We start from the raw sequence: 135,068 nt of genomic DNA, 5'->3' as shown, positions 1-135,068 counted from the left end.
CTTTTGAGCTCACCGAATTCAGCATCAGCTACCGTCCGAGGGCTGCCATTAAGGCTCAAGCTCTAGCGGATTTCTTGGCCGAATGCTCATACTAAGAAGCGCTAGACAGTGAAAAGAAAGTCTGGACCGTGTTTACGGATGGATCTTCCACCGAAAACGGTTCGGGGGCAGGAGTAGTGATAACTTCTCCCGAAGGCAAATCCTTTGAGTATGCACTAAAGTTTTCTTTTAAGGCCTCAAACAATGAAGCCGAGTATGAGGCAGCAATCGCCGGCCTAGAATTGTGCATCTCCCTGGAAGCCGATCATGTCTGCCTAAAAACAGACTCTCAGCTAGTTGCATATCAGATCAGTGGCAGCTACGAGGCCAAAGAGCCCTCCATGATAGCTTATCTTGCCAAGATCAAATCAGTCATTGCAGAGCTGAAAACTTTTGAGGTTCAGCTGATCCCAAGGGGTCAGAATACTCAAGCCGATGCACTCTCCAAACTTGCCAGTTCATCTCTTACCGAGCTGAACAGATCTGTATATGTAGAAGTGCGTCGAGAGAGAAGTGTCGACGAAGCACCTGAAGTGTGCTGCGCTGACCCAGAGCCTAGTTGGATGGACCCCATCCTAGCTTTCAAGCTTCGGGGAGAAACTCCCGAAGATAAAGCTTTGGCCTCCAAGATGAAGAGAACCAGCTCTAGGTTCATTGTCTTCAGGGGGGAACTTCTGAAAAAGTCCTTCTCAGCCCCATTGCTGAAATGCGTGGGACCAACAGATGCAGATTATATCCTACGGGAGATTCACCTCGGCATCTGTGGGAACCACATTGGGGGAAGAACCTTAGCCCACAAGGCATTGAGGGTTTGATATTACTGGCCCACCATGATCGCAGATGCTAAGGAGCTGGTTCGGAAATGCGAAAAATGTCAAAAATACGCTCCAGTTATCCATCAGCCAACAAGGGATCTTCAGCCGATCCTTAATCCACTCCCGTTTTCCCAATGGGGACTGGATATACTGGGACCATTTCCAGAGGCTGTGTACCAGAAAAAATGGATGATAGTTGGAGTTGACTACTTCAGTAAATGGATCGAGGCCGAAGCAGCCTCGAACATTACAGAGCAAACTGTCAGAAAAGTTATCTAGCAGAATATCATCACTCGATTTGGCATCCCGAGAGTATTTGTCTTCGATCATGGGAGGCAATTTGATAACTTACCGCTGAAGCGGTATACAGATCAGTTCGGCATCAAACTGGCATATTCAGCGGTATGCCACCCGCAAAGTAACGGACAAGCCGAAGCTGCAAATAAACAGATCTTAAATGCCCTCAAGAAGAGGGTGGAAGATCAAAAGTCCAAGTGGCTGGAGGAGCTCCCTGGAACCCTTTGGTCCCTTCGGACAACTGAAAAAGAGGCAACCGGCCACTCACCTTTTGAACTGGTGTATGGTGCCGAAGCCGTCCTTCCAGTGGAAATTGGCTCTGAGAGCCTTCGAGTGCACCACTTCTCGGCTGAGAATGAGCGACTGATGAGGGAATCTCTCGATTTCCTCGACGAAGTAAGAGACTCAGCCCGAGACAGAATGGCCGCCTATAAGCAGAGAATCAGCAAATTTTATAACCGAAGGGTCCATGCAAGGCCTCTCAAAATTGGAGACCTTGTCCTTCGGAATGCTGCTGCAGTTCAGAAAGGCCGAATCCATGGGAAACTCTCAGCTGCATGGGAAGGACCTTATGAAATCTATGATGAGCTTCAGCCAGGGACATACCGACTTCGGCAGTTGGATGGAACTGAGTTGAAAAATCACTGGAACGCTGATGTACTGAAAAAATATCATGTGTAAACCCTTCGGGGCAGAACAATCTTTGTAAGTACATTTTGAACTAATGAAAGGCCTTGGAGCCGCCATTTATATAAATGTTTACAACTTTTTATCCTTTCAAAATTTTCTTTGTTCTATCTACTCTTTAAGGGTTTTTTATTCAGCCTCGTCTGAAACCTTCGCCTTCGAGTAACTGGGTTTCAGATTGCTGACAAAACTCGTCTTTTTAAAGAACACTGGTCTTTCAGCTGAAGTCAAACTTCAGTAAGGCTTGTTCTCCAAAGACATGAGTCCATGGACAATTCTGGGATATTGCCTTAACTGAGCCTTGTATCCCAGAGAGCCATTATCCGAAACATTGCCTTAAGTTAGCCCTGTGTTTCGGGTATCCATTTTTCAAAGATAGACAGAAAATCAAGGATAACAGCAACAGTTGAAAATTGTTTAATCAGCCTCGTCTGAAACCTTCGCCTTCGGGTAACTGGGTTTCAGATTGCTGACAAAACTCGTCTTTTTAAAGAACATTGGTCTTTCAGCTGAACTCCAACTTCAGTAAGGCTTGTTCTCCAAAGACATGAGTCCATGGACAATTCTGGGATATTGCCTTAACTGAGCCTTGTATCCCAGAAAGCCATTATCCGAAACATTGCCTTCAGTTGGCCCTGTGTTTCGGATATCCATTTCAATGATAGACAGAAAATCAAGGATAACAGCAACTGTTGGAAATTGTTTATTCAGCCTCGTCTGAAACCTTCAGTTGGCCCTGTGTTTCGGATATCCAATTTTCAGCTGAAGTCAATCTTCAGTAAGACTTGTATTCCAGAAGCACTGCCTTCAGTTGGCCCTGTGTTTCGGATACCCATTTTAAAGAAGTGAAGAAATTGTTTATTCAGCTGAAGCCATACTTCAATTTCTGGGGGGGTAAGAAGCACTATCAGTGCAAGTTTATGTTCGGCAGAATGAAAGAAACAGTAAAGCATTCAAAAACAAAGCAGCTGAAGAAAAGAGCATCAAATTAATAATTTATGCTCAGAAATTGAGCTACAAGTTCAATTAAACTGTATCGGCAGCCGCCCACAAGCGGAAAATAACAGCTGCCGAAATACGTACATAAGCAAAAAAAATAAACTATTGTACGACAAGGCAAGCTGAAGCAAAAAACAAGGCAAAAAATTCAGAAAGCGGCAAGTCTAAAGTTAAGCGCATGATGAACCGCAAGATTCTGAAGACGACTGCCCGAGTTCCTATGCTTCAGCCCGAGGATCAGACTGATCAGCGTTGTTGAGCCCCATGGTGGCCTCAGTCCCAGCAGCAGAAGAAGTAGGCTTTGCACTCTGCCGAGCCTCCCTTTCCCTCTGTTCAGCCTCCAACTCCATTCTCTCAGCTTCCTCTTCGGCTTCCTCAGCCTTAAGAATTTCAGCTTCAACTGGAGTCGCATACTTCATATGAGGGTCTTCGGGATTCTGGACCCATTCAGCACATTTGGATCAGTCCAGCTTCGGCTCAGCATGAAGGCAGACTCTTCGGCATACTCTGAACCCGTTTCTGAAACCCATCTCATATTCTTCCTGGGTATAGACACGGACTTTGAGTAGAGCCTCAGCATCAGCCAGCTTCTTTTGGGTCTCCTCCAAGTCTTCCTTGGATTTCTTCAGCTCATCGGCGAGCTTGGAGGAGGAACCTTTCATCTCATTCAGCTCCTGCTGAACTTGGGAAGCCTTTGTCTGAGCCTGGGCCACTTCAACTTTTTTGGCCATCAGTTGATCCTCAGCCTCATGGAGTTTAGCTCTCTGAGCTTCAGCAGCAGCAGCAGCCTCTGAGAGTTGGACGTCCCTGGCCTGGAGCAGCTCTTCAGCAGCCATTCGGCTGGCTTCAAGAGCTTCTAGTCGTTGCTGCACTTCAGCTTGTGCAGCAACTCCTTCCTGAATACGGCTCTCAACGGCAGCCTTGAATTTGGAGACGTCCACTCCCATGTGCTCCTGGAGGAATTTTTCCCCTTCCATCAGTGGGGGAAAAACTTCTTTCTCCATAGCGTCGCAGAAGGTTTTGAGGGCTTCAGCAGCTTTTTTCTCGTACTCCTCACCCTTCTGCTGCTTCTCTTCAGCTGCTGCTTGCTTCAGCTTAGCAAGCTTTAATTCCTCTTCAGCTACCTTCTTTTCGTGCTCCGCAGCGTCTACCCTATCTTGTAGGGTATCTATCAGCTCTACAGTGAGAGTCTGATTGTGCACGAACTGAAAACAGGAGCACAAGTTAAAAAAAATAAAAATAAAAATAAAAATAAAGGTAAATAAAAATAGAGCTGAATTTTAGAGGAAATAAAGGCAAGGAAAATCACCTGCATCATCAGCAGTTGGTTAGACCTGGCTGGGTCAGGAACTGATCTGCTGGATTCGCCCATCCCAGCAGTGGCCTTCAGCGACCAGATTCTTGCCCTATCTACTTCGGACATGCCAGCAAAATCGCCGAAGTAGGCTGCAGCACCTTCACGGTTCTGACCCCATATGAGGTCCCAGATGTGATCTGGGATTGGAATTCGGGGGGCCAAGAAACCCATTTCTCCAGATTGCAGAGTCTGGAAAGAAGGAAAGGATGACGATGGAGCTTCTTTAGCTTTGGATGGCTCAGCATCATCCTTCTCAGAAGAGTCAATCACTATGACCTCTTCTTCTTCAGGGGTGAGGACGAAAGCCTCAACCTCTCTTGCAATGTTTGCCGTGAAACCCTCAGCACTGGGCATCACGACATCCTTATTTTTGTGCTCAGCAGCACTTTCCTGAATTGCTTCTTGGACCCCTCCCTTGGATTCGGGAGTTCTCTGATCCACCTCCATCTCAGGAGGTGGCGGAGGGGTCTTTTGAGGTGATTGGGGTGGTGGCCGGGGAACCCTCGGCGATCCATTGCCTTCCTCGGGTTCCCTTATTTCAACGCCGATGGTCATCGGCCTCCGCTGAAAGTCGTGAGGGCTGATGATGGCCATTCTTCGGCGCCTTTTCTGAAGAGGCTGCTCGTCCATGTCTGAGTCTGAAGACTCTTCTTGTATTTGGTCTTCGGGACGAACAGGGGCTTTCCCTTCTCTGTGTCTGTTACTTTCTTCAGACTGTAACAGACAGGGGGGAGGAAGAATGTGAGTAAAAAAAAAAAAAGAAAGACAAAGTTAAGTCTGAAAGCTCACCGAGGTCTTCAGCAAAGCCTCGTCTTCTTCAGCTGCCCTAGCTGCAGCTTCTTCTTCAGCAGCTCTGGAGGACCCTTCTCCTCCTTCGCAAGCTTCGAGAACCCGTGCAACCTCTTCGGCTGTACGGGCAGCTTCAGCTTCTTCGTCCAGCAGCTGAAACCAGGGGTCTCTCTTCTTCCACCAAGGCTTCTGCCTCTGATACAGAGCAACAGCCTCAATTTGAAAGTGGGAAGAGTCTTGATGAACTTCCTATGCCTCGGTTCAGTGATAGACGGGGCCCGATCAGTTACAACTCGTTCTCGGTTGACACCAAGACGAGCGTAGTTAATGCCAACGTTGGTCTCGTCCCGCTCTGAAAAAGAAAAGGGGAAAGGTCAGTTCAGATAGGTTGGCACAACATAAAAAAGCGAAGCGAGAGAAGAAAAAGAGATAATTAAAAAGCCTCGGCCCCAGCCGAAGAAGCTTACCATCCTTAAACTTTCGGCTAAGGCCAACAGCTGCTAGCATGTTCTCTTGGAAAACATAATGCGTATCGGGGAGCCAAGTCTCCGGGATATGCTGCATTCAGCCGCTGCCTCACCGGTTCGGCAGCTTGCCGAAGATATGTTGTTGATCAAGGTTCGGATCCGGCCCGTTATCTGCGGGGGGACCTAGACTTCCCATGTCGGGATCAGGCTCAGCAAGGTACCGGGGAGCGCTGAAGACGCAAGGGTGGCCCGGATCTGTGGGTGCCCTAACCCAAATCCATTGACCTCTCCAGTCCTTGTCTGAAGAGTCGTTCGGCCACATGGTTAGGTACTGGGGCCGGGACTCAATCCGGTACCACCCGGAACCATGGCTTCCGTGCCCACTTTGAATATTTGGCACTAGCCGATGAAGCTTTTTGAAGCAGTGCAGGTTCGGCACATACTTGAAGAACTTGCAGACCCATAAGTATGTCATCACCCTTCGGATGCTGGTGGGAGTTAACTGACATAGGGAGATATTGTAATGGATCAGCAAGTCTCGGACGAATACGTCCAAAGGGAACCTCAGCCCGTACTGAAGCTGTCTTGTGTACACCCCCACATACCCCGGGGGTGGACGATGGATTCTATCGGATGCCGCGGGCATTCGGCACCAATACCCATCAGCTTCAAAAATGTCGTAATGCAACTCAATTTGCTCGGCAAACCGATATTGTTCGGCATTCTCCACCCACCATGAGTAGGGGCGGTTCTTTATCATGGCCGAAGCTACTTCGGCATTCTCCCACTCTGAAAACCCGGGGAGGATATCCCAAAGGACAGCGGGAACTTCATCGTCCCGTCCAGAAGCGCTCGGCCCCTCCGTTCTCTGAGGAGGAGCCGAGGAAATTGGAGTCGCCCTAATCCCTTCAGCAGGGTCAGACTCTGGCCTTTGTCCATTCCAGGTCCCAATCCTGTTCCTAGGATCGGGAATTGGCCTTGCTCTTCTTGGAGCACGGGCTCTACCTCTAACTCCTCTTGCCATTGATTATTTCGAAGAAAAAAGTCGAAAAAAAGGGAAGGAGTTCGAATTCGAAGAAAAATATACTGAAATCAAAGGAATTTACCTTAATCTGAAGCGAAAGTTGCCGATTTACGAGTTCGTAGTGGCAAGTCTCAGTTTCTAAGCTTAATGCTCGGGGAATTTGCGAAGTTTTGATGCGGATTCTTGGTTTCTCTCGAGAATTCTGGGTTTGTGTTGGTGAATAAGTGAGGAGAGATGACGCGCCTCTGTTTATATCTCCAGGAATGGGATACGGGGAGTCCGCGTTTCAATTTCTCTTAAATACCCCACTAAGTAACCGTTAAACACACGATCTTGCGATTAAACTGCCCATTATCCGTCCAACTTCCACCACCATCCGCCTTAACCGTTGTTATCTCATTAATTACGGTTTAAATTCAAAATTTTGGATTAATTAAATCATTTACTTCCCTCCTTTTCTGAATTAAATCAAACCCGACCCGTCATCCTTCCAAATCGGGTCTGGGGGGCAAGTTGTTTGGGTCCAATATAGTCCAATTGGGCCTAGGCATTAAATGATCCAATTAAAAGCCCAAGGTCAAGGTTCAACTCTCCAATTGTGCTAAAGTCAAAGGTCAGCCCTCAAAGCAAGCCAATTGGGCTAAGGCCCAACCTCTCCATGTATGAAGAGGTATAAAAGCCATCAATATTCATACATTCATCAATGGATAGATTCCCATACATTCTCATATGTTCAAGAAAAGCCTCAAGCAACTAATTCTCTTGCATAGTGTTCTCTTTCTACACATTGTACTGACTTTAGCATCGGAGGGGCCTTCCTCGGCAACACCCCCGAGGCTAGTTTACGTGTGTTTACTGTGCAGGAAACCTTCGGCCCAGCATAACTTGGACCGAATCCAGTCTTCTCCGTTTCAGCGGACCTTCGGCAAGGTCCCATTGTTTTCACCCGAAACAATATTTAGTCAAAAAGATGCGGATTGATAACATATTCTACTACTACTTGGTATTTGTTAGCAACACTTTTATTATGAACCTAAAGTCCTAAACCATAAAAATTAAAATATTAAAAGACTGGAATCCTTTTGAACATAATATATACCACTCATTCCATTAACCAAATATTTAGCTAATTAATTAGGCAAACATTGTGATTAAAATCTAAAGAGATATAATAGCCTAATCAAACACCTCATTACCATACATTATTCATACACTTTCATTAAAAATGGAAGATTTTCTAACAAAAAAGACTACTACTCTTACAACCACCACACCACATGTAGTGATCTTTCCCTTACCAATCCAAGGCCCCGTTAATTGTATGCTCAAACTAGCCGACCTCATCCTCTCCTTAAGCCGCGCCACCGTCTCGGTCACCTTCCTCACCACCAACTCCATCCACAACCGCCTTGCTCTCCACTCTAGTGCGGCTGCCCGTCTAGTCCATTCCTACCCTAACTTCCGATTTGAGACGGTTTCGGATGGGGTGGTGGAACATGATGATGAGGATGCCCGAGGGGTATTCAAGCTTGTTGAGTTGACCATCGCGTTAGAGAGTCAGGCACAAGATGAAGGGAGCAAGTTGAGGGCGGTGTTGGCTTACGGCTCGGCCGAACCGGAGTTGAAGACACCGGTTACGTGTATAATAGCGGATGGGTTTTATGGGTGCATGGTGGATGTAGCTAAAGAGTTGAGGGTGCCTCTTGTTTATTTTGAAACTATTAGTCCTTGTGGTCTTTGGACTTATCTTTGTGTTCCTAACATGGTTCGAGCTTGTGACCTGCCTTTCCAAGGTTAGATTTTCTACCTTTTACACCTAACTACTCTTTATTTTATGATTTTCATTTTTTTTCATTTTTTTTTTTTTTTTTTTTTTTGGAAATCTCATAAGCCGGAAGAATAAAGCACTAGTAGTTAGGTTTCAACTATCAGTTTAAACTTTTGATTTGGTTAATCTTTTAACATAGCATTAGAGCCAACATGACATAAATGTCACAATTAGGTTTAAATCTCATTCACCCCCCTACTTTCAAGTGGAATATTTCACACTGGGAACGAGGGCGCATCCATGCTTCAAGCCCAATGAACTCTCATGTGAGAGCGTATAATTCAGTACATAAATTAATCCTGAAACAAGATTGTTAGTTTCGAAATACATTTATCAAGTTGACTTAGCTTTTACGTTGTTAATAAAACAACATTAACCATTAATGAATACTATTAGTATATAAATTGGTTTTTTTTTATATAAATAAATTGAGATCAATTGAATAAACTTGCGCCGTATGCCAGTATGACATAAATTTTCAAATATATACTAATAAAATATAATCAAAGTTAGTAAGGGTAAAAAGATGCCAATTACTATGAAAGAAAGGAATTATGTACATGCATTGCATCTATATGGAATTATCAAATATAGAGTCAAGTAAATACACTTGATGATGATTGCAAATTTGCAATATTGGATACCTCTAGTAAATTTAGTTGGGGCATGGAAAAAGGCCAAAGTATATGTAGATATCTGTCTACACACTACCGACAAAATTTCCTAGTTTTCGATATTTGGTTACTTGTTCAATAATTGATTAATAATCGTTAATTTATATCAACCTGTGATTTATGGAGTATGATCCTATCCCTTTAAAATAATTTATTAATAACTTATTAATTATTTCTTATAATCATTAATAACTAAAACTATTACAGGTTGAGTAATTCTCCTTCTTCTACTAGTACTAGTAACAATTTTTTCATTATACTTGGGAGATATAGAGAGTTAGAGACAAACTAAAACCAAATTAAACATCAACTACTTTTCCTAGAAATGGAAGATCATCATCTAACAAAACTTACTCAACATGTAGTAATCTTCCCTTTACCAATCCAAGGTCCAATCAATTGTATGCTCAAACTAGCCGAGCTCATCCTCTCCTTAAGCCCCGCCACCGTCTCCGTCACCTTCCTCACCACAAACTACATCCATCGCCGCCTAGTCCTGCACTCTAACACGGCTACCCGCCTAGTCCACTACGGACCTCGTTTTCGATTCGAACAGTCCCTGATGGACTTGGACCTGATGAGAATCCTCGCGAGCTTCCTGACTTGACCATTGCTCTAGAGGGTCAGGCTCAAGCTGAGGGTAGCCGGCTCAGGGAGGTGCTGGCTTTCGGCTCGGCCCAAGCTGGACTAAAGAAACCGGTTACGTGTGTTATAGCAGAAGCGTTTTATGGGTGCATGGTGGATGTTGCTAAGGAGTTGAGAGTGCCTCTTGTTTATTTTGAGACCATTAGTCCTTGTTGCCTTTGGACTTTCTTTTGTATTCCTAACTTGCTTCAAGCTGCTCAACTTCCTTTCCAAGGTTAGAAATATTTTATCTATTCTCATCTTGTCTCTTTGATGTATTACCATGCATATTTCAATTCAACTTTTTTTGGGATTGCGAATCGTATCCATCGAGCTTGTTTTTAAGCTCCCACTACAGTCATTATTGCTTGTTTAAATGCCACTTTTAATTGCAGTAAGACTTTGCACTCACATGTTACAACGCAAACATTAGCTGGTGACAAAATCATAGTTAAATTGTATCCATACAAAAAGGGTGATTATTTCGTGATTTCTTTCTTCTTACACCTAGATCTGACAATTCTGACCCAAATCCAATGATCCGTCTAAAATGACTTGACCCATGACCAGAAATTGACCAAAGAACATCGACTCGAAAATGACTCAAACTAAACTCGACAAAATTTATATGATAAAGTAGTTTTCCAATTTACTTGTAAAAGAGGATTATTTATAAGATATAGCAATAACTAGTGTACAACGAATTGAAACATGTGTACACATATTATTATATATATCTTCTTAGGATTATTTATAAGATGTAGCAATAACTAGTTTAACCATTTTTTTAAGTTCATCACCAAACTAACACAGGCATTGCTTAGGTAGCTAGGCAATATAAAGAGTTAGAGACCAAAGCCAAAAATTCAACACCAATTTAATTTCTTAAAAATGGAAAATCATCTAACAAAATTTACTCCAAGTATCCCTACAATATCACCCCATGTAGTGATCTTCCCTTTACCAATCCAAGGTCCAGTCAACTGTATGCTCAAACTAGCCAATCTCATCCTCTCCCTCAGCCCCACCACCGTCTCCGTCACCTTCCTCACCACCGAATTCATCCACCGCCGCCTACTACTTCACTCTAACACGGCTGCCCGCCTAGCACATGACTACGGGGCTCGCTTTTGTTTTGAGACGGTCCATGATGGGTTGGGACCCGATGAGAACCCTCGTAGAGTTTCCCTGTTGACCATCTCCCTAGAGGCTCAAGCCCAAGCTGATGGTAGCCGGCTCAGGGAGGTGTTGGCTTTCGGATCGACCGAAGATGGGCTGAAGAAACCGGTTACATGTGTTATAGCAGATGGGTTGTATGGGTGCATGGTGGATGTTGCTAAAGAGTTGAGAGTGCCCCTTGTTTATTTTGATACTATTAGTCCTTGTTGCCTTTGGACTTACTTTTGTATTCCTAATTTGCTTCAGGTTCTTGACCTTCCTTTCCAAGGTTTGTTCATTCTAACTTTTACTCATTTCTTTCAGATTAATCGCAAAATTTTAACTTTTATGTTTGTTAACGTATATTTTTAATTATTTTTTAATAAAAACGTATATAATAAAGAGATTTGTTTAAAAATGAAACTACATTAAAATCTAACAATGTTAAAACTTAAAAGTCAACATGTTACGAATAATTAGGAATAAATGGTGTAAAATATGTTCGGATGAAATTGGTTAATTTCAACGATTGTAGTTAAATTAAGATAAAATAAGTCGATTAGAACATCTTTATCCTAATTAAGTGAAATGGTTGTTATATATATATATATATATATTATTCTCTTCTCTGACGTGAAACAAATTATGTATACGCATTTATAACATGAGATCTCAAAGTCAACAAGACAAATAAAGTTGATGAACTTATTATTTTCTTTCTTATTAGATGAATTCTTTGTCAAATTAACAACCACTTCACTGTTTTTTTCAATTTCACTTGTATGTAGATGATGAGGAAGGCTTAGATGCAGCAATAACAAGTGTACCAGGAATGGAAACTTACCTAAGGCGCCGGGATCTACCGAGCTTCTGCCATGCTTATGATCCCAACAACCCTGTTGTCCAACTAGTGCTTAAGGAAGTGCAGGAATTTCCAAAAGCTCAAGGGCATATATTGAACACCTTTGATGAGCTTTAAGGCGATTATTTCGCTCACATTCGAGCATTATGTCCTAATCTATACAACATTGGACCCCTTCACTTAAACCTTAAGTCTAGGATCCAACAACAAACAACCAAATCGATTTCAAATAGTATATGGCAAGAAGACAGGAGCTGTTTAGCATGGCTTGATGCTCAACCCCCAAAATCGGTCCTTTTCGTGAGCATTGGAAGTCTTGCATCCATGACAAAGGACCAACTCATGGAGATTTGGCATGGTTTGGTTAATAGCAAGACTAGATTTCTATGGGTTAGAAGCCCTGGCTCAATAATCAATAAGGACGAAGACACGAGCCAGGATTTAGAGATTCCTGAAGATTTAGTAGAGGGTACGAAGAATAGAGGGTGTATTGTAAGTTGGGCACCGCAAGAAGAGGTCTTAGCACATGGTGCAATTGGTGGATTTTTGACACATTGTGGTTGGAACTCGACTTTAGAGAGTATTGTTGAGGGTGTGCCAATGATTTGTTGGCCATTCAACGTCGATCAACAAGTAAATAGTAGGGTTGTAAGCGAGGTTTGGAAGATTGGACTAGACATGAATAAGGATAATTGTACTAGAGTTGTGGTTGAGAAGTTGATCAAAGAACTTATGGAGACTCGTAGGGACGAGTTTTCGAAAAGGGCTGGTGAAACGGCTAAGTTAGCTGCCCAAGCTGTGGCTGAAGATGGATCTTCGTATAACAGTTTGAATCGATTAATCGACGACATTGTGTTCATGAGATTTTCTATATAAACAATGCTCTCCAAGACTGAATTACAGAACACTAATTAAGCAAGTTCATCAATGTAGAAGTTGCTTAACCTTTGCTCATAATTTCATAATTAGCATTTATGTATTCAATCTTTCTTTTAATGTCTGATGTACTTTCACTTTTTTCTACAAGATGATCAAAAACAAGTGTATATTACTTGTACCTTCATAATTAAGGATGGATGTTATATTAAAGGCAATATTTTTGTTGGAATGGGGTGGTTGGGACGAGGTTACCATACAGTGTATGCTGACCTGTAAATTAAAAGTAATTTTTTTTTATATTTAATTCTTATCTTGTTGAAATATGTCCTAACAAATAACACATGTAAGTGTCTCACATTGAGAAAAGAAGAGAGGGTTAAACACTTTAATTTATAAGGCAAAGGGGTTACTCCTCCTATTGTCATGGTTTCGGGATGGAACATTTTTTAGATTTGTGAAGTGGACTCTCTCTCTCTTGATTTGTGAGTGCGGCCCAAACCCGTATTTAACATGGTATCAAAGTCAGGCCCGCGGTATGGGACCTCTAATGACTTGAGATATATTGTCTGGCCTAAGGTTTAGGACCTTTAGTGGCATTAAGTATTTTGGGCCAAATTGAATTGGATTAAGTGATCCTTGAGTTAAAGAGACATTTCATGTAAGGAGTAGTGTTGAATTATATCATACCAAATAACACATGTAACTGTCCCAAATGAGTATTAATCGTTCCACCATTATCCGCAAACGGAAATTCATGCTAAAAAAACTTAACATCACGAGAGACAAAGACGTCACCCGTTTCCAAATCATACAATTTCCAACCCTTTTTACCATGAGGGTAACCCACAAACACACACTTCCTACTCCTAGGTGCAAACTTATCACCCTTAGTTTTTTGATTATGAACAAAACAAAGACAACCAAAAACTCGCATTTCATCAAAAGTAGGCTCTTTGCCAAATAAGACCTCATACGGTGTCTTATTGTCTAGTAAACGAGAGAGAGTACGATTAATCAAATATACCGCCCAAAGAACACATTCACCCTACATATCAATTGGCAAATTGCCTTGAAACATTAGTGCACGACTCACATTTAATATATGTTGGTGTTTACGCTCAACCCAGCCATTTTGTTGTGGAGTAACAACACACGAAATTTGAAATAAAATGCCATGTTCATCAAAGTAGGGAAGCATGTGTTTAAATTCCGTACCATTATCACTCCGGACACACTTACAGACACATCAAATTGAGTTTTAATCATAGCAAAAAATGAGCAAAAAGAAAAATAGACCTCGGTTTTGTCATTCAACAAATATACCCAAACACCCCTTGAAAAATCATCGACAATAGTCAGAAAATAGTGTGCACCATAAGTAGACGAAGTTTTATACGACCCCCATAGATCACAATGTATCATTTCAAAAATGCAACCAGAACGACTATCAGGTATAGGACAGCTATCTCGGGTTTGTTTAGCTTGAGGAAAAATTTCACATGCCTTATGTAAATATTTACTACTAGAACTACCTTTAATAGCAAGGAGTAACTTGACAATTCTTTCCGACGGATGCCCCAAATGTTGATGTCACAACTCAAATGTAGAGACTATCGCACATACTTTTGGGATATGCCGGAAATAGTAAAGTCCATCTATTTGTTCACCTCCTCCAATCAGGCTCCCCAAATTTTGATCCTGTATAGTACATAAAGAATTAGTGAATCGTACATAATAGTGAGAATCATCAATCAATTTAGACACCGATATCTAATTACAATTTAATTTAGGAACAAATTGAATAAGACATGTTCAAGAATAATTCCATCCGCCAAGAAAACACAACCCTCCTTTGTAGCAATTGCTTGAGCACCATCAGGAAGACCAACAGGGCATGGTAGAATAGATTGAATATCTAGTAGAGAGGACTCATCACCCGTTACATGATGAGAAGCACTTGTGTCTATAATCTAAGACAAAGAGAAGTAATCACCGATCATAATGGCTGGCAAACGATCGGTGGTGAGATTATTAGTGTGGGCTGCTGCTAGAGCAGTCAAAAGCTGACCCGACCCGAAATATCAACCCGAACCCGATTATTAACCGGCCTGTTTGGCCTCGAAAAAATGGTGACCCGAACCCGATATGACCCGACTTGAAACCAACCCTAGACTCGAGTTAACCCGAGTATTTGAGACCCGAAACCGAACATGAACCGACCTGGAGATGACCCGACCTGAATATAACCCGTAAATTATTGACCTGAACCGAACCCGACCTAAATCGAGATTGACCCAAACCCATTTTAATCCATCAAAACCCGAGTTTAACCCGACCTGTTACTAACCCGACCCGAATTTTATCCGACCTATTACTAACCCGACCGGAAATTCAACCCGATCTGTTACTAACCCGACCTGAAATTAACACGACTTGTTATTGACTCGACCCAAATTCAACCCGAATTATTCCAGACCCGTTTCGAACTCAACCTAACCTGTTATTGATAGACCTGGCAATCGTGTCATGTCATGTCGTATTCGTTTTCGTGTCAAAAATTAAACGGGTTGGGGAAGGTCAACACTTACCCGACCCATTTAATAAATGTGTCGTGTCGTGTTGACCCAATTAATTAATCGTGTCGAAAATCCTTAACACTAACTCACTTTTTTCGTGTTCGGTTCATGTCGTGTTGAATTGAAAAATATTTGTCTTGTTCAATAGATTTATCAATAATTCCATAAATTGTTGGGTTTTTATATTAGGCGGGTTGAGTCGTGTTAATTTCGTGTTGAGAATCTCAACACTTACCCAACCTGAAAATTAAACGTGTCATGTCGTGTTGACCCGTTTAATTAAACATGTTAAAAACCCTTGATACTAACCCATTTTTTTCGTGTTCGGTTCGTGTCGTGTTATCATGTCGTGTGAATTTTTGTCAGCTCTAGTTATTGACTTGACCCGATTTTAAATCACCTTAAATTCGATTTAGACCACCTTATTAATATTGATCAAAGTATAGTTATATAGTTACGTTGTCACTTATTATGTATATCTTATCTAAACTTATTTGAACTAATTAGCTCGAATTTAAACTTATCTGAAATTATTTCTCTTACAATAAATGATGAAATTGATAATGATTAAACGTGAACGTCATTACATGAACTGTCAACAAACCGACCCAAAAAGTGTACCCGAACCCGATATGACCCGACCTGAAATCAACCCGAAACCCAAATTAACCCAATATTTGAGACCCGAACCCGAACATGACCCGACCTGGAAATGACCCAACCTGATAGTAACTCGCAAATTATTGACTTGAACCTAACCCGAGAATGACTCGAATTGGAAATGACCCGACCTGATTATAACCCGCAAATTATTGACTTGAACCGAACCTGACTTGAACCCGAGAATGACACGACCTAATTATAACCCGCAAATTATTGATTTGAACCAAACCCAACTCGAACCCGAGATGACCCTAACTCGTTTTAACCCGTAAAAACCTGAATTAAACCTGACCTATTACTCACCCAGGCCAACCCAAATGTAACCTGACATGCTATTGACCCGACCCAAACCCGATAAGATGTATGACCCGACTCAAGCATGATCCAACCCAAACCCGACCCGCGTAGGTTACGACATTAACCCGACCCAAACCCGACCCGTTTACCTGAATTGACAGCTCTAGTTGTTGCCGTAGTGTGAGCAAGGACAGCAGGCTTAGCGTGAGCAACGATAATGGAGGAAGGTCTCCCTTGTGTGCCGTATTTTGCGAGCCACCAATCGGGGTAGCCATGGTGCAAAAAACAAGCATCATAATCATGACCCGAGCGATGACAGGGAGTACAATACAAATTCGACTTACATGTCGGTTCGATAGAGAAATTTCATACTTCAAATTAAAGTACTTTGTTGATTGTAGAATAGAGAAAAAGAACCAATCTTGCCTTCATCCATCATTGTTGATCAAGCAGTAGAGTGTTAGAGAAGAGTTTTTTTTTTCTTTTTTTTTTTAGGGTTTAGAATAAAAAAATTAAGGTTTAGAAATTTAGAAGCTCCGATACCATGTCAGGAATTAATTTTCCTTAGTTGTATTACTGTATGAACAAGTATATATATACAATCTAATAAGAGATTACGGCCGATAACATTGGCCCATTAGCTATATAATATTAGGCTTAACATATCTTTTTGATAAATTACCGTAATTATTTCAGTTTTTCTGAGATTGCAAATCGTATCCATTGAGCTTATTTTTGTAGCTCAAACTACGATCAATATCGTGTGTTAGATGCCACTTTTAAAAAAAATAAACAAATAAAAATAAAAAGTTTTATAAATATTACCATGTAACATTTGTTGGCAAAATTAGATCGAGGTAAAACTACATTTGTACAAAAAGGCGATTATTTCATAAATTTTGTCTACTATACAGCTACACCATCCAACCAGTGAAAACCCTATATGGATATGCTAGATGAAGTCAGTACGATGCACGGTTTGTTTGTATTTTTTCAAATAAAATATTTTACTAATATATATTTATCTAATAAACTTTGTGATATTCGATTGCTTATCACTTGAATTTTTTATTATAAAATGAATTATTAACTTTGTTTCTCATATTTAGATAAAATTCGTAATATAAAAAGATAATATTTTATTTCACAAAGTTTCATATGTGGCTGGTCACACTGTGTGGACGGGATTATTTGGCCAGGAGCTAATTGGTTGGTCAAGGGTTACTCGGACGGGTAGGGATTACTCGGTCAGTGTTTGGGTGTGTCCCAACCGGCCACACGATATGGTCAGCCACACAAAGAACGCGCTGATTTTATTTTTATAATTAATATAAAAATTTTGATCTAAAATAAATTGCAATTCTTTTTTTATTGGCTAAAATATAACATTTTTCTATGTGACGCTATAAAATTAATCTTACGTGGCATAATCCTATTGTAACGTTTTAAAATTGTTAATGCTACGTGGCGATTTTTATTATAATCCTACGTGGCGCTCTAAAAACTCGGGGAAAAACTCCCTTTATATGTATACTAGTTTTGTGCCCGGGCGATGCCCAGATTGTTGATAAAATTTTAAGATAACCTTTTTACTTGAATGTTAAATACGGTCAAATAATTCGTTTTGATAATGTAGGATATTTAGACATACGATATCATATGGATTATATTTATATAATTGTGTACTTTTTGTAGTTTTGTTTGTAAATAGATATCTATGTTATATTATTTTTATTGAACTTAAATTATTTTTACTGAATTGAAATTATTTTTACCAAACTAAAATTATTTTAACTGATTAAAACTTATATTTACTGATTTTCTAATATATTTTTTAAATTAAATTAAATAATAATGCATTTTGTATGCGGCTAGCCACACCATCTGAGTGGAGAAAGTAACCCCTATAAAATTGACTGAGTAACCTCTAACACTGACTAAGTAACCCCTATCTATAACACAGATTGAGTAACCAATACAACACTGACCAAGTAACCCCTATAGCACTAACGAAGTAATTCTTGTAGTAGTTGGTGACACGGTTAGGTCAGCTACGTATCAAAGTTTGTGATTATATATATTATAAATGGATCTTATTTTAAAGAACTTTTTAAAATGAATTTGATGATGGAAATACAATTGAGTTAATAGGATATTTATTAAAAGTTATGATTTATTTTGTACATATAAAATATTATAATTCTATCGATAATAAAACTTTATACAACAATTTATCTTAAAATGTCTATCCAAAAATCGTTTACGTAGCATCATATGTGTCACAATAATACCTATTATTCGCCTACGTGGCACGATACTTGGCGAAAAATTGAAATGCCAAGTGTCGTTGTCTCGTGGCCTTTCTGTAAGACCGGCTTTATTTATTAGTGATATTATACTAGTTTTGTGCCCGAGCGATGCCCAGATAGTTGATAAAAATTTTAAGATAACATTTTTACTTGAATGTTAAATACGGTCAAATAATTTGTTCTAATAATGTAGGATATTTAGACATACTTTTTGTAGTTTTGTTTTTAAATAGATATCTATGTTATTATTGACTTGAAATTATTTTTATTAAACTTAAATTATTCTCACTTAACTGAAAGTATTTTTACCAAACTAAAATGATTTTGTCTGATTAAATTTTATTTTTTACTGATCCTTTAATATATTTTTAAATTAGTTAAATAACAATGCACTTTTTATGCGGCTAGCCACACCATCTAGCCGGATAAAGTAACTCCCATAAAAATGACCGAGTAACCCCTGTAATACTAACTAAGTAACCTTTGACACTGACTATGTAACCCCTACTTATAACACTGATTGAGTAACCAATATAGCACTGACCAAGTAACCCCTATAGCACTAACGAAAAACTCTTGTAATAGTTGGTGACACGGTTTGGCTAGATGTGTATAAAAGTTTGTGATTAAAGATACTATTATAAATGGATTTTATTTTAAAGAACTTATAAAATGAATTTGTTGATGGAAATAGAATTGAGTTATAGGATATTTATTAAAAGTTATGATTAATTTTGTATATATGAAATATTAGAATTTTATCAATAATAAAACTATATACAATAATTTTTTCTTAAAAAATTTATTCAAAAATTGCTTACTTAGCATCTATGATATGTGTCACAATAATACCTATTTATCTCCTACGTGGCACAACACTTGGCAAAAAAACTGGAATGTCAAGTGTCGATGTCTCGTGGCCTGAGTGGGAGACCGGCTTTATTTATTAGTGACTAGTTTTGTGCCCGGGCGATGCCCAGATTGTTGATAAAATTTTAAGATAAACTTATTGGCTTGAATGTCATATGATCCTATAATCTCTTTTGATAGTGCAGAATATTTAGACATATAATATCATATCGCTTATATTTATATAATAGTGTACTTTTGTAGTTTTGTTTGTAAATCGATATCTATGTTATTATTAACTTGAAATTTTTTTTTTACTGAACTTAAATTATTTTTACTGAATAAACTATTATATCTTCTCATTAAAACTTATTTTTACTGATTTTCTATTATTGTTTAAAATAAATTAAATATATTACAAATGGATCTTATTTTGAAGAACTTTTTAAAAATAAATTTTATGATGGATATAGAACCGAGTTACAGGATATTTATTAAAAGTGATGATTAATTTTGTATATATGAACTATTAGAAATATATCGATATTAAAACTCTATACAACATTTTTATCTTAAAAAATCTATCCAAAATTCGCTTACTTAGCATCATATATGTCACAATAATACCTATTTATCGCCTACGTGGCACGACACTTGACGAAAAACTGGAATGTCAAGTGTCACTGTCTCGTGGCCTGGCTGCGAGACCGACTTCATTTATTAGTGATATATGATATGATATTAGATTTATAATGTAAACCGACAAGACGACAAAAGACAAAGAAATTTTTTAAAGAAAATCATATCTTAACCCGCACTTGATACCACGATCATAAATGATAAGAAGAGATTATATATTATCGAGGGTTATTAATTTGATTATTACATCATGGGTTTACATAGAAACCTAACTGAAACATGCATACACTTAAGACGAGGTATTATGAACTCATACAAGTACCAACTGACAACTCTAGTTTCGTAAATTAACATACAATAACTCTTATCATCACTCCTCACACAAGTATTATATTGATACCAATATGCAGCAAGTTTCAATTGGCCCATCTAATAGGCCCACTCGTTGGCTGATCTTTTTTCATCTTTTTTATGTAATACTTGTACAATACACATCTCATTTATTCCGGTACGCATTGTTACTACGTGTTAAATGCCACTTTTACAGAAATAAAATGTGCTAGTTATTTAAACGTAAATAAAGTTAGAGATAAATTATATCTGTATAGAAAGGCAATTATTTTGGGATTTCTTGTCTGTTACATTAAGCCTTCCTCAAGTTTCTATCCATAAATCCAAAATAATAACATAAATTCTTCAAAAAGGCGGGTGTACGTTAATTTATTGTAAGACGGGTTAAAAATATTATAAAAATATTTAAAGCTACCCTTTATACAATAAAAGTTATTATTTTTTTAATAATTAATTTTATCTTACAAAAAAACTTATAATGTATTAGATTAATCATATCAGCCTTTATATTATGTTATCATGAATTTATAAGAAATTGCAAATTAAATTAAAATTCAAACCAACGACTATTAAAAATTACCCTTTACGTGGTTAAAATTACCTTCAAACTGACCATTTTATAATAAAATTAACGTACATCCGCCTTATACAAGACTTATATAAATAACAATTGCATGCGTTAAGGTTATAGGTACACCTATTGGTTTAATTTTCTTACTTGTATGCCCATCCAAAGTTCATGTCACCCTCAAGATATATCTAGTAACCTAGTTTATAGATTGAATTGTCAATTTTAGCATATTGGGACTTTCATATGCACTAGGTATTAGAATACACTGTATGTAAATACATTCTGTCACTAGGAACTCTCCTCGTGAGAAAGAATTACAAATATTTCTTATTCTTACCTATTAAAAAACATGGTGAGTTTTATCCCTCAACTGATCATGAATTTCCTTTTTTTTTTTTGAAACCAACTGATCATGAATTTCTAAGTAAATAATACAGTTGGTCCTTGGTTGGATCAGCATGGCTAAGTGGAATTTGGGGTCCTAGAGATGGTCTAAGCCCACTCTTGTATAGACATGACATGAGAAACACTTTGATTTGAAATTAACCTATTTTCAAAATCCATATGTATATTAAAACTCAATGGGAAGACATGATCCCATCATGTGTCATTATTACTAGGCTGATGATATGGCGCCATATCATACCATTATTATTATCATTAAACAAAAATTAACAATTGTTAGCATTAATGTTTGAACCATGAGTCCATGACCTTATGTTCATTACGAGGTATATTTAACTTCTACCACTACTCTAATTACACATCTTATGTTTAAAATATTTTGTTAAAAAGTGTTAATCATATTCATAAACTTCAAGATTTAAAGTTTAATTTTATACATGTATATATAACAACAATCTAAAATAACAAAAATTAATCTACTTTCTTTTATTTGCTCATACACACATATATATATATGTATTGAACTTTTTTAGCTAATGCTTTGTTTTTTTTTCCTATTCCTAACCCAAAATATGTATTGAACTTTTTAAGATAAAGTTTTTTTTTTTTCTATAACGATTGAAAAACGAAGTAAACTAATAATTTTAGGATACCAGTATTGGATAATATAGTTTGATGTTCAATGAATATAATTGGAAAAAATATTTTATATAGTACTAAAATAAATGTAACTAATTTAATTTATATTTATATATCATCACATAATTTTTATTATAAAATCTTATTTTCAATATATATATAATGATTTGTGGCATCGCCTAGGCCAAAAGCTAGTTAATATATTAAATATTATTGCTATCTTAAATTTAAAAGATATCTAACATTAATTAGGGGTGGTACCGAGTAAGGCTTTGATCGGTCCCCCTATATTCCACCCATGTCAAAAGGTATATCAGCCGAACATATATATGTTATTCTAAAAATCCAACATAAGATTAAGAAATGGCCCACTATTTTTAAAAAAAATGAAAAATACATGTATACGCATATAGTAGCGAATGACATAGTACGTAAACTCTATCCATTTAGTAAGCATGGCTTCTTTGAGGACCAAAAACGGATCGTGTCTAGCCTAAGTCTAATCAACTTACAAATATGTACCACCTAAAATGATGTACACTATCAAAGCACGTCAATACAACCCATGCCTAAAAGTACAATGTGAGAATTATAATGTGTATACTCCCTTTATTTCGTAATAATCGCAATACTTTCTTTTTACATCCGTTTTATAATAGTTGCAACACTTTTTATTTTAGTAAGGACCCACTACTATTTTATTATTTCTCTCCCCCACTTATCCTACTTGCACAAATATTTAATCATTTCTCTCTTACAAACCCCACTTATACTACCTTTTTATTATTTCTCTCTCATACTAACAATAAAATATATTCTCACTAACTATATTTTATGTTATAAAATTCACCCTATGATCCTACCTTATAAATTTCCTAAAACTTTGTGCAAGATCTACTGTTGCGATTAATACAATATGAAGGGAGTACTATATATAAATTAAAAAAAAAAGTCTCATACATTGACATGCAAATAAAATCATGAAAACCAATAAAGAAGAAACAAGCAAGTAAAAGTAGAATGTAGAAGCTTAACTTGGATGATTTTGATGACTTTTGGGCGGGCATGAAAGTTGAGACATGCATGCAATAATATAATTGCAATGCAAAGCAAATAACAAAAATCTCAAACTCTGGAGCTTCCTTTTGTAATCATACGTCAACATCACTTGATAACAAGTCATACACATGACAAATACATATACACCCCATTAATTTTGATTTTTTGTCTTGGAAAATTAAAATAACGCAGGCCACACTATTCATGGATTTGCTCTCTTCTTACATTCTCTTTTTATTTTCTCTCTCCTAAATAAAGCTACGAGTAGTAGGTAAGTTATTAGGGTCCTGAGAATGTTAACCAAATTAAATATGACCCGTCAACTTAGGCGACCAGACCCATCTCTTTCATCTTCTCTCCATTTTTCCCTTCCTTTGTCTTTTCTCGATTTCAATTCTTATTTCATCCATACTTTGTACTACATATATAGGTGACCATCTTATGACATACGGAGTAACACTGTAATTTAGGATTATCAATCAAAGTTGATCTAGTGGTTAGAGGTCAGTGCATTCTTTTCAAGCCAGTAAAAGAGGTTTGATTTTCTTCCCTATCAAGTGGAATCCCTTAAACTCCGTACGTAATTTTCTCTCCACTTTGAATGGATTTCTTTAATACGAAGTACAAAATGGGGTCAACTAGACTCATTGACCTAGGTACATCATCACACGTTTACCTACCTCTACTTCCATTGACATTGGCATATATGCTTAGTAGAAACATTATAACAAATGAATATTAATTAATAAACTATTTTTATTGCGACAATTCCAATAAATACAAGACTGTAAGAAGTTTTTTTTTTTTTTTTCTCATGAATAAATTACTAATATTAATCAAAGTGGAGTGAGTGAATAGTGTGTAGAATTTCGAAACTTTCACTTAAAATAAAGATCACGGAGAAAGTAGGATATCTTGAATTCTTTGCAACCTTGGATTTGAAGAATATCTATTCTAGCTACTCCGTAGAAGCTAGTGAAGTACTGTATAGTTGTATGTTTTAAATAGCTAGTGAAGTAATGTATATATTGTATTCTTGTAATAAATTGATCACATCAAAGTTAAAGATAATTTTCATTATACACTCCAGTTTGTCATATTTTAAGCTATTATTTTTAAAAAAATAATAATAAAAAAAAAGCACACACGCACGCATTTGTTCATTTCATCTGTTCTAATTATTTAAAATGTACATAAAAAATAATACCGAATATTCCACGTGCATATATACACATACGTGTATTTTTTATAATACCCTAAAGTTAAGTACTCCTTACTTTGAATGTTGTCCATTTATCTCCCTTAAAACTACACAAACCCATAAATTTATTAGGGAAACAGTCCATTATTATATTTATATACTATACCAATCAATATTGCATTTTAAAATAATACCTCAACATTTAAAAAAAATACAGCCAAAGTATATAAATGTAACATTGTCCAAGTGCATTATAAGGAAATTCTCCATTTCCCTATACCTACATGGCTACATTATAAGATTGTGTCTTTCCGTGATATCTTAACATCAATCAATCAACATTACACTATCATACTTTGAAAACTAAAAAAGATTAATACTAAAAGTAGTTATAAATCAGTCATAATATTTATGATATAAAACATCAGTTACTACAAAAAGGCATCTGAAAATTGTCACTCCAAAATGAAGTCAATCACGTGACTTTCCCACAGTTTAATAATAAGTAAACTGCTAAAAATAGAAACTTAAATACATTTACTCTAAAAACAGTCTCATTTAAAGAAACTGATAATAAGGAAAAGGATTGTTGTTGTTACACACCAACAACTTAGGCATATCATGAATGCTGCTACTACTACTACCACCTTTCTCATGATCATTGTTATTAGTCGTCGTAAGACATGAATTATTCTCATCGTCATCACCATCGTCGTTGTTGTCATTGTCGTCGTCTCTTACAACTGGAAAGAGTTGTAGGGTAGGAGACGACGGCCGCCTTTCGCCAAAGTCATCACCACCATTGTTAATAATGTTAAGATCTTTGGAAGTAATTATGGAGGGAAAATTATGTTTAGAGGAGAGAGAAAACGGAACAGAAGAAGGGAAACAACAAGAACAAGACAATGGTTGGACCATCATAATATTATTATTATCATGAGTAGGAGTAGTAGTAGTTTGCCACGTGGAATTCCTTTCTCCTGCAAATAATAAATTTTTTTCACTTAAAATAATATTGAAATTATTAATATTATTATTGGTAGTATGATTATGTTGGAATTCATGGAATTGGATCCAACCATCAGATGAAATAGGATTTGTCGTGATATCTGATTTTGTTAGGGCTGCTGCTTCTTCTGATATTTGTATTGGTGGATCAGATTCTTCCTGCTCAGCATGCAAATAATAATTATTCAGTAATGATAATATACAACTATACAATTCTATAAATATAAAATGAGCCATATATAATTTAATTTAACAAGTTTAATTTGTACTCCGTAAATTTTTTCATTGCAAATCACATAAAAGTTGATACTCCCTTTGTGTTTTAATAAGTGTTACAGTTTGACCAAATACACATGTCGAGACACGATTTTAACCATTAATTTATCTAATTATATGCTTGTAAAGCTATAGGAAAATTGATATTATCAAAGTATACATTATAATGAATTCAACAATGTATTATACAATAATATTAATTTTAAATATTAGTAAATTAATCAAGTCAAAATAATTATGTAAATAGTGAAAAAAGACAGAGTGTGACACTTATTGTAACATAGGAGTATCGCAAATTAATATTGTAAATAAGACACTTGTCGCAAACAAGCTAAGATAAATGTCGAAAATGATAACACTAAAGCTAAAATTGGAGTACGTCCTCAAAACATATATACCAAACAATTCATTAAATAATAATGTAACAGTACTTATTGTATGTGTGCAAGTGATCATTTTTGTCCATAAAATTATTATACGGATATTGTATGTGTGAGATGAATTATACTCCCTCTATTCCAAAATATATGACACAGTCAAACATTGAACACATGTCAATGCACTAGTTTGACTTTATTTTTATATAATTAAATATTAATGAAAAATATTTTTAAAATTATATTATGAAACTTTATATTAAAACCTATCTAACAACATATTTTATGATAAAATATATTTTTACTATGTTAGTAAAAAATTATGGTCAAACCTAATACATAAATAGTGAAAAAAAGTCTAACGTCTCATGTATTATGGGACGGAGGGAATAACTAAATGTATAAATATGATATAAATGATACACCCGTTGTATGCAAGAGGTAGCTAGCGAGATAAGATACACTCCGTCTGTGTGAAATGTTATAAGATGTGAAAGCACACACCAAAACAAGTCAATAAATACTGTGAACATATTGTACGAGTTATAGTTGTTGACAAAAATTACAAACTTACAAATAAAAAAAAAACACTAAATTTAACCCTAGTATAGCCTTTTCCCCTTCACATGCTTAAAAAGTGAGGGTAATTGAGTCAATTAAGTAGGTGAAAAATCATGAAAAAGGTAGGGTTTTGTTTTAATTTTAATGTGTGGGTGAAAATTGAAATTGAAATTGAAAAAATGAAGGGAGTTGAAAACAGAAAACACAAAAACACAATCAGAAGGAATTGAAAGAAGAAAAGGAAAAGGCATGCAAAGGTCCCCCGACAGAAAGAAGGAAGGCAGCTTTTTGATTCTTTTCATTTCCCAACAAATTTTGCTTTTTCTCCATCATTCCCCAATTTTATTTTTTTTTTACTTTTTATTTTTAATTTTATGTTTTTTCATTATTTCTTAATCATACAATATAAGGTCGTACAAGTTTTTAATTACATGAATCATAATGATTGTCTAATCATCAAATAATGGATTATAATCTATTCTAGGACATGTACCATGCACATTATGACGTAATCATAACGGGTAGATTGTCCTATTATGTTACCATCCCTTCAATTACGAAATTTGAAGAAATTTAAACATTAAACTATATACACGTACAAGATACTTAATTACTGCTTATTGTAGATTGTTTTCTATGGAGTAAAAGTTTAGGAACCTTGTATGTTCTAATTATGATTAGTTTACTCGAGAACCCACTAATTAATAAATTACTGAAATCCGTAAATTTTTAGTGAGTTAATAGTTTGACTATAGCAAAGATTTTGCAAGAGTATATTCTTCTTTTTAGGGGGAAGATTCAAAAAGGGGATTACTCATTGAATAAGGAAATATTTTCAAAAAATATAAAAAGTAGTTAAAGAAAAAAGAAAAAATGAAAATTGGGATTCACACCTTGTTTGTAGATGATTGTGCCCATTTGCAACTCTTTTGCTCACCTTCAAAACCTATCTTACTTCCTTTTTTTTTTTTTTTACAGGAAAAAAATCAACAAAATTATAATTAGGAAATTAAATATAAATAAATAACTTAGAAGTTATAGAACACAAAAATGAACAAGCTTAATTAGCAAGGTACACTATGTTGTACCAGAAGGTGGTTGAAGAGGAAGTTGAAGTTGACGACGTCGTTTTTGGCGTTCCCGGGCCTTATGATTTTGAAACCAGTAGAATACATTCTTGCCCTCTATCTTACCATAACGGCGAAGTTGAGCAGTGATGTGTTGAATTTGCTCGGCCGAAGGCGTTCGAGTGCCACGCCTATACAACTCCTCCAACGCCCTCAGCTGCTCCGGCGTTGGGTTCCACCTTGAACTCACCATGACTTGATGTGTTCCCACTGCCTCCTTACCTTCTTCTGATCACGTGAAACAAATTACATTAAAACTTTTATTCTAACTACTACAAACTTGTAACATTACTAGTCAAAAATTACAATATCAACGTGACTAAATATTATATACAATGTTAAACTTGTAATGTTACTAGTTAAAAATTACAGTATTGACATGACTAAATATTATGTACGAAAAAGTATGAAATGCTTACCAAAGTGGTGTTGGTGGCGAGTGGTGGTGGTGTTGTTTAAGGAGAGAATGTGGTGATTAGAAGGTTTATTATGAAAATTTGTAGGGTTATGATGAAAACCCGTTAAACAAGTGGTGTTAACATTGTGATTAGGAGTTGGAGATGAGAGAAAAGGCCTCGGAACGAGAGGTTGAAGCTTACGACCGCCTTTGAAAGGATCTCCCAAGCTATGATCTTGGTTAGCAACTTCATTAAAACCCATCATAATTCTTCTTCTAGCTTACTCACTTTGTGTAGAGAATATAATGCAATGCAACAATATATTGTTACAAAAAAAAAAAACCTAAGTAGTAGTAGTTGTTGTTTACACTCTTATAAAGAGAATAAATAATAAATAAGGGGTGCAAATATTTATAAAAATAGTAATATTTAGAATGAAAATGGAAAATTGTGCAAGAGTAAGTGAAAGAGATGGATCACATGAATAGTAGAAAGAGAAGGTTAGAATTAAGAGGAAGGGTATGTTTTGGGAGTTTTGAATAAAAGGGTAAAAAATTAAATAAAATGGTTAAAGAATATAGAGATAATAATCCTAGTTGACTGCAATAAAAGGCCAAGAAAAAGACAAAAAATTAAAGGAAAAATTAAGAGTGGCCAAAAAAAAAAATTTAGAAAAAAATGAAGGCGTGGAATTCTGAAGTTATTGGGAGAAGGGAAATAAAAAGGACGTGACGAGGAGGGAAGGGTTATGATAAGCCTCATCATTTCATAAAAATGCAAATATAAATAGTGAGTGATTCATATAATATGATAAAAATAAATACAAGTATATACAAAAAGTGTTACTAGCATACATAAAAAGGCATTAAATTTGATTGTTGGTCTCATGTTTAGTAACTTTCACACTTATTCTAAATCCCAACTGCCCCCTTCTTCTTGTCTATTTCTCTCCTAGCTTTCTCTCTCCTCCAAACATATTTCACAATTTTCTTTTTGTAAGTAATTTTTCAAGGATGTAATAATCTAATGTAACGGAAAAATCTTGTATAATAGATGAGTTTGATAAAAGACATGGGTGACACGTGCTCCACCATTTTATTAGAAGAAAGTCATAATTAAAAAACGAAAATAATATAAAATGAGACATGCATTAAATTGACGGTGCTCTACTACGAGTAGTTTAATAATCTTAGATTCGCTTCTATCTTATATAAAGTGAGCTTACAACATGTTAGTAGCCAAATGTGTGTATCTATCTAAATTGTAATCATTTGAATTTATTTGCTTTACATCAAGTATATGGACTTATGTCCTTTATCCAAACTTTTTAGAACTTACTAGTTGAGTAAGCATACCTTAAATTGGACTTCAATTAGTTGTGCAATGTGCCATTACTTGTTCATGTGGAAAAATAGGATCATTGGGTTTTTATATGACTAGAGACCAAAAATTTTAAAATATAACAATCATATGATATCTACCATTATTTTATCATCTAAACTAATATCTATGATTAGAAGTCTTATCTTGCTATCTGCTCATATAAGCTAAGATTCAATTCTCCACTCAAATATATCTAAGTTATGTAGTCCCATTAATCAAGTGTTATGTGCAAATTCGCCACTCAAATAAGGCCACAAATAACAACAAAATCACTAATAGGCTCAACCAGTGGCGGACCTGGGCTTGTGCCTGGTGGGTCAAGTGACTCACCAGGGCCCAAAAAAAATTCTAAGTTTTCTTTTTTTTTTTTAAAAAAAAAATAAAAAATTCTAACTTCAGCCTGTTCCCCTTTCACCTTCTCCTCGCCGCAGCTGCAACAACATTTCGCGTTCCCCTTTCATTCTCCCTCCTCATTCACTAATGGTCATGGTGGTCGTGAGAGATAACGACTGTGTGGTTTGATTTCTAGGATTTTTTTTGGTGTTCATGGTATGAGCTTCTTTAAACTTTCCCCTCTAAATTTCAAATTTAAGGTTTCTTTGCATAATTACTAGTTCAAATCTTTGATTTTTTTTTCGATTTCTAGGGTTTCGATTTGTAACTGTTGGTGGTGGTGGAGAGCAGCGATGGTGAGGTTCGATTTGTGCGTATAGATATGCAAAGTAGCTAGAATTTTGAATGTGTTTGGCTTCATGTGTGTTTTTCATTTGCTAATTGCCTAATTTAATTTACGATTTGGGGATTTTTGATGTAGGTTTTCTGTATTTGATTTAATTATGTCATTTTTGTTTAAATTTGTGTTTTGTGCCAGTTTTTGCTCGGAAAGTTGAAGGGGTTTTGTTATCTACTAATGGGTAGTCAGGATTAGCTGATTTTTGTGTGAATAAGGATTGTTTTGAAGTTTAATTAGCTTAATTTATGTGGAATTTGTGCTCAAATAAAGTACTTGATATGAGCTATCTGTATAATCATTTTGTTTGCTTAAACTAAACAATTTCGTCTAAAAAAAGTAGAAATTGAAGATTGGTTTTGAGTCTTTTGACTGTGTTTAGTTATAGTTTTGTCTAATTGTCTTCATTATAATTTTTAAGTCCCAAATGATTTATTTTAATATGATTAGCCGATTAGAAACTGAAGATTGGTTTTAATTAGCCGATTTGGGAATTTTTCCTCTAGAAACTGAAGTTGTGACCGGATATTTGAGCTATCTGAGTTGCCTGTGCATAGGTATTCTTTTGAGAGGTGGTTTCATTACATTTTGGTTTCTTTATGATCTCGCAGATGTAATTTGGACTACAAATTTTGAATCCCTGACAAATAGGACTTTGAATTTATGAAATTATTATTAATAAATTTAGACAGTTTACCCGTAATTTGATCTAGATTGTTTGTGTGGGTGATAGCTGTTTTGCCTCTGCTTTGATTATGGCGTATAGATTCCAAGAGCTTATTGATTATTTGTTCTAAATTGATCTGTTACATATTAGCTGTATGCTTTGCCTAATTGTATTTTAAGAGAACAGCTTCTATTTCCACTGTTTTTGGAGTTTATTTGTCCCCGGTTTAAATTTGTGTTTTTTCCGGGTTACAGGCTTGCTGATTGCATTGCTTGTGGGTCTGCTGTTGCAGAGTTGCTTGTTCTGTTGGGGTTAGGAGATCTGTGAAGGTATCTATTTTGTTTCTGGCATGTACTTTTTTTTGTATATACTTCTTACCGGGCTTTATGAGTTCATGATGTCGCTTAGCTATCTGGAATTGTGCTTTTGTTTCCGGGGAATATTGCTTGATTTAGTTGAATATTGCTTGATTTAGTTGAATATGAACCGTCCAACCAATTATGAATAGGGGTAATTCGCTGTTGGGGTTATTTGCATATGATTCATACTTGTGATTTCATTTGTTTTGTTAACTTTGTGTTTGATTAGGTTGTTGAATTTATATGCAGGGAAGACTCAGCTTATCAATCATTTTCTAATCAACAAGAGTTGGTATATTGTTAATCTGCCTGGATATGGGTGAGTCTCTGTAATTTTGGTTTTAATTTGGGCAATTTCTGTAATTCTTGAGTCTATTTCATGCTGGGAATATTGTATACTTGTATTGTGAATCAATTGTTATTCGTGTTTATTCCTGATCATATGCTTGAATCATATTGAAGTGCCAAAAAAGGATTGCTTTTACGCCTTGAGGCATTGCTTCAAAATTATTGATCATCCTGTAAAACATGTTGCGGACTGATATGTATTTAGGCTACATCCGTTGTAGTTAATTTGGTCTCCAATCGTGTTGTTTATTTTCAAGTTTAGGAAGTAAATGTCTCCTTACATGTCATTGTGAAATTTTATTTTACATATTTGATTATCGATTGTGACTCACCAGTCGGAAATTCCTGGGTCCGCCACTGGGCTCAACCAAAAGATGAAAGAAGGATTAACTCTTAGGAACCCTTACGGAATTAAAACTTCACATAAAAAGTTTAGCTTAACATAATCAATCAAGCAAAAAAAATTATACAAAGTACTTTCCTAAGAAATGATATTACGAGTGAAACCATGTCAAAAAAAAAGTCCACAAAAGATCTAGAGTTCAACTCTTTATTTGTGGATAGCGGGGTAAGATCGTTTATAAGGTTCCTTGGAGGACAACGTACTGTACATCACCAAAACTTCAAAACAAAAAACAAATAAACGCATAATTGAATGGCATACAAGCTCTTCAAAATGCCTTATTTACTTGTATAAGGACAGAGCCAAGATCCCAGAATAGTCTTAAGCATAAATAATTAGGTAGTGCCTACTCTAACTGGTTATATATTACAAACAAGGTATTACGTTCATAAAAAAAAAAGCTATATTTTTCACCAAGAACACTTGTATGGTTACCATCATGACTTCGATTTCAGAAGAAACAACGATCTGAATTAATTGATGCACACCCCATAATTGTTCCAGAAATTGATACTCATGTTCGTTTCCATATAGCAATCAAATCCTTGCCTGCAGCTGCAAATCAATCAAACTTAGAACCTGATGTTGGTCTAATTGATATTATGAAAATATGCATGATTCAACACAGCCATGGAAATGAGCAAAACCATCACCCAGCAATCACCCAGCATTACCTGAATGATGCATTGACCTTTTAAAAACATAAAGTAGCAAGAACAACTGGGCACAAATATGGAATGTGACCCGGTGGAACCACAAACAGGGATTTGAAAGGCTAAAACTGGAGGTGGGAGCCATCCTACTGGCTTCAGGTAGGCAACAGATTTGCGCACCCACCTGCACGCCTGTAGGAAAATGAGCCCCAAGTCTAATCCAGGTAAACCCAAATCCACTCCAGCAACCATAGAGGTTTGGGATCCCTGGCAGAGGTACAATTTATTATTAGACTTATACTCGCAGATGCCACAGGAAGCAGCAGTAGGAAACCATCTAGAAAGAAGGATAACAGTGAATAATATGCAATAACATGTTGAAAAAATATGAACAGCTGTGTTAAAAGAACGAAATCTAACAGGGTACAAGTCAACCTTTTTCCCTCCCTCTAATGAAAAAGGTTAGTCCCAAGCATTACACAATTTAATTAGTTTATTTATTTTTTATCAAAGAAAGAGGTAGTCACTGCTATTTATTTGCGAAAAGTGCTGTATCAATTTCATTTTTTTTTTTTTGATGTATAAAACAAGCAGCAAAAATACTAACATTATGCATAGCGGTAAAACACCAACCTGCTCAACAATTGTTCGCCCAGCCAAAACCGGCTGCCGTCTAAAATTTATCATCCCCAAAGCTGCCAAATCGACTAGAATTAGCGTTACCAAACCCTCCACTGCTCTGATTAGAACGTCCTGAACCGAAACTGCCGAAACCCCCAGATTTGTCTTTTCTCCCCATGTCACCGAATCCACCGCCACTGGGTTTACTAAAACCAGACCTACCAAAACTATCAGAGCTGCCTGAACCACCATATCCACCACCACCTGACCTAGAACTTCCATAAGAACCAAAACCACCTGATCCAGATTCCCTGGATCCGCCAGAACGTCCATAACCACCAGAACGTCCAGAATAGGAATCTCCGCCATAACCACCAGAACGAGAACTGCTTCCATATCCTCCTGAACGATTGAAGCCAGAGTTCCCAAATCGATCTCCGGATCCATAACGACCTCCACCACCCATGTTCATATCCAACTCTGCACCATCAGTCGCAACTGTAGAAAGCTGGTAAAGAAAAACAAGTCAGTAATTTAGCCTAGATCCAACAGTATATTGCGGGCAAAAACTAATATTATAATCAATAGCAGACACCATTATAACAGAAAGATCACTCAATCAACAAGCATGCCTACAAGGAATATCATCTTGACTGCATACAATTTGCATCTGTACAAAATTTTAAGAGTTTATCTCATTATGAATGGAAACAGGAAGCAATATCCTTGCAAATTTCTCAGACGTAAACTCCTGAGGCCGTAGCTATGTAAGTGTTCTTAGCCTGTTTTTCAGCCCATGATTAAACACAAAACCACCCAAGATAGGAGCCGATGGAAAAGAGGAAAAAAAAAAAACTTAGATATATCAAGTTATCAACTCATGAGCACATCAGGCCCCTCCAAAAAAAAGTAATTGGAACAGAGGCCAGGGGAAATAAACAGACATGGAACCCCAAGCCAACAACAACCATCCATAATAATGTCAACATTACAGCAACTCCTCTAAAAAGATCCCACACTAGCAAGGATAGGATGGAATTGTACACAGCCTTATACGTGCAATTACTGCAAAATTTACATATATGCAATGACTACAACCGCCACAAAAAATAATTACTACCTCCGTTACATATTATTTGCAACTTTTGAATTTTTTATATCTCGCAAATAACACTCCCTCCATGTTTTAACAAGTGTTACACTTTGACCGGTACATAGTTTTAGGCAATTTGACTAAAATAAAATAAGAGGTAAGTGGGGTAATTGGAGTATAAGAAAATTGTAAAAGAAAGAAAGTGGTGTTAATAGTTTATTGAAAAGTAATGAATGTGAGAGGAAAGAAATAATAATAATAATAATAATAATAATAATAATAATAATAATAATAATAATAATAATAATAATAATAATAATAATAATAATAAATAAAAAAAAAGTAGTAGTGGGTTTGGGTAGGGAACATAAAAGGAAAAAAATAAAATATTAAAATTTAGTTTTTTGCCAAAAAAGAAAGTGTAACATTTATTAAAACACGGCCGCATTTGGTAAGTGTAACACTTATTAAAACACGGAGGTAGTACCCAAAAGTTGCAAATAATATGTAACTGAAGTAGTAATTAAACAGCAGGGAATTCAATAAGCCATTTATTTATATACACTAAGCAAAAAATCATGAATATATACTTGAAGAAGTAGCAAATAATACTAGAAAGAAATTAACCTCTTTAAATTTGCATCCAACATCACGCTCAATACCCTTAACAGCCCTTGATTGATCCATTGTATACATGAGAATAGCAATTCCTTTTTTTCCAGCACGACCTGTACGACCAGACCGATGAACGAAACTCTCGGAATTGTTAGGGAGTTCATAATGTATAATCTGTGAAAAAAAACATATGAGAAATTAAGAAAATGTTCAATGTATATTTCAACCAAATAAATGGAATATAATACATACACTTCCAACATTCAATAAAACTGAGTTAACTGACAGGCAATAACTTCTATTAAGAACTGAACTTGCAAGCAACATAGAAAACATAATCAAGTTAACCATCAATATTTACTTCATAAGAGTGAACAGATTCATATACTTTTGGATTAACATGATTGGTTTCAACAGCAAAATGCAAATTTTCGCACAAAACTTTATATAAAAAAAAGAGGTAGCACACAGTCGCACACAGAGATCACAAAGTTCAGTGGACGACAAGGGGGAATAAGATTACATATAAAGAAATACTCCTCACTCGCTCCGTCAGTGTATTTGTGCTATTTTCCTCTCACAGCACCACTTACTAATTTCCCATAAAATAGAAATTAGACACAGCTAATCACATATGAAAGGTTGACACAACAAAGCTTAACCAGCAATTAATCTACTTAATTCCGCAAACAAATTGAGACAAGTTATTCATCACTCTTCAGCCTTCTCCCTTTTTAACCAAAAAATCAGATTTCTCAATAAAGGCATTGCATAAACAAAAAGCAAAGATTCGTAGTTATCATCAAAACCAAGAGTTTATATTATGAAAAGCATGCTGAGAAATTTTTTTTTGTTTATTTTAACTTTTAGGAAGAACCAGTCTAGGAACAAGCAACAAGCCATACATATTTTAAAAAATCTGTTCTTTCTACAATTCTAAAACAAATAGTGTAGTAGGAATGGGGGAAAAGAGATAGGTTTCTAAGAACTAAAAATGGTTAGATCTGATTACGATTTGGCCAAGTACATATCCACACACATTACAGCCAACATGCAAGTTTCAGATCATTAGACTATGATATTAAAAAAACATATAAAAAAATTTATACGGTATATAAAAACAACAAACGGGATAAACAGAGGAAGCAGACAAGTGAATAAAAAAAAATTATGAACTACAGATCTACATTTTTTTTTTTGGTGGGGTGGGGGGGGGGGGAGCAAAGTGAAAGCACAATCACAAGTTCTCACAAGTTTTGAAGTAAATGCAACCAGGAAAAAAAATCTCCAAATACAGAACTACAATTTTAGGAACTTGCGCGGTAAACAAACTCAAAGCTACAAAAACAGCAGTACCAAAATTTTGAATTGAAGGGATTAAAAATGTAATTACCAGGTCAACATTTGGTATGTCAAGACCACGAGCAGCCACATCAGTGGCAACCAAAATGTTGATGTCCCCATCTCTAAACCGTTTAAGCGTTCTTTCCCTCATATTTTGAGAAATATCCCCGTGCAAAGGTTCAGCTTTGTAATTTTTTCTTCCCAGTGCATTAGATAAATTGTCAGCATCACGTTTTGTTTGAGTGAAAACAATGCATTTCCCTCCATTTGCATGTTCCTGCAAGCAATGCAGAGCTCAGAAAATATATTGACAGGAGAATCTGTGCAAAGAAAGACTATGTGACCATGAACAGAGGAGAAAAGTTTCACAAATTTACCGTCACAAGAGGTCCAATGACACCTGCTTTCGTGCGATGTTCCACTACTACTGAATGCAAAGAAATTCCATCTGCCAGCTTCTGATCCGAATCACCAACCTACAAAAGATAAGCAACAGAAAAAGGCACAAAAGTGATTAAGAAAAGGAGGTTTACTGACATCTAACCAAACAACAGACAACACTGAACCCTGGGTGTTTTCAGTCTTACAAGATCAACGGTCAATGGATTTTTCAAATACTTCCTAGTCAACTTCAGGATCCAATTTGGCATGGTGGCAGAGAACATCAAAGTTTGACGATTTTGTGGCAGCTTCTCTAATATAACCTCAACATCTTCCTCAAATCCAACATTAAGCATTTGATCAGCTTCATCCAGTACAACAAACTGAACGCGAGAAAGATCTAATGCTCCTCTCTTCAACAAATCAATAATCCGTCCAGGTGTACCGGCAACTACATCAACACCACGGCTAAGATCACTCATTTGACGACTAATTGGTGTACCTCCATATACACATAGAGTTTCTAGCCTTGAAGACTCATGGAACTCCTTCTCCACCTGCCGTGCAAGTTCTCTAGTGGGGGCCAAAACCAAGGCCAAAGGTTCTCTCCCAGCCCTGCAAAAGCAAAACATATAATCAGATCTGGCAGCAATGGGAGTGGACTAATCAGTACAGAAACAAAATATACATCAATAAATATATCATGAAAATGGTCCACTGTAGAACTAGATAATAAGAGTTCATATTCCTTAAACTAAACAAGTAAGCATACCCATTTTTTGCATTATAGCGTGTAATCTTATCCAAGATTGGAATCCCAAAAGCAAGGGTCTTCCCTGTCCCTGTTCTGGCACGGCCAATCATGTCACGACCCTGCATTGCAGGTTCAAGAACAGCTTTCTGCACCAATAAAACAAAATTAAAAAATCAGCCTCCCCTTGCTTTAAACCTACTTTGACTTCAAAATAAGAAGTTTATAATTAAATAACACGGTAACAGTTTATAAATAATTAACATGGTAACAATTTATATGGCAACATCCATTAGCACCCTTAGTCCTTAAGAGAAACAAATTTATAAAACAACATACAATTTGGCAATAACTGAATAACATTGATAAATAACAATATAAGAACGAACAAAAATCTATCCTATGAATTCACCACCGAGTAAACATACAAATTAACCGGAAATAAAGTAAACTCAAAGAAAAAGTACATCATTTCACATTTTGTTTATATCCTGATAATTTAGGACAAACAAATTGGTAATAGTTCAGCCCATTTGTCGAATATTCAAGTAATAAAACAGCTATCCAAGCTGAGTAAAAAGTAGGAATTCAAGGAACCCTATGTCCCTAACTACAATTGTTGAATTGGTAGTCCATAAACATCAAGGGTTAAAATTTTAATACCCTGCAAAGATTCTTCTCGTAAAACACCTGGATACATTGAATCCCAGAGCTTTAAAACACACTCCGTCTCGCTAATCGCGTGTATGCCAAATTGGACACTAATTATTGAGAATAAACTAGGGGTACGGTATCCTTTTAAAACTAACTAACCCTGATCAATGACATACACCCAATAAATTCCTTGATCGATTCACAAAACATAAGATTCAATTCCAATACTAGAAATACCAATAAACCAGGCAAACATTAAGATCGTACAGTTCAAAATAACTCACATAAACATAAAATCATAAAGATTGCAACAACAAAAAATTACCTGAATTGGAAAGAGTTTAGTGATTCCTCTCTTAGCCAAACAAGAAATGACCTCAGGATGAATTCCAAGCTTAGAAATCTCTAGACCTTCATCCCCCGAACCACCGGCTCTCACCTTATCATCATCCGAGTAATCGGCGACTGCGAAACCCGCCGCCTGCGACGCAAAAGGCGCTCGAAACTCCAGACGGCCGGATCGCGAGTACATACTCCTACCGCCTTCAAAGCTAGGTTTAGAAACAGGGGTTGAATCGATGACACTGCCCAGAAAACCACCATTATTGACCGTTGAAGCTGGAGATGCCGTCAGTGAGTGGCTCGAGTGGAAGAGGGTAGAGAAGGCGGCAATAGCACGGCGAGATGATGCAGAAGAAGGCGAGAATTGCCTTCTGAGAAGCATAGAAGTCGCCATTTTTGGTCGAAGAGAGAGAAAGTAGAAAACCCTAAATGGAGAAATTAGGGTTTTAGGGGAAATGGGGATGTTGGGAGAAATGAGAAAGAGGGGTTAAAGTTAAACCCTGAGGGTTTAAAGAGCAGCCGCACGTTAGATATTTTTAGTTGATGCCTTTTTTCCTTTAATTTTCTTTTTCTTTTTTTATTTTGGTAAAGAAATATCTAACCACTTTTTTATTTCATAAAGTTTTATACTGTACGTTATGGTCACACCGTGTGACTTATTCAGAGATTACTTATTTGATCAAGGGTTACTTGATCGGTTAGGGGTTACCTGATCGGTTAGGGATTACTCGGTTGATTAGGGGTTACTCGGTCGATTAGAGGTTACTCTGTCAATGGTTACTCGATCGGTCAGGAGTTACTCAATCAACTAGGGGTTACCCGGTCAGTGTTTTGGTATGTGTCAGCTGGCCATACGGTGTGACCAGCCACACAGAAAACGCATTGTTTTTTTTTTTCTTACAACGACATGAAATAAATTTTTTTTTGGACAACAGTTACCTTTTTCTAATAACAAGTGTTAGATTTTGGTAAGTCTTTACACTACAATTTACTCAATTGCTCCTAATTACAATGGCTATTAGCCAAATCACAAGTAAAACAACTAGAATTCCGATAATAACACAATATCTAAGATTTGAACAATAACTAAGGATATTCCACTTGCTTGGAGAGCTGGAGCTGTTGGATTTGGTTGTTAGTTGTTCTTTGTTCTCCCTCTTATACGAAATATGAGTCATCACAAAGTGACCCATTGGGACTTAGATAAAGGTTGGAGGGTACTTGAATGGTCTTCAAACTTGATTGCCAAACTGAACACTGAAAATCCAAATGATTTTGATAAGTAACAACCTCTTAGGATTTGATGTGTACCACTCTTGACTCATTTCTTCTTGTGGCTCCAATTTAAGGATTTCGAACAAACCGTTTTTGGGGAATTATCAAAATCTCATGGAGCAACTTGCTTCCCCTAAGGGTCCTCCTTCAAGCTATGAATTTTTGAGGTGGTAACTTGGGGTATTAACGAGCCGAGTCGAGACCAAAAAATTAGGCTCGGCTCAAGCTTGAGACTTCTTAAGGCTCGGCTCGGCTCACCTCGAGACTCCTAAAAGCTCGGCTCGATATGGCTCAGTTCGGCTCGAGGCTCGACTCGATTCAGCTCAAGGTTTAGGGACTTTAGTATGTAGTCCAATTAACAAGGGCCTAAATGGTACGGTGCTCATAGTCATTATTTCTAAAACAATCAAAGTTTTCTTTTATAACTCTCATATTCTATCCCTTGCTTCTATCTTTCAATGTGGGACTATTTCTTTCCTTTTTTTTTTTTTTTTTTTTTGTTTTAGTTCTTCTATATAAACAACAACAAAAATCATCAACAAAAGCTCCAAAACTTAGCAAGAACACTAGAGCTATGAAGATTAATTTTAGTGAGTTTAATTCCATGATAGAGGATAAGAAATGAGGTTTGATAACTTCAATATCGTATATGAGGTGGTACGAGAGTTTAGTTAGTATCCTATGAAAATACAACGTTCGTGCTTAAGTTCTTTTCTCACTGCTTGCTTCAAAGTGATACAATATTTTGTTATTTCTACAACATGAGTAATGTGTTGGTGTTGTGCATCACATGTGTAATTGTGGTTAATAATATTCTTGAACTTCCTATTTTCTCAGTATTGTAGTGAAAGTTAAACAAAGTTATAAATGATGTGTTTGATTATTTTGAGAATAATAATAATAACAATTGTTGTTTTTTCCAAAGTGTCTTGTTTTGTACTCCCTCCATTGATAATGATCTCCCCTCTTTCCTTTTTAGGTGTCTTAAAATGTTGTTTCTCTTTTATATTTTCCCATTTTTGGACACTATAAAAAGACCAAATTATCCTTATTTTTTGTTTTTTTCACTCAAATACCTAATCTACCCTCAAATTTCCTCTAAATACACTACTAGAATACAGGCGATTTTCGACGGAATTTTTCCATCGGAAACACCTCGTTTTTCGTCGGAAAACCCCTTTCCGACCGAAATTCCGTCGGAAGCGGTTGTCGGAAGAGGTTTTGTAGGAAAAAACGACTTTTCCGATGGAAATTCTGTCGGAACCAGTTTTCCAACGGAAATTTTTTTGTCGGAAGACATTTTCCGGCTCGGAAAAGTCCGTTGGATATTTTTCCGCCTGAAAATTTCGACGGAAATTCCATCGAAAAATCCTATTAAAAAAATAGAAAAATACTGCACCACCACCGCCCACACCACCAGCCCCCACCCAACCAGACCTCACTGCACACCGACCCTAACCGCCAACTCACCCTCCACCACACTCAGACGGTCACACCAGCCCCTATCCCACCTTCACACACCACCACCGACACCACCACACCAAAAATTAACCCCAAAAAAACAAAACTTAGCAAAAAAAAAAAAATAGCAAAAAAACGAAAATTAACCCCAAAAATACGAAAATTAACACAACAAAATTGAAATATACCACAAAAAAAAAGGAAAAATTCATGGGAATAATCCCACCTTTGGGTCATTCGTTTTTAATAATCCCACCTTTGAGTTATTTTTTAATAATCCGACCTTTACCCCCCATTCTTTTTTATTGATCCCATTTTACCTGAAACCGGTTGAAGAGGTAATTTTTTATTTTTTTTTTATTAATGTACACGTGTCACAATTTGATTTGTCCAAAATAAAAAAAAAAAAAAAATACAAAATGAATTAAAAGTCCCCAAAAAATATCAGACTCCTTAATCCCCTCCTCTTCAATTCATTTTTGGCTGCTCTAATTCATTCATCATCATTCAATCATCATCAACCATCATCTTCACCGTTCATCACCTTCAATCAACTACATCATTAACAAGCATCAGCAAAATCTCTGCCTTTGGATTAATTGAAGGAATCGTGGCCGTCCAATTTCATCAATTCGTACAATTTCTCACGCGAAAATGGAGCGGATGCTCATACCATTCGAAGCGAACGCTCTGAACTTCCTGCCTCAAAGTTGAAAACATTGAACAAATAGGAGTGTCCGCTTCGATATAGCCTGAGCGCCCGCTCAAGAGTCCTTGATTCTTTGGCTGAATTGGGGCGTGGGCGTAATTGCCAATTGCGGGGCTGTTTGTGTGCCAAAATGGTGGTGCTTAACTGCGGTTTTGCTGCTGTGAATGGGTGGAGAAATGGGAGGTGATGAGGGTGCGATTGGTGGTGGTGTGGTGCTACAGGGTGACGAGCAGGTGCAGCGGTGGCGAGCTGCCGGGCTGCTGTTGTTGATTCGAGTTTGGGCGGTGAGTGATGGTGGAGGTTGAGGGTAAGTTAGGGTGGTGCGTGAGTAAAGAGGGGGCTGGCCTAGGCTGCTGGCTCCCTGCCTCCATGGTGGCTGGCTGATTTTTTTTTTTGTTATTTTTTTTTCTGTTTTTTTTTTGTATTTTTATTTTTGGCCAATCACAGGCCGCCACGTGTCATGCAACCTGTTATGACCGGTTGGGACCAATAAAAAAGAATGGGGGGGTAAACGTCGGATTATTAAAAAATAACTCAAAGGTGGGATTATTAAAAACGAATGGCCTAAACGTGGGATTATTCCCATGAATTTTTCTAAAAAAAAATCAAAACCAGTAGATCTACATATTTAATCAGAATTTTATAAAAAATTTTAAAAAAACGATAATCAAACAACAAAAATTAAAGGAAATATATAAATATACAATTATCTAATAAAATTTATAAATTAACATTATAATTACATAAAGAATTAACTAGATCTACAATCTAACCTAAATCAAAATTAGATCTACTAAACAAAAACCTTGAGAGTGGGTGGTTCGCAACGGTGGTTGTTGACTTTGTTGTTGTTGTTGCGCCGTTGTTGTTGTGGTTGATGTTGGTGGTGGACGGAGAGAGAAGAGGAGGACGTTGTGGCGTTGTTGTTGTTGACGGTGCTTGATGTTGGTGGTGGATGGAGAGAGAAGAGGAGGACGGAGAGAAAGAAGATAAGAGAAAGAGGAGGGAGAAGTAGAAGAAGACCGAGAAAGAGGAGGGAGGAGGAGTGATGAAGAGATTGAGAAGAAGAGGAAAGAGAAGAGGAGAGGAGAGAGAAAGAGAATGAGAAAAGGGAAAGAAGAGGCGGAAATGAGGGGGGGTTGGCTGATTCAGGGCTTGTTTTTTTTTCTTTTTTTTTTAAATTAGATTCCGACGGAAATTTCATCAAAAATTTTCGACGGATTTCCGATGGAATTTTTGAATTCGTCAGAAATATCCGACGGAAAATCTGTCGGAAATTCCGATTTTTCCGACGGAATTACGTGTCCGTCGGAACCTGTCCGTCGAAATTCGACCTAATACTTGTAGTGATATTTATGCCCAACCCATGTGTATGTACTCTAATATTCATATGCTTACTTTGACTCTACTTATTATCAATATATAAGAAACATATATTGCCATGCATGTTCAATATTTTTGGGTTAGTAATTATGTATATTTTCATTAGATCAAACTTCTATACTTCTTAATAATATTCCCTCCGTTCCACATTATAGTTCTTGTTTTCCTATTTTGGCCTGGAGACCCAAAATATTGTTCCTGTTTCTATTTTTGGATAGTATGTAAACCATTATACCCTCTTTTTTTTTTTTTTTAACTTTATTCATTAAACTTTCTAAATCACCCTTGAATTTTCCACTTGCCTTGTACTTTTTCTTCCACTCTCTCTCTGACTTTTGTCTATAATTGTATTTTTCACTTTTTTTTTTTAATGTACTTCATTCACTTTCTCCTCCCATTTCTTAAATACCGTGAAAAAACACAAACATGAACTATAAATTGGGACAGAAGGAGTATATAATTACAAATATTAATGGTTAAAGTTGTACATTGGCATTAGTGTCAATCAAAGTGTTGCGATTATTATGAAACGGAGGAAGTACTTATTATTTGTGACTGTTATATTGGGACTTGAAATAATTCATTCTAGTAAGGCTGAATTCGAATGCATATATCTCTCAAAATGAAAGTGATCTTGAGGTAATTCAGCTTAAAGATGATAGTTTGTTTCAAGAGCTTTTCAACAATAGGTTATAATGCTCAATTCTAAAGTGCTACTTCGCACATGTGCCAAAAAGGGGCATGTCTGTGCCTAGTCGAGTGGGGCGTTTTTAGTTCAGTTTCAAGAGTTTTCTAAAATAATATTTCTTCTATGACGACTATTTAAGCTATACTTTGGGAGTACTTTGGGACTTTATTATATGGTTTTTCTGTGTTTTTAAAGGACTCTTTAGTTGATCAATTAGATCACACATTTTGAGCCATTAAGAATTAGGACTCCCTTATATTATTCTCTTATTCTTTCTCCATCATAGCGAAGAAGCTCTCGAATCCCCAACCTGTCGATGTAGGTCTATTTGACAGAACCACGTAAATGTTTTGTGTTATTTGTTTATCTTCTTTATAGCTTTTCTCGTTCATGTTTTTCATTGACTTATTATGCAATGATTAAACATAATATAACACCACCCATATTTCCTAACAGTGACCCACTCACAATTCTTGTACTTTGGTATAAAATTTAAAAATCATAAAAAAAAAGGGTAAACTGTCGAAATTTGTTAACTCTTATACCAATTTACTATGTTAACTTCTTTACCAATTTGTTGCGGGTGATAATTTTTATATAATGTGTCAAACTGTCATCACAATGCTAACTTTTATACTAATGTAGTTAATTGACCCATTAAAGTTTATATTAATAGCATAATTTATATCAACTTTTTTATGATAACAATTTTATGTTTGATTACTCGTTATTCATGTCTACGCCGATGGTTGTTATTAGGTCTTTTGAGGACATAGTGAAGAGAATAATGCAGAATTTCTTTGTTGAGTAGATTTATTTTTAGGGTGGAATAATTTTTTTGGGTGGAAAAATTATATGGGATGTATATATAGTGGGGTTTTGGAGGCAATAAGAATTTGAGTAGAATTAGGAATATGGAATTGTAGATGAAAAAATATAACGAACCAAGTTTTTTTTTTTATTAAAAGATAAATTTAAAGTTTGTTACACAAATAAGGTAAAGTGGTTAGTATTATCAAACCGTAACAACTCAACTAAAACGTTAATTTTGTAAAAAAAAAAACATAATTTTATTTATTTATCTTGTTAACTTAGGATAAGGGCTGAAAAATTATCATTATGTTTCACATATTTGTTGATAATTAAATTATTAGACACCAATAAATTAGCCAAAATTACTTTTCAGAAAATCTAGTTTACAACTTTACACTCACTAAGTTACCCTATTCGTTGTCTTCAAAAAACAAAAAAAAAAAGTTATTCTATTTGTTTAACTATCCAAGACTCGTGAGAGTGAAGTGTAGCTCAAGTAGTTATAAGTCCTTATAACTCTTTTTGGATTCTATGTAATATAACTATAAAAAGATCGATTTTCATTTAAAAAAAAAAAAAAAAAAAAGAACCATCCAAAGACTCGTTGAACTATCCAAGATTCCATTCCCTCGACTTTCTCTCTCCTACAGTAACAGTAAACCATGAACTATCTATCCATATGTTCTAATTAGGGTTTACAATTAATATCAATTAACACTATGTAACTATGTAGTTGCTTTTTTTCAGGAAATTACAAGTATTTTGATGAGTTGCTGCTAAAAATGACTACTTTATATGGGTTGCTGCTAAATTCTTCCGGTACCAATTTCTTTTACTTTGCTATTCTCTAAATTTTTTTGTTAATTGAATTGTTGTATTGAAGATATTAATAAAAAAATTCACTGCCCTTTTCAATTGATGTAGTTTTGGGTCATAAAAATGGAAACTCAATGCTTTCGTTTCGATATCGATTGTCTACTGAAGTCAATTCTAGAGACTTGATTGCTTGTAATTTTGTACCAAAATGGGTAAATAATTGTCTTCTTGTTCTATTGATTTTTTTTTATAAGCATATTAGTGTTTTGTATAGAATTTCTGAATTGCCCATCTTATATATTGGTAGAATTTAAGGTCAGAGATCAATTATTCAAACAAGAGGCAGATTCGACCTCGGTTTTCGATGTCTAGGGGAGGAAGTTATGGATTAAAGTTTGATGATGAGAGTGATGAGAACCCATTTTGGGTGCAATTTTCTAAGGAAACAATCAGGTATTAGGATTAGAAGAATTTGTGTGGAACTATATTGAGGTTGGGGGAGTAGTAGCTTGTAATTCAACTGAGTGGTTTGTTGTGCCATATTCTTTTCAGGGGTTTGAAGTCATTGCTTGCTCAACAACCTGGCAGCTGAAGTACATAGAATGGTCGAGTTTTCAGGACACGGTACCGCCTTTGCCTAACTTTTGGATGCATATTTGTTTATGTGTATTGCAATATTATGCTGCTGTTGATTAATGTAAGCCTTTTCCAGGTTGAAATAATTCCTGTCTAAACTTCAAATACTTGTATATGCTTGTGAAAACATGCTACTAGAGTTCTGATTGGACTTGCGTCCCCTCTCCATAAAAATTGCCTTTATCTCGATGTTTTACAATGGAAACTCTCATTGTATATTGTCTTTGATGATAATTAGACTGATGAAAGCAGAATTGCTTATGTGATCCGACTTTAAACAAAAGTCTCTGAATCAGAATACGTTAAACTGTCAGCTCAATATGTTGATTTGGCTACCTAGATGCTTAGTACCATTTAACATAGTCTAGTGTCTTGTATGTATGGAAGTGCATAGATGATGGAGTATCCTGGACATAAAATCTTCTAAATCCTTTGGCTAATCATAGATGAATGTTGTTATGTATACAACAATTTTCTGCCGCAGTGAAATGATTTAAGCCATGCTGGGATAGAACAAAAACCCAAAGTTTATTTGTGTGTGTGTGTGTTTTTTTTTCACCAGTATTGACAAATAAGCGTGAATGGAGGACAAGGAATATTCTCTTTCCAACCTAAGAGCAGATGAAACATGGGAGTAATACGAAGTAATTACTTGTACCCTTTTGGAGTTTTGGTACAAGGTTTATCAGTACATTACTCTGTATTTTATTGATGCTATCAGTGTCATTTTTCATGAAGACATGAGATCTATAGGACACTATCTCATCTTATATTGACTTAGATGTCTATCTTATATTGACTATAAGAATGACCATGTATAAGTTCCCATATCTTTTCAACCCCTTAATGAACACCTTAAAGTGATTGAATATGTTGATTTGGTTACAGAGATGTATAATGTCTATAATCTCTCCCAATCGTGATAACTGATTTTTTTAGCCGTCCTTCATTCAAGTCCCATTTAATGGCACCCTAGATTGTATATCAAAGACCTTTAAGGTTAATGCCTAGTCCTTGTTTGAACTGCTATGAGACTTTTCCATGGAAAGCAGTAATTGATGAATACAGAGGATAATATGTCTAATATCTGGCCGTCACTGCCTTGGATTATCAACTAGTTATACTAAAATAATGCAATGAAGATGAAGGATTCAAGATGAAGGATTCACAAATAACTAGTTGATAATCCAATGAAGATGAAGGATTCTTGACTACCTATGTATGTAACATAATATTGAAATAGCCCTGTAGTTGAATCAAACCCATTCTCGGGGTCTTTATAGACAAGTTGATAAATTTGTTATAATTCCAAATCAACTTATATGACCTTAGGGGATACCCCACACATTCACTTTAATTTTTGGAAAAAAAATCTCAAAATTGACTCGAAAACAGGCTAGAAGATACAGGTTGGTTTGAAGGTAATACAACATTAACACATCATTCAATGATACTTCTGCACTAAGGGTAGTACACAGACTACACACTTCATGTGCCATAAGATATTAAACCAAATTGCATAATAATGGCGAATCAAAATAATAGGCAAACAAGACTTAACTTCTATCATTCTTTTTACCAAAGCCTTTTGTCCTAGTTCACTAGTCCGTACTCTACACTGTATACAATTTAAATATATCATGATGAGCCTCACAAAAATGAAATGATGTGATCAAGCTACAGATTAGTCAACGCTACAGATATGTTTAGTGTTTCTTTGTGATTAAGCTAGAGTTGAGCCCAAAAACAGTTTGCATTATGCAGGTTTTCGCAGAAGTAGAGCCAACACATAAGAAAGAGCTGCATCAATTGAGGACAAAGCAACAACAAGCGCAGCTACAAGTACAAGGGTGAGGGTGGCAGTTCGTAGCTGCAACAAAAAACAGAAAGAGGAAAATATAAGATTTTCTACCCCCTAGTGAAATACACAAGGCAGTGACGGCCAGATATTAGACATATTATCCTCTGTATTCATCAATTACTGTTTCCATGGATCAGTCCCATAGCAGTTCAAACAAGGACTAGGCATTAACCTTAAAGGTCTTTGATATACAATCTAGGGTGCCATTAAATGGGACTTGAATGAAGGACGGCTAAAAAAATCAGTTATCACGATTGGGAGAGATTATAGACATTATACATCTCTGTAACCAAATCAACATATTCAACCACTTCAAGGTGTTCATTAAGGGGTTGAAATGATATGGGCACTTATACATGGTCATTCTTATAAACTTTGGGTTTTTGTTCTATCCTAGCATAGCTTAAATCATTTCACTACGGCAGAAAATTTCTGTATACATAACATTCATCTATGATTAGCCAAAGGATTTAGAAGATTTTATGTCCAGGATACTCCATCATCTATGCACTTCCATATATACAAGACACTAGACTATGTTAAATGGTACTAAGCATCTAGGTAGCCAAATCAACATATTGAGCTGACAGTTTAACGTATTCTGATTCAGAGACTTCTGTTTAAAGTCGGATCACATAAGCAATTCTGCTTTCATCAGTCTAATTATCATCAAAGACAATATACAATGAGAGTTTCCATTGTAAAACATCGAGATAAAGGCAATTTTTATGGAGAGGGGACGCAAGTCCAATCAGAACTCTAGTAGCAAGTTTTCACAAGCACAAACAAGCATATACAAGTATTTGAAGTTTAGACAAGAATTATTTCAACCTGGAAAAGGCTTACATTAATCAACAGCAGCAGAATATTACAATACACATAAACAAATATGCATCCAAAAGTTAGGCAAAGGCGGTACCGTGTCCTGAAAACTCGGCCATTCTATGTACTTCAGCTGCTCAGGTTGTTGAGCAAGGAAAGCAAGCAAAGACTTCAAACCCCTGAAAAGAATATGGCACAACAGACCACTTAGTTGAATTACAAGCTACTACTCCCCCAACCTCAATATAGTTCCACACAAATTCTTCTAATCCTAATACCTGATTGTTTCCTTAGAAAAATGCACCCAAAATGGGTCCTCATCACTCTCATCATCAAACTTTAATCCATAACTTCCTCCCCTAGACATCGAAAACCGAGGTCGAATCTGCCTCTTGTTTGAATAATTGATCTCTGACCTTAAATTCTACCAATATATAAGATGGGCAATTCAGAAATTCTATACAAAACACTAATATGCTTATAAAAAAAAAAAAAAAAAAATCAATAGAACAAGAAGACAATTATTTACCCATTTTGGTACAAAATTACAAGCAATCAAGTCTCTAGAATTGACTTCAGTAGACAATCGATATCGAAACGAAAGCATTGGGTTTCCATTTTTATGACCCAAAACTACATCAATTGAAAAGGGCAGTGAATTTTTTTATTAATATCTTCAATACAACAATTCAATTAACAAAAAAATTTAGAGAATAGCAAAGTAAAAGAAATTGGTACCGGAAGAATTTAGCAGCAACCCATATAAAGTAGTCATTTTTAGCAGCAACTCATCAAAATACTTGTAATTTCCTGAAAAAAAGCAACTACATAGTTACATAGTGTTAATTGATATAATTGTAAACCCTAATTAGAACATATGGATAGATAGTTCATGGTTTACTGTTACTGTAGGAGAGAGAAAGTCGAGGGAATGGAATCTTGGATAGTTCAACGAGTCTTTGGATGGTTCTTTTTTTTTTTTTTTTTTTTAAATGAAAATCGATCTTTTTATAGTTATATTACATAGAATCCAAAAAGAGTTATAAGGACTTATAACTACTTGAGCTACACTTCACTCTCACGAGTCTTGGATAGTTAAACAAATAGAATAACTTTTTTTTTTTGTTTTTTGAAGACAACGAATAGGGTAACTTAGTGAGTGTAAAGTTGTAAACTAGATTTTCTGAAAAGTAATTTTGGCTAATTTATTGGTGTCTAATAATTTTAATTATCAACAAATATATGAAACATAATGATAATTTTTCAGCCCTTATCCTAAGTTAACAAGATAAATAAATAAAATTATGTTTTTTTTTTTTTACAAAATTAACGTTTTATTTGAGTTGTTACGGTTTGATAATACTAACCACTTTACCTTATTTGTGTAACAAACTTTAAATTTATCTTTTAATAAAAAAAAAAAACTTGGTTCTTTATATTTTTTCATCTACAATTCCCTATATCTAATTCTACTCAAATTCTTATTGCCTCCAAAACCCCACTATATATACATCCCATATAATTTTTCCACCCAAAAAAATTATTCCACTCTAAAAATAAATCTACTCAACAAAGAAATTCTGCATTATTCTCTTCACTATGTCCTCAAAAGACCTAATAACAACCATCGGCGTAGACATGAATAACGAGTAATCAAACATAAAATTGTTATCATAAAAAAGTTGATATAAATTATGCTATTAATATAAACTTTCATGGGTCAATTAACCACATTAGTATAAAAGTTAGCATTGTGATGACAGTTTGACACATTATATAAAAATTATCACCCGCAACAAATTGGTAAAGAAGTTAACATAGTAAATTGGTATAAAAGTTAACAAATTTTGACAGTTTACCTTTTTTTTATGATTTTTAAATTTTATACCAAAGTACAAGAATTGTGAGTGGGTTACTGTTAGGAAATATGGGTGGTGTTATATTATGTTTAATCATTGCATAATAAGTCAATGAAAAACATGAACGAGAAAAGCAATAAAGAAGATAAACAAATAACACAAAACATTTACGTGGTTCTGTCAAATTAGACCTACATCGACAGGTTGGGGATTCGAGAGCTTCTTCGCTATGATGGAGAAAGAATAAGAGAATAATATAAGGGAGTCCTAATTCTTAATGGCTCAAAATGTGTGATCTAATTGATCAACTAAAGAGTCCTTTAAGCCAATCATACAAGTATACATTTTAAGTACGTAATGGTAACAAACTAACAAACTAATAGAGGCCTCAGACAAACTAGGCCCATTTAATAAATGTTGGACTTGGCAGAATGTACAAAGTATGACATTAGGCACAATTATTTTATAGTCCATTACTTGGAGTTTAGTTTCCCAAAAAAAAAAAAAAAAAACACACACACACACAAACTAAACTAAACTAAAATAATTAGATGGAAAAATTATAACAATCCCTCTATGAAGAATTAAATCATGAAAATCCAGCTAACATATGAAGACTTATAAAGGAGAAAAGAACAATAGTACAATACAAAATGGCAGTTTAAGACAAATTTAGAAAACCAATCCTACTATTTAAGGTGTTATAATGAATGTGAAAGACAGGAGTGCATCCATTTTGAAATCATTAGCCATTATAACCACTGTCTAATGACAACTCAATTTGTACTACAATTTAAATAAAAACCATTAAAAAGAAAAGAAGGGGCAAATATAGAACAAGGAAAGAATTAATCATAGATTCCATGTGAAATATTTTTGAGTAATATTGGTACATTGTAGGACACACCCAGAATATCATGAACACTCAACATCATGATCATATACACAAAAACTAAATTTGAACAAAAATTACATCCCTGATCCCTCTAAAAAAAAATAAAAAAATCCTCATATCATACTTCCCACAAACAATTCTTGGTTAAAATTGGGATTTGGGACATAAATACACAACATAACACTAACTAAAACTACATGATACATTGAATTATAAATTATAATATATGCTTTTTTTTATACAAGTATCATATAGTATAAACCATAAAAAACCCCATCAAATTCATATACTCAACATCATGATCATATACACAAAAAAAAAAAATCACAAAAAAAAAAAGCACAAAATAACGAAATATACATTGCAGAACAATTAATGAACAAAAGATCGAAACTTAGAATAAGAATAAAAAAAATTGTTTTGAATAACAGAAATTAACAATACAAATTTTAGGCATATTTCGACTATATTCAAGCAAGAACAACAACAATAATCAAATAATCAAATAATCTGAACAACCCATCATCATTACTTTTAAATCGAGCATAATAAACAACAAAACAGCACAAATCTACCATTTTCCCGTAAAAAACAAAAATACAATCAACAACAGATTTTAGGCATATTTCGACTATATTCAAGCAAGAACAACAACAATCAAATACAAAAATAGAAAAACTGTATTAAAAAAAAAACGAAATGGAAACAAAGTAATTACCTTTGACGGCTTGAAGGAGATTTGAAGATGGAGAACTGGAGATCAAAAGAAAAAATCAAGAATGTAGATTATCAGAACTTGAAATAAAAAAAAAAAAAAACCGAAACGAAAACGAAAAAAATCGAAAAAATTAACAAAAAAATTACCTTGAGGTTTGACGGCTTGAAGGAGAGGAAGATTTGAAAAAAAAAAAAAAACGAGAATGGAAAAGTCAGAAATCAGAACTTTAGATCCAAAACAAAAATGAAACGAAAACAAAAACCCTAAATAAAAAAAGTAAAAAACCGAAACGAAAACGAAAAAAATCAAAACGAAAACAACAAAAATTAACTAAAAATTACCTTGAGGTTTGATGGCTTGAAGGAGAGGAAGATTTGAAAAAAAAAAAACGAGAATGGAAAAGTCAGAAATCAGAACTTTAGATCCAAAACAAAAATGAAACGAAAACAAAAATCCTAAATAAAAAAAAGTAAAAAACCGAAACGAAAACGAAAAAAATCAAAACGAAAACAACAAAAATTAACAAAAAATTACCTTGAGGTTTGACGGCTTGAAGGAGAGGAAGATTTGGAAAAAAAAAAAAAAAAAACGAGAATGGAAAAGTCAGAAATCAGAACTTTAGATCCAAAACAAAAATGAAACGAAAACAAAAACCCTAAATAAACAAACCGAAACAAAAACGAAAACAAATCAAAACGAAAACAAATCAAATTAACAAAAAATTACCTTAAGTTTTCACGGCTTGAAGGAGAGGCAGATTTGAAAAAACAAAAAAACGAGAATGGAAAAGCCAGAAATCAGAACTTTAGGGGTCCGTTTGGTAGGGTGTAAAACATTTTCAATGTAAAATGATTTGAAAAACTCATTTTCCAAAAAGTTTTCCGTTGTTTAGTTGAATGGAAAATGATTTTCCATTTTAAGTATTTTCCATTGTTTGGTTGAACAGAAAATTATTTACTAATGTAAAACTTCAATTCTAATTGTATTCTCTTATCATATTGTATTCTCTTGTCATTTCTTTTACTCCTTTTCTTTTCTTTTTATTATTTTCAAATATTTTCTTACTCATTATTATCTACCCCAATATATTATACTATATTTTACTTCAAACATAATAATATAAAATTTATACAAATTTTGATGGGAATAGGAATATCTGAGAAGTACACAAGGAGGATATGTACAGGAAAGCATAATAAACGACCTACTCATACTAGAAAATTCAACTACTCATATATGTGAAATTCTATGTACAGGGGAAGCATAATATGTAAGATTCTATGTTTCGATTGCCTGTTAAATTTATGACTGAAAATAAATTTATATCTAAAATCATATGAAAAAATTATATTAGAAATCATAATTTATATCTGATTTATTTCTGAAATATGAGCTACTCAATAATATCGCCATTAAAATTCAACTACTATAAATTGTGTTTTATAATCAGAAATCAAGCATTAAAATCAAAAACACAATTTATACCACAGAAATCAACTAAATTACAATAAAAATGAACAATACTAGAAGCTAATCAATGATAAACCCTAGATTATGAAATTGATGTTCAACTATCTAACCACTACCTAAGAAGCTAATTCAATGGAGGAGAAAGCTAAAAAGCTTCTTAAATGGAGGATAGAAAGCTCACAAATCAGTTCAATGGAGGAGATAATGCTCACACGCTGCGCCGCTTCAATGGAGAATCCAGAGTACACTTTAATGGGGGAGATGAAGCACAGAAGTCGCTTTAATGGAGTACGCTACCTCAGAGAAGCGAAAGACCCAAAAACCAAGCCCTATTTGAGACCTCACAAGCTGCTTCAATGGAGGAGGGAGAAAAAATCGGGGAAGGATATGAGCTCTAGGAGAGAGAATCGTTTTTTTGGAGGATAATGTTTTCCTTTGATTTTTGGAGGAAAATGTTTTCAACTGTGATTGAGAGTAGAAGAGTATGTAAAACGGCTGAATGGCTGATAGAGTGGTTTTTTTTTTCTAGGTTTAGGTTTTACTTGTTCAGTTGATCTAACCGTCTATATTCAATCTCAACATCTAACCGTTCATTTTTTTTTTTTTTTTTTTTTGTAGATTCAAGAATATTCATCTAGATCTAACGGTCTAGATTTTTTTTGTGTGCTTTTCGAGGTCTTTTTGACCGTTTTTTTAATTATTTATTATTATTATTATTTTGAGGGATTATTATTATTATTATTATTTTTATTATTGTTAGTATAATTATTTGTTAATATTATTATTATTACTAGTTTACTACTACTATTATTATAATATTATTATAATTATTATTATTATTACTATTATTATTATTATTATTATTATTATTACTATTATTATTATTATTAGTTTATTACTTATAAGTTATAAATTGTAAGAAACGCAAATGTTTCAAAATTGAAATTGATTCAATACGACATAGTTAATGACTTAATGAGTTAATGCACATCAATATCTGACATCTCTATATGTATATTATATATATATCTGTGAGTTTGTGACTGTATATCAGTATATATAATAAACTAATAATAACTTAATAAGTAATAATACGAATAACTAATAAAGTAATGAAAATCTAACCATTGTTTTTCATGGGCATTCAATCTAACCGTTGTATATTTGACTATTCGTACATTAGTATTGCATAATGATTTCATCACCACTTTAGTGATTTCGTGATTTCGTCCATTTAACTTATTAAGTTGTTTGAGTTAGTAATCTAAATAAAGTAACAAACTAAATAACAAATCCATTTAATCTCGTTTAAGTTATAATTTATAAGAAATGCAATGTTTGGAAATGGAAATTGATTTAATACGATATTGTTAAATTAATGTATATGTAATTATAGATTAATTATTATGTATATCATATCGTACGAATGTACGGTTGGTATCATTATCATACTATCATTGCCTCATTGAATTATTGGTATGTACTATAATCGATAAACATATTTATTATTTACATATCTGATTATTAAAACTTAAAAGTTTAAAACACTTGTTGATCAATCTAATTGAATACTTGTACATTCTTAATTATCGATTTATCGTATTATATGTATCAACTCATTAAATCATGGTCATGACGCGATCTTTAAAACAATCATGAATTCATGACCCAAACCGCTTATAAACCGAACCGACATGATCCAAACCGTTCATAAACCGAACCAATTGAACTGTGTAAACCCTCCACTAAACCGGCCCATTTCAAACTGAACCGACATGATTCGCACCGTTTATAAACCGAACCGATATTGACCCGGGTAAACCCACCCCTAAACCGACCCATTTCCAACCAAACCGGCTTGATCCAAACCGTTTGTAAACCGAACTGACATTGACCCGGGTAAACCCGCCCCCTAAACCGACCCGTATCAAACCGAACCGACATAATCCGAATCGTTTATAAACCGACCCGCTTATGACCCAAACCGAATTTAAACCGCAAAGAAATAAACCGAAACCAAACCGAGCCGTGACTAACCCAAACCGAACCAAACCGACCCGCCAGCTAAACTAAACCGTTTCAATCCGAACCGCTCCAAACCGAAACCGACTCAAACCGAGGTCAAACCGAACCGCCAGACCGAAGTCCCACCCCTAATTATTTATCATAATGCTAGTGATGTCATAGTTTGCTATGCTATACTACAATGGTATTGTATATTTCAGATGAATTCATTGTTGCAAATTTTAAACGAATACACGCTCTTAAGTGAGTAAATGTACATACAATCGTGACCGAATTATAATTCTAAGATGACGATCAACTTGTATAAATATACAAAGATTTTTCAAAGCATTACAACTTTACAAGTTTGCAAGCTTAGAATAGCTTCTGATAGGTAATTTGTAGCTCCGTGACCTTTGGGCCATTGTTGTGCACACTTGTGATGGAAAATGGTTCTTCATACAGTTGTGATGGGATCCTCAGAAGATAAACTTTAATTCTGTCAAGAGGAAGCAGTCATCCAAAGCGACAGTCTGTCGGGTGAAGCCCGGAGCTTCTGCAGTGAAATCAATAGCACTTTTGTCTTAAATTTCCTTCTTGTTTGTTTTTTGTTTCTCTGCAGCCTGTTCAGCAAGAAGGGAACAAAAGAAATAAGGAACAATTCATTAATATAAAAACTCATGGTAGTCAACATTATGATAGAATTAAAAACCATGCAATAAATCGCAAACATTAAAATAAAATAAAGAAATCTTCAAACAAACACAACATCATCATCAGTAGTCTAGTAATCCGTATAACCAACAGCCACATAACAGCACTAGCATTAGATAGATAGTAGATACCACAAAGAGATGCCAAAACATAAGATAAACAGTTTCCAAAGTACACCATGGGTTGTTTTACTAATAGGAAGTCGTTAGATACATTTTACAGAAACAAGAACCATGAAGCAAAATGGAGTAGCTATTTTTTATTTTTTTTTCTCGTGATCCAAAACCTAAAAAGTCAATAGAGCTTTATGCCAACCAAGTTCAAATCAGACCTTATACAAAGGGAGTTCATCAATTTCACACAGCTAAAAGATATGACATTTCATTATTATTCTGTTCTGCTTCTGCACTATATTGATGCAAAACATAGCTCACAGCATCGACATTCATAACAAAACTCCAAAACTAAAGACCTATGGAAACAACTTCCGGTAACACTCCCTCAGTCCCTCTGCCTTAACACTATGTTTGAATATGAAGATTGAGAGGGGAAGGGAGGTGAGGGACGGAAACATTTTCCTTATTTGGATAAGAAATAAGACAAGAGAAGGGAAAGGAAATGAAGGAATCCGTATTCCGTTACCCTTCTATAAACCAAATCCCTCCAATGTTAGAGAGATTTGGAGGAAAATTCACTACCCCCCCCCCCCTCCTCCTCTTCCTCCCTTTTCTACCCTCTTTTTCATTTATCTCCCTTTCCCTTTGGATTTTCACAGTCAACATGTGCAGGAAACATAGTACCCAGAGGAAATTTTGTTACAACATCATGAGCCAACACCAATCTCCACAGTCAACAACTCAAACTCAAATCTACGGACACTATATTCATTATTGGCAGTGGGTTTTACATGTCCATAGTCAGCAATCAGCAGAGACACCCAGTATTTGTTTCACTCTCCCTTCCTGTCTCTTGCTCACCCTCAACTGATCATGACAGAGGAGCTAACACTTTGAGATCCTCACTCCCTTCTATTTCAGGAGGATGCGATGTTATCCACACAGCAAGTCGGCAATGGATTAGATGTGACATTATCCTCAAATTGCATATCATTTATCTCTCTGGAGGCAGTTAATAGTAGTTTTCTACCATTGTACAGGGTACATATATAACAGATTAACAGATAAAGAGAGCCATAGTAGTTTTCTACCATTGTACAAGTACATATATAACAGATTAACAGATAAAGAGCGCCAACAGCAAATTTTTCATAATACCAAAAGCCCTACTTTAGCTTAATTACTTATAAGTGAATGAATTAGCAGGCTAAGCATTTAGCTATTAATCAACTAAACCTACACAATTCCTTTTCCTCTATTCACAATCCTCATACAAACTACAGATAGAGAATAACACTATAACAATCACATTATTACATAAAATAAATAACTAACCTTTCTGAGTTTATCAAGAACTGAATCCTCAAACGCCTGAAATCCCGCCCCAACAACATTCCCCATGGGTGCTTCGTCTCGCTCCACCGGAGCTTGGGCTCTAACAGAAGGCATTGGTTTAGTTGGTTCAAGAGGCAAAACCAGCAATGGATTTGATAAATCCCCAATCATAACTCCAGTAGCAGCAACCTATCAAAACAACCACAAACAATCAATTATTCAAATTCATCACTTAAAACAAAATTTCAATAAAATCCAACACTTAAATCAATCAAAATAAGCAAATTAAACATAAATTTCAATACTTACAGCATCCTCTTTTGATCCCATAACAACAAGTGCAGAAGAACAAGAACTCTTCTTCTTAGAACCCTTAATCACAATATTTTCAACATCTCCAAATTCCTCAAACAATTCCTTCAATCGACTCGCGCTATACTCGGAATCGCCCTTCTCCCAACTCACCTTCAACACCTTAATCTTATCCAATGCAACCCCACCAACACCACCCACATTCTCTCCCCTCTCCTCCTCAAAAACTGGTTTCTTCGCCAAACTAGCTTTAATTCTAGCAATTTCCTCAGCCAATTTCTTCATAATAGCCTCCTCTTCATCACGAGCCTTCTTCTCCGGATCAACAAACGATGCCCTTTCTCTCTCCTCCAAATCCGACATCATCCGACGTCGTTTCGCATCGAATTGCTTATCCCGAACCTTCTTCTCTCTCCTAACCCTAAGTAAATCATCGAATTCTTTCCTAGCTTTAGGATCTTTGAGAATTTCGTAAGAAACTCGAAGTTTCTGGAACTTAGCTGGAGCATCTGGGTCGTTGAGATTTTTATCTGGGTGTAATTCAATAGCTTTTTTTCGATATGCTGTGGAAATTTCTTTCTCAGTGAGCTTTGATCCTTCTTCTCCTGTAACTAACCCAAGAACTATGTAATGGTCTATTTCCTCAATTGTTATCTGTAAACCCTAAGAATAAAAAATTTAATTGGGGAAAAGGGATTTTATTTCGATAGTTTTATTTGAAGAGAGAGAAAGAATTGTGCTTTACACTCACTGAGTTATCCTATTCGTTGTCTTCAAAAAACAAAAAAAAAAAAAAGTTATTCTATTTGTTTAACTATCCAAGACTCGTGAGAGTGAAGTGTAGCTTAAGTAGTTATAAGTCCTTATAACTCTTTTTGGATTCTATGTAATATAACTATAAAAAGATCGATTTTCATTTAAAAAAAAAAAAACCATCCAAAGACTCGTTCAACTATTCAAGATTCCATTCCCTCAACTTTCTCTCTCCTACAGTAACAGTAAACCATGAACTACCTATCCATATGTTCTAATTAGGGTTTACAATTAATATCAATTAACACTATGTAACTATGTAGTTGCTTTTTTTCAGGAAATTACAAGTATTTTGATGAGTTGCTGCTAAAAATGACTACTTTATATGGGTTGCTGCTAAATTCTTCCGGTACCAATTTCTTTTACTTTGCTATTCTCTAAATTTTTTTGTTAATTGAACTGTTGTATTGAAGATATTAATAAAAAAATTCACTGCCCTTTTCAATTGATGTAGTTTTGGGTCATAAAAATGGAAACCCAATGCTTTCGTTTCGATATCGATTGTCTACTGAAGCCAATTCTAGAGACTTGATTGCTTGTAATTTTGTACCAAAATGGGTAAATAATTGTCTTCTTGTTCTATTGATTTTATTTTTATAAGCATATTAGTGTTTTGTATAGAATTTCTGAATTGCCCATCTTATATATTGGTAGAATTTAAGGTCAGAGATCAATTATTCAAACAAAAGGCAGATTCGACCTCGGTTTTCGATGTCTAAGGGAGGAAGTTATGGATTAAAGTTTGATGATGAGAGTGATGAGAACCCATTTTGGGTGCAATTTTCTAAGGAAACAATCAGGTATTAGGATTAGAAGAATTTGTGTGGAACTATATTGAGGTTGGGGGAGTAGTAGCTTGTAATTCAACTGAGTGGTTTGTTGTGCCATATTCTTTTCAGGGGTTTGAAGTCATTGCTTGCTCAACAACCTGACAGCTGAAGTACATAGAATGGTCGAGTTTTCAGGACACGGTACCGCCTTTGCCTAACTTTTGGATGCATATTTGTTTATGTGTATTGCAATATTATGCTGCTGTTGATTAATGTAAGCCTTTTCCAGGTTGAAATAATTCCTGTCTAAACTTCAAATACTTGTATATGCTTGTGAAAACATGCTACTAGAGTTCTGATTGGACTTGCGTCCCCTCTCCATAAAAATTGCCTTTATCTCGATGTTTTACAATGGAAACTCTCATTGTATATTGTCTTTGATGATAATTAGACTGATGAAAGCAGAATTGCTTATGTGATCCGACTTTAAACAAAAGTCTCTGAATCAGAATACGTTAAACTGTCAGCTCAATATGTTGATTTGGCTACCTAGATGCTTAGTACCATTTAACATAGTCTAGTGTCTTGTATATATGGAAGTGCATAGATGATGGAGTATCCTGGACATAAAATCTTCTAAATCCTTTGGCTAATCATAGATGAATGTTGTTATGTATACAACAATTTTCTGCCGCAGTGAAATGATTTAAGCCATGCTGGGATAGAACAAAAACCCAAAGTTTATTTGTGTGTGTGTGTGTGTGTTTTTTTCACCAGTATTGACAAATAAGCGTGAATGGAGGACAAGGAATATTCTCTTTCCAACCTAAGAGCAGATGAAACATGGGAGTAATACGAAGTAATTACTTGTACCCTTTTGGAGTTTTGGTACAAGGTTTATCAGTACATTACTCTGTATTTTATTGATGCTATCAGTGTCATTTTTCATGAAGACATGAGATCTATAGGACACTATCTCATCTTATATTGACTTAGATGTCTATCTTATATTGACTATAAGAATGACCATGTATAAGTGCCCATATCTTTTCAACCCCTTAATGAACACCTTAAAGTGATTGAATATGTTGATTTGGTTACAGAGATGTATAATGTCTATAATCTCTCCCAATCGTGATAACTGATTTTTTTAGCCGTCCTTCATTCAAGTCCCATTTAATGGCACCCTAGATTGTATATCAAAGACCTTTAAGGTTAATGCCTAGTCCTTGTTTGAACTGCTATGAGACTTTTCCATGGAAAGCAGTAATTGATGAATACAGAGGATAATATGTCTAATATCTGGCCGTCACTGCCTTGGATTATCAACTAGTTATACTAAAATAATGCAATGAAGATGAAGGATTCAAGATGAAGGATTCACAAATAAGTAGTTGATAATCCAATGAAGATGAAGGATTCTTGACTACCTATGTATGTAACATAATATTGAAATAGCCCTGTAGTTGAATCAAACCCATTCTCGGGGTCTTTATAGACAAGTTGATAAATTTGTTATAATTCCAAATCAACTTATATGACCTTAGGGGATACCCCACACATTCACTTTAATTTTTGGAAAAAAAATCTCAAAATTGACTCGAAAACAGGCTAGAAGATACAGGTTGGTTTGAAGGTAATACAACATTAACACATCATTCAATGATACTTCTGCACTAAGGGTAGTACACAGACTACACACTTCATGTGCCATAAGATATTAAACCAAATTGCATAATAATGGCGAATCAAAATAATAGGCAAACAAGACTTAACTTCTATCATTCTTTTTACCAAAGCCTTTTGTCCTAGTTCACTAGTCCGTACTCTACACTGTATACAATTTAAATATATCATGATGATCCTCACAAAAATGAAATGATGTGATCAAGCTACAGACTAGTCAACGCTACAGATATGTTTAGTGTTACTCTGTGATTAAGCTAGAGTCGAGCCCAAAAACATTTTGCATTATGCAGGTTTTCGCAGAAGCAGAACCAACACATAAGAAAGAGCTGCATCAATTGAGGACAAAGCAACAACAAGCGCAGCTACAAGTACAAGGGTGAGGGTGGCAGTTCGCAGCTGCAACAAAAAACAGAAAGAGGAAAATATAAGATTTTCTACCCCCTAGTGAAATACACAAGGCAGTGACGGCCAGATATTAGACATATTATCCTCTGTATTCATCAATTACTGTTTCCATGGAACAGTCCCATAGCAGCTCAAACAAGGACTAGGCATTAACCTTAAAGGTCTTTGATATACAATCTAGGGTGCCATTAAATGGGACTTGAATGAAGGACGACTAAAAAAATCAGTTATCACGATTGGGAGAGATTATAGACACTATACATCTCTGTAACCAAATCAACATATTCAACCACTTCAAGGTGTTCATTAAGGGGCTGAAATGATATGGGCACTTATACATGGTCATTCTTATAGTCAATATAAGATAGACATCTAAGTCAATATAAGATGAGATAATGTCCTATAGATCTCATGTCTTCATGAAAAATGACACTGATAGCGTCAATGAAATACAGAATAATGTACTGATAAACCTTGTACAAAAACTCCAAAAGGGTACAAGTAATTACTTTGTATTACTCCCATGTTTCATTTGCTCTTAGGTTGGAAAGAGAATATTCCTTGTCCTCCATTCACGCTTATTTGTCAATACTGGTGAAAAAAAAAACACACACACACACAAATAAACTTTGGGTTTTAGTTCTATCCCAGCATGGCTTAAATCATTTCACTGCGGCAGAAAATTGCTATATACATAACAACATTCATCTATGATTAGCCAAAGGATTTAGAAGATGTTATGTCCAGGATACTTCATCATCTATGCACTTCCATATATACAAGACACTAGACTATGTTAAATGGTACTAAGCATCTAGGTAGCCAAATCAACATATTAAGATGACAGTTTAACGTATTCTAATTCAGAGACTTCTGTTTAAAGTCGGATCACATAAGCAATTCTGCTTTCATTAGTCTAATTATCATCAAAGACAATATACAATGAGAGTTTCCATTGTAAAACATCGAGATAAAGGCAATTTTTATGGAGAAGGGACGCAAGTCCAATCGGAACTCTAGTAGCAAGTTTTCACAAGCACAAACAAGCATATACAAGTATTTGAAGTTTAGACAAGAATTATTCCAACCTGAAAAAGGCTTACACTAATCAACAGCAGCAAAATATTACAATACACATAAACAAATATGCATCCAAAAGTTAGGCAAAGGCAGTACCGTGTCTTGAAAACTCGGCCATTCTATGTACTTTAGCTGCATAGGTTGTTGAGAAAGGAAAGCAAGCAAAGACTTCAAACCCCTGAAAAGAATATGGCACAACAAACCACTCAGTTGAATTACAAGCTACTACTCCCCCAACCTCAATATAGTTCCACACAAATTCTTCTAATCCTAATACCTGATTGTTTCCTTAGAAAAATGCACCCAAAATGGGTCCTCATCACTCTCATCATCAAACTTTAATCCATAACTTCCTCCCCTAGACATCGAAAACCGAGATCAAATCTGCCTCTTGTTTGAATAATTGATCTCTGACCTTAAATTCTACCAATATATAAGATGGGCAATTCAGAAATTCTATACAAAACACTAATATGCTTATAAAAAAAAAATCAATAGAACAAGACAATTATTTACCCATTTTGGTACAAAATTACAAGCAATCAAGTCTCTAGAATTGGCTTCAGTAGACAATCGATATCGAAACGAAAGCATTGGGTTTCCATTTTTATGACCCAAAACTACATCAATTGAAAAGGGCAGTGAATTTTTTTATTAATATCTTCAATACAACAATTCAATTAACAAAAAAATTTAGAGAATAGCAAAGTAAAAGAAATTGGTACCGGAAGAATTTAGCAGCAACCCATATAAAGTAGTCATTTTTAGCAACAACTCATCAAAATACTTGTAATTTCCTGAAAAAAAGCAACTACATAGTTACATAGTGTTAATTGATATTAATTGTAAACCCTAATTAGAACATATGGATAGATAGTTCATGGTTTACTGTTACTGTAGGAGAGAGAAAGTTGAGGGAATGGAATCTTGGATAGTTGAACGAGTCTTTGGATGGTTCTTTTTTTTTTTTTTTTAAAATGAAAATCGATCTTTTTATAGTTATATTACATAGAATCCAAAAAGAGTTATAAGGACTTATAACTAATTGAGCTACACTTCATTCTCACGAGTCTTGGATAGTTAAACAAATAGAATAACTTTTTTTTTTTTGTTTTTTGAAGACAACGAATAGGGTAACTCAGTGAGTGTAAAGTTGTAAACTAGATTTTCTGAAAAGTAATTTTGGCTAATTTATTGGTGTCTAATAATTTTAATTATCAACAAATATATGAAACATAATGATTATTTTTCAGCCCTTATCCTAAGTTAACAAGATAAATAAATAAAATTATGTTTTTTTTTTTACAAAATTAACGTTTTATTTGAGTTGTTACGGTTTGATAATACTAACCACTTTACCTTATTTGTGTAACAAACTTTAAATTTATCTTTTAATAAAAAAAAAAACTTGGTTCGTTATATTTTTTCATCTACAATTCCATATTCCTAATTCTACTCAAATTCTTATTGCCTCCAAAACCCCACTATATATACATCCCATATAATTTTTCCACCCAAAAAAATTATTCCACTCTAAAAATAAATCTACTCAACAAAGAAATTCTGCATTATTCTCTTCACTATGTCCTCAAAAGACCTAATAACAACCATCGGCGTAGACATGAATAACGAGTAATCAAACATAAAATTGTTATCATAAAAAAGTTGATATAAATTATGCTATTAATATAAACTTTCATGGGTCAATTAACCACATTAGTATAAAAGTTAGCATTGTGATGACAGTTTGACACATTATATAAAAATTATCACCCGCGACAAATTGGTAAAGAAGTTAACATAGTAAATTGGTATAAGAGTTAACAAATTTCGACAGTTTACCTTTTTTTTTATGATTTTTAAATTTTATACCAAAGTACAAGAATTGTGAGTGGGTCACTGTTAGGAAATATGGGTGGTGTTATATTATGTTTAATCATTGCATAATAAGTCAATGAAAAACATGAACGAGAAAAGCAATAAAGAAGATAAACAAATAACACAAAACATTTACGTGGTTCTGTCATATTAGACCTACATCCACAGGTTGGGGATTCGAGAGCTTCTTCGCTATGATGGAGAAAGAATAAGAGAATAATACAAGGGAGTCATAATTCTTAATGGCTCAAAATGTGTGATCTAATTGATCAACTAAAGAGTCCTTTAAGCCAATCATACAAGTATACATTTTAAGTACGTAATGGTAACAAACTAACAAACTAATAGAGGCCTCAGACAAACTAGGCCCATTTAATAAATGTTGGACTTGGGCAGAATGTACAAAGTATGACATTAGGCACAATTATTTTATAGTCCATTACTTGGAGTTTAGTTTCCAAAAAAAAAAACACACACACACACACACAAACTAAACTAAACTAAAATAATTAGATGGAAAAATTATAACAATCCCTCTATGAAGAATTAAATCATGAAAATCCAGCTAACATATGAAGACTTATAAAGGAGAAAAGAACAATAGTACAATACAAAATGGCAGTTTAAGACAAATTTAGAAAACCAATCCTACTATTTAAGGTGTTATAATGAATGTGAAAGACAAGAGTGCATCCATTTTGAAATCATTAGCCATTATAACCACTGTCTAATGACAACTGGGGCAAATATAGAACAAGGAAAGAATTAATCATAGATTCCATGTGAAATATTTTTGAGTAATATTGGTACATTGTAGGACACACCCAGAATATCATGAACACTCAACATCATGATCATATACACAAAAACTAAATTTGAACAAAAATTACATCCCTGATCCCTCTAAAAAAAATAAAAAAATCCTCATATCATACTTCCCACAAACAATTCTTGGTTAAAATTGGGATTTGGGACATAAATACACAACGTAACACTAACTAAAACTACATGATACATTGAATTATAAATTATAATATATGCTTTTTTTTTATACAAGTATCATATAGTATAAACCATAAAAAACCCCATCAAATTCATATACTCAACATCATGATCATATACACAAAAAATAAAATTTCACAAAAAAAAAAAAGCACAAAATAACGAAATATACATTGCAGAACAATTAATGAACAAAAGATCGAAACTTAGAATAAGAATAAAAAAATTGTTTTGAATAACAGAAATTAACAATACAAATTTTAGGCATATTTCGACTATATTCAAGCAAGAACAACAACAATAATCAAATAATCTGAACAACCCATCATCATTACTTTTAAATCGAGCATAATAAACAACAAAACAGCACAAATCTACCATTTTCCCGTAAAAAACAAAAATACAATCAACAACAGATTTTAGGCATATTTCGACTATATTCAAGCAAGAACAACAACAACAACAACCAAATACAAAAACAGAAAAACTGTATTAAAAAAAAACGAAATGGAAACAAAGTAATTACCTTTGACGACTTGAAGGAGATTTGAAGATGGAGAACTGTAGATCAAAAGAAAAAATCAAGAATGTAGATTCTCAGAAATTGAAATAAAAAAAAAACCGAAACAAAAACGAAAAAAATCGAAAAAATTAACAAAAAAATTACCTTGAGGTTTGACGGCTTGAAGGAGAGGAAGATTTGAAAAAAAAAAAAACGAGAATGGAAAAGTCAGAAATCAGAACTTTAGATCCAAAACAAAAATGAAACGAAAACAAAAACCCTAAATAAAAAAAGTAAAAAACCGAAACGAAAACGAAAAAAAATCAAAACGAAAACAACAAAAATTAACAAAAAATTACTTTGAGGTTTGACGGCTTGAAGGAGAGGAAGATTTGAAAAAAAAAACGAGAATGGAAAAGTCAGAAATCAGAACTTTAGATCCAAAACAAAAATGAAACGAAAACAAAAACCCTAAATAAACAAACCGAAACAAAAACAAAAACAAATCAAATTAACAAAAAATTACCTTAAGTTTTAACGGCGTGAAGGAGAGGCAGATTTGAAAAAACAAAAAAACGAGAATGGAAAAGCCAGAAATCAGAACTTTAGATCCAAAACACAAATGAAACGAAAACAAAAACCCTAATTAGGATTTTTAAAAGTTGAGAAGTTGAGATTCTTGAGAATTTAAGAACGAAAGAGTGAGAAACTGAGAAGTTAGAGAGAGAAACTATGAGTCTATGAGAGATTGAGAATAGAAGAGTATGTAAAACGGCTGAATGGTGGTTTTTTTTTTTCTAGGTTTAGGTTTTACTTGTTCAGTTGATCTAACCGTTCATATTCAATCTCAACATCTAACCGTTCATTTTTTTTTTTGTAGATTCCAGAATATTCATCTAGATCTAACGGTCTAGATTTTTTTTTGTGCTTTTCGAAGTCTTTTTGACCGTTTTTTTAATTATTTATTATTATTATTATATTGAGGGATTATTATTATTATTATTATTTTTATTATTGTTAGTATAATTATTTGTTAATATTATTATTATTATTACTAGTTTACTACTACTATTATTATAATATTATTATAATTATTATTATTATTACTATTATTATTGATTATTATTATTATTATTATTATTATTATTACTATTATTATTATTATTAGTTTATTACTTATAAGTTATAAATTGTAAGAAACGCAAATGTTTCAAAATTGAAATTGATTTAATACGACATAGTTAATGTCTTAATGAGTTAATGCACATCAATATCTGACATCTCTATATGTATATTATATATATCTGTGAGTCTGTGACTGTATATCAGTATATATAATAAACTAATAATAACTTAATAAGTAAAAATACTAATAACTAATAAAGTAATGAAAATCTAACCATTGTTTTTCATGGGCATTCAATCTAACCGTTGTATATTTGACTATTCGTACATTAGTATTGCATAATGATTTCATCACCACTTTAGTGATTTCGTGATTTCGTCCATTTAACTTATTAAGTTGTTTGAGTTAGTAATCTAAATAAAGTAACAAACTAAATAACAAATCCATTTAATCTCGTTTAAGTTATAATTTATAAGAAATGCAATGTTTGAAAATGGAAATTGATTCAATACGATATTGTTAAATTAATGTATATGTAATTATAGATTAATTATTATGTATATCACATCGTACGAATGTACGGTTGGTATCATTATCATACTATCATTGCCTCATTGAATTATTGGTATGTACTATAATCGATAAACATATTTATTATTTACATATCTGATTATTAAAACTTAAAAGTTTAAAACACTTGTTATCAATCTAATTGAATACTTGTACATTCTTAATTATCGATTTATCGTATTATAAGTATCAACTCATTAAATCATGGTCATGACACGATCTTTAAAACAATCATGAATTCATGACCCAAACCGCTTATAAATCGAACCGACATGATCCAAACCGTTCATAAACCGAACCAATTGAACTGTGTAAACCCTCCACTAAACCGGCCCATTTCAAACTGAACCGACATGATTCACACCATTTATAAACCGAACCGATATTGACCCGGGTAAACCTGCCCCTAAACCGACCCATTTCAAACCAAACCGGCTTGATCCAAACCGTTTGTAAACCGAACTGACATTGACCCGGGTAAACCCGCCCCCTAAACCGACCCGTATCAAACCGAACCGACATAATCCGAATCGTTTATAAACCGACCCGCTTATGACCCAAACCAAATTTAAACCGCAAAGAAATAAACCGAAACCAAACCGAGCCGTGACTAACCCAAACCGAACCAAACCGACCCGCCAGCTAAACTAAACCGTTTCAATCCGAACCGCTCCAAACCGAAACCGACTCAAACCGAGGTCAAACCGAACCGCCAGACCGAAGTCCCACCCCTAGTAGTATAGCATAGCAAACTATGACATCACTAGCATTATGATAAATAAATTATTTATCATAATGCTAGTGATGTCATAGTTTGCTATGCTATACTACAATGGTATTGTATATTTCAGATGAATTCATTGTTGCAAATTTTAAACGAATTCATAGTTTGCTATGCTATACTACAATGGTATTGTATAATGGGAAAGATAATGCAAGACGTTCAGAAACTCTCTCTGGAGAAGGACAGCATGAGTGCAACAGTGAGAGCTGCTGTTGATAGTTTGGAACAGAACCTTGCGCATTGGGAGTCGGCGTCCAAGAGGGATTACTGATGGTTTTGGCATTTTATTTGTAGAGCACTTTAAATATTATCATTTTAGTTTTTTAAATTGGACATTATGTTTTAAGTTTGTAACATTTTAGATTATTGTTTTAGCTTTTAACTTTGACATATTATCATTGCTGTTTTTAAATTTTGACATAACCTTTCGTGGATCCGCGCAACTTACCCATGCAACATATAAATGTAGTAAGCAATACAATACATGTCTAGTCGGATGAAATGTCTGTATGACGACCCAAGAAACGCAATAGCTACCTCTCTGACCGGTGTAGTGACAGTCTCACGCGAACGCCAAGGGAGAATTGTGGTACAATGATAATAAGCTCGACTATGCAATCCCAGCCCGAAATGCATGACTGTACACTTGTAAATGTTTGCAACGGTAAACAGATCTAGGGGCGCGTCAAAATAATGATTTTGACCGCAAGGTCCACCTCCCCACCGGATACGCCGCAGAGCACCATCCAAGTCATCCTGGTACACATGACGATAAACATTTCGGTTAGAAGCAATTTCGCTGTACATCAACTGACGCACCAAACCGTAGTTGTCTTCGCCCATTTGAAAAACATCATCCACGACCTGAAATCTGCAGTTACCATCTCCGACTACATCATTCCACCTTTCCAAGTAAGACATGATGATGTTAGGTATCCTTTCCTTGTACGGAAACTGATCAATATCGTTTCTTCCTATTCACCATATAATTAAACACAGTTAACAAGGCAGAAGTAACCTAAAAAACAACGTGCAATGTAAAAAACCAACCGTACCAGTTCTCAGGGGCATATTCACAGACGATGAAGAATGACTACGACTAGATGACGATGTCTGACCACGACCACGACCAAGACCACGAATGTACTTAAACGCACTCCTGTTCCGCCGTTGGCGACCTCGAGGACGGTCAACTCCTTCGGGTTCCTCATAATCTAAGGTAGACGTGTTGAACATGTCATGAAGTACATGAGTAGCGTCAAGAATAATAGAAGGATGACTGGAGGACACTCGGTCGTACATCAAACGAAACTGCTCCAACTCCTCCTGTTCACGGTCGACCGTTTGAGTATCTGCATGCTCACCAATAACGAGCGTCCGCCAGAATGAATGAACCTGATCAACATGTAACGACGCCCTTTATTCTGTAATAACGCGGTGAATGGTGCATGTGCAAGGTAATCCATGAGTTACTGAAATAGCACACCCGCACCGAGCATACACTTCATCAGCCAAGTCCCTCATCCTGTTCAGCTCAGTCAGAATCAACCCCAAGCAGTAGTGTGACACACGACCATGGAGAATCTTAAATATGAAATGGCTATACATCGTACCATGTCATCATTTGGAGTCCTCTAGAGAGTTCCTAATGCCGTTCTTCTGAGTTTCAATTGACTTGTTAAGTCTATCGAACAGTGTATCCAAAGCAGCGGTCGAAGAATCAATCCAGTCCTTGGTAGCTCTATGAGCGCTCTCAACTCTACATGTTATAGTGTTCCCGAAATGAAGTACTTGGTTTGTCCAATATTTGACAAACTTTTCCCTGTGAGGGACCCATTGCTGCATCACATAGTCCACCAGTGCCGGACACCACTGGTACGAATCCCTGAAGTTAGCCAATTCTCGCTCGTACACTGCCTCTGTGGTAGCCTGTAGGATCTTCCGCCACTAACCATTCACCAATCACTCTGCCATTTCCAAATTCTTGTTGAAAAGGTTGTAGGCTTTAACTTTCACGCAGTTGTTGATGTGCCATGTGCACAATAAGTGCTTCGACTCTGGAAACAACTCCCTTATGGGGGCAAAGAGACCTCCCTCACAGTCACTGACGATGGCTGCTGGATGAACATTAGGCCCGATGTAGTTTCTCAGCTTCTCCAAGACCCAATAATAACTTTGAGGCGTCTCATCCTTGATGATTGCATGACCAATCAGAAAGTTCTGGTTCGTTGGAGTCATCCCCATGATCTCAACCAGTGGGAACTTGTACTTGTTTGTCTTGTATGTTGAGTCGATCAAAATCACAAATGGCCAAGACTTGATCATATCAGCACAATCAGGATGCACAAGGAAAAGATGAGTCACCTCCGCTGTATCTTCATCAGAATCAAACTAGAACAGGTAACCACGTGATTGTGCCTAGTGTAGCAGCTGCTGTATAGGGTTCCTTCCCTCTGACCGTTCAAACTTGAGTTGCTGTTTGACGTTGTAGATGTGTCTTCGGTTTGGATGGTATTCTGGAAATTTCTCTAACATAGATGCTAATATTTTAGCAGGCTTGACTTGAGCATCACTCATTTCTTTCACAACTAGTTTCGCAGCAGGACTTAAGCCGCTCAGCTGTCGGTGACCCTCTTCATATACTATCATCTCATGGTTGTGATACCCCAATTTAGAGTAACCAATCACTTCCCAACCGTCACGACTCCGTAGTTGTCGAACCTTTACTCTGAACTCACACCCACAACCTTTCTGCTTTGTATCAAACCGAGTGGTTGTACGAAAATCTCTTTCTTCTCTTTTGCGATAACGGTCGCATCTCAAAATGCGATCCATTCTACCATCCCGTTGAGATTTATGAGTTACTACTACCAAGCAAAATCCAGTTGTAATTGCAACCTTTTTTGCCCAATCAATCGCTTGTTGAGCATCTTCGAATGGACCATCATGTCCAAATATCCCATTGTAATCATTTCCGTCTCCACCATAATCCTGCATCAATTATATATTATAATAAATATTAATTCAAGCTTTAATTAATGCATTTAACACAACATTAACACATAATTAATATCTACATTTTTAATTTGTAAATTTCATTTCTACATTTACCGGATAATACATTTAATTTCTATATTTACACAAAATTAACACAAAATTAAAAACATAATTATGTATAATATTATTCATACACATACAAATTTAAAACACAATCATTTATAAAAGTATTCATACACATAAACAATTAAAGCATAATAATATACATTAACACAAATCTACTCACATCATAAATAAAAACATTAAATTATTAAACTTAATTTAAAAAAAAACTGTTTTGAATTTTCAATTTTAAATAAAAAAAAAACCATTTCCAATTTTTTTTAATACAATTTCGATTTTTCAAACTTAATTTTTTAAAAAAAACCATTCTGAATTTTCAAACTTAATTTTTTAAAAAAATCATTTCGAATTTTCAAACTTAATTTAAAAAAAAACCATTCTGAATTTTCAAACTTAATTTCGAATTTTTTTTTAATACATTTTCGATTTTTCAAATTTAAAAAAAAAACAACAACAAAATTAAAAAAGAAAAAATAAATAAAATAAATAAACAGCAGGGGCTGGCGCCTGGTAGGGCTGCCACAACCACTCGACTGGTGCCTGGCTGGGCCGCCACAGCCACTGGACTGGCGCCTTGCCAGGACGCCTGTCTGGTGGTTCTGGCGTCTTGGCTGGACGCCGGTGCGGTGGTTTTGGAGTCTGGCTGGGACGTCCATGCTACGGTACTGGCGTCCAACCTAGGCGCCTGCGCCACTGCACGACCACCTTTTTCAGACGCCGTTACATACAACGTGAATTTTAACGGTGATTTACCTCGTTTTCCGTCAACGACGACGTACCTCCGGCGTCCCCCGCATCTCCGGCTTGCCCTTCGGTCTCCCCCGGCGAGCCAGTACGGCTCCACATTTTTTAGATCGAGATATGTTCAATTTTAGAAAATGGGCATAATTGTCATACCAAGTCTAATTTGTGGGCTTTATATGGTAATTTGCGGGCGATGTTTAACAAATCCCTAAATTTGACCTTTTAGACCAAAATGATTTATGTCCATTTACATATCTCATGCAACATCCTTCATGTGTATTTTTGTTTTAATTAAGCTAACTATAAAAACATACTCTCTCACTTCCATAATGTTGTCATAGAACGTAAAAATCGAATTTACGATTATATTGTCCATATTGTATATCTTTATCATTAAATGATCAAAATTGCTTACACCAATATAAATTAAAGTTACGAATATCTATTTAGGGGTCGTTTGGTTCATGAAATATATGAATGAAGTATAGGTTTTAAATGGTTTAAACTCATACCATGTGTTTGGTTGATAATTAAATAAACAACGCATATTCTGTGTGACCGGCTGACACACACCAAAACATTAAACGGGTAACCCTCAACCAATTGAGTAACCCCTGACCAACCTAGTAACCCCTGATCGACCGAGTAACCCCTGAACAATCGAGTAATCCATGACCAAGTAACCCCCAATCGAGTGAGTAACCCATGTCTGACCGAGAAACCCCTAACCGCGTAACCTCTGACCGACCGAGTAACCCTTGAATAATTAACTTCATCCACACGGTGTGGTTAACCACATATGAAACTTTGTGTTAAATAAATTTTAGGGTTTTTCTACATGGTGACCTCGTTTTTTTTACTTTTCTACGTTGTGACCTGACAAATATGAATTTCTACGCTGTAACCCTAAATTACGAAACGTTACAACATGGTGACCTCGCCGTTAACCTGACGTTAGTGTATTTTGTTAATGGGGCCCACTTTCTATTTATTAATATTTTTTTATCGATTTGCGCGTCACAAAACCTTCCGTTAAAGGTTTTGGGGCTATTTTAGCCCTTAAGGGCCCAAATTGATCTCAAAATTTCACAAAAAATTAACGTAAATGCCTCGTTTTGTTTATTAAAACGTGAACACGTAAATCGAGACATTTTTTAATAAGCAAAACGAGGGATTTATGTTATTTTTTTGTGAAATCTGAGCTCAATTTGGACCCTTAAGGACTAAAATAGCCCCTAAAACCTTTAATGGAAGGTTTTCCAACGCGCATCTCGATAAAAAATATTAATAAATAGAAAATGGGCCCCATTAACAAAATATACTAACGTCAGGTTAACGGCGAGGTCACCATGTAGTAACGTTTCGTAATTTAGGGTTACAGCGTAGAAATTCAATATTTGTCAGGTCACAATGTAGAAAAGTAAAAAAAAACGAGATTACCATGTAGAAAAACCCTAAATTTTATAAATTTTTAACCCATACCTCAATCACCCAAGATATGGGGTTTGGAAATCTAAAAGGATAGATGGATTTGACATTTTGGCCCAAACTAATACTTCAAGTACGTATTAAATAAAAGAAGAAAAAACTCATTCCAAAATTAGTTTACCAAACATAACTTTGGTTTTAAAAAAAAATTAGTTAACATTTGAGGGTATTTAGGAATTGAACTAAATAGAGGTCTTTAATCTCCATGCTTGCATTCGGGTTGCATATACTTTAGAACTCAAATATATTTTCTCATCACTTGATAGTAAATAATTATTCATAATACCTGTATATCATGAGTTGGGCGATTGTTATTTCTTGAATGTATTTTGTATCCCATAAATTCTGCAAAATAGAAGGATAACTACTTTCTACGATAAAATTAGATGCTTCTCTTTCATTAGGGATTATTATTATTCCTTCATCGTAATTTGGCTCCCCTAACTTACCATCTCCAACTAAAAATACATTTATAAATTTATGAATTTTCTTCCAATGGTAAAGCGACGGTAAGTAGCTAGCTACTATGAATGTACCCTAAAACATAATAAAATAATGTCATTTTATTTTTAGGATCAAGTCCTAACCATCCAATAATGAAAAGATAATTTATTATATCCGTTGGTAATAATAATACTATTATCATAAATATAGATATACTCATATACTATAACAAATGCGTTAATATATTTAGTTTATTGAATCTCAATTTATTATTAAAAATATCATATTGTTATCTTGAATTATTAATAATTATATTAAAACAAATTTGTTTACTAAGTGTATCATATATGTCTGATATAAATAATGTTTTGCAGCATGAATATCAGCCTTAAAAGATCAATTTTTTGGTATATATTCTATTACCATAATCTTGTAATATCTTATTGACAAAATATTTTGGCAATCATTTATAGCTAACAAAAAAGTATTGAGATTTCATTAGTTATTTAATTTATCATGATCCATTAATAATATGATATTTTCAAAATAAAGTCTTTTACTTAAGGCTAGGGTGGGGAAAGAAGCGAAATTTTTTTAACGTTAAGGCAATAACAGTTAGTTTGGTTTTAAATGCTTGTTTTTTTGTATAGTATAGACTATTATAATTCTTATGAAATTCCACGTGTTAAAAGGTTTAGACATACACATATTTTAATAAATCTGAATAAATACTTTGTCAAAAAGATAATACAAATAATTTGATGTATGATATTATAAGCAATTATAATAAGAGATTATATCAGTCACTGATTTCATATGTGAAATTATATTAAGAAAATAGGTATATTATGGTAACTTGTAAATAATAAGTAGTATAAAATATTTATATTATTTTATCAGATAAAATTTTGATTTAGTTGATGTATTTAGGGGAGAAAATAAGGAGGGAATTTTTTTTAGCCATAGAGCGACACGTGTCAAAGTACATTTTGAGTGCCCTCTGTTTTAGTGTGATAGATAGATGTAGGCGAGATTTGATTTAAGATTCAAATCATAACTTAGTCAGTTCACAATAACAACGATACTGAACGGACTAAACTTGTGAAGATTAATAATTTTCTAAACTTGTGATTGTTGAGAAGATTCTCATTCTCATGGAATGTTTAGTTAATTTTTTTTTATGATCAATCAAACAACACTATGCAATTTCTAAGAAATGCAATTAGATGTGAAATAAAATTATTTCTTGAAATAATCCAAGCAAGCTCTAAGATGATAGTAATAAATTTGAGGTAAGTTTTAGGTATGATGCCAGATGAGAATGTCAATGGAAAGTTGGTAGCGTAAATGTGTAATCTCCATTTACATGAGCAAGTTTTTTCATATATTTTTTTTATAAAAACCTGGAAACACTGACCAAGTGTTTAAGAAATTGCATACAAAACTACACTCAAGATCATTATCAATTCAGCAACATACAAAACCCAATTAGCCAACTAACTAATACAACTATACAAGTTCTTAAATATCAGAAGCACAACCTAGATGCCTAACTTGATTCAGATTGCACATTGCAAGATTTCATGGTAGAGCAAAAGCAATTTTGGTTGAATTCAATGATAAGAACTTGTCAGGTAGCTGAGCAGAACATTGTTTGAGGGAGGTAAAACTACTTAAGGATGACAGCAGCATTCCTAAGAGCCAGATACTGTTGCACATAATCATTGGGAAGTGACCTGACGAGTTTAAGGACTTCAGCATTGGCATAACGCAATTTGGTCCTTGGATCATAATATAGTGCCTGCATAAAATGGCACAGAAAATTTCTAGCGCATCAGAAAAATCAAACTATGAAGAACCAACTCTAATTTGCATATATATACTCTTATATATATAAATACTACAAATTAATGATGTTTCAAAGCAAGAAGGGATGGGGGGAGTATTGTCAGTAGCTCATTTATCATGTATCACAATTCACATAAATTGGTTTAAAAATCATACAACACCTATTACTAAAAATCATCAATATACATCGGTGAAGAGATCTAGGAGAAAGGTTTAGTTATCTACATAGTATTACACAAAATCTATCTGAGAAGCAGATATCCAACTGTGTTCCACTTCTCTTACCAGGCTTCAAGGTTAGTGAGGCTATTAAAGAGCTATACTTTTCAAAACTTTTGAGCCCCTAAAACAGTAAATGAGAGATGCATTCAGAAGAGTGACATAGAAGTTGTATAGCCTTAGCATGATTTTTTGGTCCCTTGAAAGATCGACAAATAAGAACCCTAAGACTTGTGTAAAATGATGAGAGAGCTTCAGTATATTATACAATACCTATCATTAAAATATGAGAATATTTCCTTATGTATTATTATCAGAACTCGCTTCCTATTATCGACAAATAGGAACCCTGAGTTTTGTGTATAATGATGAAAGAGCTTCAGCTATACTATATAACACCTATCATGAAAATATGAGAATATTTCCTTCTGTATTGTTATCAAAACTCGCTTCCTATTTCTTGCCCTTATGAACATGACTTGAGATTTATCTCTTCACAACTCAGAGGGATATAGTTAGCCTCAAGAAATAAAAGACTTCATCTAAACAATGATACAACACGACAACACCATACCTTTTTGATGAGCACAAACAAAAGGTATTGAAAATCGCAAATACCAACCCTAAAACTTAACTATGGTAAGCAAACAAAAGGTATTAGCTTAAAGATGTCAGTACTGAAGTAGTGATACTTTCATGCAATAATCAATTCTACAAGCTCTTAGGGAATAATCTCTTTATTACATCCTTCCATTTTGCCCAAGACAGCTGAAACACAGATCAAAGTTTTCACTTTGAAATTCAGACCACGACATCCTACTGCTCGTGGTATTTTTATGGAGTCATAGTGTTATTAGCATATGGAGTCATAGTATAGTTTACATGAGAACATGGTAGTGTCTCACCTCATATCCAGTAATATCACAAATTCTCTTGGGTGGATGCATTGAAGGTGGTGCCTCAACGTTCATATCTGTGAAGGCAAATACCCAATAGGGGTAAGAAAATCAGTGTTAATTCCATTAAAACAAATTGAATAGCTTGGAGGTAAAGAGGAAAAAAAAAAAAACCTAAAAAAAAAAAAAAACCACAATTCACAATGAATTCAATACAGAAAGCTAAAACCCATAATTTCTCTATTTTAATCCATCCACAAATCACAATGTAGATGGTAGATAGCACATAGTTTAGTTAATTAAGGCTCTTAGGGGTACGAGTACGATTACACGTACCCTCCTCAAATTAAATTCCGTCTACATCATTTTCCCTATGACTCTAATCTACACACCCAAAAGAAATTCATTCACAATGATCATAAAGGTCCAAACTTTTTGATTACAACCTCCAAACCCGTAAAAAACTCATCCTTTTTTGTTCTTCCCAAGCAAAAATCACAATTCAAAACAACAAAATTAACACATAAACCAATAATTGCATCAAAACCCAATTCAGAAACAACAACAAAAATAAAAAAATTACCATTAACAGAAACGCTTAATAAATTCAAAAAGATTAAAAAGGAAAAATCTTACAATTGGGTTCATCAAGAGGGTAATTTTGGTAATTTTCAGCTTGAAGAATCTGTTTAAGATGCTTCCAATGTCTGCCTCTGGATTGACCTTTTGGGTATTTTTCATACATCTGAACTTTCTTGAAGCTTAAGTGAGTAGGTAAAACTAATTCAGCCTCCAAAACTTCTTTCTCCATTGTTGCTTTCTTGCTTCTTTCTCACTCACCATTATAATCTCTCTCTACCATATAATGCCATTAACTTTAACATTCTAGAGAGTTCTTCGTCCTGGTATTCACCAGTTTATGTTCTTCTTTCTCAATTTCACTGATTTTTGGGTGTATGTTTAAAGTTCATATGAAAAGACAGCTTTGCCCCTTGAGGCTTCCTCTCCAGTCTTCACCGACAAAACAAATTAGAGAGGGGCCTATTGTCACGAAAAGCGCATCAACACAAGCACACTTAACTGAGAAGTATCTTAGCATATGAGCTCCCTAAAAGGAAGATGCACCTTGTTGATATGAGTAGTATATCAAATCCTCTTAAAGCAATCATGAGGGGTATTACACTCCATGTCCAAGCAACAACTGACGTCAATGGCGCATCTTAATGACGGCGCATCTCAGTGACGGACGTCAATACTCGACACCCGACAATTATAGTGACATCTAAAGGCCTCTAGTGACCCACAACGCCGACGTCCGAAACAGGACGTGCATCGTATTGCGACACTAGAAAGCTGCGGAACAAGTCAAGGTTGTTACTAGTGGTTCCTATAAATAAGGAGATCATTTTTACTAGCCTCTAACCAGTCAAGGAGGTTGTTATCATGAATATGAAGCCTATATCAGTCTACATTCATCAAGAGACCAAGTCTTGAAATCAACCAACTACTTCCTAAAAATCAAGGGATTCACCCTTATCTTCCTCAACCGATTTCTACCACTTAAAGCCCTATAAAAGGAGGGCAACGACCAGCCACAAAGGCAGATGATATAGATTATACACACCATATTCCAAGCATAAAATAAACACCCATAAAAACTTCACTACAAAATACATCATCAAAAGGTACATCACGAGGCTCTATTCGACGATCTACTCGACAACATGTCTCATCTGATTGTTCTACAAGTTACAAGGATCGACCCAACGTTTATGCTTCTTCTCAATAGCTATAATGTATACTTAATCTCTTATTCTTATGTATTTCTTTACTATCTATGGCCTTAGATGCCCGAATATTCATTGTATTTGTATCAATAAAGGCTATAAACGCTCGTATCATAGTGAATTGGTAGACAAGTAGCCACCCGCGGTTTTTACCCACTTTCATTGGGGTTTTCCGTGTCACCATATCGTGTCTATCTTCTTTTTATTTCCATCGTTTACATTTCGCAATCTCTTTTAATCTAGTTATCGGCATCGCAACTAAAGGTCGTCTCTTTAATCGATTTTTGGCATAAACAATATCTATAAACAATCCCGTACAAAGCGGGGGCTTTAGCTAGGGATTGGGGTAATTCGACCAATCAGGCTGGCTCAACAGGAGAAGGTGGCCATGAAAGCCAGAAGTGGATGCACAGGAATTGCAAAAATCTGTGTTCATTCAGGATGCTGATGGTAAGGTGGTTGAACAGCTAGTAGTTTTAAGATTCAAAGGTAAATGTGTCCTTTTATACCATTGCAAAGTGATATGTGTACCGTCTTTGTGTTGCTAGTCTTGGGTTTATTTTGTTTGTTATATGAATACTTAATACTTATATAGATTAATTCAAACCAAAATAAAGTATCAACATGATGTTTGGTATGTGAGATTAAGAGGGTGGGAATGAAAATTTATATCCCAACATAACTAATTTCCTTGTTTGTTTTAAGGAAATGAGAAGTAAACTCCCACTTAATTCCCACATTTCTATTACCCGAGCCCTAAGGTGGCTGGTAATTGGAAAGAGAGAAATGAAATGACCAAATTGTAAAGGCAATGATGTAATTCTTAGTGAATATCAACGTATTTCTAAAAACTACCGAACAATGGATTATTACTCCCTTTCATTAATTCCCAACACCAATTTTCCATCCTTAAATCCCCAAATTTCCATTTTCGCATGCCAAACGCCCTCTAAAGGTAAAATAAAATATCGATCATAATAGATAAATTCAATAATTTTTTATGTGGCATGCTTCCAATTTTGTTTTTCTTTTAGGGAACTGAATGTATTATATAGATAAATTGAAGGATTTATTTATTAAGCAAGAAATCAAATATGAATTGGTAACTTTGTTGACACAAACTCACGACTATACTTATTTCAATTCACTAAGTTCAGTTTAGTAAAAATAAATTTTAAATCCATAAAAAAGTAATTGTAGAGAGCAAATATGATAAAGATTTACAACAAATATGTGTAGGGGTGTTTACGGTTTGTAATTTTTTCAAACCGCACCAAACCACATTTCTAAAAAAAACCGCCCCGCAAAATGCAGTTTGGTTCGGTGCGCTTTGCAGTTTAATCATACTTTTTAAAAATTATAATTATACTTTATAAAACAAAACTTTTATTTTATTTTGTAATTATTAATTTATAATTCTAATATGAAACTCTTTTTTTTAACCTTTAATTAACTAATAGTCAAAGGTTAGCTCATATATTTTAGTTCTTTTATATTTTTTTTAATAAAAATATAGTATAAAAACCGCAATCGCATTAAAGTGCGGTTTGGTCTAAATATTTTTTGAAACCGCAAAAATCGCAAACCGCGGTTTGATCATTTTCAAAAACCGCACCGTAATTTTCAAACAGCAAACCGCACTAAACCGCAAAATCTGAAGTCAAGGCGCTGTCAAGCGTGATATGAAACAAGCAAGTTAAGTCCATTAGAGTTCATTTATTCGAGATTTTAAGAACCATGTGAAAGCAATATCATGAACGTACGAGAGGAGCATGAACATGCTCAAAATAGACCTTTTTCGACGTTTTATATTAAAAAATATTATTTAATAGCTTAATAGCTAGAAGATCAAAAAATTAATTACGCTTTGGTGCGGTCTAACTCGCACTCTATACCGCCCTGAATATGTGCACCAAATAAATGTCTGCCACCAAAATTTTGAATCCAAATCTTATTCTATTAAGGTTAGGGTCATTAGGCCCATTTCCTCTAATAGAAAATCAATTGTTCAATGGTAAAATTAAGAAGACAAAAAGGGGAAAAATAAAAAATTTCATCCATTCAAGAGAAAAGAAAGGGAAATTTCACCTGCGGAGTGAGGAGTGCATGAGTTCTTTAAAAATTACTCTATCAATCGATTTAAAGAGTCTTGGATCCCCAGTTAATTACTCTAAACTATCGCGTAATATTCGACATTCATACTTCTTGTAAGTAACTTCTCACTTTATATGTCCTCAGATCTGGGTTTGTTACTTCGATTCTGTTCTAATGATAAAATCATTCATTCTCATAGAATTTATTATTTTCATTCATGGGGTTTAATTATTCATTGTTAGTTTTTTCTTGTAATCATTTAAAGATTTTATCTTTTTATTTGAATTGCAAGATTAAATTGCATGCTTTTTACCCTTAGTATTAATTTATTTATTGCTCTTTGCCCATAACAATGGCAATGCCTAATTTATGGGTTTGTAAATGGCACGAAATTAAAATATGAATTGGGTGTATCATTCTTTTCTTGAAGATTGAAAATTAATCAGCATTCAACATAAAATCAATAAAGTTTCTTACTTTTACTTGTAATATTTATAAATTTTAATTAAATGCTATTTTTCCTCACACATATTAGTACAATACCTAGTATGTGGTTAGATTGAAGTGGTTAATTCACCTTCTACTGTCTGGAATTAAGTAAAATTTTTAGGTTTTTGTTTTTAAATCAGAGTTTATTGTGCTCAGGGTGCTTTTGGTGATTTGGGTTTCTGGGGAATGGTAAGAAGTTGAGGGAAAATAACAATGGAGGCTAATTATCAAAGATCAGTATCACAGCGGCCGAGCCGTAGGGCTGACCCTGAGGCTCTTAATCAGAAAGATAAGCATAGCTGTTTCTAACATTCTAGTGGCCCGGGGCAAAATGATAATACTTTTGTTGAATAAATCATTTGTTTTTATAATTATAAATATTTACGTAATTTGTTAATTAATAAGTAATTTTACGTCATTTGTTAATTAATAGATGGAAGCCCGTGCGATGCACGGTTTTTTCATCTAAGATTTTTAATTATTTGATTTATTGTATTTAATAATTTCAGACAAGATTACAAAAGTTTAATATTTATTTTTTTTACTATAATTTATAATGAATTTATTAAATATAAATAAATTATAAATATGATATTTTTTCATCTAATTCGTTTTTACTGAGCTCATAATATTTAAATATAAATATTATTAAATTGTAAATATGAATTTATTAAATATAAATAAATTATAAATATAAATAAATTGTAAATATGAGAAAGGAAATATTAATACTCATAATATTTTTTATTTAAATAGAATATATTTAAATAATATGTAAAATAATTAGATGAAAGCCTGTGCGATGCATAGATTTTCATACATATATCTCAAGAAAAAATATTTCTTATATACTCTAAGTTTTTTTTTATTAATATATATATATATATAATTATTGGACTTATTTTATAATTTAATTCAGACAAAAAAAATAAAAACAAATAATAATTTAATTAAAATGATATTGTCAATTACAAAAGTATAACTTTTTTAATGTAATTTATATCGCGACTTCATTTATTGTTGTTTTGTATTTTATTCGTTGTTCTTAGTTATATGACAATAATATGATATCTTTCAAAAAAAAATTGTAAATATGATATTTCATTGATTACATATTAGGATAAAATCTTTAATGTGAAAATATAATAATTTTTTATTTTTAAAATAATTTAAATCCTAAATCATTATTTGTTGCTTTTTACACTTGAAATTAAACTCTCAAATCTATATAAAATTATGTATATTTCTTGTGATCTCTAACAAATTATCTGTCTTTTAAAATATTTAGACATAAAATTTTTACAGAAGGTAAAGTTTTTTATTGGGTTAAAAGTTTTAAATTTTTTTTATGAAAAAAACATCTTATAAATCGGGTATTTAGATAAAAACCATCAATTTCATAAGATAATTTTTATTTTTTTTAATAATTTAAATTCTAATATCCTACGGTTTTTTATACATAAAATCTCATAAACATAATTTTTGTAATTAGATTATACTCATAATATTTTTTACAATAAAAATAAAGCTATTAGATGTAATATTTCGATGTAAAAAAAATTTGTATTAAAAAAAAAAATTCGATAGGATCACCAACTTAGTTCACACCGATATTTCTTCCATCTAATAAAAGTGGATAAATAGAATATGTTAGCAAAAATAAAATTTATATAAAATTAATCTTTATAGTCTTATAAAATAAATTAAAATATTTAACAGAAAGTGAATAATTGTTGTGAAATTAATCTAAAAATTATAATTATACAAAATTAAATTTATGCATTGGAATTTTTTCATCTAAATGTCACAAATTTTAATTTAATTATAATTAAGGAATAATTTTTATTTCTTATCATAAACACTATCAAAATTTATCTTATTATAGTCCGTATATAAATCCTATATCTAAAGATGATTATTTTAAAAGATAATTTTTAGTTTTTTAAATAAATTTAATCCAAATAAATCAATATTCGTTGTTTTTACTTACGTGATTAATCAATTTATTACATGGTTATGACACACACAAAATGTGCATAATTACACTTCTACATTGAAATCCTTCTTTGATTCATCTCATTATATGAAAGAGTATTAAATTGACTTACTTGTTTCAATCTATAATTATGAGTGAGAAATCAATAATAATCATGTTTCATAAATGTATCATCTCATAATTAAATTATCATTTATTATCATGCTTGTAAACATGTCATTAAATAGAATTTATCAAACAATCCAAGAATCATAATCTTCTTATAATGATGATACTTTAATTTTCAAAGTATATAAAATACCTATTAAGATACTATGCGAATATTTAAAAAATCCATACATGTATACATACCAAATAAAATTATCAACCATTTAAAAATCATCTCACTCGATTCTCCTATATCGTAAAAATAATTATTGTCAAAATAAAATTGCATAATTAAAATATTTTAAGCCTAAAACTAGAAAAACCTTCTCATGTAAGAAATAAAAACTTGTAGCTGATTTTCCATGAGCTTGCTCTAGGCTTGTAGCTGTTGTATGGAACTGTTTTGATGTTGGATGGAATTGTTGGTTGTGGTGATAAAGTTTTCCAACATTAGTTCAAGGTTGGACTTTTGAGGAGGTGGTTGAATAGGTTGTTGGACTGGAGGTGGCCTTGGTTGGAAACCAAGTGGTGCATTGTAGTTATTGTTTCGAGGTGGCGGTGGAGGTGGATTTTGTTGAGCCTGGGTATTCTTGTAGGAAAAATTTGGGTGATTCTTCCAACCTTCATTGTATGTTGTTTGAATGGGAGTCATATGGCCTTTTGGGGTTAGAGGTGTAGAATGCATTAGCTTCCTCAATTGACATCTCATTTAAACTTTGTGGGCAATTGGGTGCAATATGACCTTCCACATTACACAATTGACAAATCTCAGGTGAGCTAGTGGATATTCCAGCTTGGAACCTATCGAACTTGCTTGTCAATGTCTGCACAGAAATAGTCAAAAGAGTTAAAGCATCAACATCTAATTTACCTCCTTTTTTCACACTGTTTCGGCCACCTGGATGATAGTTATCATTGGCCGCCATTTTCTCAACTAACTCCTTTGCATCAGTTGGATTCTTTGTCAAGAGAGAACCCCTGGACGCAGCATCAATGTAGATAAGGAACTCGTGAGTTAGACCATTGTAGAAGGTTTGGATTAACATCCATTCAGGAATACCATGGTGGGGGCATTGCCTTTGCAATTGCTTGAATCCACGCATCGTATAGGGACTCATCATCTGACTGCCTGAAGGTGGATAATTCGTTTCTCAACCTAGCAGTCTTCTCCTGTCCTAGAAACTTTACTAAGAACGCTTTCGCTAGCTTGTCCCATATGTCGAACGAGCCAGTGCCTTCATCTCTCAACCACTCCTTTGCCCTATCCCGTAATGAGAAAGGGAAAAGGCGAAGTCTAATAGCATCATCTGTAACACCATTCATTTTCATTGTATCACATTTCTCCAGAAAACTATCGATATGACTCACCGGACAATCATGCGGTGAGCCTGCAAATGAATCATTGGAGATGAACTGAATGAATTGTGGCTTTAGCTCGAAGTGCTGAGCCGTCACAGGTGGCCTGACAATGCTAGAAAGGAGTCCGGTAGTTGTATCAGGAATACCGTACTCCAAGAAGGATTTCGTGGCATCTTCCATGTTTCTGTTGGCTTGGTTTCTCCTTCTTCTTCTACCTGCTCGTCTTCTTGAGGTCGCTTCGATTTCAGAATCAAAAGGAATTAAATTGTCTGATCCTGAACCTCGAGTTTGCATGCAACAAGGAACTAAAAGAAGAGTATCAAAAACACAAGAAACAATAGCCGAAGCAACGAATGAGGATTAGTAAAAACGAATCACAAATAATCAAATGAAACCGTTAGTCCCCGGCAACGGGGCCAAAATTTGATAGGCGTGTCGCGTATCTAACAAAAATAACCTAACTATTCCTCCTAACTATGTAGTCGGGCAAGTAAGGGCCGAATCCCAAGAGACTAAGGTTCACCTAAAATTATCTAGACTCAAGTAATCACCAAGCAAGAATCAATCAATGGTGGAATAAACTAAATGCTAATGTATGGAAAACTAGAATAAATCAAACGAATATAATGAATCAATAAGCTAAAACATCCAAGATCAAGTATCACCACAATTACGATCGATGCAATTATATATCTACCCCTAACATACAATTCCAATTAACATGGGGAAAAGTAAACCCTAATCAATACCAAGGACCTCTTCGAGTATCAATGGCTTCCCTAACCCACAATCAAGCCTATTCTCATGGTATCATGCAAATTAGAGACATTAAACACTTTACTTCACTTCCCAATTATCAATTCAACTACTCTCGTGATGAATTTCAAACCCTAAATTAATTTACTCAATTCCGTTAAAACCCAACTCTCGTTGTGATTAAAACTATGGAATAATAACAATACTAATTATCTCTAATCTAGTATTGGCATAATCACAATTAATTTAGCATAAATAATCGCAATTGTCATTAGAGAATTTAAAGAATTAATTCATGCATCAATCATAATTGGGCTACCCTAGATCTTGGAATAAGAAAACTACTCACACATATTGAAAGAAACAATAACAATAATAATCAAGGAAAACATAATTAAGAAACAAAAGATGAAAAGAAAATACCAAATCTTAAAATAAATGGAGAATGTCAAAGTAGAACTTGAATCTTGAATTCCAAAAGCGATGTAAAAATAATAAAGAGAACTAGGTCTAATAATAAAAACTAGATGCTAAAAATACTCAATAATGAAATAATACAAAGGCTAGAGTATTTATACTCCGAAAAAGATAAGAAAACACAACAAAAATATATCGCGCAGTCTTCCTAAGAGGCACGGACGTGCCTCAAATCGAGTGTAAATCCTCATGTCTTCTGGAATCCAGGCACGGTCTTGCCTATATTGGGCACGGACGTGCCTCACATGAAATATGATGGTAGCAGCAGGCACGGACGTGCCTCTATGAGACACGACCGTGCCTCATATCGAATGTCAATTCTTCAGCTACTGAGATTCAGGCACGGACGTGCCTCGGCTGGGCATGGGCGTGCCTCTTTTCAAAAGGGCCCAAATGACTCGTTCTTCGACCAACGAGCTTCGTGAAGGTCCGTGGGCCTTGGTTTAGCCTCATGACTTCATAAAATCTCCAAATTAGCTCCGTTAATCCTGAAATACATCAAAAACAACGAAACTACCCATAAAAGTATCGAATCATCGAAATTAAACCAAATTAAACCAAAATGAACTAAAATACTAGGCTAAACTAATAAAAACAACTAGAAATAAGCTAACAATTATGCACAAAACATGGTTTATCTAACTTATGTTACTTACTGTCCTTTTGTTTGTTGTAAACTCAGTTTAATTAATGTAATTTCAGCTGTTTTTTTTTTAAAAAAAACTCTTAAAAACTTTCAAAAAATTAATACAAGCTTTGACATATGGAAATATCAAAAAATATTTTAAACATATTTACATAAAATCTTTATAAAGTCCATCTATATATAAAAACCCGCCAATTTATTTATGGTCTAACTCATATTATAACTATGGCGGGTCATGGCTTTTAAAGGCCTCCATTCCTATGTCCTAAGTCTCTGAGTTATTTCATTGCAGCGCACTCAAGTTCTCCATTGATGCGCACTCAACGTTCTCCATCGAAGCGTTCTACGTTGAATCTAATTCTTGTATCCCCCATTGAAGCAGCTTCTAAGGTAAGTTGTTTGTTGTTATCATCACATCAATTTCACAATCTAGGGTTTATATTTGATCTAATCTAATTTAATTATCAGTGGTTTAAGTTTAGGGTTCGCAAATTCGTAGATTATGAAACATCATATCCAAAAGAAAAGAAAATTATGAGCGTAATTTGATTATTGAATCAAGTATCCCTAAAATTATGTATTTTTTCGAGATAATTCAATATGAAATCAAATCTTTCTTCCCCGGGCCTAGGGCGGCCGCCCCTCCTGCCCTGTCTCAGGGACGGGCCTGAAGATAAGGGTAATTTCTGCATTGTTTTGTGTTAGCTTTAAGTATTGTTATCTATTATGAATCTTTTTCATTGTGAAAAGTTGGTGATTTGCTTGTTGTTGCAGATCCTGAAGAGGGATTCTTTTCATCCTGGAGGTTATCAGCTGAGTACCCAATGAGGATGTTGTGGAAAAAGGGTTTTATTCGGTTGCTACTTGTTGGAGGCGTGGTTTGGATGATGCTCATTCTCTCTGTACTGTTAGTTCATATATGGTCATGTCAATCTTCCATTGGTTTCTTTTCAGGTATCATCCAGCTTTATTGTTATGGATTGATTAAAGCTAACGGTTCACTTATGTTTCGAATGTCAAATTTTTGAAGTTTCTTTCTTACTAAATTGCTTGCTTGTAGTAGTTCAGGAATTAGCTCTTTGTTATGGTAGCTGTTAAGAATGAGATTTAGTAATTTAGGAGTTTATTTTTTCATTGGAGATTAGAGTTGACTTGGAAGATAGGTAAATATAGAATTTTACTGATCATATGGACCTGCATTGTCATTCATGGCACTCAATTCAGACTTCACAAGAGTGAAGGCAAGGACTTTACTGGCCCAGATGGATTTTGTGCTTGCTTACAGTAAACCTTTGCATTTTTAAGGAATTAATTTCACCTGTAACTTATGAGATATGCCGGGTAAGCATGGAAGGGTGGCATGTTGCAGGATGAGCTGTTGATGCTAGAATAATCTTCATATTGCGGCAACCCCTCATAACACATTCACTGAATACCCTTTTTGATAGTTGGGTCACACCTTCGCTCTCTCTATCAGTCCACTATTTTTAGGAAAGGTATTAGCTTGCATGCAAAGTTCAAAAGAACAGCATAGGACTTACATTTGAAGGGGGAGGTGGGGTTCTGTTTGACTTTAACACATCTTAGCAAACAAATATGTTAAATGGAGCATGTGTTGGCTTCTCCTTGGTATTTTCATAACCATGCTTTCCCTTTCTTCATATTTTGTTGAGTCCTTTATTGTTTAAAGTGCAGCTATGTGTAATAGAGAGGGAAAAGTATTTATCATGCTAGACTCAATGGGATTTGTACCAAGACCGCCGCATCGTAAGTGTCCGGCCATCTTCTTATTGGAGTTCGTTTAATTATTAACTTGGCATTAACTTAATTGACATGCTCTTCTGTTATTAGGCTGTTCTATTCCTGTGGCCGATGACCTTGATGCAATAGTTATACCAAAGGTGAAGACACCTGATACCATTGTGCAAAACCTAACCTATATTGTGGAGGATGAAGAAACAGATAGTATATCAAATTCAACCCCTTTATTTGGAGGGAATATAAGTTGGGCACAGAGACAGGATAGTTTTAAATTGAAGCCAAAAATGAAGGTGAGCTAGATTGATATGCATGAATGCTAGTTTGTTGGGTGAATTGTGTTCACTTCTTGGATAAAATGTTTTTTAATTCAAAATTTTTGCTTTTTTCAACCCTTTAAATGAAAAGGAAAAAGATTGATGCTTAGCTTAATTGGTGCCCTGTTGCTTGCTCAGTTTTTTTGTTGTTTGAACTTTTTTTATTGGTGGAGGGGGAGGAGGAGGGTGTTTGCAAATTGACTCAGAAATCCAAAGACTGATGGGTTTCAGCCCCTAATCTTAATCCATAGATCTTTGTTGGAGTATCCTCTTTTGAAGATATAAAGCCACTCCTCAGATATATAGGCTCCAGTGGACCATGTTAGTACAACTTCTAAGTGGATTTTCTGGCCAAGGAGCTTTCCTCTGTTTCCTGGAATCACTTCCTTTTTCATATCCTCTTAAAAATCCATTACTAAGAAAATGAAGCATAGAGCATGGTGTTTAAACTTTGAAGCTTTTAGTTTTAGACTTCTCTCCCTTTATGGCAGTGCTAAAATAGAAGCATCTAAAGTGAGCTGATAACTGGAATATAGTTGTATAAAGAAAGGGCACTGATAATTTTCTGTCAATTGTATTAATTTACAAGCTTATAACTTTGATTTTGTTTCCAATTATTGATCACACTTTATATTTCAGGTCCATTGTGGGTTTATGCATAATGGTGGTGATGATATGGATCCAAAAGATGTAGAGTATGCCAAGAAGTGTAGGTTTGTAGTTGCATCCGGTATATTTGATGGATATGATACACCACATCAACCTTCTAATATAAGTGCTCGATCACAAAAGCTGTTCTGTTTTCTTATGGTGGTCGATGAGAAGTCCTTTGACTTCATCAAGAGAAATGTCTCTGTAAGAGTGGATAATGATGGGGGCCATTGGGTAGGGATCTGGCGTCTTGTCCTTCTGAAGCATCAACCATACGATGAACCCAGGAGAAATGGGAAGGTTCCTAAAATATTAGTACACATATTGTTTCCAGAGACGCAGTATAGCATCTGGATTGATGGTAAAATGGAGCTTATAGTTGATCCACTACTTATGTTGGAGAGGTATAGCTTTTTTCCAACCATACAGTAACTGGCTCTTTGAAACATAGTCATTTCTAGTAGTTTACTAGGTCTCACTGAGAGGTCTCTGCTAGTACCAAAAGAAAACAAGTAATTGGAGTTCTTGTTCGAGTGTAATTTACAACATAATAATTTTAAGAAAAAATCTAGCTGTATTGGTGATGTGAGGTTTAGCAATAAGTAGTTGATCTGCCGACCTGAGATCACTTTCTGTCATCCACTAAGGCAGTTTGCTAATTTACTATGAAATGTGAAGGTATTACGCCGTTCCTTATAGCTAGAAAATGCTTAATTTGGTTGCATTGCACTGTGCATGTCTATTATTGGACTTTCTGCATGCCTATGTGGTGATTTGGAAAAGGGCGGGGGTTGTAAATTATTATTGGAAATTCTACTGATGCACCTTTTAAGTCTTTTGTTTGTCATTTGCAGATACTTGTGGCGAGGCAAGAATACATATGCTATTGCACAGCACAAGCATCATCGTAATGTATTTGAGGAAGCTGATGCAAACAAGCGTAGGAAGCGATATGCTCGACCACTTATTGATCTTCATATGAAAATTTACTATTATGAAGGAATGGAGCCTTGGAGTCCGTTGAAAAGAAATCCTAGTGGTAAGAATGAAACCATAAAGACTTGTCATGTCTTTCACCTGTATTTGATTCTTCTTGGATACGCTGTATTGGGTGCATACCTTGATATACGGAGTACTTTTCAAAAAGGGTTCATTAATTTAATATGTGCCATGAGCAATATGTTCAAAACACTCATGACTAAAGATAAATACTTAGTTGAATGAATCAACTGAAATATACACTTTACATGAACTTTATTTGGCCTTGTTGAGTCATTTGATGATTTTGAGCGTCACATAGCTCAAATATGTTATTATATGTTTAAATCATTTAGCTATTTTATTATAATGTGTTCTCTTAAAAGCAGTTCATATCATATCTGTTAATGATGCGATTATATAGATACAATATAACTGCAGTCGTTCCCTGTTTTTACACAAAATATATGGGCACTCTATAGTTTAGTTCTCTTTCTTTTGTTTTTTCATGTTGGCTACTTCCTCCCATCCTAATATCCTTATATAATCGAAGCATCGCCTTTTGGCACGATCATTAAGGAAGAAGGGAGAGATGGGAATCTTTGATTTTAGAATGAAAAAAGAAAGAGAGGAGGGTCTATGTGTGGAGAAAAGAAGGTTTCACTTATTGTGAACACAAAAAGTAACTGTGACAATTATATTGGGATAGAGGGAGTATTAATTTCAATTAAAATTGTAGTTTAATTTAACAAAGTTAGTGAATGGAAATCTACTAATCTAGCCTTATACACGGGTTTTGTCTACTGAAGAAAATTTTCTTGCCGACTTGTGCTTACACTCTGCAGATGTGCCTGAAGGAGCAATTATCATCCGGGAGCATACTGCTTTGAACAATCTATTTAGCTGCTTATGGTTCAATGAGGTTCATCTCTTCACACCAAGAGACCAGTTGAGCTTTGGTTATGTTGTTTATAGGCTGAAAGATAAGTTCAAGTTTTACATGTTCCCAAATTGTGAGTATAATGCACTATTTATCTTGCATCCCCACACTCGAGAGCATTCGTCAAAGGTTGAGTGGGCGAAGTCTTTGAGTGAGTTCAAGAAAAATAGTGCCTTGAGAGAAAGTAGAGGAGGATTCGGTTTGTGGACTCCTTACCCTGCTGATCTTAGTAAAGTTGTTTTGCCTACTGTTGTAAGAACATCGAAAGCTGGATGAAATTGAATTGAATACGATCTCTGATTTTGTCCCTTTTTTCTGGTAATTATTATATGATCAATATTTTTCCTGTTTTATGTACTTGTGTTTCCTATTTCTGTTATTAAGAGTAATGTTTCTCAATTACGCTATAAATGGTTTAGTGAAGCTCTCATTTCATTATAATAGAGAAATGATGGTACATAAGCTTTGATAAGAATATGCTTTATTTGTAATTGGCGGGCAACAGGGCAAGTAGGTTAGGCAACCTATAAAGAACTACAGAAGTCTGAAGTAATGAGTAATGGTTATATGCCCAATTTTATGGCTTTGAGTTTGAAATGATGTTAGATTGCTAGCTAAATTTCTCCTTATTCTTGTTTAATTTGTCTTATTCCAAATGAAGTTGAAAGTTTCAGTCTTATTTGGCTTTTGATGTCAATGAATGAAACAGTAATGGCTCATTTAGCTCTTTTGCTTCTTATTCTGATGAAGACTGTTCATATCGTGATCAAGGGTCATTCAGAGGTAAGGCTGTGGGTAATTGGGTACAGTATGTCCGGTTTGCCTGTATCTTACCTTGAACAGAAGCTTTTCCCGAAGTATTGGAGCAATGTTCGTTCCCATGATTCAACTCTTAAAAGTACTTAAAGCTTATTTTACAGTATATGTTTCAATTGCTGCACGCCTGCACTATTATAAATGACAGTATTTATTTATTTACTTATTTTTTTTTTTTTTAACTGATTACATCATGTACAAATTATTCAACAGAATTTAAAAACCTGTACATCAGGACAAACATGAGAGAATTTATTAACAGGTAAGGTATGGTTGTATATAACTTTTTAGCTTATTGTACTATGTAGGCATAATCTTCTCATTGAAGGAGATAACTGGACCAAGGAAGCTGAGCTCTGAAATCATTTAAACTTCTGTTCAGATTCCGAAGTGTTTCTATATGAGGTTCATCCTCCTTAATCGGAATAATCTTTGCAAAACTTCCATCCTCTAAATAATCCACCACCCTGTTGGCAGCCTCAAGTCCGGTCACATAGGATTTTTCCTGCCAAAAGATTAGTAAATAAGAACTATATAATGGCCTATACTCAATTACTCGTAATCATATGAGTCACATGCGTGGTGGATTTTATACCTGTGACCATGAACCATGTCTGTTTATTATCCAATCTCCTGCCATGAACAAATTTGGGAAAGAAGTTGACCCACGCATAGAGTACTTGTAAGATCCTTTTGATCGATTGAGCAGAAAATACCAATCATTAGCCATTGCAAGACTGGTTTGACAGGAAATCTTTGAACATAAAACTTTTCTCTAACACGGTAGAAATAGAGGCACGGTTTACTTCATCCGTTGGAATTAGTAATCACATTATCTCAGCCCCTCTCATGAGTCATAATAATCGATATCATTTGATCTTACAGGACCCTTTACAATTGCTGTGTTGTTTCTATCTTTTTACGCCAAATTATTAAATTCAATCACAAACCAAATAAATTTAGGAAATGTGACAAAAAATTTCCCCACCATTGTCCACTGTACTACTGTATTACCGTATATGTGACTATAACCTACGGGCAGAGTATCTTCTAAGTTCTAGCTTCAGAAACTAACCTGGGAAAAAATGAGTCAAGGAGTTTGGAAATCGTTTAATTTCCTTGTCAATGATTCGGGCATCTGCAAGTTCTTTAATGCATTTTGAAAGGTAAGACATGACTTTGGCAGAGATTTGTTCGTCAGTCAGGGGCAAGAGTGCATTTGCATGATACTGTAACAAGTAGCATTATAAGCGCAGACTATAATATTTGCATATTACTAGATAAATTTTCTGAATATGTATCTGCTCAAGATGTGGTAAAGAAAACTATGTTATATATATACTTACAAAGTCAGCCTGTAAGATTGTCGTTTCATCATTTTCATGCTCCTCATAGATAGCATTCAAGTCAAAGAAAGTCCACCCACTTAATGCATCAAATCCTGAGCAGGCGTTGCATGCTTTCGGAATGGTAATCTAGCAGTATGTGAGAAAAGGAGATCAGTCTCTGTGAACATAAGTTTATATAGCACCAATCAGTATGATAAATAAATAATGAACATCAGAACGATACCATATTGACAATAATGATGCCAGAAATTTATATACTCCAGGACATTCACCACAACCAATGCACAAGATTCCCTGTACAGTCTTACTTCTGCTAAGCAAGATTGCGAGGAATATCATGTACAGTACATTTTAACATATTAGGATTTTTGGTAAATGTCACATTTCCAAGAATGTTATTGGTTTGTGGTTAGTCTTGCCATTATACCCCTACCAACAGGGTAAGTATGGGATGGTCCTATATAAGGGATCTTTTGACAGTAAAAGTTGTGTCATAGACTACACATGACGGATTGGGACAATGTGGCTATTACTTTGGAGAGGGGGTGTCCATTTTATAAGTCCGGAGGTTCCACCTCAAAGCCATATAGCCCAGGCTTGTTTAACAGGGAATGTAATGTATGTTCAATTTCTGTTAAAATTGTGTGGCCCTAGAAACAACAGAGTTGAAGGGTATCCGAACTGCTACTCGGTACACACTTGAAAAAGAAAGAATTAGGTTGATACAGAATGGAATAGTGTGGCCTGTACCTTTTGATCAAGACGTAGTTTAACAGAAAGTGCATCAACACAAGCCAAGTTCAGAACTTTCAGGAACTCCTCCCTCATACATAATGCTGAACTAAAAAAAAATGGGGAAGCCAGTTAAACAATTAATACTGCAAATCTTTACAGTACAGATAGTAAATGAAGCAGAACAATTCGATTTAGTCAAATTTGCAAAATACTTGAGTATAATTTAACTGCTTGAACACAAATGCTTGTAATATACAGCTAAAGTATTAACTGGACATGAACCACCTCCAAAAAGGATTTCCCCATCAGTCCACCACAGATATATCTGGATTGAAATCTAAGTAAGAGCATTCATAATGAAACATTTCAGCATGTGTATCAGAGCGCAGGTTATGGGAGTATATAACAGACCTTCTTTGTATGATTTCCTGAAGGTTGGAGATACCCACAGCCAAGATCACTGCATCAGCCTTTATCCTGTCATTCCCGCAAAGTACTTCTGAAATACAACCTGTTTCTTCACTGAAGAAGAAATCTGTAACTCCTCTGCCTCTACGAAATTCACACCCGTTGCTTTTCAACAACTCCCTCCATGGCTCAAATATTCTTTCTTTCACACTTCCACGACACAGCAACTTGTTAGAATTTTCCTGCCTCATTTCAGAGAAGAGTTCAGAAGCACAAACAAATCATCAACAACAAAAGAAAAGAAAGAAGCTGAGTGAGTTCCAATAGTAATTACAGTACAAGGAGCAATATAAATTTGTAATAAACATGTTTGATATAATATGATCATGTTCTTCCTAACTCAATAAGCTGAGCATGTTCTGGATATAAGCATATAACATATTGCTTCTATTGAACTTTAGAAATCAAACCTGATGAGCAATGACATAGTAGTAGAGCACAGCCAGAGTGGCAGCTGCACTGATTTGCTCAGTTGGTGCATATAAACGCGATTCAAGCAATGGCTCCAAAATATTTCGGTACAGCTTCTCTGAGCATCCAAACTGTCTTAAAAGCTCTCTTGCAGTAACTGAGTTAAAAATAAAAACACCAAATTGAGACACCTGGAGAGCATCCTATAATACTCATGTGCGAAGGAAAAAAGATATTGCAACACATTACTAGCACTTGCAGAGGACCAAAGGTATTCTCACTTGGATCATATTTTCTCCATGCTGAATGTGTTGTCAAAATCTATCACTGCAAAACATATGTGACATACATAAAAGTCAAAATGCAATGAAAAAAAGCAATTTTGGTTGCGGATATAAGATTTTTGTTGTCTAGGTTCCAGATACAGAATGAAAATTGTGCAGCTGATTGGTTGGCAAAATCTTGTTAGTAGGAGATGGGTATTGTTCTTAAACCAGTCTCAGATCAAGATTGAATTCTTTCTCAATACTTTTTAGGATTCTCCTTAGTGAGAACGGTATCCTAATAAGTTTTTCACCGCCTTACAAAATGCAATTAATAAACCTGATGCATAACTTAACATTAAAAACCAGCTACACCATACATCACACTATCACACAGTAATTGTATAAACGTATCAAAATGAGCTTTACCTGCAGCCAATAGAGGAAGTGATGTCAAACGATCCACCAGAGGTAGCCGTGTGAACTGCAGATAATAGCCAGAAATCGTGTTGAAAGCGTGAAACTTAGCATTGTCCACCATAATGCAATCAGAAACTTTATTTGCTCAATAATTATGTAATAGCAGCTTCTTTGAGACATACTTGGGTCTGTGTTAGTCCCAGTGGAGTAGGCAGTTGAGGCACATCTTGAAAGACTGGAAATTCCACCTGCAGAACAATCAAAGTGTGATCAACGAAGATGATCACATGACTGAAGCCACGAATACATACACATATCCAGTTTATTTGGTCTGATTTTCTTACTGGTACCAACAAACAATTTAGTCCATTTTGGCCTCAAATACTTTAAACCTTCCTTACAAAAACCAATACAGTTTTTGGTGTAATGTATGTAAACACATGAAAAGTGGCAGCAGTAGTACCTCCAGTCCCTCCTCAGAGTACTGTGCAGATTTCAACCAATTTGTGAATGGTTTGATGCCAAGCTCATCAACAAGGCCAAATATATTGCGGTAGGGATACCAAAAACCTGAAATCAACAACACTTTAGGCTCGAGAAGTATTATGTAACATCATCCAACAGGATAGCAAGACATTAAATCCTTAAGCACCTTTCTGATATGGACTATCATATTAAGTGTACCTAATAATACAAAATCACCAACAATTTGAATATCTCAATTTAACACCCTATTGACATATTTAGTAGGCATTGTTATATACTGGTTGACTGACTACAATGATCAACACTGATATTGCAAAATGCACAATATAATGTGCATACTGTCAAGTTGCATTAGCCAAATTTCGACTTTAAACAATAATATATAGTGCCAATTTACGTTACTTTTGTGCAATCTATACACAAGATGAGCATAGAATTTTATACTTTATTTTATTTATTTATCTTTTTTTTGTTTTTTTTTTTTGGAAACAATAGAATTTTATACTTGATTGTCAATGTACTCCCTGGTTCTCCCTCCATTTGCCTAGAATCAATTGCAACTCATTCATTATATTTGAAGAATTTCCAGAAATAGTTGTCGCCTTTCCTAATACAACAATCATGGTTTGGACAATGCAACAACTTGCAATAGCAAAAATGCCAATCAAATAAACAATCATAAACTTTGTCATGATACCTTGAATTCCAACTTCATCAGGAGTATAAGTAGAAAATCCAGATTCCACACCCCCTTCAAGAACAGTAACATCAAACCCCTGAAAATTCAATTGACCACAATCCAAATCCATCAAACTCAACACAAAAAAAGAAGTCAAAGTCACTCAATGAAGAAGATTTAGAGAGAGAAAGACCTGTTTAGTGAGATGATGGGCCGCACCAAGGCCAGCCCAACCCGACCCAACAACCAGAACTCTCTTCATGCTTTCTTTGGGTTGTGAGCCTTGATTTTGGGAACTTTCTGCCCTGCAACAAAATCTTCTACTCCTGTTATGTTTACATGAATTTGAAACAAACAAAGGGGTAATCTTCAAGCAAGACAACATTTTTTTTTTTTTTTCTTTTTTTCAGATGAACACTTTTTTGTTTTTTTGTTTTTTTTTTCTATGGTGGGTTTATAATTGGAATATTTATATATATGAACACTTCCCCTAAAATATATATATATGAACACTTTTTTTGTTTTAAAAATAATTGTTATGTTATGTTAATTTCCTTCATTCCTCACCACTGATGTTCACTGCTCATAGATCGCTACTTTCTTCAAAGATCCTTAAGACAATTAAGAGGTATAGATGAGCAATTTAATATTACCTACATTCCAGAATAAATGTCTGGAGTACATTAAAAAACTACTACATAAAATAAACTTTATCATAATTTTCAAATTAGTATGGAGTACATTAAATCAAATATTACTACTACATAAAATGTTATGGGTTTGTCTCAATATATATATTTGAAGTATCACATCAAATTAGTTTTAATTATTAATATATGCTTGATATTAATGGTCAAAAGTATACATACAGTACAAGACAAATATGAAATAAGTTGTCATACTCCGTATTAGAAATTTGCCTGGTATAAAAAGGAAAATTGATAACTTTAAATCAATTATTCAATATCCCTTAAAATTGGAAATCGTGGAGTGAAATTACATATTTCATATGCTTATATTTTTACGGTAGTCAATGCGCGGGCCATAGCTAGTTATGTATCAGAAGTGTTTCAGGGTCTTTTGATGTGTCCTGCGGGAGTGTTACAATTCCAAGAATGCCCTTCGCCGTCTGTACCTGCAAAATAACGGAGACCCCGGTTGGTTGGAGCTCCGCCTCCGACGATCAAGTCAGTAACGTACGGGAGGAAGATAATGCGTGAATAGTGAAAATACTTCTCGCGTAACGAGAGAATTCCGCAATTAATATTGCTCGGTTTTTGGGAGTATTGAATGCAATTGATTCGATGCCCATTAATGAGGAGCCTCCCACTATTTATAGTGGGGAGACTTGGTTCCCCACTTAGGGTTTCTAGGACACGTGTCGGCAGGGGATTGGAGCCCTGCCGACCAATGGTTAGGTGCCACGCGTCGCCTAGCCATAGGGCCACGTGTCTGGGGCATTCTATACCCCAAAAATTTGCCCCTCTCAGGTGCTGACGTGGCAGGGTGCCACGTGGCGCCTGAGAAGAGAGCTGACGCAGGCATTTTTTTTTTTTTTTTTTTTTGAAACCTCTTCAGATTCTAACTGAAAGAGGAGGGAAAAGCAGAAGGAGAAAGGTCACGTCCCTTCGCCTTCTGAGGCAACCCCTATAAATAGGAGGAGACGCTCACGAGAGCTCATTTACAAACTTCGTGAATTTTCTTGAATTTTGAGAGCATCCGGCATTTGAGAGCATCCGGTACTTGAAATTCAGGGCAGACAGAGATTTGATAATTTAGAGCAGCCGGTTTTCAGACCGCCTGTGAGGTAGCAAGCAATCAAAAGTTTTTCGTGAGGGTACCCCAAAGAACCCAGCCGGTCTTCAAACCGTCTGTGTCTTTGCAAGCATCCCTAAGAAATTTCTTGAGGTTTCAGCGAATTTTTTCTAGGTACCGTCTCTATTCTTTCTTGCTTTCCTATGTATTTCCGTTTGCATCTTTTGCTTGCACTTTTGTTTATCAGTCCCATAGGTAGATGGACCCTTTATACCCATACCCGGAACATCATTGCGGACTCAGCCGGTCAATTAGTACGGCTGAGTCCAGAACTGGATCTGCCGCCTCTAATCTTTGGGATTTCCCCTTTTCAACGCCTGTATCGACCGACTCCGTGTCTGTGCAGGACACAATGGCCAGAATTAGGAGGACGGCTATGGACCCCAATTACAGAGGCGAAGACTCACACGAGTCATCGCCTGAGAGACAAAACCCGGGCGAGGTGGCTAGAGAACTATCCGGTGGCACCCCCACCACCCCAAGCGATAGCATACTAGGCTCTTATAACGAAGAGACCTCTCCGGCTCACGCGGTTGAGCAGCCGGGAACTGGGAATGAGGGTCCCAACTCCCCATCCGGCTCTGATGACGGTCGCGTTGAAAGCAGTAGCTCCAGCTACTTGACCATGTCAGAAGATAGCGAGGAGGCGGAGAAGCCTTCGTGGCAAAGCAAGAACGACCCTCTCATGATCGCCGTCTCCCACAAAGACCGGGCCCTCACGCGGTCTTCTTTAACAGATTTCATTACCAAGCGACCGCTTGGGGAAGGGTACAGGATGTCTGTACCGGGGGAGTTTGGGACGGTCGTATGGGAAGATGACCAGCCCAATGCTAACAGTTGGTTCGGATGTTACGAGGCGGCTTTCCTAGTCGGTGTCCGCTTCCCCCTTCACAACACAATTAAGGCCATTCTTAAGGGATATGGCCTAGGCGTTTGGCAACTTACCCCAAATTCTTGGATGAACATCTTAGGGTACATCGCCGCCTGTGAGATGCAAGATCTCAATCCCGGCTGGGAGGCGTTTTCCCATATGCACTACTTGAGCCGGAGCCCAGGCAGCTGGAGAGCCTGGTACACCTTGACGACTCATCCTAAATATATGATGACCCTGGATAAGCCGTCGAAGTGGTCGGACTGGAAGAACCGGTTCTACCTGGTCAAGGCTCCGTCTGAGGAGGAGAACAAGGGGTACCGGACCTACAACCGGAAACCAGAGCTTATGGGGCAGAAGTGCCGGCTGCCCCCAGTGCCGGATAGTGACAAGGAGGCCATTTTGGACTCCGAATTTTTTGAACTGACCTCTTCCTCTCTCTCATCCGGAGAGATAATAAGGGTGCCCAAGAACTGGGTGCCCAAACATGAATTTTTTAGAGACGAGTGCTTCTTGTCCGCCTGCGGGCTTAGCAGCATGTTTGGAAAACGTAGGTTGCGAACCCTAGCCGGTTTATTTTACGCCGGCTAGCCTCTTTCCTTGTGAGTAATGCAAAATTATCATGATCTTGACCGGATGTATTTGCGTGTTGCAGGAGAAGCTAAAAACATGTTGCCATCCGCCAAGACACCGGCCAAGAAAGCTTCAGATATCCGCAAGGAGAATCTGGAGAAGAAGCTTGCCGCTCAAGCGGCTAAAAAGGTTAGTCCGCCTGACCTTCTTTATTTGTTTGCCTTGATGCTAGGTTGGCCACTCCTTCACCCTAACCGTTTGCAATCTTGTTTCAGGATGGGGGCATTATCCCTCGCTCCCTTCAAAAACAGATTCGGCCTTGGACGTCTGCTGATGAGCCTGCACTTAAGGTGCAGAAGACCGGCTCTACCGCCCGGGCTACAACCGGCGGTAAGACAATAAAGACCCCAGGCGGGTCTAACACTGAAACGGCCTCGAAAGAGGTCACTCCAATAAGGACCGCACCCGGTCCATCATCTGCCAGAGGCCAAAGGGCTTCCCAAAAAGGTACAAACCCCTTTAACCTCATGCTGCTTGACCTACCCATGCGGGTTAAGTCATATTCTCAGTCTCAGCCGGGGGATTCTCCGGTCAGCCGGCAGTCCATAGGCGGAGCATACGCAGCTTTCTCACCGTCTGTTTCTGGTGTAGATAACTCACCACGTTGGCCGGACGCTGCTCAATACGCCCAGGCCATGCTGAAAGTCGTCTCCCGGGACGAGAAGGAGGCGATTCCTGGAATCAACACCTTCAATGCCGACCGGGTTATGGTCGACCTGGCCGATGTAAGTAACTGAGTACCCACCCGGTATTTAATTTGTAAGATACCCATCCGGTCTTTCAACTAATACCGGTTGTGATGTTGTTGCAGGCACTGCTCCGCGTGGAGGGGCTTAAGAAGGCCTACATTCGCAAACAGGAAGAGGTAAGAAGAGCCAAACGTTCTGCGGACGACGCACATAGCGTTGCTCACTATTCCATGATTGTGCATGACTTAGAAACTAAAACTATAATCATGCAACAGGCGATCAGGTCAAGTCCCTCCAACGGGCCCTCTCAGAGTCCAAGCTCAAAATTGACAACCTCCAGGCGGCCCTGGATAATGCTGAAGGTGAGATGAAAAAGCATGAAGAGCCCCTCAGGCGGCTCGACCAGGCAGAGAAGAGCAGCAAACGGCTGCAATTAGAGAATGACCGCCTGGTCAAGGAGGCTGCTGATGTTCAGCGCAACTTCCAGGCCACCCTTGAAGCTGATCAGAGCCGGCTCATCGAGGAGAATGAGCAAGACTGCGAGAACCGAATGAAGAGGGCGTTCTCCATTATCCATCCGGGTACAGACTACAACGTCTGGGAGCTCGCCTACAAGTACGCAGACCTTGCCATTCTGGCCGAGGAGGAGGGCAAGCCGGGGCCTGAACCCTATGAGCAATGGGTTGAGGCAGAATTCAAACGGATGCAGGAGGAGGCGGCTGCCCAAGAGGAGGAAGTCAAGGATGAGGTTGCTCCCGGCTCCGTTCCCGCCGTCGACCCATCTCATCTGGGGGGGAGCCAGGCCCAGGATGACCGGGTGACAGTGCAGCTAGAGTAGCAACGACCTCCCGGCCTGCGCGCCGTGCATTATTTTGTAATAGCGCCGGAAGGGTCGGCTTACTCAGCTGTTGTCTTTTATTTTGAGTATTGAAATTCTCACCGGCTGTGCCGGTTTCTTCTGTAAACATTTTATACTTTCACCGGCTGTGCCGGTTTATTATGCTACATTTCTATCGGTTGGTCCGGTTTTGAATGGTTTTGCTTCTTTCTTTTTGCTGTTTTGAATGTCTTGAATATCGCATTTTTCTTGCTTTGAATGAACTCGAACAAACAGCTTGCAATTGGTATCACTAAGCATCAAGTCAGCCCACACTAGCGGCCAGCCGGTTGTGCATAATAATTTTTGCGAGGATAGTCACGAAAACCCAGCCGGTATTACTGCTGTTAGTGTCTTCGCAAACTAGACAAATTTGTGAGGGTAAAGAAATTTGTGGGGGTAGACAAGAGAACCCAGTTAGTATTATTACCGTCTGAGCCTTCGCAAGCTTGGCAAAGAAATTTGTAAGGGTAGACAAGAGAACCCAGCCGGTATCATTACCGTCTGAGTCTTCGCAAGCAGTTCTATTCTTTGCCTTGCATAGACCATGAATGTTTTTCCGCATGACTTGTTGGGGTTAGGATAGGTAATTGCCCCTGGATAGGAGGCTAGTATAGACGAAATGGTGCCAGGCGGCTATCCATATGCTATAGCGCAAGTGCTAAAAATTTTAGCTAAGTGTTAAGTGCCAACCGTTTTTACCGATTTGCCGGTTGGGTTTTCGCAAGAACACCCTTCATGGATTATTGGCCTAACCCAATTGTTTGCCTGCCTTCTCTTAGTTGATTAGGCAGGACATTAGGTACCGGCTGTCTGTTTTGAGATCAGCCTTGAATGGTACTCGATCCAAAGAAGGGGCCGGTTGCATGTTTGGGAATGCTAACCCACAATTCTTTGGTGCCATGGATCATTCAGGCGGGCAAGACCGCCTGATCTTGATCACTAGAACAATTTTCCACCCAAATGGGAGATGTTCTCTTCGATGAATTCACCCAAATGGCGTCACCGGCTGGTTCATTAAATTTCCGGGCCCGCTTGTGTTGGTCACAAGACAGGGCGCATGGGAAATAGGTAAGGGGGGCCGCTTGTGTTAAGCACAAGGCATGGCGCATGTAAGCAATATATGTATTAAAATTTTCTCATTAATTATACATAAATATACTAAACTATAAAAATTCTAGAAGTAGTACTTTTTGAGATTATCTACATTCCAAGTTCTTGGCAGTTTTCTACCATCTGGGGTTTCCAGGCGGTATGTGCCGTCTCGTACTTCTTCATAGATCCGGTAGGGTCCCTCCCAATTAGGGGTTAGTTTGCCTTGTTCATTGGCCCTACCGGTTGCTTCCATTTTGCGAAGCACAAAATCTCCTACTTTCAAGGGTCGTTTGTGAACACGCTTGTTGTAGGCTCTTGTCATTCTCAGGCGGTAAATCTCATGACGCAAGGCTGCGTTGCCCCTTCGCTCTGGGAGGGCATCCAATGCAAGTCGCATGGCTTCCCAGTTGGCCGCCTCATCATATAGCATGATGCGAAGTGTTGGCTCATAATGTTCAATGGGGAGCACCGCCTCAGTGTCGTATGTCATAAGAAATGGGGTTTCACCGGTTGCCCCTTTTCAGTGGTCCTGATGGCCCAAAGGACATGAGGTAGTTCCTCTTCCCATAGTCCACCGGCTCTTTCCACCTTCTTCTTTATACCGTCTGAGATCAGCTTATTGGAGGCCTCAACTTGTCTGTTTGCCTGAGGACGGCCAACGGATGCAAAACAATGGGAGATTCCTTGGTCTCCCAACCAGCTCTTGAGGACAGGAGTTTCGAATTGAGGTCCATTATCAAAGACCATAGACACTGGAACCCCAAACCGGGTGATGACATTTCTCTAAATGAAGGAGATCACGTCTTTTGTCTTTATGCCTTTGACCGCCTCTGCTTCAACCCATTTGGTGAAGTAATCTACTGCCACCAAAATATACCGGCGACCGCCGAATGCAGGCGTATATGGACCCAAAATGTCCATGCCCCATTTTTGCGAACGGAACCGGACTATCAAGTCAGTTGCCGGTCGATGTATCAGCCGGGCAAACTTTTGGCATTTGTCACACCGTTTCACCAAGTCCATGGCGTCTGCCTCAAGAGTGGGCCAAAAGTAACCTTGTCGTCTGGCTCTTCTTGCCAAAGACCTGCCGCCTACGTGCGAGGCACAGAAACCCGCATGCAGATCTTCTTGGACTTCTTTTCCCCGTTCAGGGGTTACGCATTTTAGAAACGGCTGTAGGTATCCCTTCCGGAGAAGTTCTCCTTGATGCATAACGAAGCTCAGAGCACGTTTTTTGAGAGCCATGGCTCTAGAAGGGTCATCCGGTAAAGTGCCGTTTGCCAAGTAATTCCGGATGGGGTCCATCCAGGTGGCACTTCGATCCAGGATACCTATGGGGTCATGATCAATGCTTCGTTTCTCAATGACCTCCCAAAAAACCGTCCTAGGTGCATCACAGGAGGCGGATGATGCCAATTTGGAAAGGGCATCCGCCTGATTATTCTCGGACCGGGGCACCTGACTTAGATGAAATTCATCAAGTGACACAACCTCTTCTCTGACCGCCTGCAGATACTTGATCATAGCCGGATGGGTAGCCTTGTAGTCACCATTGTACTGGCTAACAATCAATTGAGAGTCTGAGCAGGCGACGATCTTTCTTGCCCCTACCGCCTTACACATGCGTATACCGGCTAGCAGGGCTTCATACTCTGCCTCATTATTTGAGGCTTGGAACTAGAACCGTAGTGCATATTCAAACTTATCCCCTTCCGGAGAATGGCATATAACGCCTGCACCACAGCCGTTCACAGTAGAGCTACCGTCTACAGATAACTACCAAACCTGATCAGGATTTTCCGGTTGCACCGGCCTAGTCATCTCGACAATGAAGTCGGTAAACGCCTGACCTTTCACTGCTCGCCTAGGTTCAAAAGTTATCTTGAGGCTCTGTATTTCCACAGCCCACTTGATCATTTTGCCGGATGACTCGATGGTGGTCATTGGGCGCTTGAGAGGCTGGTCAGTATACACAATCACCGGGTGAGCCAAAAAGTAGGACTGCGACGAAGAGGGCCAACCCAAATTTTTTGATCATGGGGTACCGGAGTTCCGCATTCTTAAGAACATGGCTGATGAAATACACCGGGAGCTGTTTACCGTCTCTCTCAGCAAGGAGAACGACACTAAGGGCATGATCGGAGACGGCTAGATACATATAGAGGACCTCCCGGGGCAGGGGGCTCACTAGCCTTGGCAACGAATGCAAATGTTGCTTTAGCTTTTGGAATGCCATTTCCGCCTCTTCACCCCACTCGAATCTGGACCTCTTCCGGATGGCCTGGAAGAAATAAAGGCAATTGTCACTTGACCGGCTGAGAAACCTTCCCAATGCCGCCAGGCAACCGGTCAATTTCTAGGCTTCTTTCACAGTGTGGGGAGACCGCATGTCAATGACCGCCTGTAATTTTTCCGGATTAGCCTCTATGCCCCTTTGATCAATTAAAAATCCGAGAAACTTCCCAGACTCAACACCAAATACACACTTCTTTGGGTTAAGCATGACCCGGTGCCGCCTGAGTGTGGTGAATGTTTCTCGGAGGTCCAGTAGATGATCCGTCTGTAGCTTGGATTTGACTATCATGTCATCAATGTACGCCTCTACATTCCTGCCAATCTGATTGATGAAGACGGTGTTTATCATACGCTGGAATGTAGCCGGTGCGTTTTTTAACCCAAACGGCATCACCGTGTAACAAAATAGCCCCTGATCAGTGACGAATGTCGTCTTCTCTTGATCTTTTTTCCATAGGGGTATTTGGTGGAAACCTGAGTAGGCATCCATGAAACTCATCAGAGCATGAGCGTCTGTAGAGTCGACCAAATTGTCGATCTTTGGAAGCAGGTAACTTTCCTTTGGGCATGCTCTGTTCAGATCTGTGTAGTCTACACACATCCGCCAGGTACCATTCGGCTTTTTCACGAGGACAACGTTTGCTACCAAATCCGGGTAGTAGCATTGCCGGATGAACCCAGCATCAAACAGTTTTTTGACCTCGGCCGCTGCCGCCTGAGATCTCTCTTCACCGTGATCCCTCTTTTTCTGCCTAACCGGCTTCTTTTTAGGATCCACGGCGAGCTTGTGGACAGCTAGATCCGGGCTGACGCCTGGCATCTCTTCCACTTCAAAGGCAAAGATGTCTTTTAATTCTCTTAGGAGTTGGAGCAGATCTGCCCCCAACCGTTCGTAAGCAACCGTCCCAACCTTGACAATTCTGTCAGGACGGCTGTCGTCGAGGACGACATCAATGCAGTCGCCAGCCGGCTGAGGTCGTTGATCATCTGACCTTTCCCCGGGTAGTGATTGCTATTTTTCTTGCTTGACGGGATCCGTCTTTCTTTTCTTACTGGCTTCCCTTGGAGCCGGGACTGCTGTTTCGCAGTTATCAAGGTCTATGGGGTTGCCGTCTCTGGCTGCTCCCATAGTCGGTCTGACGTCAGAGAGATAGCACTCCCTAGCCGTCCTCTGGTCCCCCTTAAGGGAACCGACCGTACCATCGTCCTTTTCAAATTTGACAAGCATGAGAGAAGGAACGATGACAGCTTTGGACTCATTGAGAGTCGGACGGCCAAAAATCATGTTGTAGGCGGCAAGCTCTTCTACAACCAGGAATTTTATCACCATGTGGTGTCCTTCCCCTTTTTCACCCAGCCGGATGGGCAGATCTATGCTCCCTACTGGATGCACTACACCTCCCCCAAAACCAACAAGCAGGTGGGGCGCCTGGTGCATGCTACTGGATTTGTACTTGAGCTTGGTCAAGCACTGATAACTGATTAGGTCAGACGAGCTCCCGGTATCTATTAGGATCTGGCCAACTCTCTAATTGGCAACCTTGCATTCGATGACTATGGGGTCATCGTGAGGCCGCCTGACCTTGCCTCGGTCCTTTTCAGAAATAAGGACTTCAGGAAAGACGTCTTTCTACGCCTGGGTCTCCTCAACTGAGTTAACCAGCTTCCTGATGTTATCTTTGGTGCCCCGGATAGTGGGACCCCCTCCAGCAAAGCCGCCTGCTATTGTGAAGATCGTCTCTTCATCCGTTTCTGAATTGGCTAGGACAGCTTTTGCCGCCTGCTCTTTCTTGGCCAGGGTGTTGCTCTTGGCTTTGGGCAGATAAGACTTTAGAGCCCCTTCATCAGCCAGACGGTCTAATAGCCGCCTGAGGCTATAGCAACCATTAGTGTCATGGCCAACATCCTCATGGTATTGGCAGTATTTGCTTTTGTCCCGGCTGCCTACGGGGCTTTTTATAACAACCGGCTTGTCGAGAGACATCCGGTCCTTGATCTCCATGAGGATGGAGGAGCAATCCTTTGTGAACTCGTACTTGGGGACGTACGGTTCAGATTTCCGTCTGAGCTTCTGAGCCGGTTGACCAGATCGGTCTGCCGCCCAGACCTCCTTCCTCTTCTTTTCTTCCTTTTTAGCCGGCTGTTGTTGTTGTCGCCGGCTGTCTCGTTTGTCGGATTTTTTGAAATTCGACGGCTGCTTTACTGCACAAAGCTCCGTCGCCTGTATGTAGGCTTCAGCTTCCATTAACGCCTCTTGAAGGGTGGCTACCCTTTTCCGGACGAGGTCAAACTTGAAGGTTGACCCATCCTTCAGACCCTTAAAGAAGTCTGTGTAAGCAACTTCATCAGACAGCCCTTGAATCTGAATTCTCATCAGATTGAACCGCCTGACATACGACCGGAGTCCTTCTCTGTCACCCTGCTGTATTGCCCCCAGATCGAGGCTTGTCTTTTTAGCCGGGATGTTCATGGAGAAGTTTGACGTAAACAAGTACGCCAAGGTCTTGAAGCCGTTGATGCAGCCGGCTGGTAAGTTACCGAACCACTGTTGGGCAATGCCCTTCAGAATAGCCGGGAAGCATCGGCACCAGACGACATCATCCAACCCCTGTAGGTACATGAGGTTGGAATAAGCCATTAAATGATCTTCTGGGTTGGAGGTACCATCATAGGCCCCTACCAACACGTTCTTGATCTTAGCCGGCTGTGCCGCCTGGGTTATCTCAGGGGAGAACGCCGAGGGCTGTTCTCCCAAGTTCAGCAGGCGCTGCTGCCAATCCATGAGCTGGAACGGCTGCTGCATATTTCTGCCAAACGGACCCGTTTGGGTAAATGGGGATCCACCCAGCCCATTCGGCGAACCAAACAGACCAGGCTGGATCACTTGGGGTCCAAATCGGGCGGATGGTTCGCCCGTCTGACTCCCTAGACTCGTTCCCGTACGCCTGTTAGAGGTGTCACGGAAACTGTCTGGAAAGGTAGACGTTGAAGCCGACGCAGACGCGTGACTTATCTTTTCCTGGAGAAACGTCTGGGCGTCCAAGAATATATTTTTTGAACCATCCGGCTGCAAGTGCCGGATGGGTTTTCTAGGTTCCGCCTGTAGGAAGCGGAGCCGATTTTGATCGAACTTGAGGCCCTCCCCCTCCTTCGGCTTTGGATGAGGGGTAGGGACCCGGTCCTTGATTGCCTTCTTGTTAGAAGGCTTCTTGGCCGGCTGACTCTTCTTGGGAGTAGCTGACCGAATAAGGTTTTGGATCTCGCCTTTGAAACTATTCATGAAGGTCATGAGTTCGTTCCTTGTGACGGGAGCAGAGCCCTCTGCCGCCTGCGCAGCTCCAACCGGTATTCCGGCTGGGTTGCTTAGAGCGGCTTGGATGTTGTCCCGTTCCTTCTTATCCCTGGAACGGGTGTGCTTTGTTCTGAAGGACCCGTCTGGGGCCACATAAGTGTCGAGTCCATAATCATCACTGCTTTCATGGTCCGTCTGGACCTCAGGCTCGGCCGATGGCCGCCTGTCCTGATCCGGTGGTACAGGGTTGGAAGCCATCTCAGAAGTACTCTCCCCACAGACGGCGCCAAATGTTTTGGGGTCTTTTGATGTATCCTGCGGGAGAGTTACAATTCCAAGAATGCCCTTCGCCGCCTGTACCCGCAAAATAACGGAGACCCCGGTTGGTTGGAGCTCCGCCTCCGACGATCAAGTCAGTAACGTACGGGAGGAAGATAATGCGTGAATAGTGAAAATACTTCTCGCGTAACGGGAGAATTTCGCAATTAATATTGCTCGGTTTTTGGGAGTATTGAATGCAATTGATTCGATGCCCATTAATGAGGAGCCTCCCACTATTTATAGTGGGAAGACTTGGTTCCCCACTTAGGGTTTCTAGGACAGGTGTCGACAGGGGATTGGAGCCCTGCCGACCAATGGTTAGGTGCCACGCGTCGCCTAGCCATAGGGCCACGTGTCTGGGGCATTCTATACCCCAAACAAGAAGTTTTTTCGATTTAGCCTTATGCCATGACTTTAGTTATTGGTAAGACTAATGAGGAAGATTATATAAACAAATGTTTTTAGGGGTATAAATAATATAAACACACTTTAGTGTAAAAAAAAAAGGCAATTGACATTAATGAGGACAGACAAGTAAATAAACATTTTATAGGGTATGATCGTTCAAACACTATTTATAAGTGTTAATTCAAACTATTAAAAAGTAGAGAAAAGTTATGGTTTAATTTAAAGGTATACATTAAGACGAATTTATTAAAATAATATTGGGTACATTTATAAAGATAAGCTAAAGAAAAATAAAAGTTGCAATAATATTACTACTTATTATTCACCTAAAGATGTCCCCCCTTATAAGTATCATCCTAAACATACAATCAAAAACTCCAAAATACCCCCAACTCCAGAGAAATCCATCACCCCTCATTCTTGTCAATTTGTTAATCTATAATGCATCCTAGTAGAATGATTGAATACCTTGCATTTTGGGCTATTTTAGCCTTTCCTTCAAATCAAATCTTGTTCTCATTTTTTAGACTAGTTCTACTAAATTAAGCAACTTGGATTCTTTCTAATCACACAAAAAGTGAAACCAGGGAAAAAAAAATTTAAAAAAAAATAAAAAATAAAAAATTCCTTCTCTCATAAAATAAAAGATTAGATTAAGTAGTCAAACATAATGTTTGATATGAAGAGGGAAAAAAGATTTGATTTGATACCATACCAAAAATTACTTCTCTCATAAAATAAATATAAAATACTGGCGAGAGACCGATAGCGAACAAGTACCGCGAGGGAAAGATGAAATGGACTTTGAGAGAATCAAATGGACAAACGGGACTTATTATGCAATGATTAAACATAATATAACACCACCCATATTTCCTAACAGTGACCCACTCACAATTCTTGTACTTTGGTATAAAATTTAAAAATCATAAAAAAAAGGGTTAATTGTCGAAATTTGTTAACTCTTATACCAATTTACTATGTTAACTTCTTTACCAATTTGTTGCGGGTGATATTTTTTATATAATGTGTCAAATTGTCACCACAATGCTAACTTTTATACTAATGTGGTTAATTGACCCATGAAAGTTTATATTAATAGCATAATTTATATCAACTTTTTTATGATAACAATTTTATGTTTGTAAAAAATTATACGGAGAACAGAGTAATTAAATTAAAGTTAAATTAAGACCATATTCACTTCACCTTATTTTTGCTGAACTTGCATTATTTTTATTGAACCGATATTATTTTTGCTGTTAAATTATTTTTACTGAACTGAAATTAATTAGACTAAACCTAAATTATTTTTACTGATTTTTTTTATTATATTTCTTCTTCAAATTACTGAGTTTATTGGATTGAAATTATTTTTTACTAATTATAATTTATTTTTACGAGGGGTTTTTCCTGAATAATATAAAAACATAAACTAATTCCTTATATACATTAGTTAAAAACTATTTATCACAATGCCATCCACACAGGCTTAATTTCAAGGTTCAGTATTTGCTAGTATTAAACCGCCAACATTGATGGCGGTTCTAACCAATATATAACCTCTATTGATGTTAGCGGTACTTTCTATAAAACCTCCAATACCATTAGCGGTTCTACCAAAAGGTTCTATATAATTTGGTAAAACCATAGAAGTGAAAGCTAATACAAAAGAGGTAGGTGCAACTTAGAACCATCAACATATGTAGAAGTGAAAGCTAATATAAAAGAGGTATTATATTAGCGGATCTATCCATAGAACCTCTCATGGTATTAGCGGTAGAACCGCCAACATTGTTAGTGGTTTTATACCGGCAAATACCAAACTTTGGTACCGAGCCTACATGTACGGTATTGTGAGAAATAGTCTTGTATAAGGCAGATTTATGTTAATTTTATTGTAAGACCGTCAATTTGAAGATAACTTTAACAATTTTTATAGTAACTTTAATTAGTTTAAGGGTAACTTTTAATTTGTAATGAGTTTAATTATATATTAATGTGTAATATTCTAATGGATACATGATATATATGAATGCTTATGTGATTAATCTAATATATTTGAAGTGTTTTTTAAGGTAAAATTTATATATTTGAAGTGTTTTTTAAGGTAAAATTTATGTTAGAAAATGGTAACTTTTGTAGTATACAAGGGTAACTTTAACCCATCTTACAATAAGTTAATGAAAGTCAGCATTAATTAAAAAATTGTGTATAAGGAATTAGTTTACATTTTAGCATTATTCATGGAACTCGTTCTATTTTTACTAAATTGAAATTATATTTAATGAGTTTAAATTATTTTAGTGAATATAGGGTAGTATCTATACCTATATTTATTTTATTTATTTATTTATTATTATATATTAAAAAGCGTTTATGAAAAAAATATGTGCCATAGGCCCACATTGTCACCAACAAGTATTATGTTTCAAGTCTTACTATGTTAGCTATTAATTTATTATTTCTTTCTATCCAACAAAATTATAGTTAACCTGAATAAGATAAGTTAAATCATAACATATCAAATATTGAATATGATTTCCCTAATAAAAATCTTTTTTTAAGTCATGAAATTTCAATGTAATTATCAAAATACTAAATTAGCAAACTAAACAAGTACAAACTAGCAACCCTGGACATTGCTCGGGCCACACACTAGTTATTTTTTAAAGGTGAATTGAACCGGGCCCTCGTATATCCATACCTTTTTAAAAGTATGAGTAAACTCTTATGAATAATGTTGAGACTATTATGCCCCTAAAAGTATTTATTTACGCATTTACTCCTTTTAAAAGTATGATAACCACACTTTATCCATACCTTTTTGAAAGTATGAGTAAACTCTTATGAATAGTGTTGAGACGATTATTCCCCTAAAAATATTTATTTTCGTATTTACCTCTTTTAGAAAGAATGATAACCACATTTTATAAATAGTGTTGAGACGATTATATCCCTAAAATGTTAATTTATATATTTGCCCCTTTTAAAAGTATGATAGCATGTGGACATTTATACCCTTAAAAATATTTGTGTACATATTTTCCCTAATTAACGCTACTAACAACGCCAAACTCAAAAAACTTCCGGACATAGCTAGCTATGCTCCGCGTTAGCTGCTCTAGTAATAAAAAGATTAAACACATGTCAATTTCTACATTGTATGGAACGGAACTATGGAAGTACTCTAACTCCTCACAAGACCACAACACAGAGAAAGGTGACCGGGAACATAAACGGGAAGAAGAATGTGGTTTTGTGGAGTCCACTATTCATTGTTTTCCGTATGTCGGCTTTTTTCTATTTTTTTTTTTGTTTGAGTTTAAGAAAAAAATAAAAATAATAGAAATTGCCAAGTCAGCAAATCGCCGCACAAACCTCAACCAAAAAAAACCTTTCTTCCAACTTCAAAATCAAATCCAATCCAATTTTCACAAAAAAACGTCGAAAATATGGAGTTTGATGAAGAACAACAAAAACTTCGGCGTCGAAAATTGGAAGAAGCTCTTGAAGTCAAATCTCTCCGTCGAATTATCAGCGCCTATCTCAAGTATTTTTTTTTTTTTTTTTTTTGAATTAGCATTTATTCGATATTATTTGTTATTTTTATTTAGTTATATATTTATTTATGTAATTAATTAATATATGTTTCTTTTGATTGTATTCGTTTTACAATAAGATTACAATATATAGCTGAATTAGTTGATTTTTATTTCTGTTGAACAGTATTTGTAATTTAGAAAATATGATACTATTTGCAAGCAGAATGGAGTGTAATTGTTTTTTTTATTTTTTTATTTTTGTTTTATTTATTTTACTGTGTAAATCACTAAATCGTTATGATATAAGGTGGCTAATAATGATAAGTGTTTATGATTAACGGAGTTGTACAAGATTTGATATTTTTTTGAATTTTGGTTTAACTGTCTTCACATTGTTACTTTTTTTTTTTTTTTTTTTTTTTTTTTTTTACTTACTGAAAATGGTATAGTGGCGTATATAATTGTTGCATATCATAGGGATGTGACTGAGTACATTCGACTTCCGCCTCGTTGATTGTTGGCATTGGAATGATGTTGATGTTTGCTTACAATGATGTCAAATTCAGCAATGCACCAAAAATTAACACATTGAATATTAAGTCCTTATTTAGTATATTGTTGAAATTGAGAGCTAATTCGACATTTGGGGACTAACATTTGCCACTTTTTATCGTTTGGGGACTATCCCTTGAATCTAACCCAAATTCAATAAAAAGTGTTTATTCAGGTCATTCACATCAATTGTTTGTGTGTTTATTGAGGGAAGGAAACAAGCAATTTATCTTGATTGGTATGTCAATGTTAATGTAGGTGTTGAACTTAAGGAGGAGAGAGGGATAAAGGATGTGTTTTGGTGGGATGATGTGCATGTTGTAAATTTTGATTTGGTGCAACTTGAGGCACTTTAGTCTTCAGTTGAAGAAGTAAAAAAAAACTTCTCTTCAAGTCTTCATAATTACTCAACTTCTGGGGTTTAATTAAGTAGGAGGATTTTGAATATGAAGTAATTAATAGGAAATATTTGATTAATGGGTATCTATAATTTTGCGGAAGTTTGGGATGTACCGTAGTTTTGTGTAGATGCACCAATGATCAAATTGGTTAATTGATTAAAGGGTGAAAAGTTACAAGTGTTCGTCCTCAAATATGTGCTTAATTACTGATCTTGATATCATTGTACAGTTGTACTAGGGTTACGTGTGGTGTGGTGTGGGTTGTTTGTTTGCTAGATAGTGGTAACTTTGTCTATGGATTCTGTTGCCTCTTGTTTGTTGTCTTTGTTGTGCTTCTTTACTCCTAGTTTTAGCTGAAAATGGCTTCTGAATTGATTTAGTGTACTGCTGACCCTTACCCAGCTATCCAGATGCGGCTGAAGATGACATTAAGCGATGTGAAAGTTCTTTTAGAAAGCTTCCACCTGCCCACAAGGTATTCTACTCACCTGAGATTTTGAAGTGCCGATTTTCATATTGAGGTTATTTGTGTAAGATTTCTTGGTTTCAAATTCTGAACATTGTGTACACCTTCAGTTTTTCCCCATTCCAAAAGAACCCTTATATATATACCCTTGTAGAATGTAGGCCTTAGGTTAAATTTTTCATTATTTGGAATTGTCTAGTGGCTTATGTCCATGGTTGGTGCATCTTCATTGAAAACCATCTTCTCTAATCTGAATTTTAATAGTTAGCCAATGGAATTAACTGCAAAGATCTCCAAGAGTTTGGTTATAGTTTTTATAGGGGATCTGATCAAGCTATTTCAATTGAGTAAATATTTGTTGTACTAATAGGCTAGTAGATACCATGCTACGTTTTAGTTGTTGACTTGTTTGAATTATGCCATAAAATGTGATATGTACGCAGAAGAGGAGCATAGTTTAGTTCAGATTTGATAACACTGTTTAAGCCAACCTCATAAATCCTAGACTTCCATCCTATGTAGGTCTACAATCTCAACTGCATTTCAGTAGATCCCTGATGGAGTGATGGAGCTTAAAGAGTTTTATTTTATAGGCCTGAAAAAATGTAAACCTTTAACAGTCCTTCTGTCTCATAATTTATGCTCTATTTGTTTGTTTGTTTTTGTTTGTTTGTTTTTTTTTTTTTTTTTGTTTTTTTTTTTTTTTTTTTTTTTACAGTATCTTAGATAACCATTTACCATTATTGACTCTATTTGCGTATTAAACTTTTTTGATGTATTAAAGTTATTTATTTCACATGATAAATTTTATTGGTTCATTTTATTCTATATTTATAGTAGCAACAGAACTAGACCAAAGTTTTCCCTTGAAAAATTACTCTGGAATGCCTTGTGCTAGGTTAGGGGCTTAGGGCACTTCTCAATTTCTTGACAAAATATGGCAAATTGTTAGGTAGTGGGCCGCGTGGTTGGATCAGCAAATTGCAGAGCTGGGATGTAATATACTCTGTACATTATTGTGCATGAGACATAATCAGTACTGAATCACATAGATTTTATTGGCTTGGGCCTTCTGCCTTGCTACTAAAACATATGTGTAAACATCTGTCAAGAGGTTATTCTGTTTATAGACTTTTGATATGTGAACATTCTAGTCATTACTGTGAAGTCAACTCTAGATGTGACTGGATATTATTATGATTGGGACTTTTGATATGTGACAATCCTCTATCCCTTCCTACAGAAAGTGTTAGATCAACTTAGCTGTGTTCTTTTGACTTCTTTTGTGAGTAGTAAGTGATTTTTTTTGGTGCAATGTGAGTAAGTGATGATAGTTAATTCTTACTACATTTTCCAGTCACTTTCAAAATGTATAAAACAATTGTTTTCTGTAAAAACGGTATCTAATACGTAATACTTCCACTGTTCAAATTAGGTGTCTCATTTCTTTTATCACGTTTGCCAATGCATAAATTCAATCGACGATTTGTAATTGAGGGAGTACAATATGAAAAGAGTAATTTATGATCACTGAAATTTAAAAATTTATCTGGTTCTAACCTCGCCAATATTTGATACTTTTTTTCAGTCTCTTCTTTCGCACTTGCCATCGAAATTCCAGAGTTTGAGAAGGTAATGATCATCATCCAAATGCGTTTGGACAAAATAGGAGTAGCTGCTCTAGCTTTTGAGGATTCTGGTAGTCATGATTTTATGGTTTCTTATATTTCAGAAGCATTAGTAAAATTTATGCTTGGAATCTACTTTTGTTCACCCCATCTCTCTTTGGCTGGAAAAGAAGAAAGATTTTGCCACCATGTATCAACCAGCTTTCTTTTAGCCGAATGCAATTAACTTATACTGATTTTGCGGTCTGCGGAAACTTTGGCGAAATTTCTTGTTATGTCTTTATTTTATAAGATTTTTGAATCTATATGTAATTGGTTTGAGTTTGTAAATCTGCAGCTTTTCTTTAAGGCTGCTCTTATAACTTGTTCATGTACACAATGTATACTGGTTGGGAAATTTTTTCATCCCAAAGACAGGGTTTACTGGTGTTATTGATTTGATTTAATCTTGAGTATCGCTGAGGTCAATTAAGACCACTTCTCAAAGCTCACTAAGTCAGAATATCCCTTAAATTCTACTTGATTGATATGACTCAGCTCATGAGCTTTGGCTCACCTTATTCTTCAGCGGACTGGTGTTCTGTAAACAATTTGAAAATATCAAGCTAGAGGATAAGAGGACCAAAATCTTAAAAGCTTTGCTCCTATTCCAGACGGTCTAGGTCTTGGAATTGATCATGGCACATAGCTTTAGGCAATTAGTTGTTATTTATGTATTAATTTTCATTTTATCCAGCTTGTAGATGTGATAGGATGGGTATTTTATATTGAATGAAATAGAGTGTGGGACCCTTATTTTTTAGTTGTGGTAAGTGAGCGATATAAAATCTCTGGGGACCTTTCCTAAATGGAAGCGTAAAGGATAATGTGGGACAAAGGGGATACTTCTGTATGGGAGTACTAATTTTAGTTTTATGTATTGATTTTTAATTGGCAGTCTGAATAAGAAACTTTGATCTCCAGAATTTAAAGGCGTGAAAATGTTGTTAGATACACCAGTCTACAGGATACTGAGCTTCAAGTTTAACTGCTACTTGACTAACTGGGGCTTGGAGTAGCTCACCAGTTGGCTTCACTCATGAACACATCTAGTTCTTGCATATGATGTTCACAGTGGGAGCATTAAGTGCCTCGGGTTTATAGCGAGATAACTGTGAACATTTCAAGATTTCAAGTTTTTTAGCATTGTTATTCAGACACTTTTACAGGAGCTTGCCATGCCACGTTGTGTCTGGTCATTTTTTCATTTTTTTTGGCTCTTGTAATCTGTTTTATGATATTCTCAGACTTTGTCACTGAGCATCAGTTATAAATCTATTTGCCTTGTTGCAGGTGTATATCAGTGAATACATATTTTATTTTAAACATGCTTCAGGTAATGTGCATATTCACCCCTTAACCTCTTTGCTTCATTTTGTCTCAGCACTTTCTATTCTCTTTTGAAGTTGTTGATATTGTGCTGATCTACTGTAACTTCTTCATTGCAGGCCTTTGAGCCTCCACTAGATATGAGCATGGATGTAGATATATGTGAAGATCAGCATCTCGAATGTTGCCCAGATGAGCACCATCATCGTCATGATGAGAGTTCCTTGGACAGTCATCACAACTCGACTGGAATGGCGAGATCAGCAAAAGACCCAGTAGATTGTAATACGGAAAATGATCACATGCCAAGATCAGCTAGAGGAACTACAGATACCGAGGTCATTTCAATGCCCCTTTTACCCTGTTAGTGATAAGGTCCATGGGAGTTGTGGCTTGTCTTTTATTTTCTTTCCATTCTTATGTATTTCGTAAAGCGTGTTTCCCTTGAGTTACTATTAGAAGTATGACTTAATGTAGATAACAAACAGGGAGAGCGATTGCCAGCCCTCAAACCTAAACTGGAGTTTGGGGAAGCCGGTTTTAGTTCTGCTAATGCCATTGGTGGTCAGGGAAGTGAAGGACAACTTAGACCGGTTGATTCAAATGGCAATGTAAGTTTACTCAATTACTGTCTACACAATATATATTTTTTTATAATTTGGACATTTATTCAAGTTGTTTATCTTATTATTCTTGTCACCTCTTTGAAATCTCTGTCAAGTCTGCCTTGTGACAAATAGTAGCAAGCCTCTCCATTGCATTCCTATTTTCCTTGTCATTTTATGTGTGGTATTTATTCTTTTCAACTATCAGCAAATTATTTGTATATATGGTGGATGATATATACTCCTTGTAGTTACTATCATCACAACTTGTAAAGCGCCATCATTTACGAGGGCTAAAAGTCTTAAAACCATGTCCAAGAGCTAGGCTAGTTGTGTTTTGTAGTTTTTAAGTTATGATTTCTCTTTCGTATTGAAACCAAATCCACAACATACAAATTTTTACTTGGTTTCCTTGACTTTGTTTTTGGCAATATCTCTTGGCATTGATCTTCACTCTTTGGTGTACTTGACTATGTTAGTCTTGCATTGTGGCTATTTATGTGACTCAACAACTATTGGATCTTCAGTCCCATTCTTTCTGACAGGTGTCAGGAACAAAATCACCAAAAATCACATTAATAAATTTCCCAACTTTATTTTCTAGGGTGATGACGCATGTTGGAACAAAAAAAATAAAAAATCCCTACTCCCTCTGTGTTTTAATAAGTGTTACACTTACTAAATGCGGCCGTGTTTTAATAAGTGTTACACTTTCTTTTTTGGCAAAAAGTTACATTTTAATATTATATCTCTCTCCTCTCATGGTCCCCACCCAAACCCACTACTACTTTTTCTTATTATTTCTTTCCTCTCACATTCATTACTTTTCAATAAATTATTAACATCACTATCTTTCTTTTGTAATTTTTTAATACTCCAACTACCCCACTTACCTCTTATTTTATTTAAGTCAATTGAATTGCCTAAAATTATGTGTCGGTCAAAGTGTAACACTTATTAAAACACGGAGGGAGTATTATACAAGTGTTGAAACATAGTGGGCTGGTATAATGCTGTGTCTACAGAGGCGATTGTAGCTGCACTTTCATGTGTTTTATTCCATCTTCTGGCAGACTTCTTGCGTTTTCTCTAAGTTAAATGTTAAAGGCTTAACCTTTTCTTTTCTCAATTTTCATATTTTAGTCTTGGATAAGAGAGGAAAGAACATGCAACTGTCATTGTGTCCATTTTTGTCTTTCTTTTCTGGAGAGAAAAGGAGAGCCTTATAGAATGAGAGAAACACAAGAACAAAGATGCTCTTAGATGAATATATTATTATTATATAACTTATATAATAATATTTTCCAGCATTGCTGAGTGTGTCATATACAGTTCTTATATAATAATATATTCCAGCATTCCTCAAGCTGTGTCGAGAAATGGGGTCCATTTAAAGGGGTTGTTGAGCATGCTAAGGAAAGGGTATGCAGGAAGGAGGTGGTCACTACTGCCCCTTGAAAGCATGGCACATATGTATTAGAAATATGCTCATTATCTCTCTCTCTCTCTCTCTCGGTTTCAATATTGAACTTTTCTCTGTTTACTTTAAAAAGGGGCCTTGCAAGGCCAACTTTTCTACTATATCTGTTGATAAGCTGGGTATAGTTTTAATCGAAGCTGCTCTCTTGCAGGCTTACTATTCTGCCTTTTGCATTTCTTTGCTGCTTATATGCTGGTGACAATTGTTATAATTTTCTGCAGGCATCGTCATCTTCTTGTGATTGGTTGAATTCATCGTTGCAATTGAATGTGCCACTAGTTGATGTTGACAAGGTATTTTTATTAGTTAAATTCATTATATTGATGCCAGATGGTTGTGAACCTTGTCAGTTGAAGCAAAATGTTTGTTTGTGTCTTTAGACAATATACTATATTCTGATATGTATTAGGACCTATGAAGCAAAAATAGTGATTAACTTCTGAGGACCATTCTAAAAGCCGTTCCTCCCATCTACATGACTACATTTGGTTGGTGTCAAAGCAATAAGCAATCATATTGCAACCTAACCCACCATTTTCTTTTTTGGTTATCAAATGAGTTATAGCTAAAACCACCAATTGATCCATTTGTATGACTGACCTCCGTGACTCTGTACTTGCATACAAAATTACAAATTTAACACGTTGACGGTTGTCCCATATCTATTCTGGAATTTGCTTTTCTCCAAATTTGTCTGGTTTTATGAATGCATATAGAATGAAACCTTGAGTTATTCTAATTAATTTGCTTTTTAAAAATTATAATGTAAGTGAAAAGTTTATTGAAATTTGAAAATTATGTTATAATAGAAATAATTAGAAAACAACCAATCCTTTTATTTCAGCAAATGAAAAAATATATTTTGAACCTGAAGGAGCATGTTTACATGCTACATCCTCATCCTTTGGGATTCTTTGTTTCCTTTAGAAAGGACTTTAGGAAGTTAATTTATTTACGCGTGATTGAGAATTATACTAGTAAAATTTTGATACTTGTAAAATTTTGTGGTAAAACACTTATGTGAGTAGGTGAGAGTGTTATTCTCCCAACCTGCGATTCTAGATTGGTGTATTGTTTGTTCCATTTGATCAAATTGTTTATTTTAGGTTCGACTCTTAATTAACACCCAGGTTTTATGAAGCCCATTTGCTCTAATGAAATCTTATCAGTGATTTCTGTAGGAGTGATAAACGGCATTCGAGAGAAAAATGGGAAGGTGTGGTGGGTATTAGGGAGGATCTAACACACACATTAGGGTTATTTTGGCCTTTATCTGGTGGCCTCTATGGGCTCTAAACCTGATGGGTGAAACCCGACTTGAGTTTACTCAATTTCCTGGTATTGTTCGAGTTTGGTGATTTTTGGGGTTTAGATCATAAATTTGTGTTCATAACCCTAATTGTTTGGTTTGGGTGGAATTCTGTTGCTACTGGATATTGTTTTGATGTTAATTTCTTTCCCCATTTTTTGTACTTTAATTTTTTTTTTTTTTTTTTTTTTTTCAGGTTATATCATTATTATATTGCAGTCTTCCCGCCCTACTAATTCCTATTATAATTATCTGGAGATTACTTCTAAGTTCATTAAGCTATTTTATTTCTTATGAATATCATTTCACTTCTTTTTTTCTTAAAGGTTCGCTGCGTCATAAGAAATATAGTTAGAGATTGGGGAGCAGAGGTATGTTCTCCTTTCTTGATTCTTCCGTTGTCTTTTTCGTGGATGCTTCCCTCTGCATACTAACCTGTCATGTGTAACAGGGGCAAGTGGAGCGTGATCAATGCTATCTGCCCATTCTTGAGGAGCTTGAGAGATTGTTTCCCAAGCGCAGTAAGGAAAGGTAAGATTTCCTTACAGCTTTAGCTATTTTTTGCTGATGAGGTGCAACTTTTTATACATTTAGTTTTTCGTACGGCCTTCCTTATGAGTAGAATGGCTAGATTTTGCATATTCTATGTTCAAACATATTTGTTTGTTGTATTTGCATATTTGTTTGTTGTATTTGGCATTAACCTTTTTCCTAATTACCTGCCTGCTTACAGTCTTCCTTGCTGCCTGGTTCCTGGTGCTGGACTTGGGAGATTGGCATTGGACATTTCACGTCTTGGTCTGTAGAAGTTCTATAGTTCCTCAAATTTGTAATATGTAAAGTTGTCACTGACATGATTGGATGAATGTGTAACAGGCTTTGTATGCCAGGGTAATGAATTTTCATACTACATGATGATATGCTCCAGCTTTATTCTCAACCAGTAAGTTTCCATTGTAATTTCAATTTTTTGTTCCAGCTTCTTTGGCACAGTTTTCCATTTAATTACACATATATCATGCGTGGCCTTCATTTCAGCTCTCAATCTGTTGGTGAATGGACTATATACCCTTGGATCCATAGCAATTGCAATTCAATTTCAGACGAGGACCAACTTCGTCCTGTTTCTATTCCCGACATTCTTCCTGCTAGGTAATGTTTAGATTTATTGATGACAAGTCCTAGATTTACTCTTATGTCTCCTATCCTGCAGCTTGTGGTATGAAGATTATATATGCGTATTAACTTACTTGACTATCACGATCAGGTGTTGACTGGTTGTAAATGTAAAATTGTCTCAGATCCTTTCTTTGGTGGTCAACAACTCTACAATGTATTTAGAAAGCTATTAAATAATATTTCCATACATTGATATTGTATTTTTGTCAATGAATCATTAACTAAAATAAGACTCAGGATGCCGGGCCATTACACACCAAACACAAAACTGGTCTCATAGCTATAGAGGACAATGCTATGATTATATTGTGCAATATTATATTAGCTTTGGCCAAGTTAATCTAGATTCTTGGATATGTAGTTTGAATACTCTAAAATCTAAATTACTCTGTAGATTGCAGTTGTGTGTCGTGTCGTCTAGGTGGAGATATGTTAAATAATCAACAATTTTTTCAACTAATTGCTCTATTATACGTTCCTAACCTTCATATCTTCAGAAAGCCACCCAAATTATTCAACCTCAATCATATCATGACCTTGGAATATCAAGTCATTCACAAAGATTATGCCAAACTCTTACTGTTCCTCTACAATGTAAGAAACAGTGGTGATGGTTTTCGATGTGCTCCTATCAAAGTATGCTTTTGATGGAGTTCTTGCTCAAAAGCCTATCCTATGTGGCTACTGGCAAGCAATAGGCAATAATTATCTTTCTGCTTTACCTAGGGGAATCAAAGCATCCATATATGTATATATATGTATATGTATGCCAGTGCATCATATTTGAAGCTGTGCTTCAAAATTGTAGTTTATTTTGTTGTCCAAACTCATTTGTTGGTAGGCATATTATTTGATATATGGGTGTGATACAAAGCTGACGAAAGTATATCTCTCTGTATTACTTTGTAAGTAATATTTTTTCCCTTCCTGTATACGAAGCAACAAGCAAATGTGCTATGGCCTAAATGCCTAATGGGAGGGGCACAGTAGGAATATCATCGTTAATCCTTAGATGTTAGCTTGTAACAGAATATATCAGTTATAGTTCGAAAGGAAAAAGGAAAGGGGAATCAGCATCTGAAATATTGTGTAAAGGTTTAGTTTTATTTAGCAGAAATTCAAGCCTCTTGTAAAATTGAGAATTGTTTTTAATTTTTAAAATTACAAATCTATCAATCAATATTACCATTCAATATGTCAGTTCTTAACAAAATTGTTCCACTGAAAAGTTTTGGAGATTTGTAATCATGTTATTGACCTGATTTTATTCAGAAAAGTTATCTATGTTGTGTCTAACTGATGCTGTTTTTGGTTCAAATGTTGTGCTTAACTTTTGAGTAAACAGCGTAGGAATAACTGAAGGTTTTTCCATGTGTGGCGGGGACTTTGTTGAAGTGTATAGTGATCCAGGCCAAGAAGGTAATTGAAATACTGTTTTACTTCTTAAAATATTGGTCATATTTGAGTTTTTTGGGTCAAACCTTGTCAATTTTGACCATTATCTTTGATCCATATGTATGTTTTAGAAGAAACTATATAAACCTTCAAAGTGTTAATTAAATAAATTTAACATGGTAACTCAATGCATATTATGACATATTGATAGACTGATTTTGCATTAAAGAGAGGTTTTTGTTTGGAGTTTTTGAGAAAGTGTTCCCTTACACCTTGGCGACTTTTTTGTGGCAGCAACTTTGTCCTTTGTACAATATGCTATAACTTTTAGTTTAATTTTTAATAAGGAACCTGTCTCTCTCTATCAGCTCGAGTTCAGTCTTCTTTGCATCAGCTTGGGTTTTACTAACAATCTCTTTCCTGGCGGGGGGGGGGGGGGGGGTGGATCCCTATGTATCAAACGATAAGCAATAACCCTATTTACAAGAAAACGTTTTAAGGACCCCTTACCAAAGGCTGGGTGTTCTACGAGCTAGACTCTGAAGAATAACCCTTTTTACGGAAAACACCTTAACCAATGGCTGGACGTTCTACGAGCTAGACTCTGAAGAATAACCCTTTTTACCGGAAAACACCTTAACCAAAGGCTGGACGTTCTACGAGCTAGACTCAGGATTTTTGCTCAGGCCAAGCCCAAACCTAAACGTAGGGGAGTGCCAAGCCAAACACAAAGTTACAACAGGTCTTCAACCCCTGGAAGATTGCCATACTTCCCAAAAAATTGATTGACCCTTATGCTAGCACTAATTATCATTATTCATCATGCCAAATACATACTATCAGATTATGAATTGTCTAATCATATTTTTTATTTCTTGAAGTTTTCTTGGGAATAGTACTCCCAACTCCTTATATTGTTTACTTGAAATACTCAGCAACAAACCCCACAGTAGGCACTCTTTGCATCTACGAAGCTTCATTTTTGCTTTACTAGACAAAATAGACACAGTACAATCAGCTACTTTGATAAGAGGCATAAATTTCCTGAATCTCACCATTCATTCTTTGGTCACCACCACTTCCATAGTCTTCAAAGATCGTATTTAGTGTAACTGACTTGCAACTATGTCTTAAATAGAGAACATAGTTGGAAGGAAAGGGTAGCTCAGTTGAACAGTTTTCCCGCTGCCCACTGATATTTTATTACTTCTCACGTCCCTTAAAGATTGCCCCATTTTCTGTTTAGTTACCATGGCTGCTACAATCTCTCTACTTTATTCCATACCCCCAGATGCCTAAGGACAGAACTACTTACTAGTTCAATACAACTCTTAAGTAAAAGGAGGGAAATGGGGAAGTCTTTTAGGGACGGATGGAAGAGTATACTTGTTAAACATGGTACATGTCTGAGTGTTAACCCAGCTATTTTATTAAGTTTCCTTGACAAATCCAAGTTTTTGAGTCTAAAATGAAGTTTGTTTTTTTGTCTCAAATAAAGTTTTTCATTTCCATTCCCATGTCGGAGTGTTAGGGTTTAAATTAGTTATTTTAGGTAACCGAAGAGTCCAAGTAGCGTAGTATGTGCTAAGGTAGTGGGTTTGATGGGACTATGTGTTGGAATGGGATGTGATATTTATATACAGGGTGATTGTGGAATCTTTGAGCATGGCCTGTGCATCTGTTTTCCCTTGGCATGGACAATTTTAGGGCTCAGGCTACCGGTTCCTGCTCGTGTACCTTTAAATATAACCAAATAAACAGGAGTAAATGAAGTTTCTGAAATCTTGTTCAACTTTTTATCTGTATTTTTCGATATATTATGGGGACAATTTTTCACATTCCTTCCCTTGTTTTTAAGCTCAAGTTGAATTAAGGTTGTTTCACCGGAAAAAAAAAAAAAAAAAAAAAAAAAAAAAAAAAAAAAAAAAAAAAAAAAGAAGTTGAATTGAGGTTGAGAAACTAAGCCATGTGACATTTAACATTTTGGTAATATCATATATGCTATATCCTATATCACGACTCTTGATTGCTTGCATTTTTTTTGCAGGGATCTGGGATGCTGTAGTTACGTGCTTTTTCATTGACACAGCACATAACATTGTAGAGTACATTGAAATAATATCGAAAATCCTTAAAGATGGAGGAGTGAGGCTCCAGCTATCTTTCCTATGTCTTTTTATTTCATATTTCTTATCCAACACATTTGATTGAGTTGATGCTGAAATAGGTGTGGATTAATCTTGGGCCGCTGCTTTATCATTTTGCGGATACATATGGGCAAAATGTAAGCTTGACATTCTATTCTTGTTTTGATATGCACCTGTCTCCCATGCATATATGATTGTCAATATGCGTAAATAAATCACTATCTCCCCAATCTTTCACCCCTTCTCCAGGAGATGTCCATAGAATTAAGTTTAGAAGACGTGAAGAAGGTGGCTTTCCACTATGGATTTACTTTAGAGGTTAGCTTAAAAAAAGTTCTCCTTTCCTATTTTTGCATCAATCAATATCTAGTAACATAATTTCTTTGTTTAAATGTTCAGAAGGAAAGTACTATCTCGACGACATATACAACAAATGTTCGGTCTATGATGCAGGTAACATTTACAGTGTGATATGTATAAAGTCCGGCTATTTGTCTAACAGTTAGGAAACTGCCGGTGCAATGTCTATAATTCCTTTATCCAAACCTAAATATACCTTTTTTTTTTAAAAAAAAAAAATTGTATACTTTTGACTTCTTAAGGGGTACATTTGGTGCATTTCATTACTGTGGATCGTGTAGGGGCACAAATGTATGGAGACTATTAGACTAAACTAATCTCATTCTTGAATTTGGGCAGAACCGGTATTTCGCAGCATTCTGGACCATGAGAAAGAAATCTGCAAACAAGTCTAGCGCGACACCTGATGAATGATCAACTTTGTTTCAGAAGGGCGTGCTGCTTATTCTGACTGGGCTCAAAACGAACGCGATTACCTTACAGGCTCCTAGTCCCCCAATTAGCAGCAAATCATTTCCATCACCACATTCTAAAAGATGGAAAAATTTGCTGAAATGTTAAATTCGCTTATCTATTATTTGCTGTGAATTGATTGTTTGTGGATCGAGTGATCCACATTGTTGATCAGTGGCCCATGGCCGATGGCCCAGGGCTTTAAATCCTATGGGCCCTGTTTTAGGCTCCATTCCTTCTTGAGTATCAATGGCATATTTAGTAACTTTTTCTTTGTAAGAGAATTTAACTATTTTGTACTGTAATGTTGTCCTCGCAACTTATTATTAGTTCATGAAAGTGAAGAATAGCTCAAGTAGTCAAGTGGCTAGAGCTTCCTTCCCGTTTATAGGGGATTTTAGGATCGATTTTCATTATTTGCTCTTGTGGCTCTCTAAACAACAACAAAAAAAAAACTTATTCATCAATCATCATTTGTATTTTAAATTATTGAAAATTTTCAAAAAAAAAAAAAAACAATTTTTGTGAAATACTGAAGAGGAAAAAATGATTGTAAATATACTTTTTTTTTTTTCTCTATGGAGTTGTGTTATGCAGTTGCGCCTTTCTATATCTACTCCGTATATCATAAAGCTAACTTGAGGATTTGATGTCTGATATTTGAACTTCCTCTGATCCCTTTACTCGTATATGTAAAATTAATTAATATGAATTTCGAGCTTTTCTAACATTAATTAAATAATGTTAGTTTCACAGTAATAATTTCTGAGTGAATTGCGTAACGATCAATGATTACATAAATTATAAAATCAGTAAATTAAGATCTAGACGTAAGACCTCTTCACTTCAACTTACAAAATAATACTCTGCAGTAAAAATTAATTTTCAACAATCATTAGTATGTATAAAATTCAGTTTTAATAAGCATAACTTATTTCAAACAATAAAATTAATTCAGTTTTAATCATTCAATAACAATAATGTCAGTTGAATATAAATTAGTGTAGTGAAAACAAAATTGTCTACACTTAAACCTTGTAGCCCCATTGTTGGCATTCAAATGTGGTTGTTGGATGAGAAGGAAATTTCATATTCCAAAGTGGTTATTGATCAAAATTGTTTCAAAACTTTATTGTATAAATTTATTGATTTAGATTATAGATGCATAGTTGCATACTATCAATGTACTTGTTACTATTAATGAAAAATTGTTTCAAAACTTTATTGTATAAATTTATTGATTTAGATTATAGATGCATACTATCAATGTACTTGTTACTATTAATGCATGCCTATTAAATTCATGATTGTCATTGATGATTTTGTTCATTGTTGGGATAGCATTGCTCATCTGGCAATGCAATGTCGGGTAAGAGATCTAATGAATGTATACAACTGTGGTAGTACGACATTATTAATTGGAGTAATTTGTTGCATATATGGAATCCAAAGTTTGGGTTGAGTTCCTTCCTAGAAAGCACTAAAGGTGTCGATTCGGATATTTGAGTTGGATTTTCGATGAGGTGAGATCGGGTCAGGTCTATTTTCAAATTTGAGTCATATAAAATTATTGTGTCTATGCTATTCGAAATCTAAATCGGATTTTTCCAGTCATCTTATCAACTATCCAGGGGAGTTCGCTGTCTTTTAATTAATTAAGGAGTACTAAGGCTTTGTTTAGTTCAACTTATTTTTACTTATTTTAGAAAAATTAAGTGCGGATTAGATCAGATCAGAAAAAATAAGTTCAGATCATATCATCATTTTATGTGCAATTTTTTATAGCTAAATATCTTTAATTTCGTAATGAAAAAATTTATAAAAATTACAAATTAATAAAATACACATTATTACGGATCGATCTAACAAGATTCCACTTGATATATTTTTTCCTTACAGATTATCGTACACTTAAGGTCAAAGTTTGGTCAAATCAGACAATAAGATTAGATCAGACCAGACCAGATCAGATCAAATCAGACCAGACCAGATAAGATCAGATCAGATCAGATAAGCAAAAATAAGGTGAACTAAACAGGGCCTAAATCATATAATTGTTCTTGCATTTATTCATACTAGCTACCTCCGTTTTTTAAAATTTAACTCACTTTGGAAAATGTGGGTATGTGTAGCTAAGAAAATAAAGTTGATAGAATAAGAGAGAATGTAAAAGGTAGGTGGATTATTGGATGTATATAAAATGTGGGTTTATGTAACATGTGGATATAGAGTGCGTTCTGTTTACATTATGTTTTCACTTATATGAACTTATTTGATCCTTATTAGAATAAATCTAAATTTTTTTTTACCTGAACTTATTTTACTAGAACTTATTAACCCTTATTTAAACTTAGTATTTGGAAATAGTGAGGAACAACAACATAATAGTCATAGTAAGCAATATATAGTGAGGTAAGAGGTGTAGGTAGTAAAAAAAAACTTGTCAATAACCAAACAAAGTAATTAAGTTTTAACTTTTTAAAATACTCCAAAACGAAAAGTTAATTAAACTTTTGGAAACGATGAAGTATATATACAAAGTACTCCGTTTGTTTCTTGTCCTAAACTCCTAATCAACCACAAAGGCATCACAAACTACAAACGAGGAAGGATTATTTAAGTAGTACTCCGTATTATTGCATTTACATTAATTACTTACATTAATTTACACACTCTGCATGTGTTGTGGTTGAATGTGCAGGTCTTCTCTGCTGTATATTCGAAGCACATTTATTATGTAAATTGAATTTAATTTTGGTGGGAAGTTGGTGCATATAAATGTATGATCGTTGATGCTCAGAATTCAAACATGTCATTTGTAATAAATAGAGATGGTTCCTATCTCATTTATGGGAATTTAATGCTATTTACCATGATTTTGCTTGGTTTCTTTCATAAGATTTGCATTATCTAGCTAGCTTGTCACAATGTCACCCTTTGTTAAATTGTTTGTCTTTTTTGGAGTTAGTATATAATTTTGTCTTTGCACTCTATTAAGGTTAAGATATTATCTACTGTAACTGTGTAACTAAATCCGGCAAAAGTGACTCTGTGGAATGTGTTCAAAATTATAGATCAAGACCTAAATCTGACTTAAACTGAAGTTTATCGAGTTAAAACTAAACTAAACTAAACTTGTTAGGCCGTATAATGTATTTAGTAGTGTAATGTATAGTTAGTTGTTTGGGCTATGTGTGTTTATAAGCCCGGTTTATTTTGTATATATACTCTTCTCTACAGTAATACAAACCACGGAAAATTAATTCCTGACATGGTATCGGAGCCTCTACATTCTAAACCCTAAAACCCTAAAAAAAATTTCTCTCTTCTCACTAATCGACATGGGTGACGAAGGCAAGATTGATCCTTCTTCTCCTTTCTACCTTGGATCAGGCAATCAACTCGGCAATCTGATTACTCATGTGATCTTGAAGGGTGACAATTATCTATCATGGTCTAGGGCAATCACTTTGTCATTGAAATCTAAGCGAAAATTTGGGTTCGTTGATGGCACCATCTCCAAACCAACCGAAAAGAAGAAGATGCTCGATTGGGATACGGTGAATTCCATGTTAGTGTCTTGGATATTGAGGGCTATTGAGCCGAAACTTGCTGCTTCAATTCCATTCTTTGATGAGGCCAAGCGGCCATGGGATTATTTAGAGAAGCGTTACTGTGAGGCGAGTGGTCCGCGTCTACAACAGTTAAGGGCTTCAATCATTAATTGCAAGCAATTGCAAAATATGTCTGTCGAGGATTACTATAATCAATTGATGGGATTCTTTGACGATTTGGTGCGCCTCAAACCACCACATGGTTGTGACTGTGGTAATTGTTCTTGCAATGTGGCTGCTAAGTATGAATTGGATAGGGATGAGGAAAAATTGCATCAATTTCTTGTCAACATTGATGATGCTAAATATGCGGTTGTTCAAACTAACTTGCTCTCACAACAGCCTCCCGCAACTCTGGATCGTGCGTATCAGGCCCTTCTTCAAGAAGAGCGCTCTCGTAACATTGCACAAACCAAATCCCATGAAGATAAGGCTGAGGCTCACGTCTTTGCTCTACCTGATCGTGGGAAGCAATTCTTTGTGCAACGTGATAAGTTGAGGCTATTTTGCTCTCATTGTAAGTGACAAGGTCATGATTATGATGGTTGCTTTATTGTTCATGGTTATCCACCTTGGTGGCTTGAGAAATATGGGGAAAAGGGGGGAGCATCTTCAGCCCCTGCTGCCTCGCACTCCCCTGCCTTGCATTCTGCTGCTGCTTCTCGCCTAGCACCGGCTGCTGTGGCTACTGATCACGGCAAGGCAGCAGTTTGCGCTCATGCTATTGGTGATGTTTCTTCTTTGCCTTTACAGGATACCCTCTTTGATTTAAAAGATTTGCAACCAGAGCATGTTAAAATTTTGTTAAACATGATTAATAATCGGCGACATGATAAGATGAGTGGTGAGTATTTTTCTCTTTCTTGGATTATCGTCACGGGGGCTTCTCATCATGTAACCGGTGAAGAGTCTTGCTTAATGGATGTGCAATCCATGTTACCGTGTCTTGTTGGTCTTCCCGATGGTGCTCAAGCTATGGCCACGAAACAAGGGCGTGTGTTTTTGGCCGATGGCATCACTCTTGAACGTGTCTTGTTTGTGCCAAAATTAAATTACAATTTAATTTCGGTGTCTAAATTAATTGATGACTCACATTGTTATGTACGATTCACAGATTCTCTTTGTGCTATACAGGACCAACTCTCGGGGAGCCTGATTGGAGGAGGTGAACGAATATAAATAGATGGACTCTACTATTTCCGGCGGATTCCTACAGTATGTGCGGTGACGGGTCCGGAGGTCTCCACTTTTGAGCTTTGGCATCAGCGTCTTGGGCATCCATCAAACAGAGTTGTCAAGTTAGTTCCTGCTGTTAATACTAATTCTGGAAGAAAATCATTGAACAAAGCTTGTGAAACTTGTCCTTAAGCCAAACACTTACGGGATAGTTTTCCAAATAGTGATAGTAGAGCTAGTCGTATTTTTTAGTTAATACATTGTGATTTGTGGGGGTCTTATAAAACTCCTTCTACTTGTGGTGCACACTATTTTTTGACTTTAGTGGATGATTTTTCAAGAGGTGTTTGGATATATTTATTGAATGACAAAATTGAAGTTTATTCCGCTTTCTCTTCTTTCTTCGCTATGATTCAGTGTCAATTTGAAGTGTCTATAAAGTACGTGCGGAGTAATAATGGCACAAAATTTAAGTGTATGATTCCTTACGTTGATGAGTGTGACATTCTTTTTCAAACTTCTTGCATTGGTACCCCCATCAAAATGGCCTTGTTGAGTGTAAGCATCAACACATTTTGAATGTTGCCCGTGCTTTGATGTTTCAGGAAAACCTCCATATTGGTTTTTGGGGTGAATGTGTTCTTGGGGCAGTTTATTTGATTAGCCGTACACCTTCACGTTTATTGGGAAATAAAACTCCATATGAGATTTTGTTTGATAAAGAACCAAATTTTGAGGAAATGCGGGTGTTTGGTTCTCTTTGTTTTGCTCATAAACAAAAAGCTAAAAATGATAAATTCTCACCTCGTAATCGGAAATGAATGTTTGTTGGCTATCCTCACGGGAAGAAGGGTTGGAAATTGTATGACCTTGAGACGGGTAATATTTTTGTGTCTAGAGATGTAAAGTTTTTTGAGAATGAATTCCCATTTGCTGCTTCTCGGGTCTCGGATGAGTCTAATAATTCCATTGCGGGTTCTAATGAGGACACCCAAAATAATTCTAGGTCGATGTTGATTTTCTTGATGATTTGGAGGAGGTATTGGAATTTAGTGAAGCTTCCATTACTCCCAAATCCCCAGTCAACCCACACCGCAGCCCCCTTGCGGTTTCCAGCTCACACCGCAGCACCCCTGCGGAGCCTACTGCTGCCACAGCTACTATATCCTCCGTTGCTCGCAACTTTCTCGCGGAGGCTGACCATGACAACAGCTCTTCTGCGGCTGTTGTTGCGACTCATGGCAGCCCGTCTTCGCCCCTTATAATCAGTGATACTACTCAAGATCTTGGTCGTGGCTTCGAGAAAGGCATCCTCCGGGTTGGCATCATGACTACGTCGCACATACTGTCTCTCTTTCGGGTCCATCTAATAGTTCATCGTCCGCTCCAAGCTCCTCAGGTACTCCTTATCCTTTAGCACATTTTGTGAATTGTGACAAATTTTCCTTGCGACACCGTATTTTTATTGCAGCAATTGATGCGGAAGTTGAACCTCGTAGTTTCAAAGAAGCTATGAAAAGTGAGGGGTGGCGAGAGGTGATGCAAAAGGAAATCTCCGCATTGGAGGATAATGAAACTTGGGTCATGGAAGAATTACCTCCAGGAAAGAAGGCTCTCGGCTGCAAATGGGTCTATAAAATCAAACTTAACTCTGATGGCATAGTTGAACGATTGAAGGCTCGGCTTGTTATTTTCGGGAATCATTAGGTTGAAGGTATTGACTATACCGAGACATTTGCTCCTATTGTAAAAATGGTCACCGTTCGTGCTTTTCTGGTTGTTGCGGCTGCAAAGAATTGGGAATTGCACCAAATAGATGTCCATAATGCATTTTTACATGGCGACCTCGATGAGGAGGTATATATGAAGCCACCTCCTGGATTCCATGGTACTCAATCTGGCTTGGTCTATCTTCTTAAGAAGTCTTTGTATGGTCTACGACAAGCACCTCATTGTTGGTATGCTAAATTGGTCGGCTATCTGAAAAGGTACGACTTTCTGCAATTGTACTCTGACTACTCTTTATTCACTTTGAATCATGGAGCTATTCATCTTAGTGTTCTCGTATAAGTTGATGATTTAATCATTTCTGGGAATGACTCTTCTGCAATTTCTGCTTTTAAGTCATATCTAAGTGACTGTTTTCATATGAAAGATTTGGGTGTTCTGAAGTATTTTCTTGGTATTGAGGTTGCACGGAGTTCGGAAGGCATATTTTTATGTTAACAGAAGTACACTCTAGATATTATTTCAGAATCTGATTTATTAGGAGTGCGACCGGTCGGTTCTCCTATTGAGTAGAACCATACTCTGGCAAAATCAGAGACACCTCTTATGGCTGACCTAGAAATGTATCGACGACTTGTGGGTCGTTTGATTTATTTGTCTTTCACCAGACCTAATTTGGCTTATACAGTTCATATATTATCGCAATTCATGCAACAACCTCGACAGGATCATTGGGATGCCGCTCTTCGTACTGTTCGCCATCTGAAAGGTTCTCCGGGTCAAGGGATACTTTTGAGTTCTGATTGTGATCTACATTTGACAGGTTGGTGTGACTCAGATTGGGCTAGTTGTCCTTTGACGAGACGATTGGTTTCCGGTTGGTTAGTGTTTCTTGGTGGTTCTCCGATTTCTTGGAAAACCAAGAAACAACATACAGTCTCTAAGTCTACTGCAGAGGCAGAGTATCGTTCTATGTCTGCCAATGCCATTACTTCAGAGTTGAAATGGTTGAAGGAGCTACTTGACAGTTTGGGGGTCTCGCATCCACGTGCGATGAGCTTGTTTTGTGATAGTCAATCTGCGTTGTATATTGCGCAGAATCCGGTTTTTCATGAACGCACTAAGCATATTGAGGTTGATTGTCGCTATGTTAGGGACGCAATTTAGGAAGGGGTTATTAGTCCGTCGTATGTGAAGACAAGTGATCAACTCGCGGATATATTTACTAAGGCCTTAAGTATACAACAATTCTCGTATCTGCTTGGCAAGTTGGGCATTTGTGATCCCCATTCTCCAACTTGAGGGGGGGTGTTAGGCCGTATAATGTATTTAATAGTGTAATGTATAGTTAGCTCTTTGGGCTATGTGTGTTTATAAGCCCGTTTATTTTGTATATATACTCTTCTCTACAGTAATACAAACCATGGAAAATTAATTCATGACAAAACTTGATTATAACATATATGAAACGATTGATAATCATATCATCATGATTATTTAATTGATAAATGGACCTGAATATGACCCAAACTAAATTGACCCAAAATAAATCTAATCAATATGATCCAAGCCACACTGAAGTATAATTTTGATTATTATTAATTTCTTAAGTAAATCTTGAAGGACATTGGACATGGTTTCAAGAAAAAAATGACATGTTTTTGAGAGCGGAGCAATTAATTTGAAGGCTAAAATTTAAAGTGTGCAACTAATCATTAATCTTAGCTGGCAATGTTCATTTGACAAAAGACAATAATTAAATGAATATAGAGGGAGTAAAAATATCTACATCTCACTAGGAGTTTAGAACAATATTCAATCCTTAATTTTCTATGCTCGGTCTTAGCTTAATTACCAATTTATTTATTTATTATTTTTTTTTTATGAAAGAAGCTTAATTACTAATTTATATACACATAGAATGTTCCTT

The 135,068-nt window shown here is 35.9% G+C and overlaps 9 protein-coding genes, 4 long non-coding RNA genes and 2 pseudogenes across 16 annotated transcripts; 7 read left to right on the top strand and 8 right to left on the bottom strand.

Annotated features, from left to right (window-relative positions):
* Positions 1 to 7,625: 7,625 nt before the first annotated feature.
* On the top strand, positions 7,626 to 12,714 carry LOC110691937 (annotated as a pseudogene).
* Positions 12,715 to 24,453: 11,739 nt separating this feature from the next.
* On the bottom strand, positions 24,454 to 28,759 carry LOC110692073 (WUSCHEL-related homeobox 1-like). 2 transcript variants are annotated; one of them, XM_021869063.1, is made up of 5 exons: positions 27,827 to 28,759; positions 27,369 to 27,635; positions 27,174 to 27,238; positions 25,138 to 25,225; positions 24,454 to 25,038 (listed from the first exon to the last, which is right to left on the bottom strand). In XM_021869063.1, exons 1-5 carry the CDS (start codon positions 28,068 to 28,070, stop codon positions 24,617 to 24,619), a joined length of 1,086 nt encoding a protein of 361 aa, XP_021724755.1. In that variant the 5' UTR covers positions 28,071 to 28,759; the 3' UTR covers positions 24,454 to 24,616. The 2 variants fall into 2 exon arrangements, with proteins under 2 accessions (XP_021724755.1, XP_021724753.1); XM_021869061.1 differs by having other exon boundaries at positions 24,454 to 25,225.
* Positions 28,760 to 31,803: 3,044 nt separating this feature from the next.
* On the bottom strand, positions 31,804 to 38,543 carry LOC110691935 (DEAD-box ATP-dependent RNA helicase 53-like). 2 transcript variants are annotated; one of them, XR_002505361.1, is made up of 9 exons: positions 38,133 to 38,543; positions 37,175 to 37,302; positions 36,609 to 37,017; positions 36,399 to 36,497; positions 36,071 to 36,298; positions 34,690 to 34,851; positions 32,982 to 33,477; positions 32,370 to 32,615; positions 31,804 to 32,250 (listed from the first exon to the last, which is right to left on the bottom strand). XR_002505361.1 is itself a non-coding variant. In XM_021868915.1 (8 exons), the coding sequence occupies exons 1-7, from the start codon at positions 38,541 to 38,543 to the stop codon at positions 33,022 to 33,024; spliced, it is 1,893 nt and encodes a 630-aa protein (XP_021724607.1). In that variant the 3' UTR covers positions 31,804 to 32,250; positions 32,982 to 33,021. The 2 variants fall into 2 exon arrangements, 1 of the variants encoding a protein (XP_021724607.1); XM_021868915.1 differs by lacking the exon at positions 32,370 to 32,615.
* Positions 38,544 to 44,830: 6,287 nt separating this feature from the next.
* On the top strand, positions 44,831 to 46,085 carry LOC110691934. Its single transcript, XM_021868914.1, has 4 exons — positions 44,831 to 45,297; positions 45,403 to 45,506; positions 45,602 to 45,747; positions 45,847 to 46,085. The coding sequence occupies exons 1-4, from the start codon at positions 45,261 to 45,263 to the stop codon at positions 45,884 to 45,886; spliced, it is 327 nt and encodes a 108-aa protein (XP_021724606.1). The 5' UTR covers positions 44,831 to 45,260; the 3' UTR covers positions 45,887 to 46,085.
* A 1,242-nt stretch (positions 46,086 to 47,327) lies between these two features.
* LOC110691933 lies at positions 47,328 to 52,123 on the bottom strand. The gene is made up of 6 exons (XM_021868913.1): positions 52,086 to 52,123; positions 49,352 to 49,423; positions 49,143 to 49,246; positions 48,892 to 49,037; positions 48,711 to 48,792; positions 47,328 to 47,800 (listed from the first exon to the last, which is right to left on the bottom strand). The coding sequence occupies exons 2-6, from the start codon at positions 49,386 to 49,388 to the stop codon at positions 47,687 to 47,689; spliced, it is 483 nt and encodes a 160-aa protein (XP_021724605.1). The 5' UTR covers positions 49,389 to 49,423; positions 52,086 to 52,123; the 3' UTR covers positions 47,328 to 47,686.
* Positions 52,124 to 52,221: 98 nt separating this feature from the next.
* LOC110691932 lies at positions 52,222 to 54,129 on the bottom strand. Its single transcript, XR_002505360.1, has 3 exons — positions 53,737 to 54,129; positions 52,620 to 52,634; positions 52,222 to 52,246 (listed from the first exon to the last, which is right to left on the bottom strand). It is a non-coding gene; the product is annotated as an uncharacterized LOC110691932 (long non-coding RNA).
* A 1,739-nt stretch (positions 54,130 to 55,868) lies between these two features.
* LOC110692035 (dnaJ homolog subfamily C member 17-like) lies at positions 55,869 to 59,043 on the bottom strand. Its single transcript, XM_021869028.1, has 4 exons — positions 59,014 to 59,043; positions 58,034 to 58,699; positions 57,725 to 57,913; positions 55,869 to 56,182 (listed from the first exon to the last, which is right to left on the bottom strand). The coding sequence occupies exons 1-4, from the start codon at positions 59,041 to 59,043 to the stop codon at positions 56,144 to 56,146; spliced, it is 924 nt and encodes a 307-aa protein (XP_021724720.1). The 3' UTR covers positions 55,869 to 56,143.
* A 1-nt stretch (position 59,044) lies between these two features.
* On the top strand, positions 59,045 to 59,573 carry LOC110691930. The gene is made up of 3 exons (XR_002505358.1): positions 59,045 to 59,198; positions 59,304 to 59,407; positions 59,504 to 59,573. It is a non-coding gene; the product is annotated as an uncharacterized LOC110691930 (long non-coding RNA).
* A 3-nt stretch (positions 59,574 to 59,576) lies between these two features.
* LOC110691931 lies at positions 59,577 to 60,093 on the top strand. The gene is made up of 2 exons (XR_002505359.1): positions 59,577 to 59,649; positions 59,749 to 60,093. It is a non-coding gene; the product is annotated as an uncharacterized LOC110691931 (long non-coding RNA).
* A 2,816-nt stretch (positions 60,094 to 62,909) lies between these two features.
* Positions 62,910 to 64,057, bottom strand: LOC110691929. Its single transcript, XR_002505357.1, has 4 exons — positions 63,519 to 64,057; positions 63,310 to 63,413; positions 63,071 to 63,216; positions 62,910 to 62,971 (listed from the first exon to the last, which is right to left on the bottom strand). It is a non-coding gene; the product is annotated as an uncharacterized LOC110691929 (long non-coding RNA).
* An 11,733-nt stretch (positions 64,058 to 75,790) lies between these two features.
* Positions 75,791 to 78,373, bottom strand: LOC110692072 (chromatin-remodeling complex subunit ies6-like). The gene is made up of 3 exons (XM_021869060.1): positions 78,051 to 78,373; positions 77,424 to 77,491; positions 75,791 to 76,252 (listed from the first exon to the last, which is right to left on the bottom strand). The coding sequence occupies exons 1-3, from the start codon at positions 78,223 to 78,225 to the stop codon at positions 76,121 to 76,123; spliced, it is 375 nt and encodes a 124-aa protein (XP_021724752.1). The 5' UTR covers positions 78,226 to 78,373; the 3' UTR covers positions 75,791 to 76,120.
* Positions 78,374 to 87,332: 8,959 nt separating this feature from the next.
* LOC110691928 lies at positions 87,333 to 92,162 on the top strand. Of its 2 annotated transcripts, XM_021868912.1 has the most exons (8): positions 87,333 to 87,555; positions 87,797 to 87,844; positions 87,940 to 88,119; positions 88,861 to 88,932; positions 89,017 to 89,216; positions 89,880 to 90,295; positions 90,746 to 90,930; positions 91,715 to 92,162. In XM_021868912.1, the coding sequence occupies exons 3-8, from the start codon at positions 87,990 to 87,992 to the stop codon at positions 92,083 to 92,085; spliced, it is 1,374 nt and encodes a 457-aa protein (XP_021724604.1). In that variant the 5' UTR covers positions 87,333 to 87,555; positions 87,797 to 87,844; positions 87,940 to 87,989; the 3' UTR covers positions 92,086 to 92,162. The 2 variants fall into 2 exon arrangements, with proteins under 2 accessions (XP_021724604.1, XP_021724603.1); XM_021868911.1 differs by lacking the exon at positions 87,797 to 87,844 and having other exon boundaries at positions 87,334 to 87,555.
* Positions 92,163 to 92,669: 507 nt separating this feature from the next.
* Positions 92,670 to 97,898, bottom strand: LOC110691927 (annotated as a pseudogene).
* Positions 97,899 to 112,981: 15,083 nt separating this feature from the next.
* On the top strand, positions 112,982 to 127,036 carry LOC110691926 (carnosine N-methyltransferase-like). The gene is made up of 18 exons (XM_021868909.1): positions 112,982 to 113,285; positions 114,633 to 114,705; positions 116,285 to 116,328; positions 117,657 to 117,699; positions 117,812 to 118,030; positions 118,181 to 118,303; positions 119,999 to 120,070; positions 121,413 to 121,457; positions 121,538 to 121,617; positions 121,820 to 121,884; positions 121,963 to 122,029; positions 122,125 to 122,238; positions 123,611 to 123,684; positions 125,708 to 125,805; positions 125,888 to 125,944; positions 126,057 to 126,125; positions 126,207 to 126,260; positions 126,507 to 127,036. The coding sequence occupies exons 1-18, from the start codon at positions 113,188 to 113,190 to the stop codon at positions 126,579 to 126,581; spliced, it is 1,470 nt and encodes a 489-aa protein (XP_021724601.1). The 5' UTR covers positions 112,982 to 113,187; the 3' UTR covers positions 126,582 to 127,036.
* A 2,624-nt stretch (positions 127,037 to 129,660) lies between these two features.
* Positions 129,661 to 131,863, top strand: LOC110692071. The gene is made up of 2 exons (XM_021869059.1): positions 129,661 to 130,961; positions 131,369 to 131,863. The coding sequence occupies exon 1, from the start codon at positions 129,962 to 129,964 to the stop codon at positions 130,757 to 130,759; it is 798 nt and encodes a 265-aa protein (XP_021724751.1). The 5' UTR covers positions 129,661 to 129,961; the 3' UTR covers positions 130,760 to 130,961; positions 131,369 to 131,863.
* Positions 131,864 to 135,068: the final 3,205 nt, after the last annotated feature.

The sequence above is a fragment of the Chenopodium quinoa genome, unplaced genomic scaffold (assembly GCF_001683475.1).
Source record: "Chenopodium quinoa cultivar QQ74 unplaced genomic scaffold, ASM168347v1, whole genome shotgun sequence".
NCBI classification, from domain to species: Eukaryota; Viridiplantae; Streptophyta; class Magnoliopsida; order Caryophyllales; family Amaranthaceae; genus Chenopodium; species Chenopodium quinoa.
Note: the sequence above shows the minus strand (reverse complement) of the source record. Positions and strands in the feature narration are given on the sequence as shown.

Bases quoted from the DNA above. Each gene is read 5' to 3' on its own strand.
- LOC110692073 (XM_021869061.1), bottom strand. From the start codon at position 28,070: ATGATGGGTTTTAATGAAGTTGCTAACCAAGATCATAGCTTGGGAGAT. The intron at 27,636-27,826 runs GTAAGCATTTCA...TCACGTGATCAG, and splicing joins TCGCCACCAACACCACTTTG to AAGAAGGTAAGGAGGCAGTG. The intron at 27,239-27,368 runs GTACAACATAGT...AAAAAAAAAAAG, and splicing joins TCCTCTTCAACCACCTTCTG to GAAGTAAGATAGGTTTTGAA.
- LOC110691935 (XM_021868915.1), bottom strand. From the start codon at position 38,543: ATGGCGACTTCTATGCTTCTCAGAAGGCAATTCTCGCCTTCTTCTGCA. The intron at 37,303-38,132 runs GTAATTTTTTGT...TTATTGGTGCAG, and splicing joins CTAAACTCTTTCCAATTCAG to AAAGCTGTTCTTGAACCTGC. The intron at 36,299-36,398 runs GTAAATTTGTGA...CATTGCTTGCAG, and splicing joins TCATTGGACCTCTTGTGACG to GAACATGCAAATGGAGGGAA.
- LOC110691934 (XM_021868914.1), top strand. From the start codon at position 45,261: ATGACTACTTTATATGGGTTGCTGCTAAATTCTTCCG. The intron at 45,298-45,402 runs GTACCAATTTCT...CAATTGATGTAG, and splicing joins GTTGCTGCTAAATTCTTCCG to TTTTGGGTCATAAAAATGGA. The intron at 45,507-45,601 runs GTAAATAATTGT...ATATATTGGTAG, and splicing joins GTAATTTTGTACCAAAATGG to AATTTAAGGTCAGAGATCAA.
- LOC110691933 (XM_021868913.1), bottom strand. From the start codon at position 49,388: ATGACTACTTTATATGGGTTGCTGCTAAATTCTTCCG. The intron at 49,247-49,351 runs GTACCAATTTCT...CAATTGATGTAG, and splicing joins GTTGCTGCTAAATTCTTCCG to TTTTGGGTCATAAAAATGGA. The intron at 47,801-48,710 runs GTACCGCCTTTG...TTTTTGTTGCAG, and splicing joins GGCCGAGTTTTCAGGACACG to CTACGAACTGCCACCCTCAC.
- LOC110692035 (XM_021869028.1), bottom strand. From the start codon at position 59,043: ATGGTTTACTGTTACTGTAGGAGAGAGAAA. The intron at 58,700-59,013 runs GTTGAGGGAATG...TTTTATTCTTAG, and splicing joins GTTACTGTAGGAGAGAGAAA to GGTTTACAGATAACAATTGA. The intron at 56,183-57,724 runs GTTAGTTATTTA...CTTGCTGAACAG, and splicing joins TTCTTGATAAACTCAGAAAG to GCTGCAGAGAAACAAAAAAC.
- LOC110692072 (XM_021869060.1), bottom strand. From the start codon at position 78,225: ATGGAGAAAGAAGTTTTGGAGGCTGAATTAGTTTTACCTACTCACTTA. The intron at 77,492-78,050 runs GTAAGATTTTTC...TTGCCTTCACAG, and splicing joins CCCTCTTGATGAACCCAATT to ATATGAACGTTGAGGCACCA. The intron at 76,253-77,423 runs GTGAGACACTAC...CATTTTATGCAG, and splicing joins GTGATATTACTGGATATGAG to GCACTATATTATGATCCAAG.
- LOC110691928 (XM_021868912.1), top strand. From the start codon at position 87,990: ATGAGGATGTTGTGGAAAAAGGGTTTTATTCGGTTGCTACTTGTTGGA. The intron at 88,120-88,860 runs GTATCATCCAGC...TTTAAAGTGCAG, and splicing joins TTCCATTGGTTTCTTTTCAG to CTATGTGTAATAGAGAGGGA. The intron at 89,217-89,879 runs GTGAGCTAGATT...TTTATATTTCAG, and splicing joins AATTGAAGCCAAAAATGAAG to GTCCATTGTGGGTTTATGCA.
- LOC110691926 (XM_021868909.1), top strand. From the start codon at position 113,188: ATGGAGTTTGATGAAGAACAACAAAAACTTCGGCGTCGAAAATTGGAA. The intron at 118,031-118,180 runs GTCATTTCAATG...GATAACAAACAG, and splicing joins GAGGAACTACAGATACCGAG to GGAGAGCGATTGCCAGCCCT. The intron at 120,071-121,412 runs GTATTTTTATTA...TTTTTCTTAAAG, and splicing joins CACTAGTTGATGTTGACAAG to GTTCGCTGCGTCATAAGAAA.
- LOC110692071 (XM_021869059.1), top strand. From the start codon at position 129,962: ATGGGTGACGAAGGCAAGATTGATCCTTCTTCTCCTTTCTACCTTGGA.